Source organism: Nelumbo lutea, chromosome 5 (genome assembly GCF_056320005.1).
Source record: "Nelumbo lutea isolate HS-2025 chromosome 5, American lotus-T2T, whole genome shotgun sequence".
Lineage (NCBI taxonomy): Eukaryota > Viridiplantae > Streptophyta > Magnoliopsida > Proteales > Nelumbonaceae > Nelumbo > Nelumbo lutea.
In genome coordinates this window covers 30,588,608-30,709,441 of record NC_142688.1, presented here as the reverse complement: position 1 = coordinate 30,709,441, position 120,834 = coordinate 30,588,608, and the positions used below count along the sequence as shown (strand labels likewise).

Sequence of the window (120,834 nt, the reverse complement as noted above, 5' to 3'; positions counted from 1 at the left end):
CCCGATGCTTTTGTGAATTTATCCAATATATCCTTTATATTATGGCACATTTCCCTATTGGATTTTGCAAAAATTACACATTCATCTGCAAATTTAAAGCATAGGATTTCTTGGTCCACTTCTAGAGGTTTTTGACTCTTGAGGTTGCCTTTTGTCAAATTGATATTGATTGAATTTGCCTTGTAACTGCTTCACAACAAAGAACAAATAGATGTGGGGATAGAGGGTCCCCTTGTCTTAGCCATCTACTTGGATGAAAACTCCTTGTTATGGTTCAGTTTATTATAATCTTAAAACTTGGGGTAGTCACACACTCCATGACTCATCCTATCCATTTTTTCATGGAACCCCATTTTTTGCATAATTAATTGTAGATAGTTCCATTCTAATTTATCATAGGCTTTTTTCATGTAAAAAATGGTGCTACAATAACAGGGGTAGCATATCCTTGAAAATTTTATGGGCTGCCAATCAGTCAGCTTTATAAAGCCAACGTCCCCTTTTGGGGGGATGTTGCCTAAACAACTGTATATCTTATTAAGAGACCCTTCAAACCCTCAATCTCTAGTCTCCTCATCAACTTCTTTTTCCTGATGAGGATGCATTCCATCTCCCTCTTAAGATCTTTGGATGTGTTTGCTTTCCATGACATGAGTCCTTCTAGGTTGAAATTTGATCCAAAGTCTAAAGTCTATCAAGTGTGTCTTCTTGGGATATTCTTTAATCCAAAAGGGGGTACTATTGCTATGGCCCTTGTTCTAGAAAAAGATGTGTTAAAAGATGTCACATTCTTTGAATATACTCCCTTCTTCTCCTCTTCTCGTCCTTCTCTTTAAGGGGAAAATGTCAATAAAAATCGGACTCTTTTTTGTATGCCAATTCTTGTTTCGACTACAACTGATATTGTCAATCCTTCATCTTTTCCTCCTCCTCCCTGTGGTGGTAGTAGTGCTCCTCCTATGCCTCCTCTTTTGCCTCCTATTCCTCGATCTTGGCACTAGTGGTCTGTTAGACGGAACAAGAGGATGACTCCAGAGAATGTCCATTACAATATGACTTCTTGGACTCAAGTAATTTGGATTCTAAACCTCTTCCTGTTGTTGAATTTGTTACTGAGCTTCCTAGTGTGGGTTCTGCCCTTGACCTCCCTATTGTAGTTCCTAAAGCAAAAAGAGCATGTGCTAAATATCCTATCTCAAGTTATATCTGTTATGATACCTTATCACCCTCTTATTATGCCTATATCTCTTCCATTGCTTTTGTTTTTATCCCTCGTAGTGTTAATGAGGCAGTGCAGTTCCCTCGTTGAAAGGATGCTATGAACTAGGAAATGGAGGCACTTGAAAAAAATCAGGCATGGGAAATTGTTTCTCCCCTAGAAGGCAAAGTTCTTGTTGGATGTAAGTGGGTTTACATAGTGAAGCATAAAGCTGATGGATCAATTGAAAGGTATAAAGCTTGACTTGTGGCAAAAGAGTGCACTCAGTCTTATGGCATTGATTACTAGGAAGCCTTTGCTTGAAGAAAGGTTTGCCGTTTGAAGAAATCCCCTTATGGCCTTAAACAATCCCCTGGAGCTTGGTCTAATAGGTTTAGAAAAGCAGCCTTGAAAATTAGCTTCTCACAATTTCAAGCTGACCATACCTTGTTTATCAGGAGAGTAAATGGAAATGTGACCATCTATAAAAAAAAAAAAAGGAAATGTGACTATGTTGATCGTATATATTGATGATATTGTTATCACAAGGGATGATATCTCTAGAATTGTTGAATTGAACTCTTTTTTTGCTATTGAATTTGAAATTAAGGACCTTGGAAAAAGAATGATGGGGAAGAATTGTTGGTCGCTAAGAATAGAAACAAAGAAGGTCTGGAAATGATAGAGAGAGTGGCGGGGGGAGAGGCAAGAAGTGGAAGTGAAAGGAAAGAATGTGGAAGAAAATATTTTAACCTTGCTAGAAATGAACAAAAGCAAAGCCACTAAAGAGAGGGAAAACTTAAAGGGAGATGAGGGGGATTGAGATTGAAGGAGCAAAGGAAATAAAAATTGTGGAAGAGATATGGGGGAATAAAGAATGAGAAAGGGATAAATGTGTTGAAGGGAACGAAGAAGGGAATAAGGATTGGGGGATTGAAGGAGAAGGAAGTGAATGTGAAGAAGGTAAGAATGGGGTGGGGAGGTTAGAACATATAAAAGAAAAAAGTATAGAACTATCCATTTAGAGGAGATTGGAGAGGACGGGATGGAAGCAGGTTCTTGGGAGGAAAATGAATTTGAATTGATGATCGATGAGACCCATCTAGTTGAAAAGACTGCTGACATTGAGGAAGTGGTGAATTGATGATCGATGAGACCCATCTGTTTTTTTCAGGAGGGGAGGAATTCACAAAAAAAAAAAAGCCTTTAGACCTGTGGGGAAGCCGGAAGAAGTGGTTGAGGGGTTGGTGGTTGAAGATAGGGGTCAAAATCTAGTAGGGAATTCTGAAGCATCAATGGGAAATCTAAACATAGCTAGAAGATTTAGAAATTAAAGGAATAAAATATCCCAACAGTAAATCCTAGTCTCTAAGGTTTTCATGAGGTTAAAGGATGGATTATTTGGAATGGAACCTAACAAGCTCGTCAGAAAACCCTAAGGATCAGTTAAAAAGGACAACAAAACTATACTCAAAAAGTTGAGAAAGATGTTTAAAGTAGCAAGTTGGGGTTTGGGTGTAATGCTTGGATTTTTGTTGGGCTTCAGGCTATTTTGATTTATGGTTATTTCATCTTTTTACTATATTATATTGTTATATGTAAGAGGCTTTCGTTAGTCGGGTCTTTTTAGTTTGATGGTTGATTTGGGTTTGTTTTGTTCTCATCGGCTTTTTGTTTGGGTTGACCTTTCTTTCGGGTGATTGCTTATTACTTTCCTTGTATCTTTTTTTTTTTTGTTTCAACAAAATTTTTCTGTTATCTTAAAATAAAGGACCTTCGAAATCTCTGGTATTTCCTAAAGATTGATGTTGCAAGGTAAAAAATGGGCATTTATATTTCTTAAAGGAAATATGTCCTTGATTTGCTTCAGGAGGTAGGAAAATTGGATTGTAAACCAACTAAAACTCCAATTGATCCCAATCATAAGTTGGGTGTTGATGATGGATATGTCATTCTTGACAAAGGTGTGTGTCAAAGACCTGTTGGCTGCCCTTTCTACTTGTGTCTGACTAGACTTGATATATCATATGCTGTGAGTGTGGTTAGCTAATTTGGCGGGGTGTCCAAGAAAAGGAATGTTGTATTCTGATCATGGGCATTTGAAGGTTGAGGCATATTCTGATGCTGACTGGGCAAGTTCTATTGATGATAGGTTGTCTACTTTTGGCTATTGTACCTTGGTGAGTGGTAATGTTGTATCTTGGAGAAGCAAGAAACAATCAGTTGTGGCTCGATCTAGTGCAAAAGTAGAGTACAGAGTTATGGCTCATGGGGTTTCTGAATTGTTGTGGTTGAAGAACTTGTTGACAGAGATGAGAGTGCAGATTGATAATCCAATGATATTATATTGTGACAATCAAGTTGCCATAAATATAACCCACAATCCTATTAAACATGATCGTACAAAGCATAGAGGTTGATCGATACTTTATTAGAGAAAGAGTTGCCAGTGGAGAGATTTGTTTACCTTTTGTGAGGTTTGAAAATCAGTTGGTTGATTGTCTTACTAAAGGTGTCCCCAAATCAAAGCTTGACAACAATTTCAACAAGCTGGGCATGACAAATATTTATGCCTAGCTTGAGGGGGAGAGTTGAGAATGTAAGGACATTTTTGTCCTTTTATGTACTTTTGTATTAGGGCACCTATTCAAGGGCCTCTTTGCAATTTTGCACAATATGTTTAAATGAGGGATTTCTAGGTTTGAAGAGTAATACACCCAATATATTTTCTGAAAATATTTTAACTACCACCAATTTGTTTCATAAAATATGGCGCAGGTACTGTGTGTGTGTACACGGATACATGCTTTGTGCATCTGGCTCATGCTTGTCTGTGCATGTGTGATGTATTTGAGTTCTTTATAAATCTTTTCTTTGTTTTAATTTGGCTTATTTCTTTAACATAGATTTCCTTGTTGATGCATTGAACCATGCCATATCAAAGTTGAGAAGTACCAAGAGCGATGGATGATTCTGTAGCCTTCAACCTCTTTCTCCCATTATTTCTGATCATTTCATCCTACTAAATGGGTGTACCAAGAGGGTGTGTGGAATAGCTTTTTTTTGTCTGTGTTTTCAATCTTGCTATATTAGATTTAATGCAACAACAGGCTGAAAAAGTGTTTAGTCTTGCCCATTTCTGTAAAATTGAAGCACCAATCCATGACTACATAGAGAAACAAAATCCCTAACCTGGTTAGGACTCATGACTGTAGAAAAAGCTAAATAAAGATTACTAGAATACAGGATGGAAAGCAATTGGTGGTGGAAAGTATTCATGGGATGGCAGCTAATGGATGGGATGTTGGCGTTGACCCTAGGGCTTCTCATTTCTCCCCTTGGAAAAGCAATTGCTAGAGTCTTGCCTTCCTTATAGTCTTTCATCAGATTTGATATGTGCTCAGGTAATAAAATTCTGTTTTGGGAGGACCTTTGGCTTGGGAACACATCCCTTAAGGATAGATTCCCGATAATGTATCTCTTTCCCTAAATAAATTCAAAACAATCTCCTCACTTCGTGTGTCTGAGAGGACTTGGGATTTGGGTTTGAGAAGAGGGTTGAGGGATTCAGAATTGACTTCTGCAGATGAGTTATTCACTATGTTGAATTTAGTTTTCCTAGATCTTTCCTGCCCAGATAGTAGAATTTGGAAAGAGTCCTCTTCAGGGACTTTCTCTTGTTCATCTTTTTTCAATGCCTTAGTTCAATATTCTTTTGTGTCTATCTATTTTCCTGCTAAAGAAATCTGGTATTCTCCTGTGCTGCCAAAGGTTAGGGCTTTTTGCTGGGAAGTGTCTCTTCAAAAGATTAATACTATGGATGTACTTTAAAGAAAAATGCCAGATTGGAGCCTTTCCCCACATGTCAGTTACCTTGGCTTAAAAAATGGTGAGACAATGACTCATCTTTTGATTTCTTATCCTTTTGCTTATTATTTGTGGGATTGGTTCTCTTCTTGGTTTGGTTACAGATGGAACCCTTCTTCGGGTGAGCTGAACCTTTTTTACTCTACCTTCTTCTAACAACCAAGGAAAAGGGGTAGGGTAATGTGGAGAATAACAAGAACGGCCATCCTATGGTCAATTTGGGAAGAGAGAAACAATAGGATCTTCTTAGGGCAAGAAAAATCCAAGAAAGCACTTGTGGAGGTTGTCATCGACTCACCATCAAGGTTATGCACTAGCTGAAAGTACATCATCTCTTCAAGGATTTCTCCTCAACTGACTTAATTAGAAATTGGAGTGCTATAGTTGTATCCTCGCCTTCCTCCCTTGTGATACAAGAATGTTGGGTACCACTGCCTCAATTCAGGGTAAAACTAAACTTTGATGGAAGCTCCTTGGGTAGTCCAGGTCAGTCGGGAGTTGGGGGTGTGTACAGAAACAAGGAAAGAAAAGTCTTGGCCCTTTACTCGGGCCCAATTGGGGTGGGAAATTCATTAAGGGCAGAAGTAATGGCCTTCGAGGTTTGAAATTGGCAAAACAATGGGGAATGCAGCAATTAGAGGTGGAAGGAGACTCCAAGCTAGTAATAGGGTGGATGCAAGCTGGAAACCTGGGAGTGTGGTCTCTTAGATAGCCTCTAAGAGAGATTATTAGCTTAGCAAAGGAGATTGGGGTGCATTTTAAATGGCTAAGAAGGTCAGCAAATGGAATGCCTGACACTTCAGCTAAGCAAGGAGTTACTAGGGAGGCTTTGTTTTGGGCATGTTTGTAAGTTTGGTACACCTGTAATATTTTCAATTCTCTAATGAAAGTTACCGTTTCCTATAAAAAAAAAGAATACAGGATGGAAAATGAGTTTATTGTAAATAAAACTACTAATAAAAATATTGAATATGTTTGATAGGAACCACCTGATTGGCCAATGATTAAAACAAAATTTAATGCCTCAGTGGTTGTCTGGTTGAAAATGGAAATGCATCATTTGGATGCATGGCAAGTGGCAACAATTGAAGAATTAAAACATTAGAATGGTAAATATTACTCAAGAGCAGTTTATGTCCACTCCAAGAGCAGTTTAAAGGGGACAAGGGTCTTTTTGAGTCGCCGTGAAGGCAGATGAAGAGAAAAACAGTAAACCCTTTACACTTTGAAGCGTTCTTCGAATAGTTGATCCTTCAGGTCTGCTTTGATCCGGGCTGAGTAATATGGTTGTTCCACTGCAGAATCACAACTTCTATAGAAATTTCAGTTGGAATGGATGTTCTCACGTTCACAACCATGCAAGTGGTTGTTGTCTTGTTGACCTGCTGACCCAGGCTCTCGGCATTGTTTTAGTGGGCCCTGCGTGCAGTTCGACCCTATGGGGGCTAAAGCAACGTTTTGAAGCCCAAGGCGTGCCAATGCCATACAGCATGCCAGCGGAGGGAGATGAGAGACAAGATGTTAGACAAGCATTTGAAATAAGTAATATTAATCTTTCTAGCCTCGAACCAAGTGGATTGCAAATGCATACTTTGTTACAGTATAGGAATACTCGACTCTGCCAACTGAGACATTTCCAGCATCATACACATGTATGCCATTTCATTTATCTGAGCGAAACCGGTTTAGACTGCTTTTGTACATCTTGATTGAGGGCCTGAGGGCCTGGGGAAGAATTGCTGACACTCTTCAGCCAACCCCACGATATCATTCGGAGGAATATCTGACTAATGCGATTAGATGGAAATTCATTGTTGAAGATTCTTAGCTGCTCACTCCTGGCGCCGAGGCCAGGGCGTTTTGCAAACGAACTGCTGCTAGGCCTTAAAAAGGGGGATGATTAGTTCAAGAATTAACTAAATAGGATTCAGATTGGGGCCATCCGGTTGCTCTAGAACATGATCAATGTATTCAATGAACAGAATTAGCTGCAGAAACAGAGGCCCTAAAGATGATAAGGGCAGCCTGTGGCTCCCGCCAATGCGGTGTCTGAGGAACAGATGTATGTCAAAATGTCAAATGGGGTGGGGACTGGGGAGCTTCTTTGGATATCCAGTTGGCTATAATGACCTGCCATGGAAGAAATTTACTATAACCTCCTCTGGTTATTTGAAGGCGAGCATATTGACAAGAAAATTAAACAAAATTTGGGGTACATTGTTGCAGTAGGCCAACGAGCTGCTAGGAATGTATGAAATGTACACTTCTCCAGCTTATCCGTCCAAGTTTCAGACAATGCACCCAAACTAACCAGCAATTTTACATGAGTACCAGCTGTCCAATCAAAACATCAAGTGTACACTTACAAGTAACCTTTAAGATATATTACACAATTTGCACAGGGGATTTTACCTAATAAAAGAACGTCCTCTTGAATCTTGATAAAATGGGGAATTAAACTTCCTATTTACAACATTCTTCCAATTCAGGAGGCTGCTTCAAAAATGTCATCAGCTTACTTGTGTTCATAAGACGCTTAAAGTAATGACGACTACCAAGTGGGACTCTTGTCAAGGCAAGAGCATTTTTCATGCTGCTAGTTGATCTGTGGCTGCTAATCACATCTGAGAGGTTACACATCCCCTATCATAGCTTAGCTGCTTAGGCTGGTTCACAAGGTCGAGCAGCCCAAAGTGAACTTAGAGCCCGGAGACGTTGGAAATAATCCCCCAAGGCCAGCAGGCCCCGAGCTGCTTGGCGGGTTGTTAGGATGCGAGACATCTGCAGCAGAGTCTGCTGCCGAAGGTGGTCTGCCTGTTCAGAGAAGAGCGAATTGCAATCAATCCAATGAGCAAGTGCTAGAAACTGTTTGCATTGTCAAGGTGTACATTCCAACTGCATATTTTAGTCAATCCACAATCTGATAATTTTAGTTTGTTAATAACTATTAATAATAAAAAGATTTATTGATCTCTAAATATACAAGTGGACTGAGGTTTTGAAAGATCAAGCTGCACCCACCTGAACATTTTCAGTAAAACTGTATGCAGCCCGTGGATGTACTATCAGTTTCCCCAAGTAGAATGCAGAACAACTTTTGCACCTATTTGATAACAAAGGAATGCCATTCATCCTATGTACCCCTAGCTTGTGAAGTCAATTCTCACTAACATGGCATCAGACAGATTGATTCATATGAAGAAGACCGGGGTGAAATAGTATTTGGAAGTGCTTTTCCACAAGCTATTTTCCTTTATTCTTCTGGAAGTCCTCAAACACTTGTATGCATTTATGCCCCGTGTGTGTGTGCGTGTGTGTGTGTGTGTGAGAGAGAGAGAGAGAGAGAGAGAGAGAAAGAGAGAGATTATCAAGTTTGTTTAAAAGGCCATCACTTTTCTTCAAGAATCTATGGGAAAGAGTAGATTGATGGACCTCCTAACACACATTGGGGTTTTTGTATCGGAAGTTGAAACCTGGAAGGCAAACTGTTTTTTAACTAAGTAGTAATAGGCTAATAGCTAAAATCTTAGTAACAGTCAAATGAGGATAGTTATATTAGAAAGTGACCTTTTTGGTAATTAAAATATTAAGGATATTCAACTTCCTTTTTGATGGACATCCCTCAAGGGAAACCACTTGAAGACATTCCAAGCCTATTGCACACCATGAGTTTCTCAATAAATAGTTCACCCCACAAGATCTTCTGCAGTGTCTTCAGTTTTTATCTTTCTTCTATATAACTTTCATTTACTTACATGGTGAAAAAGTAATATTTTCCCTGTCATATTGAATGCTGTCTCATTAGCAGTTTTTTTTTTCCTTATTCTTTCAATTTTTTTGGTTAACTTTTGCATTAGAGAAGAGAAAGGATCAAAAGGGCATGTATGCAGGCGTGCAAAAAGAACAAAAATAGCACCATCATCAAACAAAACTACGAAGGAAAAGAGCTTTTGCTGAAGGAATGAGAGATTACAACTTTTGGCAAGATCAGGATCAATGTTTCAGAAGATGATTGCACTTGGCAAAGCTCCATGATCTCCATATGCAGAAGGAATTATAGAGGTTCAAAACTCAAAAGAATTGGAAAAAAAATACAAAATGGTATAAAAGTTTAAATAAATATTCAAAAATAGAAAGTAAGATTGATTACAATCTTGCAATCAGAACTCTAGTTTCAAGTAATATATGAATCCAATGTCACTCAGACGTTCTTTTTTTTTTTGCAATAAAAGAAGTATAAGTCCCATGTCAATGTGGAGGATACCTGTTTGGCAACACTTGCTAACCTTCCAACCTACTTCCTCTCAGTCTTTAGGATTCCCCCAAGGGAGGCTGAGAAATTGGAAAAAGCTAATGAGGGATTTCTTGTGGGAACCAGGAGAGGCGAAGAAGGATGACCTAATCAGATGGGAGATAGTCAATAGAAGCAAAGAAGAAGGGGGCTTGGGGATAGGGAACATAGTTCAGAAGAATGAATCTCTTTTAGGGAAGTGGCTATGGAGATGGCCTCTGGAGAGAGAGAGAGAGAGAGGTTATGGCATGAGGCGGTGTCAAGCATACACAGCTGCTCAGAGAATGGTTGGGATGTCGGGATATCTTGTCGGGCGACTCTCAAAACACCTTGGAAGGTTATACATGGTACTCTCTCTCTCGCTTCCTCAAGTTTATTAGGTATGAAGCTTGCTCTGGCATTTCTATTCATTTCTAGGAGGATGTTTGGGTGGGTACCCAACCTCTCGAGGATCTTTTCCCCTCTCTCTTCTCTCTCTCCCTTCACAAAAATGAGCCAATTTCCAAGTTTCTCCCTAGTCCAATACTTCCTTTGCCTTTAAGTTGGGACTTTGGCTTTCGTAGGGGATTAAGGGATGATGAGCTAGGTGGAACCTGCCGTCGGCAAACACTGTGGCTGATTCTTTGGCCAAGCAAGGGGTATCCAGGGAAGGTCTTTTTTTGGGCATTTTTGCAACTTATTCTAGTAAGTAGGGAAAGTTGTATCTGAATATTCTAGAGAGGTAGCAGCTCATGCCTCTCCTTGGGATGCTTGTACTTCCTACCTTTGGTATCTAATAAAATTTATTAATTATAAAAAAAAGGTCATGGCAATGTGACAAGTCCAATACAGATTTTTCATCAGGGGAATGTCTCTTTATGCTTAGTTTACATGGTTAAAATGAATAACTACCTCAAAAGTTATTACATTAGTTATTTCAGAATATACATTGCTTCAATTCATTTTTATATGAGAATGTTGATGTGCATGTAAACTTACAGTTATGAAGAGGATGACCAAGTACTGAGGAAAGATGATGCATGAAAAGTTGCTGATATTTGTTCAATGCTTGTGGAGTGGTTAATGGTGCATCCCCAGCTCAAAGATTAATGCTTGGTTCTAATCTTTTGGTCTACTTTATTTTATTGTTATTAATGTTATATTTTGTTGGCTTTCTATCTGCAGTAGTAGTTGTTCTCTTCTTTTCTTTAAGGCAAAATCTCCTTGCTATATTTCTGATCCTTTTTTTGAAGAAAATTTAATTTTTAAAAAAGTAGCATGATTAGCATCAGCGAACTAGTACAGGAATGTGAAAACTACCTACCTGATTAATGATAAAAGAAATGAACTACCTGATTCATATAGGTGATCAATACCTGGTTCACAAAGCTCACAAGAGCTTCCAACTTCCCCATTGCTGTAGTCATCTGTGACATGTAACTTCCTGCAACCACTGTATCAGATGCAAGAGTCTCAGATAAAGTTTGTTGCAGTTTAAGCAATCCTTGTGAAAGAGCATCTTCAGCTTGTTGTGATGACTGTTGAAGGTTATAAACATCCACAACTTGTTGTTCTGTTAATGGGTCAAGTTGGGGCGTGAGAACCTGTAATCAACACAGTGAGGGGAAAAAGAATACAAAATTTCAGGCATTTGACAAATGAAGAAGAATTTCATTACCAGTCACAAGAAAAAAAACTGATATGATATATCAGACTTATGTATCAAAGGGCCATATCTGAAGAAATTAATAATGTGATCATCCAATGTAAGAATCCCCATTTATCTATCCAAAAAGAATGTTAAGTATCCTCATTAAGCAATATCGTTCATATGCAGTTTCCTAAAACTCAACCTATATAGTCAGGATTCCCAAGGATTAGCTTGAAAACTTGAAAAATGTTCATAAAAACTGGCCATAGAGCAGTATGCATAATAAAATTGGTCCAGGAGGATTTGGTTCATTACTTTATCCCCTTTATTACACTTTGGTCTTGATGTCGTGATATATAGATATGATCCAACTACTAATTCTGAATTTCCTCAGTGAACTCTTCATCAAACAGATTCAGGATTGAAAATCAACATAAATAAAAGGAAATTGAACCCACTTGGAGAAGTGCCTCAAGTAGATGTTCTAGCTGAAACCTTGGGCTGTAAAGTTGGGTCACTTCCCTCTAAATTTCTTGGTCTTCCTTTGGCTGCAAATTACAAATCCAAGGAACTGAATCCATTGATTGAAAGAGTCCAAAGGAAGTTGGCAGTGTGGAAAAGAAGTTGCCTATATAGAGGTGGAAAGCTCACCCTTTTTCAAAGTTCTTTTTCAAATCCTCAACTCTATTATCTCTCTTTGTTCACAGCCCTGGCCTCAATTATTAATCTGTTGGAGAAATTGACAAGGGACTTAATGTGGGGTGGTCCAAATGATTCAAAGAAATTCCTTTTTTTGGGTAGGAAAAGAAATCAGGTTTGCATCCCTAAAGAAAGGGGTGGTATTGGCATTTGGCCTCTAAATCTTATGAATAAAGCTTTATCAGGCAAGTGACTTTAGAAATATAGTCTTGAAAAGGAAATGCCATGGAGGAAGCTGATTCATGCCAAATATGGTGGTGGTTCTAATCTGGGTTGGCATTCATTTACACCTCATCAAGCCTATAGGTCTAGCATTTGGAAAGGGGTAATGAAGATCCATGAGGATTTCTCAAATTTCATAAGTTAAATCCTGGAAAAAGAGACAAGGGTTCTGTTGTGGAAGGATACCTGCTGCAGTTCCACTCCCTTGTGACAATTTCATCCCATCAGCTTTTTTTTTTCTTTTTTTTGATAATTAGCAGAAAAATTTATTAATAATAAAGAGAATAAGATACAAGAGGAGGGAGGGGTAAAATCTCTTAACCCTCCCTAAAAGTAAACTTTAAATTATAACATTGCCCAAAAAAGATTAACTCTTCCCACCCCTTGTTTGGCCAGTGAGTCTGCAAAAGAATTGGCACTCCTTTTAATCCACTGAAACTTATTTCCATGTTTTGGGATATCTGTTTAAATTTCTTTTTCTCATTTAAGTACTTCCACAAACTGATATCTTCCTTCTGTAGCCAATTAATAGCCAGCCTAGGATCACCTTCCACCATCAGTTTTCTGATATTCAGCTGCTGGGCTCTCATTACCCCTTCGAAAACCACCAATATTTCAGCTCTTAGAGAATCCCCCCATCCAATAGGACCAGAATACATGGCAATAATTCGTCCTTCCTCATCCCTGAACACTCCTATACCTGAAGGGCCTGGATTTCCTTCACTGCTACCGTTAAAATGCCAGAGGGGACCAAACTGGATAAGGAAAATGCTGGCCAGGTTGTACGAACACCCAAACTGAGGAGAAATGTGCATGATTCAGAGGTGAAAGAGCTGCTGTGTTTGATGGAATCAATAAACAAGATTCACCCTTGTTCAGATTCAGAAGATCAGCTAGTTTGGCGTGCAGAAAAATCAGGTCAATTCTCCATTTACTCTTTCTGCAAATAGTTGTTGGAGCCTTCTAGGAATAAGGTGGCCTGGAGGTGGATGGAGATCCAAAGCCCCCTCAAAGGTGATTTTTTCTTGTGGACAGCCATTCCAGACAGAATTCTCACTACAAACCATCTGATCTCTAAAGAAATGGGAGTCCCAGTCCTTGCAGCCTATGCAATCTTGAAGAAGAATCAGTCCACTTGCTAATTCATTGCAAGACATCCTACAGCATCTGGATGCATTTTATTTAACTCCATGAAATTCATTGGGTGTTTCTAAAGGATCTGAACTCCCTCATAGCATATTAGCCCACCGGTGGTTTCAGCAAAAAAGGAGCTTTGTTATGGAAATTGGTCCCTTTTGTGGTGTGCTGGGGGATTTGGCAAAAAAGCAGCAGTAGGATATTCAAAGGAGAATGCAGTGAAAGGGGAGGTTAATTGGCCATATGGAGAGATTAGTAGTTTTTAGTTCTAAAGCCTATAAGGAGATCTAAAATCTTACTCTCACTTTTGTAATCACTGGTGTCAGACTATTGTGGATAATGATTTTGTTAATTTCTGCTATCTAGTTGTAAAAATTATCTTCTCTCAGGCTTCTTTTGCATGCCCTCTTTTTTTAAAGCATTTTGGGCAGGGTATATTCATATAAGGTTGGAAAATAAAAGCTTTATTCTCCCTAAATTATATGTTCCCTATGAAGGATGGGACATACAGAAATATATTCCATGACATGCCAAAAGATCTATCCCCCCTGCCATAATGCATGTTCACATAATGGCAAAGGGTGACCATAGATTCAAGTGTTTCTTTTCATAAGACATCCACTACTGTAGTACCCTCATAATGAAGTGGTATTTAAGGATAGATCTAGAGATTGACACTTAAAATCGCAACAACATAATTTTACACATGGAGGGCTTCAAGTAGACAATCAAACTATGGTTACATATGCGATGCCCTCAATAAAAAATAAGATGAAATAGGAAAGAAGATCAGCTATGCAACCTGACAATTTTATCTCCTGATTGTACAAAAGAATGGTATAGATGGATTGTAGATGTAGGAGATTCAAGCTGGAAATAAATAAATCCAGTCATGAGTATGGATTACTTTCATTTGTGCCCATGTTTATATTTTGTTTAAAATGGTCATATCTAGTCTGTATGCAATGAATCCAGATTTACTCATATTGTTGTTCTATCAAAGAATAAGTAACGTTGGGAAGGCTTTGCTATCTTTCCGGAGGGGGAAAAGGTCAATATTCTCCAATTTGCAAATGATACTTTATGTTTTGTGGATGCTTCTCCTACTCAGTTGGATCTTATTCTTGGAATCTTAACCTGGTTTGAGGTGGTTTCTGGGCTTAAAGTTAACTTGAACAAAAGCCAAATCATTCCAGTGGGGCAAGTAAGCAACTTAGATGTGTGCGCTGAAGTTTTGGCTTGTAAGACTGAATTTCTCCCTGTGAAATATTTGGGTTTGCCTTTGGAGGCAAACTGGTTATCTTCCTCGATTTGGGATCCAGTCATTGAAAGATTGCAGAGGAAATTATCATCTTGGAAGGCTAAATACCTCTCTTTTGGGGGAAGGGTGACCTTGATAAAAAGTACCATTTCAAAATTTCCCACTTATTTTCTTTCTCTATTCCCTATCCCAAATAGAGTAGCCAAAAGATTGGAGCAGCTTCAAAGGAACTTTCTATGGAGGGATTGGGATGAGGAGAACAGGATTCATCTAGTCAATTGGGACCAAGTTTGTCTTCCTAAGGCTGAAGGTGGCTTAGGAATAAGGAAGTTGAAGAATTTTAATACTGCCCTTTTGTGTAAATGGACTTGGAGGTTCTCAGCTGAGAGGAGTGCTTGGTGGAGATCCCTTATAGCTGACAAATATGGGGTGGAATGGGGCAACTGGAGACCTAGGGATCCTCCTCCAAATTGGGACAACTCTCTTTGGAAGGTATCATGAAGAATTTTTCTACTTTCTGGGAAGGGGTTACAGTAAATATTGGCAAAAGGGATAGAACAAAGTTTTGGAAGGATACTCGGTGCTTGGATGGCCCTCTAGCTGTCTCTTTCCCTCTCCTTTTTCAGTGTGCTGTAAACCAAGATATATCTGTGGCTGAGTACTTTTGTGTGCATGAAGGTTCTGTGTCTTGGACTCCCCTCTTTAAGAGGAATCTGTTTGATTGGGAGTTAGAAGAGATTTTGGAGCTGACGGATCTTCTTCATAAGCAGAAGATTAACTTGCTCTTGGAAGACAAATGGTGCTGGAAATGGAATCCAGATGGTGCTTTCTCTGTGAACTCCCTGGCTTCTAAATTATGCAGTTTGGGGTCTACTGAATTCCCAGCTACACAGATATGGAATCTTACAAGTCCTTCTAAGCCCAATTATCTGGTTTGGACGATGGCCCTTGACAAATGCCTTTCCAGACCCAATCTTATGAGGTGGGGCATTCAAATTCTGGATTTATCTTGTGGTCTTTGTGGGTCTGCTACGGAATCTACAGATCATCTGTGCCTTCACTGTCCGTTCTCCTCTCAGGTGTGGATGCATTTTCTCAAAGCATTGGGTATCAGTTGGGTCATGCCTAGGTCGGTTAAGGTGCATCTCTGCAGCTGGAATACAAAAGGCCTAAGTAAGAAAAGGATTTGATGTGAAAGACAATCCCTGCTGCTGTCTTGTGTAGTCCATTTGGTTAGAAAGGAATAGTAGAATTTTCTGTAATAGATCTAAGAGTCTTGATGATGTAATTCAGAGAGCAGTGGGCAAGTTGGTTTCTTGGATTTCTACTTCTGAGGAGTTCAGAAATCTAAACTTGTCTTATTTATTTCAGTCTTGCTCCTGGTGGAGGTTGTAATTCTGGCTGTTTTCAGACTGCCTTCCTGGGTCTGATTTCAGTCTGTAATTGAGTTTGGTTTGAATAAATTTACATTACCTTTTACAAAAAAAAAAAAAAAAAGTAACGTAGGGTTCACAAGCAATAAGGCATCCATCCTGGAACTCTGCATAGTAATATTCCTAAATCCTAAACAAAGATTTAGTTCATAAGGGGAGAATGGAGAAAACATCCAGGTAAAATGAAACCACCTTAGAGGTTAAAAATGTAACTTAAAAAGGAAAATGATATTCTGCTAAGGTAACCATTAACAAAAAAGTAAAGCATTAGGAAGGACGGAATTATGAAATATAGAGCAAATATGATGTCAAAGGTAGAATGAAGAACAAAATACATGAGAAATGGTAGGCAAAGAAAATGTGCACAAGTATTAGCACCAAAATCGAGTGATCTCTCAATAATAGTTTAAAGCCATGCATCACCTTTAGAAGTTCTGATGGACGAAACCCTCCAATCCACAAGAAAAAGCGCTCAGCTGAAGTTCTCCACATTCCAGATATTAAATAGAAGACATCAGCTTTTGCAGCAGTTGCCTTCATACGGAAAAGATCATAATAATGGTTCATGCCACTATCCACTAGAAGCCGGAGATCTATGTCAGTTACATGAGCTTGTAAAGCTGTCCTCAATTCATTAACTTGTCTACTTTGTTCTTCAACCCAATGTCCATACTCCATCTCAAATGCATCAGTGCCTACAAGTTTATCAAAATTAATATCAGGAATGTGAGAAAAAAGTACCATGAAGCGATTTGAAGAAAATCCAACTGAAATATTCAATGCCAAAAAGAGAGAATGTTGAGAGTGATGACACAAAATACATAATGCAATTGGGCCCCTAACCCTATAATATGCTATGCCTTGCATGTTATGGCGATCAGGACTGCCCACTAAATTAGTCTCCCCTAACAGATTACTTGTATAAAAATTTGGAGTGCCTACACAAATTTTAATCATCATATCTTTGCAAAAATAGAGCACTGTTTCACTTTAGTTAAATCCTTTTTCTACAGCAATTAGTTATGATGGTTTGTTGAAGCTACTACTCTACATTCATCCATTATAGTCGGACTGGTCCAATGGTAGTAGGCCCTGATCCTCTGGTGGTGCAATGCATTGGCAAGTTATTAGGTATTTCATATGAATACCTTATATTGCTAATAGCAGAATCATGTCCAATGTTTACTACTGAAAGTAACATTTAGAAAGTAAAAATATGACAAAAGTTGAAAATGATTACTGCTAGCACAAGAAATAACAAACCTGTGTTAACAGTTCCAGACAACCCTATATGACTAGTATCAAATGAACCACCTATGTAAACACCCTGCAGTAAAATTGTGTCAGCTTCAAACGACTTGATTCCAGTTGTTGAACATATGCCTTAAAATAAAATTTGGGTCAAGTTATTAGTTTCCAAGTCCTAAAGAAGATCCATAAATAGGCATTTTTGTGGGCATGCCCTTTCCCACCTTTTTCCGTAAACGGCTTTTACGAGCAGCCTCACGATTTTGTGCAAGACGCCTTAATACCTGTATACATTTAGTACATTAATGGAAAGGGAAACCAGCTTTGAACACAGTATTCCAGATCATGACACTGGATATGCATCTAGAGATGTTTAGCTTATTAGCTAAACAATATTTTATTAATTTCAACATACACTGTCTTTCCCTGAAATGGATGCATTTGAGGTTGTTAAGGAGAACTGTGAATGAGTCCATTTTCAATAAATTCAGAAATAATTTCATTCCAATATTTTATTAACAACCACTTAACGAGAAGAAAATCCATTTAGACAGTCACCTTGTAGTCTAAGATGTAATGAAAAACCTCACTTAAATCATTTCATTTCACTTAGCATCCAAAGAGCACATGATGCACAAAGATAAGCACAAAAATTCCATCATCAGTTAATGTTCTAATGCATAATACCATAGCAACTTTACTGGTAATGAATAACCAAAAGAGGAGAGTAGGCTTTGAGGTAAAATATGCCCCACTCAAAGCCAGGGGTTGTTTAATAATAGTTGAAGTGGCTGAAGTTGAATGACTGATCACTTTTTCTTTCAGTGAATAAGTTATTAAGCAGGCTGTGAGCTCCTTAATGGTCGAAGCTGCACTAGGGTTAATTACCATTCCACTGAATATTTTATTATTAATTATTTTGTCTACTAAAAGACAAAGCAATAAGGCATTCACTTCATCCACCTCAGGTATTATCAAACAACCCCTAAATAAAACATGCCAAGATGCAGCCAGGGGGGTGGTCAACTGATGCATAGAAAGAAACAATTTCATGCTCTAACTTTCCCTTTCCTTTTATCATCTGTTAGAGATAGGGTATTACTTTAAGCACAACCAGGTAGCTTTGGAATTGAAGAGAAACAATACGGTCTTGACTCATCAGTATGGGTACAAGTGTGCAAGCAAGCAAACAACTTGGTGAACTTCCAAATACAGCTAACATAGGAAAACAAATTCACTTGAATAATGGGTGTAAACTGACCTCAGAATTTTCATCTTGGCTCACTATTAAGGTTATTTTGTCATTTTATAATGTATTTATGTGCATATGTCAGAATAGGATGTATATTGCAACATCACATAGGAAAAAAGAAACAGATGAAGGTGAGAGACATCTTTTTGTTGGGAAGAATAGTAGAACATCCTCTTCCAAAATAAAAAAGGGGGAAAAGATATCCAGATCATCCAACAGATAGGTGACTCTCTATTTTGGCCATGAGATCCATTAGAAGCCAGTTCAATAAACCCTTCTACCAGACTTCTGTAAAACAAAAATGAGTAATGTAGAAATACTACAAATCCAAATGCATATGACTGAACTTTTTTTTTTATCACTTGCATATGAATGAACATTTAGGACTTAAAAGAAACAACAAACAATGAAATTTGATACAACAATTATGTCAGCTTTCTCCACTTGCTCACTAGTAGCTAAAGCTTGAAGAGGCATCAAAAGAAACAGCAGAGGTCTTGACGGAAAATGGATAGGATTAAGGCTGTTCAAGTTGGCTAAGAAAAAAGGAAATAAGGATTTTTAAAATGCAAGACAAAAAACCAGGATTTAGAAAATGATTAAGAAGGATAAATAAACAAACCTCGTCTAAGCTATAACTAGTGTTTCAACTATCCTACAAATAATATCTTGATGAGTATCAACATCAAAATAGAGCATGAAGCTACACCACACAAAAGGAATAACTTGAAATAAAATCTTTAAGTTTAACAGCAGATGTGTAATGAGTGTCAGGCACTAATTATAGAACAAAGCTGAGTCATTTCCTCCTTAGCTACAACCAATCTCTCTTGTGAATAGGAAGTACCTAAAGTCTAATTTGACATAAACAGTTCTAATAACCACTAAAAGGACTGTAAAGCAAAACAGAAAATATTCCTACAATTAAATTTAACAACCAAAAAGACTGAAAACAAAGAAGTAAACACTTGAAACAATTCAGATAAAAATGGTGATGCTGTCACAGTTTTTTTTTTTTTTTTTATCAATACCAGTAGAAATTTTATTGAAAGAGAAAAAGATGTAGCTTTGGGTAGCCTCGGCTACCCATTACCAAGATAGTCAATACAAGACAGGCAAACCAAGAAGTAAACTTGAATCATTACAACTGAGCCCAAAAACATTGTAAAGTAGAACAGAGTTGTATGCCCATTTTTTTGGTCATAACTTTCTAATAACCACTAAAAGGACTGTAAAGCAAAACAGAAAATATTCCTACAATTAAATATAGCAACCAAAAAGACTGAAAACAGAGAAGTAAACATTAGAAACAATTCAGGTAAAAATGGAGATGCTGTCACAGAGTTGTATACTGCCCATTTTTTTGTCATAACTTTCTAAATCAAGTCCAAATGGGATGACAATGGTCCTCCCAGATATAATCAAATAGGCACTTTAATAATACTGGATCAAGACATTTGGACATGTTTTGACATAGAAATGAAATGCTACAATTGAAATGATGGGATTGAAACCATCTCCAATTTCAAGCCAGGTTGAGATACTGGTCCATGAATTCCAGCATGGCTGTTCTACTTCCCCATAGAGACTCTTCCCTAATAATGCCAAGCAATGAAGTTTGAAGGTAATTTCTAAATAATGGATAGAAAAGAGTTTTTTTTTTTTTTTTTTGCCAAGATATGAAGATATTGATCTGAGATTTGAAACATGAGGAAAGAATGATGTGGTGAGAACACAGAACCACTTTGGGGTGTTATCTAAGCTGCCACATGTAAAATTCCTGGGTTGTATAGATCCCTTTGAAAGAACTCATACTTTAAGCCCCTCCTTTGTGCATGTTCACATACAAAAACTTGTACATGCATGCATAGAGTTATTTACATCAAGTAATACATTTGAAGCACCTCATGATCACAGCTAAAGAAACTTGTAAATTTTATAAATTAACCTACTAAAATATCTTTTCACAACAATTTGGGGAGGCTGAGAAAAGAAGCATACAAGTAATATTTATGAAAGGGGAACATAAGGTTGTTAAAAGTTGGTTCACGCATACAAGCCTTGAGAGTGTCTTTCAAAAGGAAACAATGTTGAAGAATTTTCGAAGGTATGCAGGAACTCCATAGTTCTGAGTTTGCTATTCTGCTTTTAAATGGTAAACCACCTCCCCCCAGGAAAAGAAAAAGAACACAGTATAGGCAGAGAGTTTGAAGTACTACAGAAGAAAGACAGAAGACTAAAATGCAAAAAAGAATCTATATCTACAATAACTGTTACAGAACTGATCTGTACTGGTTTCAGCCCTAGAATAACAGAGAATAGTAGCAGGAGAGAGAGAGAGAGGAGAGAAAACTGGTTTGAACCTTTCTCTAGTCGGTCAGGTATTATTTATATGTTTCTGATTAAAGAACACAATGACACTTATGCCTCTAATTAAGTATGGGACATGGTACTTAAACCAGAACATAAAACACATTACACCGCGCTCTTAATATAAATGAAATGACCAAACTACCCATGTGCCAACTCTAACAATAACAATATCCAAAAACATTCCTATCAACATTTTGATGAACTAATGAAATTACACATCACAACAAATAGAGGATAATTCTGTAAACATTGAAATTGGAAAGAAAAATATTATCTGAGGAAACAAGGACCACAATTTGGGACTAAAACACAAGTATTTGATTTTTTTTAGAAAAGGCAAAGAAATTCATTATGACACAAGTACATTAATTACCAGATTCTTTTCAGAATTATATGCAAGCATAAATTGAATATTGATCGTCCATTAAAACAAGGAAGCTAACTACATAATAAGAACAAATAATAGCATGGAGAAGTTGTCCAAAAGTGCAATTTACATTGTATTGCGATCAGTTTACCTTATCTGGAGGTTTATTTGCTTCCTGATCATACTTTTTTGAAGATCCTATAGTTCCTTGAGAAGTATCTTCAGACTACAGACATTATATTGTACAAATAAGATACAACATAGTAATCAAAACAGCATAACCCCAAATTCCAAGGACCAAGATAGAGTAAGATTCAGTAGCTCAAACCTTATCCATCTTCGTATCCACCTCTATGATTGTGGATGCGCCTGTATTTGGACTGCAATCAGCTTTAAATGGTTCTGCCCACATGCAAATCTGGTGGACTGGCTCATATATACCCATCCTTCTTGAGGTGGCAAACTGAGTTGATGGAGAGCTCATACTCTTTGACTGGGGAAAAATGCAAAGTCAATCATTGATCTGCAGCATGGAAATCTGCAATTATGAAAAATATATTAATGGTGCTGAACTATTAGGAATATAAGAGAAGTAGCAGAGGAAGTGTGATGAGCAGCACAAAACCCTTTATTCAACCCCCACCAAGGCCTTGTCATTATGTATATGCATGTGTGCATTGACAGTATAAGAGAGATGGCAGAGGAAGTGTGATAAGCAGCATAAAATCCTTTCTTCAACCCCCACCAACGCCTTATCATTGTGTGTATGCATGTGTGCATTGACAGATGATACATTGCTATGAAGGAATAACATAAAGAAACATGAAAAAGGAATCACCAAAAACTAGGAAAATGGATATGACCAAGATGCGATATAAACAATACAATGCTGAATAATTTTCACAAGTGGTGTTCTGCCAACCAAATCAACAACCACAATCATTACAGATACCTCTAACAGTTTAATAGATTTCAGGTCACATAAAGTTTCAAAAGTTTTGATCACATGGCAGTGAAAACCATAATTTGAGTTGCAATGAAGCTCCTAAATCTTATATATGGGGGCAAGATACGATGTTTAAACTGGCAGTGACATTAATCAACTCCACAATTTTTTTTTATTGACTCGTTCATCAACCATGGATAGTTAATCTACCCATCACAGAAAATGTTTTTATTTTCTGTTATTACCACTCCTTGAATCATAACAAAAAGAAAATTATTCCAAGCTAGATTATATTGTATGACAGTTGAACACGATACTTCTAAAGTTTCATACCAAGTGCTAAGCAAATAAGTCCCACTATTTAACTGGTAACGTACAATCAAAGTGGCACCAAATACAACAACTTTTATATCCTGACTACTTGAAAAAGGATCAACTGCAACGGGATACTGCAGAGATGAATGTTATAGTTCAGGCAAAGATGAACGAGAAGTAGAGGCTTTCCGTGAAAACAAAATGAAATGGGAAAGTACAAACTACAATTCAAGGAAAGTACAAACTACAATTCTAAAGTTTCAACTGCATCCTGACTGTTCCATTATTCACATTGTCTGAAGCTTCAAGGTTACCTCTGTACTAAGGAAAGTAACCTGACCTGCCTCATGAGGACAGAGATTGTACAAGAAGATGAAAGATAGATGTTGGGATATAACAGAACAGTCACCAGATATCCATCCAACCACATTCTGGAAACCTTACAAATAATCCTAATACCATCCGATAGACCTTATCTAAATCAGGTTTATCTCAGCTCACAACAAAATCCGGTTCCCAAATGGAATCCAAGCATGCCAGAATCTAGTACAATTCCAGGAGTCACTCTCTTTATCCAGCAAATAACATCTCTCAGAAGCATCCAAAAGGTTCCAAAGAAACTGGCCTTTTCCACCAAACATCCAGCTAAAGAATTGCTCAAAACAGAAAAATAACTAAATTTATAAATAACAAACAAAATAACTATACAACAAAATTCAATCTACCAGGTTGCGTGGTCATACCTTACTCAACTCAAACTGCTCAATTTCACAACAAACCAGTTTCTTCTTTCTTTTGGTCCAAACTTCAACTTCTATTTTAATGAAATAAACAAATTTTCAGAGAAAGCAGCTGTAAGTAAGCAAAACAGGATTCCCGGTAAGTGATCAAATCGCAAGGATACCATGTTCTCAAGCAAGAAGCGATGAAACAAAACATATTTTCAACTAAGAACAAAATAGCAAAACAGTATAGTAAAGGAATTCAATTGCCAAACCTTGAAAAAACAAAAATTGAGCTCTGTTACCAACGGAACAACTCTAACTCAAAGCTCACATCCTCAAACACTAAATCGAAACCCAGTAGCAATCCAAACCTCTCTATTCCGATAAACACCAATTCAACACTTAAGTCTCCTAGGAACCCTGTTCTCTGCAAAACCGTGCCATCCATTCCTCAGAGCAAAGAATCGAAATCAACCCAGCAGCTTAAAGAAAACGGGAAATAAATAAATTCTTTTATAACTATTCTTTTTTCCGTCTGCTATAGTCAACATTTAACGTCGTCACATTTCCACTAACACGCAACTTTGAAAATGCGCACCAGGTCACACTCTCCCCCCTTAACCTACGCATCGCTTAACCTTCACCAGTCGCCACCCGCCCTTCATGCTGACGTAATTCCCCGGCGAAACCGTACACCCTCGCCGGCGTCGAAAACCAACCGAAATTTTTGGGTCACTCCACCCTCTTCACCAGTCTGGGGGGTCTCCCCCCCAAACAAGCCACAAGCGCTAGTCGCGGAAATCGATCCCAAGTCTCCGATAATACCAGCCATAGACCTTGCCAACTGAGCCAATCAAGTTTGTTGGATCGTCACTTTTCTGTTACAATAAAAAACGTTATCTCGTGCTGTTTAGAATTCTAACCACGTCGTTTTGTTTTTACACGTCAGATCGTGTGTCATCTAGTGTGTCAGATTCCGGTAAAAAGTCCAACGTGCGTGTAATCTATCTGCTACCGAGAAGATACGGCAAGCTTTCCAGTTGAGTTCACACGGGCCTGATATTAAATTACGATTTTGGGGTGTAACTGCACTACCCTACGCTGCTACGCACAACAGTAGAAGCAAAAAAAAAAAAAAAACAAAAGCATATTTCGCAAGTTTACATCGGAAAACACCGGATTTGTGTTTGGGAGCAAAATTAGAATAATGATGTCATAAAAGGAGGGTCTGGCATCATTGTTCAGACATCAAGTGGCTTATTTTGATGGTTCTATTATATAAAGGTAAGACAAATGGTACGACATCACATCACGGGTTTTGTTAATTCAAATTTTTATTTTTCTTCCTTTAATATGTTGGCAGTTGATTCTACCTGACAGCGACCTCTCGTTGGCAACCGTCCCTTCTTATCCCTGAATGACTGCTTCCATTCCACCATTCCAGACTTCCAGCTGCTCCTAGGTCCCCTGAATGCATAATTCTTACCGTAATCAATACGCCCGATACCCAATTCCTAGGGATATATATGACCCATATTATTGTATTTGTTAGTAAAGGAATAGACTATCCCAAAGCTTTAAAACTAAAATAGATGTGCATGCACTTGGATTTGTCTGCATGCATCGATACGGATATGAATATATGATATGCCTCATATTGTATTAATATTTTAATCCTTTTGGTTCATGCCAAGTCATTTGAAGGAACCTCTGAGTGGTGAGAGTTGTCATATGCATAGAAGAGTATCTACATCATTCATAAGGAGAGAGAATCTATTGCAAGTTGAGACTAGAAGGGCTAAAAACATCCTGGTTAAAAGGGATATTGGCTGGAATAGCATGAAATGATTTAATCACTCATAATTTAACCATGGATGTGACACTAAGCGGAAGGAATGGTAAATAGGATTCATGTAATTGACCCCATTTAGATGGAATATAGTGATGATGGTGATGATCCATCCATCATCAAGATCATTATATCGACAGGCAACAAGGTTGGAGTAGGGATGTAAGAAAGCCGAGCCTACTTGCAAGCTATTCGGGCTCAGGTGCTAAATACTTGAATTTGGCTTGTGAACCAAATGGAGCTCTAATAAAATATTATTTTTTAATATATTTGTATTTATAATATAAATAAATATTAATTGTTTTGCATTTACTTATTTATAATATAATTAAATGCATTTATAACTGATTTTCATAATATATTTTTAATATACTTAATATTAATAAAATAAATACATAAAATTTTAGTTGAGTTTAAGCCAAATACATCAAACTTGATTGAACTCAAATCAAATTTGAGCTCTGTATTTTCGAGGCGATCTCGAGCAGCCTGATTCCCACAGACATTAGTTAACCCAATTGGCTATGAGCCTATGACCTGACCCTTTTTGAGCAGGTGGTTTTAAAATGGAAAGCCAAACTTCTTTCTTATTTTGGGATGGAAGGACATCCACCATGGATATCGTGAATGAGATCTGCCATATATCATGTAATAGTATTTGATGTGGATTGAGTCAGAAGAAGTAGTGGACCTACACATATATTGACATATTTAATTGCTAATTAGGTAATAATGGTGGATTAAATTGGCTAATTTGGCTTGACTCTTTTATATATAAGCCAGTCCAAGAATGTCAAAAGTTTCTGATTCAAGAATCTTTCACTCGCTCACTCACTCATGCAAACACATGTCGATGCTATTGCTACAGTATATAGCAGCAGATACCCACCACCATCCAAGATGGGCAGCAAACACACGAATTCACTTTTGCTTTTTGTGTAGATCTGGATTCTTTGTGGCAAGGACGAGAGAGAGAGAGAGAGAGAGGTGAGGGCGTCAGCTTTCCCAACTCAAAACACTCACGTAATGTAAAGGAAGCCTGTACCACCTATTATTTAATTGTCACGAACAAAACACAATAGCAGACTCGAGATAAGATAAGAATGTAACATTAATTAATGTTTCAATTTGGATTTGTTTTTGCTCGACACGTAAGTAAAAGCAAAGGCGAAGTGCTTAATCCAGACCACACAATCAGACAGATTTACTTTTACTAAATATTTTTTGCTTCTACATTAAAAAAGCAAAAATAAATCCATTTTAATAGAACTTTCTTAAACTTAAAAAGCATTTTTCCACTACATATGGCCCACTTTCTTCCAGACTTTTATGGGTCATGCTTTAAATATAAAACACATTCACTCTCACCTGCAAATTTGCCCTGCACTTGCACCCAATTTACTAATCAATTACTATATTTTAAGCAGAAATAATATTTTATATTTAACACAATAAGAAAAATTAAATACCATCAATAACCCAGAAAAAAGGAAGTGGTTAATGGTAAACTAAAGAAATTAGAAGAATTAAAAATAAATAAGCGAATATAGATTCAATAGTGAATATAGCATTAAACAGAACGGAATGGTAAAACAAGATTTACTTGATAAATCTTTATTAAAATTCAAAATATCGATACAATTGATCTATATTTTTTTTTTTCAAAACTAGATAAGAGGGATCAATTTAAGGCCAGTCTACCTTCTGAACCACTCTCCAACCCGAAACACCCCCGACCTATTGGGACATATCAGAAAGGCTCCAATACGTGAAAAATTTTTGATCTTGTTCCTTATCATACCAAAGAAATGGAAACAAGAAAACTGGATTATATGCTTCAATTAACTCGGAGCAGGTTGGTTACTAAAGTGATTTAAGCTTCTTTTATTTTTCACGCAAAATAGTAGTTTTCATGTGAAAAATAAAGAGAGCTAAGTGCGTCCGAGAGCGATCTAATCTAAAATTAATCGAATTTAATAAGGTCAAGTTGCAAATGATGCAGATGTATAGTTCTGGAAAGCCCCCAATCATCACATTGTCTTTCAATGGTTGGTTGATTCCTCATTATTTTTTCACTTTTTTTTCTTTTCTCATTCCTCTCTCGAGTACTTCTGTTTGTACAATTATGTGCATATGGGCATCAGCATCAGACGCTCTTCCACTTGCTCAGTTCACTCGCTTGATAGTTGGCAGTAAGTATAGAGGAATTGGGATTAATTGAAGAGAGGGTTGTGGAAACAATAATAGTGTTTCATATGAATAATAAATTCATGAGCCCCACTGTAAAAAGTGTGGGCCCAATATATTTTATTACTGATGTGGAATATTTATTGGTCTTACAACTCGCTGAATAGGGATATTTATGATTCAGTTAACTGAATTATAAGGGGTTTTTTGAAATCAAACCAACATATTAGTTTTCCATATCTCTTAATCGAAACTGAACTATATCACCAGTGAACTGGTTGATCAGTTTCGGTTTTTGACGGATTTGAATATTCAGTTTTTTATATTTAAAATATATTTATATATAATATATAAGATATATTAAAAATATACATATATTGATTGATTCAATTAACCACCATTTATTTTCTAGGTTAGCAAAAGATCAAACCGATCCTTCAATTTTTCAGAAATAACAAAACCAAACTAATCCAATCGATTCAATTAATTACATTTTTCAGTTCAATTTTCTCTGTTTGATTCGATTTTTGATTTTTCTGTTTTTTACGAACACTCCCACTGCTGAACAGCCAATGGAATCAGCTAATCCTTGCTCGGCAGAGAGGCTGATGGCGAGTGAAACCATGGCGAGTGCGGAAGCGACTTTAGGATGGGGCTCCAGGCTCCGCAGAGACTATGTGTGTATAAATAATTAGACAAACCACAAACAACCTGAGCCATCCAAGGTGTGGGGCCAGGGAAGTGGTGCTGGTCAGTCGTCGACACGTAAGCATGGTCTTTTCTCTTATTGGGTGGTGGTGTCAAAAGGTGCGGTTTAAAGTGGTGAGGCACTAGTGTGAGCAGTGTGGCGTCATCTATATTAATAGTAGTCGTCAAGAGGAAGAAGAGAATCTGCCGGGCCAAGCACGAGAATGTGGGGAGCCTCTCACGTGCGAGGTTCGGCCAGTTTAGTGGAGACCGTTGGTTTGAGAGTTGACGTAGCACAAGTGTCAAGTGTGTGTTGGTGTAGTTCTTTTCCATCTTTTCTATCATTTTCGGAGGGGTCTTGTCTCTGTGCTTGTTTTTTGATATAAAGGGCATGTTTGAGAGTTGAGACCGGACGTCCCTACCATTTATTTTCAGAAGACTAGAGCAAGATACCAAACACAAACAGTACGTATGACGTATCAAGTGGCCAGGAACTCACCTTTATTTATTTGGGAATCACGAAAACACGATAGTTGGTACCAGGGATTCAAAACGACCCCCCCACTAGTGATTTTAACTTTTTAGTCCACTCCCAGGGTGAGTTAAGATTTTTATGAGTGGATTTAACTGAATCCTGACCATGCATTGATGTCAAATTTATATGCATGATGTGGTTTATAAGGGGGCTATTAATAGATTAGGAGGTGGCTGTAATTTCAGATTTCTGAGTACAGCTTATGTGTCCCAAAATTTTAATGGGTTTGGGAATTGAACCCAAAACTTGAGTAAGTTTTGATCTAAATAAGGTTGGGTTTGGTTAGTTCAAACCCAATATGTAAAGTGTAATATCTTGTATTTTGTATTTATATTTGTATTATATATATATATATAGAGTTTATAGAGGTATAGCCGTATAGATCTCTTGGATCATTTGGTGGGGTTTGATTGGTCCATAAATAGTATAAGCAAGGGCATTTAAGAAATTAATATCTTGGCCAATGAGATAGTCCAAATTAAAATCTTAATGTGATGAAAGATTAAATGGGGGATATCTGTGATGAAATTTTGTGGTAAGATGTTTAAAAGTGTTAGGGCTCTTTAAAAGCCCATTAACTCTAAATTGAAATTCGATTAAAAAAGCTTGTGCATCAAACGGGTTTGGACTAGTTTTAAATAATAATGCTCAAGCAAATTAGCTCTCCTCTTTTTTTTCTTTCTTTTAATTAATCTATGAAGCCCTTGGTGTTAGAGAAAATATAATTTGTAGAATAAGAGGAAGTAGATTTGCTCCTATAATCAACCATCTTATATTTGTTAGTGATAGCTACATCTTCTCTAGATCAAGATTGAATAATTATGGTGAATTTTTGGAAATTTTGTAGTGTTACGAGAAAGCGATAGGTCAATAGGTTAGTTTTCAAAAGTCAGAAATTTGCATTAGTAAAAATACTGCAATCAAGTTTCATAAATTAGTCTTCAAGATAATGAGAATTAAAAGAGTAGAGATGCCATGTATCTACCTTGTCCTGTCAACTGAAATCAAGGATATGAGACAAAAGCAATTAAATTTGTCATAGAGAGGGTTGCTAAGAGAAATCAAGTTGGGAAGACTCCAAAGAAGTAATATCTTACTCCTAGTCTTCTCAATGTCATGTTTCCTAACTCCTTAGAAGGTTTACAATGTTATACCTAAGATTGCAAATGCAATATAGTGAGATTACATCTCCGCCCCACAGTGCATCCCCATCATATATTGGGAACATTCTCGATGATAATATCATCGCTTTTAGCCAAATAAAAAGTTTGTTTGGTTAAAATGGAACCTCCTCTGTAAGAATAAAGGTGATAGGATTTCGAACTTAGGGATGCTCATAATTTTAACTTGGCTCTTTTATCCAAGCAAGTTTGGAGAATTATGCCCAAGACTTCCTTCCCTTCTTAGAAGAATTTTTCATATGAAATGTTTGTGTTGGGAGAAGCGTTTGTGTTGGGAGGGAGTTAGCTTTAAAGGGGTTCTTCTAGAAAAATAGGAACCAATGAAAACATATGCATTCGGAAAGACTTGCGGCTTCCCTTTTTTGATAATTTTAAAATTTCGTGTAGTAAATTGTCAATGGAAGTGGGTTGCTAATCTTATCTCAAACTCTGGTAAATCCTGGATTTTGGAAGTACTTAGAGAGCACATCCCATCTAATGTCATTTCAAAATTCACCAAAATCTATATGCTTTGTCACAGACAACCTGATAAAATCTGTTACGTTGTGTTTGGAAGCAACTTAAAACGTCATTGATGTAGATGTTTAGAAGGTTCAGTTTTGTGGACGTTTGGATGGAGTATAAATCAATATCGATGTAAAATTTTACTCTAATTTAGATTTGTCAGCATTTGGATGGATTGAAGTTTACAAACTTTATCTAAAATGAAGTTTTACATTAATTATCAATGTAAATACTACACTGATAAAATTGACCTAAAAACTCCATGTTTTTCGAAGCTCAAGATAACTTTTTTATGAGTTGGTGTAAAACCTCACCAATGAACTTTTACATTGCTTCCAAAGGCAGCCTTAGGCTTATGATAAGAAGGACCTCTTATTGATTAGAACAAGGTATAGAGTTATGAATAATTGTTTAGATGGAAACCGGATAGGTCCCTACGGTGATTCTCCCTTAGAGAGAGATGTCTATAAGTTCTTATTGCGACTAGTTGTACCCCCCCTCCCCACATAAAGTCTTTTTTTTTTTTTTTTGAAAATCTCTTCGTACAGGTATTCCTATAAATGTTTTTGAACCGTTGTTGATCCAAACGGTCGGACTGTTCGGCTAGGGAATTCTCCAGGCAACTAGTTTTGTTTTACCCCAAACCCGGTCCCTGGCAAAAAACCATTGAATTGATTAATGACCCGTTGACCTAAGTGATCAAACCGTTCAATGGTATTTGGCATTTTATTTTAACTATTGTTTTTGTCAAAATGGGTCGTTCGTTCAAACCGAATGATCGAACTGTTGACCCATAAATTGGTGACCAAACTGTTTCTAGTTCTGGGTCATTTTTTAAAACATTGATTCCTATCAAGGGGGTATTTTTTTAAGAGAATCCAAGGGTAAATGGCCTTTGTCCTCTATGCAGTTTTAAAAACAATACCACATCTCTTGCCCTACTTTATTGTATAATTAAGTTAATTTTTTTTTGTAAATATAATTTATAAACGAAAAAGTACGGACATGCCCAATGCATATTTCTAAATTTCACTACAGACCTATAAACATTTAAAATGTCAAAAACCCCCACTCTATACACCATGCCCACTCGTGACTTGGCATCAATTCCAAGGTAGCACCTACCTCAACTGTACTTTGGGCCTAAAAATTCTGACCCTGGCTGAACCATCATTCTCACTTTTATTAATGGGACATATACTAAACACCCCTTATAGTTTCATAGATTTACTAAAACCTACCTTATAGTTTGTGTTTTACTAAAATACCCCATGTAGTTTGCAATTGATTTACTTAAGCAACATTTCAATAGATGATAGTGGAAAATGACAGTTTTGACCCTAATATCTATTTGAATACATTAATCAAAAGAAAATGAAAATGAAAATGAAAATACCAAATTGTCCCTTAGTAAAACAAGAACAACCACTCTATATGGCTCTATTTAGTCAATTTTGTTTTCTCTAGAAGAAGTATTATGAATACTTATGGAACAAACAATCATGGGCCCATGCCTTTGATAATTTTTTCACTCATATTAGGTTATAATATTACTATTTTAGAAGGCAAAACAAATACTACTTAGTGAAAGGTTAATTAAATAAATAGGTTGCAAACTATAGGGGTGTTTTAATAAAATAAAAACTATAATATAAGTTTAAATAAATCCATAAAACTATAAAGGACTGTTCTAATAAATTACCCTTTATTAATTTATAGGACAGGCCTAGATACCCAGTCTAGGCATGGGACAAGACTTGTATTATCAATCCTAAGGTGTGGGCCAAGACAACCCTAAAGCTCAGTAATACTTTGCATAAATCCAACCCAACCCAACCCAGGGCTGGTCTGTGATCATCCCTAGTTGAGCTTGGCCTATTCGAAATGCAACCCTATATTTAAACCATTAGATTGGTACAAAGTGAGTCCATATTGGTACAAGGTGGGTCCATATTGGTTTTAGTTGAGGTATCGACTATTACTTTTATTCTCTCTTTGTGAGTGGGATGGGGGGAACCCACAAAACTTTAGTCAATTCATACTAACCCAATGGTAATTATCTTCTAATTCTGTCATCAATTTGAATGGCAGACAGTACAAGTTTACGAAGCCTCTAATATAACAAAAGAGTTGAAGTATTTAAAACATTACAAGCTTTTCAACTTCACTCACAGTCGATGTGATCTTCTTACGCTCAAAGTTGAAAACATAAGTAATCAAAGACAAATATCAACTAAGATTCTAAAAATTCGTATAAAATAAAAAATATTTATTTATTTAGGAGCCCCCATTATTGAATTTATAATAAATAGAGAAACATTTAAATTTATAGAGGAAAAAAATGCAAAATAGGCTTGGTGGCCATAAGTTAGCCAAATAGCTTACTCTATGACGGGGAGAATGACTCTTCTTAAATCAACTATGGGAATGATACCTATCATGAGATCTTTCTTATTCCCCAAGTCCAATGAATATTTATTTCAGGAAAAAAAAAATCGTATTGCTCTCATGAAATGGGACGGAACTTGTTCTCTAAAAAAATGCTAGTAGTCTTGTTGTAAAAAGATAGGATAAAATGAATCTAGCCAATGTGACAAAATTAGATTAGAAAGTGCCAACTCAAATTGACAATATTAGGGATCAAGTTAGAAGCAAATTACTACTCAAAGAAAAGTTTTTGGGAGATAAAACACATTAAGAAAATGTATTTCTTGGGCTTAGAAAAAGTATTTTACAAAATGGGGAGGTTGTTAAAAAGGGCTTAGTGTGTTAGTAGTTGGAGATGGACAAAGCATCGAGTTTTGGGGCGATACTTAGTGGGGGAGAGAACCCACTCACCTTTTACCAACAATGTGTCAATTTCAAACCGTAATCTAAACGTGGCGAAGGTTCCTAACTTTGAAAAGAAAAAAATAAAATAAAATAGTGAATGAATCCAATATTTAGTTCTCATTTACATTTGGAACAAGATTATGAAGTCTATGTGATCCTAATGTGATGGGAAATAAGAGATAGAGTATGGTTTATAGATTATCAAAAGGTGAGTTCACGACTAAATTTGCATATGCCATTTTAGGAGATGCTGAAATTCAAGTGAGTGATATGGATAGGTCAAGTGCTGAAATTCAACTAGACAACAAGTTGACTAGCAAATAAGGCTCTATATAGTTTTTTTAGTAGGAATCCCTATGTTATTGCAGGGTTATTTAATTACATTTGTTTTTATGATTCTATGATTCATGTGATTCTTGGGGATGTGTTACTCCTACCTTTTTAACCCCAGTTTCCTATTTTTCCCTTTATTCACATAAGATGGGAGCAAGGTTTAAAATATCATTACGTATCGGCATGTATCAGCGGATACGTATCATATTGGGGCCTTCTCCATATGCCCCTACAGTGGGTGTATCAGGTCATGCCATGGTTCAGAGGGTAATTGGGACTTAAACCGATCCTCTTAGACCAATTTTGAAAAAAAAAAAATAAGTAAAACACAAAAAAGAAAAAGCATTGATGAGAGGTAGAGCGTATCAGCCTATATCGATATTTAGAACCTTGGATGGGAGTGGTACACTCCAAAGAGTCGAAAAAAGAAATATCAACAAGATCTCAACGCAACTTGACAAACCAAACCATGGACCATTGAAAGCTACATGCATCAATCAGTTAGCTGCTTGTTTGGCCTTGCCAAAAACATGTTGGTAGCTAGGGGTGAGCAAAAAAACTGAAAAATTGAATTGACCAAAAAAAAAGGTTGAAACCGAACCGACTGGTATATATGTTTTCTATATATTTACATTATATATATATATATATATATATATATTATAAATTAATAAATATGCATTATATTTAAATATTTATTTATAATATATAATATTATTTATTATTTAAAATATAATATTTTATATATATTTATAAATTTTATTATATATTTTTATAATAAATATTATAAAAAATAAAAAAACCGGTGAATTGAACCGACGATTAACTGACTAGTTTCGGTTTAGTTCAGTTATTGGTTTTCCAAAAACCGCTACTGCCGGTTCAGTTCACAAAAAAGGCCCACTATTTGGTTACCCGAACCGTGACCCCCCCTATTGGTAGTAGAGTGAAAGTCCAAAAGGGTTTGGTAGTAAAATGATTCATGCTATTTTAGCTGATTTCATTTGGAGATAATGGATGTATTTTGGGGTGAATTAGGGTTAAGGAAAAAAGGGCAATGAAAAGAAAATAAGGAATGTTTAGGTAATTTAACGCATTCTGCCATCTTACTTACTGACCGGGAGAGATTTGTTGCAAAGTGAAAGTACAAGATGTTTTGTTGCAAATGAAAGTTTAGCGGGGTAGTTGTCATTGGCTCTGTAGTAGAGGGGGGTCTTTGTCATAAATGAAAGTTTAAGGGGTAATTGTCACTAAATCCATAATATTGAGAGGGGGGTTTCAAGAATGACTTCGATACCATGTATCATGAACAAAACCTCCACTCCAAATCCCCTTTTGGTATGTGTGATTATACAACATTCAAACCAATTTTATTAATATGTAAACCTACTACTAATTTTACGTAGCTGCCATTACATGGTGTAATGGTGTGATTTCAAGCTGGACCAAAGGATTAGTGTGAGAACATCATGGTTCCAGTCCACATGTCTCAAGACCCTAGAAAACTGGGGCAAAAGATAATGGATTGCATATTAATTGATCATAATGGATTGCATTTCAATTTATATTGGAATGTTGAATACTTAGCCCAAGTTGTTCCACCTCCTGTTATACACAAAGTCAAAATGTTCCTCTTCCAAGTCCATTATTCAGAGGCAAAAGATACTTGTTTGGACCTTCACTCCCCTTGGCATGTTCACAACAACATCATGTTTAAAATTGCTAGATGTCAAATGACCAGGTGACTCCACAGCAGCTTACATATTTGGTGACATGAAATGGAAATACCTGTAGAAATTCAAGTACCTTCCCCCTTCAATTTAGGGTCTATTTGATTCGTAGTTGGAATCAGAATCGAAATCCTCTAAAATCGGAATGAGAATGGTCCATTGTCATAATTTGTTTGGTTTAGACAGAAAATGGGAATGGGAATTAAAACCAGTAGGAATGAGATTTCATTCCCAAAGGAAGAGGGGGGGCAGTGAATGGCCATTCCCTCAAATAGAAGAATGCCATTCTAGCAAAAATGGGAATGAGGTTCCATTCCGCCCAACTGTGCAAATTAGAATAACCCATTCCAGACCCCAATTCCCGCAAACCAAATAGGGCCGTTGATGTTTATTTCGAAATGTATCCAAAATGCCCTCCCTACGAATGATAAACTCGCCACTCTTTCTACCCTATTCGTCAAACACATGTCCATTGTGTGGAGAGAATGCTGAAACTCCATTACATAAATTTTTATTTTGTCCCATCGCTTAATCGAATTTGTTTTGGGTTCTGCATGCAATTCTTTCCATTACGACATGACTCCCAAGATGTTCCCCGTTAATTATGTTCCACCATTGGCAAGATGGCTTAAGCCTCCTGAAGGGTATGAGTTACTCGTCGTCCTATATATTTGTGATCCTTTGTTGGCTGAAGCTTACACATTTTATATTGTATTCTCTTTGCCATTCTCATAGATTTCTTGGCTGTTTATTTTGAAAGTGATGCACTCTTTTAGGTTAGCCTCTTACTGGTGGCATTCCACCATGGCGATTACATGCAGAGGTTTCTTATTATCTCACCGCTCCTCTTTATTTGCTACATCTAGGGGTGTTAATTGGACTAGATTTGGTCCAATCCGATCCAGTCCAATGTAAGTCCATTATAAATGGATCAGGTTTAATCCAGTCCAATGAATATTTTGGACCATTTTGGACTGATCCAATTCAATGTTTGGACCATCTAATCTGTTCAAATTTGTTTTGATTTAGATTGGTTTAAACCAAAACCGGGTCCATTGATACCTATATTCTTATCTTATATCCATGGACTATATATTGGTTTAATCCAACCCAATCCAATATAGATTCATTACGGATAGACCAGGCCCAATCCAATCTACTAAATATTTTGGACTGAATTGGTTCAATCCAATATGTCCTGTTGGTCCGTCCAAATTGACTTTGGATCGGACGGGGTCCAATCCAAAACCGATCCAGTAAAACCCTTAACTACATCATTCTCTTTGTCCTAGAAATCATGCTGCTCATTCTTTGGCTCCACATGGTCTTACTTTCTCTCAAGCTTGTACTTGGTCTCCAGTTTCATGTTTTTCTTGATTCATGTACTTTTTTGCTTACCTAGAAATCGAGTGAGATTTATGAAGTTGCCATCGGGACTTTTTTTAAGGTTTTGTTCATTTATGAGGGGGAAAGTTGGTCAATGGGTTTTTTTTTTTCTCCACCGATCAATTTTACAATATTCTTCTTGCATTTAAGTATTGGGCCCTAGTATAAAAAGAGTGTAAAATTTATCCATCTCCCCATTGGATAAATAACTTTTCTCATTGAATAAAAAAATGTATAAAATATAATAAATAAGTTTGCTCTTTATAATATTTGCTTTTATAGCTAGAACATGAATAAATGAACTTATTCGGGTAAATATTACTTAGTACATTTACTTGGATAAATAAGAAATTGATAAATAAATAGGACCTAAAGAAATATTAGGCCCGATTATTAAATTGATGGCATTATTTATGTCCGGCTGGAATTGAATTCGAACGAATATACACCATTTGCATTCAAAGGAATGTCTTAGAGCTCAGTATTGGGTATGCTACAGTTGCTCCACTAATAAATGGAAGCTATGCACACATCTTATATCTTATATATATCTATTAAAGGAATAGGGGTGGTCTATATATATACAGGTTTTGGTTTCATCATTCCATCGTTCGATCATTTGATTTGAATGAATGACTTGTTCTGACAATAAAAATTATAAGCAAAAAATTACGGAACTATTTTGGCCATCGATTTTCGGTTCGAACAGACGACCCATTCTAACAACAAAAATTACAGAAAAAAAATTGAGTGTTTGAGGTCCATTAAGCAGTATAATACATGTTATGATATTCGAGTGCGAGACTCATATGACCCGAAAATGGAATTGTTTTATTTATCAGTTTTTCGGTCAACGATTCGACCATCCGGTTCAAACAAACGAATGGCCCATTCAGACAATACAAAAATAAAAATAAAAATAATGGCAAAAAAACATTTGAACGGGTCAATGGGTCGTTGATCAATTCAATCATTTATGGCCAAGGACCGGGATTGGGGTAAAATGGAACAGATTGCCTAGACGATTCCCAATTAAAAAAATAAAAAAGGCGGTTCGATCGTCCAGTTCGAATAGACGGCCTGTTCTAACAACAAAGATTACAGGCAAAAAATTGAGTGTGTGAAGTCCATTAAGTAGTATCATATGTGTTATGTCATTCGAGTGTGTGACTCATACAACTTGAAAATGGAATCGTTATGGCCACTGATTTTCAGGTTGACGATTCGATTGTTCGATTCAAACGGATGTCCCATTCTGACAACAAAGATTACAAAATAAAAAAAAAAAAGTCAAAAACCATTGAATGGGTCAACGGGTTGACAGTTCAACCGCCCAGGTCAATGGATCATTGACCGATTCAACAGTTTTTGGCCAAGGACCGGGTTGGGATAAAACGGAACCGGTTGCCTGGACAATTCCCAATTAAAAAAATAAAAAAAAGGGCTCAAAACCCATTGAATAGGTCAATTAGTTGACAGTTCGACCATCGGGTCAATGGGTCGTTAATCGATTCAAAGGTTTTTGGCCAGGGAACAGGATTGGGGTGAAATGGAACTGGTTGCCTGGACAATTCCCAAGCCAAAATGTTCATTTGTCTGAGTCAACGGTGGTTTGAAAAACAAGGGTTTTTGTGATTTTGGATTTTCACTGTTCAAATGTTTCTTATATTATTGGCTTTATTTGAGCGTGTGCGGTATGTTCTTTTTTTTTCTGCTCTTTTTTGTATTTGGTTTTATTCTTCAAGATCTTCCAAAATGGTATAGGGTTTACCATGATTTTATTTATTCCCTTTTGTTTTTTCTTTGGTTTTCTTGTGCAATGTTTTGTTTTTTATTTTCTTACAAGACGATATGCTTTGTCTCTTTCTTTGATTGCATGTATGTTTTGCTTCGTCTCAAAGCATAATTTTGGACTTGATTTTATGATTTTTTTTCTTGGTTTTTCCAGTTTGGTGGATTTATCGCCAAATTTTTATGTGTTTAAGGTCACATTGGATTTATCTTTCAAGGTTTTGGAATCTCTTGCAATATCCACCCTTCCCATGACTATAACTACAAAGTTATTTCATATAATTATTAACATCTATAAAAAATGACCCAAAAACGGAACCGCTCTAGCCACCAGTTTCTAGTTCAACTGTCCGATTCGAATGGGTGGCCCGTTTTGACAATAAAAATTAAAAATAAAAAATGTCCAAAAACCGTTAAACGGGTTAACCTCTTGGGTGAACTGGGAGTTCTCGACGTGAAATAAATGACAACTATGAATTAGAACTCAAAACTATCACTATATAATCATATTATTTTATATAAGATGCTTTCTTAAAATAATATTTAAAAAATGAGCACACGATGATATATTTTAGGTTTTATATGAACTTTAACACTTGGGTACTTATAATTAGAAGTTTCTTATTAAAAAGCCATAGAATTCGATCAGATTTCAATCCATTTATAATTATATCAAAGTATTTTTTATTTCATTTCAATAATATTATATAATATTTTGATAATTTTATTTTAGTTTATTAATGTTATTCCTCATCATATAACAATCACATGCGATTTGAATCCGAATATCACCAAAAAGCTGGATTTTGGCATATACCATTCGACCGACCCGTTTACAGCGCTGTGAAACGGGTCTTGTTCAGTCACTTCAGTGAGATCGTGGGGGAGATGTATCGATAATTCCTGTGCGATCTTTCCCTTCTCACCTGCAATCCACGGTAAAGAATTATTGTGTAAATAATGTCATTTGCGCGCGACCATTTTGCAACAAAACTCTTTTCCAAAATCGAAAAACAGGCGGCACTTGCAGTCTTAGGGTTTTCTATTTTCTACCGGAAATGGAGGAAGAGAGTTGCAGAGGGTTGTAGAGACAGTTGAAGTACGAGGCGTCGAGCTTCGAATTTTCACTCTTCTGCAGGCAGACTTGCGTTGGAACTACTTCAGTCAGAATCTTATACGTCTATCTCTCTCCTCCCTCGGCCATGGCGTCTACTTCTGCTTATTCGACTGGTAAGCCATTTTCATTTTTTTTAATCTTCTATTTTCAGTTCCACGTATTTGATTCTATGCTTCATTCGAACACTCCCGTTGTATCGTCCACATTTCTGATATAGAGATGCAGGCTTCACTGTAACTTCCAACGGTCCAGTTTCTGCTCATCTAAGTATCTTTTTTTTTTTTTTTTCTTAGGGTTTCTTTTCATTGTAATTTCTGAAGCAAGTCCTCTTTGGTCTTATAATGCACTTTGATACTCTAAAATATACATTGATTTGCCACCATTTTTTTTTTGTTTAAAAATATCACTTCGCTTTTTTAAATCTATTTCGTCCTGCTCTACATCTGAGAATCCCAATGAAAAGGCTATTCTCCAAACGAAAATAGGGAAACATACGTTTTTTTTTGTCCTTTAACCTGTTCCAACTTCGGTTAAATTGTTAATTGAGTTTGTGAGGAATTCTGTTTATACCGATGAGATGTTTGGTGCTGCATTCCAGCAATATCGTGATGCTTAGGTCGCCGGTTATATTCACTAAGATGCATAAAATTGGACATATATGTATTACTCGGGACTCATGAATGGTGCTAGCTTCATCAGGGAAGCAATAAAAATGTTTATGCTTATCAACTTAAAAAATGGTTACCATTTTTGTGTTTAATTCTATTGTCTTTTTTATTAATGAATACAGAGACGGTGTTTTTGCTAGTAAGATGAATGCTGAATTCAAATGATCACTATATGTTTTCTACTTTTCTTCTATACATAGGACACAGAGTTATGAACTGCTACATTTAGTTATTTCATAAGAGGTAGAACATAGTTTGATAGTGCAAAGTACCATGCACCATGCATGATCCGTTGATTCAATAGTAGTCAGGATATAGCATACTATCATTATTATATGAAGTCAATGTAAAGAAACAAATTGGTTATTTTGTATTTCTTCTTACTATTTTTCAATTTCTATGTTTTTTTGGATACATATGCTGGAGAGTTGCAATTACCATGTAAGCATGACTTATGTAATACCATAGCACATGCCGGATATTGTCTATTGAATAGATTGTTTTGATAAGTTGTATGGTGTTGGGAACTTGGATTAGGACTAAATTCTATTTTGTTTAATATTCTTAATTTTAATTTTCATCTGGCATTGTTTTTGTGGTCAGGGATCCTGGATGAGCTTCATTCTAGTAGAAGAAAAATTCCCTTTGTTACTCCCTGTAGTGGTGAATCTGTTGTGGAAGTATCTGGTTCACACATTTCATCTATGTTCAAGAAAAGAAGGATTTCCATGAGCACGGGTTTTACTTCATGCAATGATTTTAGTGAAACTGAAGCCTTTTTGCCTGTTTTGCATTCACCTGGTTATTTTATGGAGCCTTCCTTGAAGGAGTTGGCTGCACGGGAACTCAATGATCCTGGCTATTGCTGCCGTGTTCGAGATTTCACTATTGGAAGGGTTGGATATGGACGTGTTAAGTTTTTTGGAGAAACTGACATAAGATGGTTAGATCTAGACAGAATTGTGAGGTTTGATAGGCATGAAGTTGTGGTATATGAAGATGAGACCAATAAACCTGCAGTTGGCGAGGGCCTTAACAAATCTGCAGAAGTAACTTTGGTTCTTCAAATGGAGTCATTAGTCTTTCAAGGAGAACAACTGCATAACGTTGTGAACAAATTAAGAAAAAACATGGAAAGGCAGGGGGCATACTTCATTTCGTTTGATCCATCGAATGGTGAGTGGAAATTCCTTGTTGACCATTTCAGCAGATTTGGATTGACTGAAGATGATGAAGATGATATTATAATGGATGATGCTGATACAATTCAGCGTCCTGGAGAGGCCACAAGCAGTGACATATGTGAGGTTGATGAAGACCTGCAAGAGGGACCTTCTGGAACTGTTCTGTCCCATTCCCTCCCTGCTCATCTTGGGCTTGATCCTGTCAAGATGCAAGAAATGAGAATGCTGATGTTCCCTACAGAGGGGGAGGAGAGCGAAGACCTTGATGGGTCATTTTCACATGAGAAGCAGCACCTAAGAAAGGAGTACATTAGACCTGGTTTACAGTATTCTGCTCGGAAGGTCAGCTATAGAACTAGTCCACCCATTGTGCGGAAGACTCCTCAAGCTTTGCTTGAGTACAATGTTAATAGTTCTGACTCAAGCTCACCGGAAACCATTCTTATGACAAGGCAAAACAAGGGCTTGCCACTGAGGACAAGAAAAGTACAAGGTTTCAAATTGGATCTGAAGTATGAAACTCCAATAACTAGAATGCATTCTAGTAATATTGTTGATGCGGGATTGTTCATGGGAAAGTCATTTCGAGTTGGCTGGGGTCCTAATGGTATCCTTGTTCATACTGGTACACCTGTTGGTGTCACTGATTTTGGGATAGGATTATCTTCTGTGATCAATGTAGAAAAGGTTGCAATTAATAAAGTGGTCAGAGACGAAAATGACAGAGTAAAAGAGGAGCTTATTGATTCCTGTTTTTCTTCTCCACTTAATCTCCACAAATCAATAAAGCACGAGAAAATAGAAATTGAAGCTGGGTCCTTCAAACTAAACCTTCAAAAGCTTGTATCCAATCGCTTAGAACTTCCAGAGATATGCTTCTAAAGGGGATGTGCGGCTCGCTTGTCTGTTGGCTCAAGCTGGTGGGTCTACAGTGAATCGATCTGATATGGCTCGACAGCTTGACCTTTGGAGAATGAATGGACTAGATTTCAACTTCATTGAAAAGGACAGAGTAAGGTTGTATGAATTACTTGCTGGTAATATTCAAGGTGCTTTGCATTCTTCAAAAATCGATTGGAAAAGGTATTTAGGGCTGTTGATGTGGTATCAATTACCACCAGATACCTCATTGCCCATCATAGTCCGTACATATCAGCAGCTACTTGATGAAGGGCAAGCTCCATATCCTGTGCCAGTTTATATTGATGAGGGACCTCTTGAGGAGGCTGTGACTTGGAGCCCAGGGGATCGTTTTGACTTGGCATATTATCTTATGCTCCTTCATTCTAATGAAGAAAGTAAATTTGATGCTTTGAAAACCATGTTTAGTGCCTTCTCATCAACCTATGATGCACTCGATTACCACATGATCTGGCACCAACGTTGTATATTGGAAGCTGTTGGTGCATTTAGTTCAGATGAGCTTAATGTGCTTGACATGAGTTTTGTCTCCCAGTTACTGTGTCTTGGACAATGCCATTGGGCCATCTACGTTGTCCTTCACATGCCCCACTGTGATGATTTACCATATCTCCAGGCTTCTGTTATTAGAGAAATTTTGTTTCAATACTGTGAAACTTGGAGTTCACAAGCAATGCAGCGTCAGTTCATTGAAGACTTGGGTGTTCCATTAGCCTGGTTGCATGAGGCAAGGGTATGTCACTTTCCTTGGTATCTTGATATTTCCAGACGTTGACTTTGTCATTTTATAGTCTGAATAACCATTCATTGCTGGAAAGCTAATTGTCATCTACCATTCTAAGAAAATTGTGCATGTTTAATCTGAGATCCATCTTCATATATAAACTTGCTGCTGTAATAAATATTCTTTTCCTTTAATGCAGGCTACATATCACCACTATTATGGGAATATGTCAAAATCTCTTGAACATCTTCTTGAGTGTTCCAACTGGCAAAGGGCTCACTCAATTTTCATGACTTCTGTTGCTCATACATTATTTTTGTCAGGTAACCATCTTTCTTTTTTTTGTTATTTCTCTTTTCCTTTCAGAAAATAATGTAGTTTCCTTGGATTATAATTGGCTAAAGAGAATGTACATGACAGGGAATTATTATTATTTTTTTACATGCTAAATGATTCAAATTTATCAAATCAACTTGCATTCAACTCATTATTTTCCAACAATTTAGTTATATATATATATATATATATATATATATATATATATATATATATATAAAGTGATGGATACTTCAGAAAATTGGATATATCTGATCTACTAATGGGAAAACAAACCATTAATTAGATGAAGATATTATTTTTATGATGGTAAGAATGGAGAGTGCGCATGCGCAGGTGTCCATACTTGTATCAGAAAATATTATATTGAACAATTAAATTTTCTTATATAAGATTTCATGCCAATAGACAGCTAGAAGGGGGGGGGGCAAGTTTGGGTTCAAAAGTCTAAAGATGTTAAGTTCTTAAAATGTGAAAGTCATCAATGCTAAATTGTGTTACTTTTACTCCACTTAACCAGATCACAAATTGGAGTATAAGCATGGAAAATAAAAATGGATACTTGTAGACTTGTAGTACCGAAATTTGAGAAGCTCTAAAGTCCTGCAATTTGTTTAAACGTCCCTTTTTTTCTCTGCTTTTAGTTTCCTAGTAATTTATTTGAAGACAAATATGTTAGATAGCATAACCCTTTCATACCTCTTGGCTCTTGGGTCCTTCCATCTCTTTTTCTGTCTATTTGTCTAGTTGCTTAATCACTCCCATGGAGGATATGTACCCGAAAAACATCACATTGTTGCTTTCCTTCTAAACATACTTTCTTCTAATCAGTCATAAAGACGATGGAACAACTAATTATCTCTTCCTCTTGAATCCTAGGTGTTAGGTGAGGTTGCTGAATATGTTTTTATTCTCTAACAGCTTATTTGTATTAAACTGTGTTCCTGAAAAAATTTGGAATTCCTTTTACTTTGAACCAGTGGAGTTATTAGGGAACTTGTCATTTTTCCCAAAAGCATCTGCAAGTTGTTAGTTAATCAATTCACTGATTTAATTTGTGGTTCAGTAGCGTATAGTGAACATGTAATTACATAATACTTCTGCATGCTTTTAGAGAGTTGGAAGAAAACAGAGGTCAATTTTGGAGGAAGAAAGAGACACCCACAGGAGGGGCTGTTTGCTCCTTTTGATTCAGCTTTTGCTGCTGAGTTTTTTCTTATGTGGTATTTCTTCTGCATTAGGATGTTTGTTCTTTCTCTTTGGGGGTGATTTCTTATAACTCCTGTCGTACATCTTTCTTTCTTCTTAATGACTTTTCTTTTTTATTTTTCTTCATAAAAAAACTTCTGCATGCCTTTTTGATCAATAATACTTATTTATGATTTCATAATATGCAAATTTTATTTATTTATTTGTTTTTGTTGCTTAGGCGATAGGACTGTAAATGGGTCAGATTTTCATCAAATCTACCTAATTTGAATCTGACCCTATCAATATTCGAACTTGAATCAGATTTAATCTGTTGGCTTTTGATTGTACTCTGATCGGATTCAGTATTATGTATTAGTAATACATTAAACTACAAAATGTCAAAATCATATTTTAGTAATAAAATGAATTGGAAACAGATTAGATATTATATTATCTTTAGTAGAAAGCATTAAAATAACTTCCATGAGACCTGAACTTATGAGCCTTTTATGAAAATATGATATTTAAACCAGCTTTATCAATACAAATATGTTAATTCTTTTATATACATGCTAATGTTATTGGACTTGGATCTTAATTGGATTTGATCAGGGTGGATCCAGATCCAATCCAATTATAAATGTATCTGAATTTTTGACATCAAAATCTGGTTAGATTAAATTGAATTGTGAACTTGGACTTCGATAATAGGACATTTTTGACAGTCCTACTAGGAGATGCCATGCCTAGCTGCTTTTAAGTGCCCCGATTGGTTTTATATTGATTTGTTTTAACTGTAAGCTTGGTTAAGTTTGCCTCCTATTAAATAGGAAAGGAGCATATTCCCACATAAATAATTAAGATAAATATTCTGTAATTGTAATCAATTAGTTACGTTGTTGAGGTTCTAACTGTGCTGAATGATTTTGCTCGTTTAGTCTAAAAGAATCTTTTGCTTTTTGGCTATAGTTTTTTGGTCATTTTATTTGTCATTGACAATTTTTTGTTGTCTTTAATTGGTGCAGCTAATCACCCAGAGGTATGGAGGCTTGCACATACGATGGAAGAGTACAAGTCAGAAATTGCAGATTGGGACTTGGGTGCTGGAATCTATGTGTCTTTCTACTCTCTAAAAGATGCATTGCGAGAAGAGAATACCATGAGTGAATTGGTGAGATAATCTATCATTACTGTCAGGTGTACATATCATGAATGAGAATCTAGATTTATCATTACCTGTGATTTCTTTCAGAAGTTTGGTTGTAGCATGGTAAGATTGCTAAATGTTGAGAAATGGTGGGCGTGATATGCTTGATTTACCAAAAAGAAAAAAAAAAGATAAATTTATAAAACTACTGGGTGGTGTGTAATGTTTTAATCATTATGTACATTTTCAGGTAACTTGGGTCCAAGTGGTTGCCCAGAGGGTTAGGTGCAAATTGAGCCTAATCATATGAAAACGCTTGCCAGTTGTCACAAGAGCCAATGAATCCATAATTGCATATGAGATGGATTAGTCAGAAGCTTCCTAATTAAAATATTTTGTTAACATTGTACTCTAATACAATTTGGTGATAGATTCATAGTCTAACACAATTTGCTGATAGAGTATTCCATTGAGAGAGGACTAGAGGAGGCAGCCAAAACTATTGTAACTGGAGAAATGTCAATCTCAATTCCACTGAACTCAGCTAAGCCTTTTCCGAACTACATGAATCCTGTTCTACCATTCCACTCTATATCAGTGCCGTATCCATTGTTAAATCCATCACTAGAAATTCCGCCTGCACCTGGGTTTGGGGGGGTGGGGGTTATGGGTTGGGGGATGGGCCATTATGTAGCCCCTTCAAAAGATATCAAAATTCCTCAATTTTTATTGTTGTACATGGCTCCATGAATTCTCCATCTGGTAATTTATTCTAGGGAACTCTTTCATTTTTTTTTGGTCAATAACAGATTCATTAAATTCATTGAAACAGCAGAAGAATAGGGAACTCTTTCATTTCAAATAATTCATCATCGAACTCCAAATGGAAATTGTTTGCTTTAGTCATGCGGGAACGGAATACAATGTGTGGAAAGAAAACCTTGGCAAGATTCTCAATTAAATCTGTATCTGTTGCCATGGACATTCCTACTCAATTTTTTTTTTTGAAATCAAGTTGGTTTTAATGGTATTATCTCATTTTTTGCCAGACATTTCCTATGAAAATAAATAACATAACCTTGAAAATATAGAAGAGCGGATGATCAATACTTACCTGTTACTAACTTTTTACCTGATGCTTGTTTTTAGGTGAATTATGCTTTATAATACTTAGTATTGAAACTTGCTAGAAAGAGGCCTGTGCAGTTATTCCTCTAGTTTGATCACAATGCTGGCTATCCATTCTTCTACTTCTATTTATCTTTTTCTGAGCCCTCCTGATATATCAGATATTATTTTTTATTGAACAAAGCAATTGATAATTTGATATTTAGTTGCTGAAAAATGCATAGTCCTATTGTCACGGGGCACCTTTTTTTGCTGTTGAAAGCTAATAAATACTTTTTAAAATCTGTCTTAACTTGCTAGTTGCTAGGTTGTCAATTTGCAATAATAATATCCCCCCATCCCCAAAAGCAGGACTATTAATTTGAGGCTAGTTTACTAGTGGAGAGTGGGGACACCTTGGTTATCTGATGCCCTAAAGTGATAAATAAATCACTTTTTGGCCCTTTTATTGACTCCATTAATTACATCACACTAGGAATCTAAATTCCTATCTGCCACCCCCAAAATAGTTTGTCACTTCCCTTGGTGTATATCTATATTGCCATGGACTATTCATATTATCACTTAGCCATAAGACATCCTAGTACAATAAGGGAGCCACCTTCATAGTTGTCAAGGCAACACCTAGGTGGGCGCCTAGGCGACTAGGCACTTTTCAAAGAGCGCCTCGCCCAAATGTTAAGAAAAATTGTATTAGGTGCATGCTTAGGGGACTGAAACACATATATAATATACAATATTTATTAAATAAAAATAATATAAAATATATAATATTTTATTGGTTGGTTTTAGTTTTTATAATAGGATGCATGTTATCATGTTTTTGTTGTAAGTAAAAGCAAAATAATCTCAAGGGTTTCACTTTGACAAAAAATTCGAACTGAGGAAGAGGAGAGAACAACAGCCCTCCATCGTTCTGACACAGTCCTCTAAGTCAAGGTGAGTTAATCAGTTTCCTCCTTCGTTTTGTTCTCTTTTTACCACTGGTTTAAAACAATGGTTACGCCCATTTTTCTCCTCCCTTCTTGTTGGACTAAAACCATTCTCCTTTCCTGGTTTGAATCATATTGTTGGACTAAAACAGGGGCTCCACCCCTTCTTTTATTCACCATATTCTTCTTTTATTTTAGTTTTTTTTTCACCAGCTTTTCTGGGTCTAGAACAGGGGCTCTGCCCTCTTCTTTTGTTCTTAACTTTTTGCATTTTTCAGTTTTTTTTTTTGTTTTCATCATTGGTGTATGAAACAGGGGCAGAGCCCCTTCTTTTCTTCTTCATATTTTTTCTTTTATTCTAATATTTTTTCACCAGCTTTTCTGGGTCTAGAACAGGGCCTCCACCCCTTGCTTTTCTTCTTTTATTTTAGTAATTTTTCTAATCAAGAAACACTGCAAGAAACACAAGCACAAAAGTAAGTGCAGAATACATAAAACCAAAAAAACTAGTTCAGAAGGGGTATCCATTGGCTTCTTATTTTCAGGCGCCCCTTTGTCACCTAGCCTCGCCTTGGCGCCTTGAAAACTATGGTCACCTTCTACCATTAAGTTCTCAAATTGGAAATTGCAATAACTTTCTTAATTTCAGTCCTTGATGCAGAGAGACTAGTTTTGCCCTTGTTGAACCACTTTGTCCTATAGGTCCTGCATAGATTGCACGGATCAGAGAAACTGTTTTCCCAATAGTTTGATAGGGGGTGTTTGACAACATGATTGGTTTTGTTTTTCAAAAGAAAAGCATACATGTTGGCATCTTGGCGCACACCCCCTTGGTGATTCTGAGTGGATGCCAGGAAACAACTGCTTATTCTAGGGGCAAATCCCGACCATCCTCCTACACTAGATTGAAGCACATCCTGACAAATTGTTTTGCATTTGTTAATGCTTTAGAGCTCCTTTTTATCTGATCTTTAGTTATTTGACAGCTCATTACTATATTTGCATCTGTATTTGCATCTGTAACCATTTCCAATTTTTATTTCTATCCTGGCTGAGAGGTGAAGCTGCACCATGGGACTTTAGATGCCAGATTCAAGAAGCAAGACTCCTATCTTATGACTTGGGGGGTAGACTTTTCTTTGATACCTTGGTCAGACAAATCTATTGTGGATTCATTAGATCATGAAGGAGTTGATAGGCTGTTTCTGAAGTGGGATGGATATCATTTGGATTGGTTTTGTTTTATATGAGTTGTCTTAGAAATGGTGGGGAACTGTATTTGTAAATTTTGTCAATAGAGGGGCCATTTGCTTGGTGTAATGGTAAAATCTCAGGCTGACATGCGTGAGAATGCATGTTTCAAGCTTGATATTTGAGAGCGGCCACTTTGCGCAAAAAGTGCCAATAGTTACATTCTTAGGTCCGTATCCAGTCTACCTTCCCATGACAAAAACATTGGGCAATATTTTTTTGGCTTTAGATTACATTTGATGATATTGAATCCTTTATTGCTTTTTATTAACTTTTCCTCAATGTTACGATTTTGTCTAGGGCTGGACAAGCTAGACACCTGTGTTAAGAGGTGTGGGAGGTGTACGACTGGAGGCTTGCCTCCAGGCAAGGCGCCCCCAAAATGCCCAAGGTGTATGCCAGAGACGTTGATACCTCTGACCTGTATGCCTCATATGCCTTTTTCATGACGTGTGCTAAAGGTGTATGTCTCATGTGCCTCACACACACCTCATAACCAAACAGAAAAAAGGAAAACGAAAGAAAAAAGGAAAACGAAAGAAAAAAGGAAAGGATAGGAAAAGAAAGGGAAAAGAAAGAAAAATAATGAAAGAGAAGAAAAAAAGAGAAAAGAAAGAAAAGAAAAGGGAAGGAAAGAGAAGGGAAGGGAAAAGAAAGTGGGCTGGGGGGCTTTGCCCCCTCGCTTCACTTGCTTGCCTCCGCTTCAACAAGACCCCTCCTTCAGCTAGTGTTATGCATCTTCGTTCTTCTTAACATAAAAGATTTTTATTAAAAATAAAGAAAATTGAGATTCTCCTTCCTCCTCCTTCCTCATTCCCCTCTAAGGAGGCTCGCACCTCCTTGTGTTCAGGATGCATGCATCTCGTACAGTTTGAACTATGCCTCATGCCTCTACGTAGTGGACCATTTTGCGTCACACATCTGCATTTTAAAACATTGCTAGGTATCATGATGTTAGTAATGCTTTCAGTTCTTTCAACAACATTTGGATTTGGGGGGGAGTGGCTACCCCTTTTTCTGTAACACCAACAGATAAGTTATTTGGATTTGTTGGAACACCTTTTTTTTGACAAGTAACAGTGCATATTTTTTACTTAACAAAACCATACTACCCAAAAAGCTGGATAGAAGGGAAAATATACAATGTATACAAGGTATCAGATACGACTTACTTGAGGATGTAGGTTCTCTTGATCTGTAAGTGAGGGTGGTGGGTTCTCTTTTTCATGGCCTTTGATTCCTCTTTCCTATTTGTTTGGCTGTTTAGGGAGAATGAAATAAAAAACTTCTGAGGGTTCAGAGTTGGTGCTCTTAATAGTTTATGAGGATGTGCAGATCTTAGTAGCTTTTTGATGAAATAGGGTTTAGCAGTTAACGATTTATGGGGCTTTAGGCTTAGAAAATCTGTTCTTTATTGGTAGTGTTTTGGGTGCAGAGAGCTGTATGATATGAAATTTCTTTTTGGCTTTGGACCCTTTTTTGTACATTTTGCACCTCAATATATACATATACATATTGGTTATTCTTTGAAGGAAAAGTTTTGATATAAGAAGGATCTATATTGAAATATTATTCTGCAAGTCTCGTGTGTCCTTAACATGTTTAGTATACATAAAATCATGATCTTTTTCTTTCTTTTTCTGACACAAAATTGCATTGTCTTTTGCAGGATTGTCTTGAGAGAAAAAATGATGCATGTAGGGATTTTTTTGGTCGGTTAAATGAATCATTGGCAGTCTGGGGAAGCAAATTACCAGTTGATGCAAGGTAGTTATATTCTCTCATCTCAACTTTAACTATATGCATAATAGTTGCATACACACGTTGCGTATCCATACTCATGGATGTATGCTCTGGAATGTTTCTCTTTTTCCTGCTTTGGATTTTCTTCCCCTGCTGTATCTAGGTCCAAGCTTCACTTACAGGATAACTACCATTGTCAGTCAATTTGAATGTATCTTAATCTTTCTTAGTCCAAATTTTTATGAAGATTCAACTAATGTCACTCTGCATTCCATGCTCAGTACATAAACGGTAACTTACCAGTCCTTTAATCAGTTTTCCCATGATGGGCAAATCATGATCCAATAGTGGAGCTTCCTGATTTTTCTGTTTCAGTGAAGTGTTGTTTTCTTTATACTATTTTCTTTACCCATAATCCATCCTATTTTTGTTTTTGATCAATTACTATGGCTGCTCACTGATTTCAATTTTCAGCTCTGGCCCATCCTTCATTTTTTAGAGGTGTGGCAACCTGAGGTTAGTGTGCCTATTTGAATATAGGGTACAATAGATACAAGTTCTCTGTTATTGCCAAGGTTTTTTAGTATTTTTTAGTTCTTGATTTGTTTACTTGGACCTTATAAACTGTATTGTTGTGGGATTCTTTTCCTTGCAAGGGTGGTTCTTGCCAGCTGAAATAGCCACCCAATATTACGTTCATGTGGTTTACTACCTCTATATTCCACCCTTCAAATATTTCACAATGTTGCAAAAGAGCTGCCTCATCTCTGTTTCTTTGAAAAAAAATTGTAACACAATCCAAAAAGAAAATCCTAGCCATGTGAATGACTCTTTTCCTGAGTATTCTCTGTTAGATAATCCTATTTTTATGTCAAGCTTCGGCATAGGTGGAAACATCACCTGTAGAGTGTAGTATACATACTGCGTTTTTTTATTATTGCCCTAAACATACTACTAGTCTCACCTAAGGTTCAAAATTGTCACATATTGGGATATATTGGGCGTATCATAACGTTTCAGTAGCACCTTGATATGTCTAAAGAAAATACATATAGGGTTTTTGGCAATTTCAGGGGGTGGCCAGGCCTAAGACCCACCTCCCTGTAAACTTTTGAAAAAAGAACAAAAAAAAAAAGGATTGCATGCCTTTGAAACACCCAACACTCAAGGTTCATGTGTATTGGGTGTATCGATATTTTGAACCTTGGTCTCAACGCAGTATACACTGCATTTTTCTATTGTTACCATATGCAGTATGATACTGCATAACATGGCATTCTTTTAGGATATATTTATACAAGTGGGTCTGCTAGTTGAGTCATTTAGTGAAGTAGGCTGAATGAAGAAGGAATCTCCCACATGATAGATTAGTTTGGGGCTGAAATGGGCCTACTGTTTCCTCTTGCTATCTTTTTTAATGGGCCCATTTCGAGCCTAAAACCCTTGCTACATAGATGGAATTAAAATCTCCTTTATGGAACAGTTTAATATTAAAATGTTGATGATTAATAATTGTTGGAAACTGGGTTGATATGGGCTGAAAGGGATCAAGTGGCCAACCTAGATATCCCTTGCTTTGTAGACAGCTTGGATTGGCTACATGATCCATCCATGTGGCAGATATTGGAGGCAATATCCCTACTTCACCCGATTAGGGGACCTTTTCCCACACTCCCATACACATTTGTGTTGTAGTTAAGCCCTCCATGTGCAGAGCTAGTGGAGGGCCTCATGATTAGTGTTTAGGAAACCGGACCGGGTTGGCTGGCTGGACTGGTTGAACCATGACTAGCGGCACTGGCTGATTTGGTCACACCCCAAGATCTGGAATTCTTAAAAACCCTGTAAAAACTGGCTGGCTGGCCGGTTTAACTGAAAAAATAGTGAACCGGTCCTAATTTCATGAAACCACCTAGGTCATTAAATAATAAAACGTGTGTGACAAGACTTAAACCCATGACCTCATATTTTCAAGTATCGCTTAATTTCCATTTGTGCACTTCTTTATTTGTGTCAATTAATGACTTTTTGCTGTATGTATTATTTTATTACACGTGTATTTTAAAGAAAATGTGAATTAAGAGGCTTGAACCTTGGTCATTTGCTTTAAAAATTAAGGGATTTGTCATCCATCTACCATATTTAAGTATGGTAAAAGTTGTAAAATCTATTATATATAGTATTTATATGACCTGTAGTATATATACGTATATGCTGTCGTCATGGTTCGACCTCTGGTTTGACCCCGGTTAAACCTATGCCCTGTGAACCTCTCCTTTTTCCGGTTTTATGCCTTGTTCAGTTCTTTGTACATTGCTCATAATCCTTTTTGCTTTTCAAAATCCATTATGACAGGTGGAAAAATGGTTCTTTCAAAAGCGATGAGAAAAATGTTATAAACAATAGCAATTAATTGTGATTTTAAAATATAATCAGTAAATATACTAATAAGTGAGATGGTATTTAATATTTTCTTTCTTCGAAGGACAAAAAGGTTTAACAGGAGTCATTAAGGGGGTGTTGTTTTGCTTTTCATTATAAACAATGGCAATTAATTGTGATTTTAAAATATAATCAGTAAATATACTAATAAGTGAGATGGTATTTAATATTTTCTTTCTTCGAAGGACAAAAAGGTTTAACAGGAGTGATTAGTGTTCTACAGCATGGATGTTTTGGTTTTCATTTGTTTTTGAAATCACCACATCAGTAGAAAAACAAAAACATTTCTTTTCTGTTTTCAAAGAGAAAAAAGTTAGTTTTGTTTCAAAAAAAATAAATAAATGTTTTTGGAACCATGAAAACAATGGTTTTTAAGAGAAATTTTTTAGTGTTAGAAATTGTATGATTTATGGAACATGATAGATATTAAACAACCAGATGAAAACATGTTTTTGAAACTTGAAATTCAAGAACATGTTTTTGGTTTCAGTTTTGAAAACACATGTTTTGTGTGTGTGTTTTTGTTTTTGAAAAAGAATCTGTTTTCAAAGCAGATAGTTTTTATTTGTTTTTGAAATCGGCCAGTAAAACTACTCGTGCTGTAGAACGCCCCCTAATAGTACCGAATCAAATGGGCAAAAATGTTCTTGAAATATTAGGACGCAATGCTATGCTTTAAGGTAGCGACATATGCCATTGCATTGCATATTGACCAAAATGCATATGTTCCAATTGCAGCATACAGAATTAGGTGTTCTGTCTTGTATTATGCGCATATTTGTTTAGTATTATTCTGTTTATATATTTGAGAAAACTTGCCTCTTCAAGCTTATCAACTTCTTATTTCCTACAATCTCAATTTGGCCTTCAAAGATGGATATGCAAGATGGGCTTACTAGTTATTTCCAAAATTGGCTGTTTTACAAGGTTTATTATCCATCACTGGACAAAACCCATTTTGGAAATTGCAATTAACGCTATTCTGTTAATTTCCATTTGAAAGTTTTGAGTTAGTTGTACTTTTACGGCTTTACCTGTCGGAATGTCACTCACCTTGAGTGTCCTAGCAGACCTTAGGTACTAAAAAATACCGTCTCTCGTGATTTTGAACTTTGCTGTTTACGGAATGTCAGGACTGGAGCTATGTTTATTTTTTCGTTTGTTTGTTTTCCTGGATGAGAAATTAGCAAAATTCACCCTTCCTGGTTTACTGACATTGATTTATTTCCCCCTTCTTGGATGGTTCAGGGCGACTTATTCGCTGATGGCTGAAGAGATATGCAATTTGCTACTATCAGACAGCGGGGAGGGCGCAACTCGTGAGGTTCAGTTGAGCTGCTTCGACGCCATGGTTAGCGCTCCTCTACCAGAAGACCTGCGCTCATGTCATTTGCAGGACGCCGTGTCGCTGTTTACCTCCTATCTTTCAGAATTAGCTTCATAGTTTTCTTTTTTTCTCTCGTGTAACAATTCAAATCATATCCAATATATATGCGTTCTTTTTATCCTCGCTGATTTATATGTCTCCACGTTCTGATTTCAGTTGTATCTCCATCAATATATCTTCATGCATGCTTCATTGCTTACAAGAGGAAAATCCATGACTGAAATCCGAGGATTGTAAGTTGTAACCATATAAGCCCTAACGTATTCATAGAAAAGCCTACTTCCTTGCTTAGAGTTAGAGGTCTGATAAGCAAGCAATATCACATCTTGACCTGATTTAAGACCATCCATTGTGGGAATAATCGTGTAGTCACTGATGGCATTCCTCCCTGTTGGCTGTTGCTAAATGCGGCATACATGCGACTATGCTAAAAATTAACCGAATGGCAAATAGGGCAATAACGTGAGATCATGACCACAGACCACCATGCCACGTGGTAACTTTTAGATGTTATATTTGCCACGTTGCATCATGATACCATATTGGGCCGTTTACAAAGATGAAGCAGCAGCAGTGTAGCAGTATCACCACTCATCACCCTCTCACAGTTATCACTTCTCTTAATTACATCACTGAATAAGGAAATGAAATTGAACGGTCTCAACTCTCAATCAGGAGCCCGGCTCACGGGGGTGGTGTATTGCGGGTAGCCGTGGGCAGGGTTTTAGATCTGGAGTCCTCAATCAGACATGGAATGTTGACTTTTGGACTGTTGGATTTCTCTTTTTAATCTTTATCCTTGGGCTGTGGTTTGATGGTGGGAGTGGGACCCATCCATTTCCTATCCTTGTTCCCTGTCTTGTTCGACAGTATTTATAACCATTTTATCGAATCAACCAATCGACACATATAAACTATAGAAGAACCCTAGGCTACCTTTTCCTGCGCATCTCCTCCTCCTTTCTCACTGGAAGCTTCTACTGAGACGCTTCGTGCTTTCTGTTCGTCTAATTTGTATCTGATATCTCCGTAATGGCCAAGAAACGAAAGGTCGAGGGAGAGCTTGACTTGTTAGGCGCCGAGCCTGACGCAAATGGTTCCGACGAGGAGGCAGGAGAAGAAGAGGAGGAAGAAGAAGATATCACGAAGGTTCTCGAACCCTTCAACAAAGAACAACTCATCGATCTTCTTCGCTGGGCCGCGTCGAACGATCCCAAAGTTCGCGACGAGATCAACCGAGTTGCAGACCGCGACCCGGTCCACCGTAAGCTCTTCGTCCATGGGCTTGGTTGGGAAACCACCTCGGAGAAGCTCCGAGAGTTTTTCTCCCAGTATGGTGAGCTCGAAGACTGCAACGTCGTCGTTGATAAAGCTACTGGTAAATCGAAGGGCTATGGATTCTTACTCTTTAAGCACCGTCGTGGCGCAACAAAAGCCCTGAAAGAGCCTCAGAAGAAGATTGAGAGTCGGATGACCGCGTGCCAACTTGCGTCGACCGGTCCTGTCAATCCTTCTCATTCGAATCCGAGCACGCACGCCCAGCAATCGCAGCAGACGCATCTGGGCTATCATCCATCACAAGATACGCTAGCAAGGAAGATTTATGTGGGTAACGTACATTCCGATATTCCTTCTGATAAATTGCTCGCTTTCTTCTCCAAGTATGGCGAAATTGAAGAGGGTCCGCTAGGTTTCGATAAACAGACTGGGAAATCTAAAGGGTTTGCACTTTTCATTTATAAGACTACTGAAGGGGCGAGAAAGGCATTAGAAGAACCAAATAAGAGCTTTGATGGGCACCAGTTGTATTGCCAGAAGGCGACCGATAGCCACAAGCTCAGGGCCGCTGCTGCTGCAGCTTCTGCGTCTGGGAATGCTCCTAGTAGTGGTGGGTTTAGTGCACCGAGTGGCGGTGGGTTCAATGCACCGGGTGGTATTGGTTTCGGGGGTCTAGGTGGTGCAGGTTTCAATGCTTCAGATGGTTCTATGGCTCACCAAGTTTCCGCAGCTCCTGCTGCTTTATTAGGTCAGGGTCTTCTAGCAGGTGGCCTTCCATTTGGCCAGGGGATCCCACCGAATCAGGCAGCTCTTGCTTTACTGGCTGCTGCTGGGCAGAATCCTGCTGCATTTGGAGTTCCTCCAGCTGTTATTGCATCGTTAAACCCCGCCTTGGCAGCTGCGATGAATGCAGGTCCCCAGCCAGTGGCACCGTCAACAATGCCCCAGACAATGACAGGTTATGGAATGGGGAACCCAGGGTATCAGAACCCACAAACTCATCAGGCTAACAACTATCAGAGTGGCCCAATGGGGCAAGGCCCCGCCCCACATTCTGCTATGGGAACCATGGGAGGATATGTGGCACGCTAGGTATGATCTTCTATTCTGTTGGTCTCTTTAAGTTTATGGTTTGAGGATTAACTGCTTTCCGAAATTTCTTCGGCATTTGGTAGTTGCTAATCTCATTTTACTTTGTTTTTAGTCTGATTATATGGAACGTGATTATTCGTCTTGCTTTAAAGAAAGGATGACTTTTGAGCTGTGGCCGCCTGGGGGAACGAACATGTTGAGATGCATCGATTATTCAGAAAAGGAACTGCTTTTATTTTAGTTTTTTCCTTTTTTCTTTTGATCTTTTTATGGGTGTATTTGTTATGGGAATTTTCCATGTTGTACATTTTCTTAGAAGTTTTGCCGAGTTCCTGTAACAAATACTATCGTATTTCATTTTCTTACTTGTTTTTGCTCGTGAACTAAGTTTTGGAGGCTTATAATGAAGATGATTTTGGACAAACCTTGCCGGATTATTTCTTTACATCCTTATTTTTGTTTTAGCGTTGTTAACTTTGAAAAGGTTGCTATTGTCAACTGCATTGTGAAAAATGGTTTAAGATCTGTCATGTTTGATACATTTGGTGCCTCTTATTTTCTGCTGAGGAATTTATTGAGTCAAGGCTAACTAATTATACCATTTTCTGCCAAGCTAATTATACTATTTAATTGTATATGCACTTCATGAACTGAGTTTTCATATTCTGGTGCTTTACTTTGGTAACATTCAATAGGTTTAGTTGTGCAACATGGCCTATCTTGCTTCACAAGATTCTTGTTATAGTCAATTAGACATTCAAAATGATGGATCATGCCTTCATAATGAATGAGGAGACTTTTCAACAAGAGTTTGATATGACACATCATTTCATGTCATGAAAGGAGGATTCAAGGCTTCTATACCTTTTCAATGTAAGTATCTTTGAGCTACTTTTCCTTTGGTGTTGGCTATCATCTTATTTTCCATGTTAACACGTATAATTGCTTGTGTAGCTTGTGCTTATGCTATGTCCCCCCTTTCATGGATAAGCTATTATTATTATTTTTTTCTGACTGCTACATACACTATTTATTGCTTGGGGCCTTGGGGAACTTCTATCATATGATTAGAGTTTGCTGGTGCCTGATTCAGTGGTTTGTGGTGCCATTTGTTAAAGTTCTAATGAGATGTTGAAACTGAATGGGAATATATTTCTTGTGGGTTTAGTTAAATTAATGCATTACTTCAATACTTGTTTGCTAATGGAGCCTAAAGTACACATGTATATACTTGATTTAATAGTATTGGCTTGATGTAAACTATCATTACTTGTTTGATAAGAATATTAGTTTGTCTCTTTCATTTCATTTGGCTAGGAAATTTAAGGGTTTCAAATTTATTTTGTGCTTAACTTTAGTCATTTTAATTTTCTTGATGGGTTAAGCGTCTGGAATAGGCCAGATTACCCAGATTTTACTGTACTAACGAAACCCAGTTGTACCAACCAGACCAGGCAGACCCAAATGCCAAGGCTCTGCGACTCAGTATGAAACCACATCCTGGTTCATTTGTTTTGGGACTTCACTAATGAAGTCATTCCCTTGATCTGAACTTGAGACTGCTGCCTGTGAGTGGGAACCAACTGCCACTGAGCTACATGTGGATTGGTTAGTTATTCTCGAACTTTGATGCGATGCAACTTAACTTGGTGTAGCCGTATCTATGTGTCACAATGTCTATCTTCTATTGTTAAATCTTGTATAGTTACTTGTTTAGATGATAAGTTTTCCCAACTGGAATCCTCTAATTGCACAACGGTCTGGAGAATCTTTAGATAATAGGTAATTGCTCATTTTAAGCCTTTATGTAATTTACACATTAAATAAAGTGTAGTTAGATGTTAATACTAATTAGTTCTATAATTTAACCATAAGTTAATTAAAATGGGCTAACTCGTTAGCAAAACAAGGTACCACCAGGGAAGAGTTCTTCTGGAGTCAATATAATGTAATAATGGAAAATTGGGTTGGGAGGGGACTGCCAAGCTCTGGTTGAGGGTCTGATTGTGTGCTCTTTTATTTATTTGATAGGACTCATTCTTGTAGTAGAGCCATAATTTCAGCTCTCAGGGAGTCTCCCACACCTATGGGACCAGAATATGGTGCCATCAGTCTGCCCTCCCCATCCTTGAAGACTCCCCCAGCTTCAGAGGGTCCTGGATTACCGAAGGAACTTCCGTCAAAGTTTAATTTTACCCTTTGTTGAATTGCAGGTATCCAATAAGGCTGAAACACAGGCTGTCTAATTGAAGAATTTGTCACTGTTGACCACTCCCTTAGCATATCATCCACTAAAAAGTCCTTGAAAAAGTCAGTAACTTCCAGCCAGTGTATAACTTTAATGGCTATGCAGTGAATGACTTGTTTTTTTGATCTTTCTACCCTTCAGTTGCTCCTTTTCTTCCATAAAGACCAAAGGATGGCTGCTCTTGTTGCCCTCCACACCACTTTACCTCTTTTCTTTGATAGTGTGAAGAAACTTGGGTCGAAAAGGCTTGCCACATCCGGGGGTGGGGTCCACTTACAACCAAAAAGGGAAGAAAACCAATTCCCCACAAAAGAAGCAAATGGACAGGATAGTAATAGATGTTTAATTGTCTCACCATTTCCCAAGCAAAGGCAACAAGCATGAGGAGAGAGGCAGTAAGCCTGTAATTTGGCCTCCTTTTGTGTAAATTATCCATACTATTGATTTTTTGGAGCACCACCTCCCAACAAAAGGCTCTTATTTTTGGAGGTACATGATTACACCAAACTTCCTTTGTAGGGAAGGAACATTACCAGGTGTGAGGATTGAAGGATGGCATAGTAAAAGGAAGTACAGGTAAAGGAGCCATTTGAGACTCCTTTAACCATCTCCTTAATTCCAGACTCCGGGAGTTTTCATTAGCATGCACAGAAGAAATCACTCTCACTTTGTTGAGGGACAAGTAGTAGATAGGTGGAAATTTGTCTTTAAGAGGTGTATCCCCATGCTAGACATCTTCCCAGAAACACACTTTATTGCCAACACAAGCATCATACTTGATATATGAGAGAAAAGAAGGTAGCAAGCTATGGATTGCTTTCCAAGGAGATGCTCGTGCGTGATGCCCTAGGATAAAACCAACATCCTATCTGTCGTTTGCTAAGTCATGAATGCTTACAATTACATTATGCCACAAGTTTTCTTGTTCCAAAGGAAACCTTCATAATCATTTATGTAGCAATTCCTAGTTCCTGAGTTTTATATTTCCTATCCCCAGGCCTTCACTATCCCTGCTCCTTGGTACCACCTCCCACTATCCCAAATGATATTTTTTTTTGTATCCCTTGTCTCCCACAAAAAATCCCTCATCAATTTCTCTAGTTAATTGGCCACTTTTGTAGGGATCTTAAAGGTAGATAGGTAGTAAACTGGCAAATTAGTCAAGGTTGACTTTATTAGAGTTATCCTACCCCCTAAAGAGATATAACTTCTCTTCCATCCTGCAAGCCTTTTTGTGAACCTTTCCACTGACGGATCCTGAAAGCTATCAAAATTTGGGTCCCCCCCAAGGGTAATCCGAGGTCTATTTCCTAGAGAATTATAATTTGTATCTACAAGTATAAGACTATAAGTTACTATTTACAAGTTTGAATACCAAGTTTTGCTAGAATGTCTTGAACTGATTTTGCAAGGGAGTATGTTAAAGACGTGAAGGGGGGAAAGGCTATATCTATTTTGCACTTTAGAGCAAATTTCGCATAGGAGGTATAAGCCACTTGAGGGTGGGTCTTGACGCAATGGTTGGGTTGCCCTATTGCGACCTGGGTGACCAAAGTTCAAATCTTGGAAACAACTTTTGTATGTGCAGAGGTAAGGCTGTGTACATCTGTCCCTCCCTAGACCTCACATTGGTGGGACACTCATGCACTAGATTGTCTTCTTTTAGGTATAAACTGGTTAAAACATCATTGGGCTGGCATCTAGCATGGAGTGAGTGAATGTAAAAGTTGCTCGGAAGAGGTAAAATTAAGGTGCTGAAATGCATTGACTGAATTTGAATTGGAGAAAAAGAAGGTAGATTTTATGTGTAGTATTGAGAGGTTTAATACTACAGATACACCCCTTACGACTCAGACACTGAATTCTTAGTGGAAAAAAGAACAAAAAAAGCGATCTTGATAGGGCCATTGGAAAATGCTTTTATGCCAATGTTTTATCATTTAATTTGACGAATATATATATATATATATATATATATAGAGAGAGAGAGAGAGAGAGAGAGAGAGAGAGAGAGAGATTAATGAATTATAGTAAATCATGAAAACAATATGGTTGTACAATTATGTTTGATGGATGGACTGGCGAAAAAAATAGGTTCATTATTAATTTTGTTGTCAATAGTCCAAGGGGTCATTTGATAACAGCTGAAGTGGTTGAACTCCAATGCTATTTATGTTTCTAAGGAGGTTATGGGCTCCTTAATGGCTGAAGTTGAAGTTAAGCATATTATAATACCTTGAGTTATTTATTGTCTAATTATTGTATCATTATTAATGCATCTGATTCCATTAAATAAGGGGATCTTCTTTTTAAGTATCTTGATGATGTTGAAGAGAGAGGTAGGAGAGGATAATGTGGTTCAAGTTATGTACTTGCTGAAAAAAGTTGATGGAAAAGAGGATACAGTTGTATTTATCGGTTTGGATGGGTTTTGTGCTTGATGAGGAGTTTCTATGTCCAACAGTTACTCGATTTGCCATTTGCTTATTTGACTTTGCAAAGCATTTATAAACAGAAGCAACCTCTCCAATCAATGTTTGCTTGCTTTGAAAAGTGGAATGAGAGTCAGTGGAGTAAAGATCTTTAGGGGATGAAGGCAAAGCATGCAATAATTGTTTGATAGCAATAATTGTTGTTCATAAAAAAGGCCTAAAGACTATTTTGTCAATTGTTGCAATATTAACAAGTTGATCTCAATGCTTTCTTTGCATGCAATGGTGGATTTAGAAAAGGAGCAAGTTATATTTTCTTGTGGTGGTAGACATAGGAAATATATGCCCATTTGGAATAAGATTGATGAAAGATAGATCCTTTAATTGCACAACTGTCTAAATGCAATAAATTACTTCTTGAACCCACGACTAGATTATGAACCAAATCTTTTAAATGATGAAGAAGAAGGGTTTTTTGAGTGCATGAAGAGGATGGTTCTTAATAGACATTAATGTGCCCATTAGACCTGGCAATTGGGTTGGGTGGGTCGGGTTCGGGTTGGGTCAAGGTACTTTGGGTTGATTTTGGGTCGGGTTATCAAATGCTAGACCCTAACCCTAAATGTTCGGGTTAGGGTTGACCAATGGGTCAATTCAGGTCATCCCAAAAAATAATTGAAATTAAAAAAAAAAAGAAAAATGCCAAAAATTAGAAGAATTAACCTTAAAATTCCAAATATAAAATAAAAAGCTTGAACATTTAACAATTTAATGAGTAAACAATAAAAAAGTAAAGACTAAATAGAAAAAATTAAAGAGTGGAAACTTCTAACAATGCATAAATAATCCCAATTAGACTTGACAATCGGGTCAGCAGGTTGACCCATGACCCAACCCAACCCAACCCAGTTTTTTTCGGGTTGGGTCGGGCAGGTCATTTTCACATTCAGGTAGCTAAATATGAGACCCTAACCCTGCTTTCGGGTTGGGTTGGGTTGGGTCGGGTTTGCGGGTTGGGTCAACTTTTTTCCAGGTCTAGTGCCCATAGATTGCCAATTGGACATGTATGACAAAGCACGTGAGACTTTGGTTGTCAATTGATACTAGGAAGAGGCAATCTCTTGATAACTAGTTTATTTGATAATCAAATTTTAATAATTAGTGCGCGTAATTATTTTGTAGATATATTGAAACTTTTTTTTTGATAAGTAACAAAATTTCCATTGATATTAAAAGTACAATTTGTGCATATCATAATTCCAAGGAGAGGTTGAATTACCTTGCTCTCCGAAGAAAACAAGAACATTACAATTGAGCCCAATATCATGTATGGATGGAGGTTTGTAGCTTGGACCAAAGTTTGCAATCACCTCCTCCCAATACTCTTGAAGCATGGGTTATTTGTTAATTTAAAAGATGATGCATTAGAATAAAAGCATCTTGCAATGGCCCTATCAACATCATTTTTTTGATATTTTTCCACTGAATTTAGTGTTTGTTGTCGTGGCTCAGATGAAATAAATTGATCCATGGGTCCCGATGGTTGTGGTGAAAATGATTAATGAGTCTCATTTCCACTTACACTTCCTATAAACCCCTTGAATCTAGGATTAGGAGTCATCAAACTTCCATGTTGTGGAGTCATGAGAGGTTCCGGTTAAGCCTCCTGACAAGGTTCAATATCATGCCCCGTATCATGTGTATCATATTGTATTGGTGGCTTAATGATGTGCCCCTACAGGGGTCGTATTAGGGTCTTACTTTGTTTAGGGGGTAGACTAGCCTTAGACTGATCCCTCTGAATCAGTTTCAAAGAAAAAAAAGGGGGAGAGCAAGCTTCAATACAGGCCGATACGCCCCTACCCGCATAGTCTTTTTCAATCCATATTCCTAAGCAAAATCTTTTCTAGTAAATTCTAGCCTCCAAACTTGTAAACAACAAATCAACAATTTGTAGTCTTGTTCTTAGACACTGGCACCTAACACCTAATTACAAAAATAAAAAAAAGCAAGTTGATCAAAAAAAAAAAAACAAGATGAATTAAATACTTCAATTCATCACTTTCAAATTCTTAATTTCTAATTTCTACTTGCTACAAAACTATAACTAAAATTATACAAATTGAAGTAACAATAATTCGCAAATCACAGCATCAAAGTTTTAATAATATAATTAAATATAGGAAGTAGAAATAATCATGGTTTTGAAAATATGACCAGAAATGGAACAACTTTGACCACTGGTTCTTGGGTCAAATGGTCTGATTGTCTAGTCTGAACCCTGGTGAGATGGTTGTTGTGTCCAATATCGAACCTGAGCGGTTCTCGAGGCAGTCATTCTGACTGTCTGGTCTGGTCTGTTTTTCAAAACCGTGGAAACAATTATAAAGCAATACAATACAATACAATACAATAATAGATTTAAGTAATTAATTTGTCAATTAAAAATGAAAGTATTCACAATCTAATTTCCAGAACTATCTACAATTTTACATCAGCAAATTCACATTTAACAATTTATAGTATGTCTACCTTCAATATCAATAATTAACAGAATGGGCCAAATTAAGTGGTCCAAGAACTGATAGAAGTTGCTTGAAGGCTGCAGCAGGGTGGTCTGTGGTGTCTCAGTCCTTTTAAGATCTTCTATAAAGATAACAAGAAAAAAAAAGAAAAAGTGAGTCCGAACACAGCTACCAAGGATATTTTTTTTAATGCAGTTCTGTTTAAGCTCAAGGCTAAAGCCACTGAATTGAGAAAGAAGGGGAAAAAAAGAAATTAACAAAGAAAGAAAGAAAGAGGACGGACACGCTTGACTCGAGAAGAAGGAAAAAAACCAATGCAACAGGAGGAGGAAAAAGAAAAAAAAAAGAACTAAAATGTCTGCAGCTCAGTTTGGACATTGACTGAACTGAATCGAGAAGTAGAAGTAAACATACCTGAATCGAACTATCAAATGTTTAAGGAAACTGGTTGCAGAGCTGGTCCATTATTGCAGTTTGAGCCATAATGTTTTACAATGCAAACTGAATCGATTCTAATGTTTTGCAATTAAAACAATGATAATATACAATAGAGGTCACGATAATATTGTGGCCCCGCCAACAAATTAAAAAAATTATAACTTATAAAATAATTAAAATAAATTATATCTTAAGTCCTGAAGAAAATGAGGCACACACCTCTATATAAACTGTGTTAAAGACGTATGCCTCTGTATACGCCTCTATACAAGAGGCTTATGCCTCAGAGATCTCAGTGCTTCTCCTATATGCCTCGAGGTGTGTATAGAGGCGTATGCCTCAGCGATCTCAGTGCTTGTCCTATATGCCTCAAGGTGTACACCTTCCGTGCCTTTTAAAAACAGTGGTTGTATGTGGTTATTTGGAAGTTGAAAAGGAATCTTGAGTTGGGATTTTGGGATTTAGAACTGAAGTATTGAATCTTTTGACTATTTGACTTTTCAAATTAAGTCTTATGCAGGTTGTCATGCTTAAAATATTTGTTTTTATTAATATGGTGATTCATTACAAGAAATTTCTTACACTATAAAAAATACATGCGGCTATGCCTCTTAATTCTGAACGACACCTCATGCCTCCAGGTAGTAGAATGCCTTGCATCACACCTCTGCATTTTAAAACATTTATCTTGTCTATGGCTCCATATCATTTTGTTTTGGTTATGAATGTTGGTTAACTATATATTTACAAGCAGATGCCGTGTTATATATAGGGTTGAGCATGGTCAGTTTGGAACTGGAATCTACTATGTTAAGATTGGATCCAGGGTTCTGTTCTGGCCTTGTTGGTTCAAGCCAAGTTCAATTCCAAGGCTGATTCCACCAATCCCAACCAAGGTTGGGTTGGGTTGGGTAAATCCCTAGACCCTGGAACCGGCCTGGGTGGGGGTTGGTTGCAAGAATTTGCATCCAGACCCTACCCTATAACAGATTGGGTATTCATTTAGTTCCAGGTAGAACCTATTCTTTTGCGCTCACCCCTAGTTGTATAATTGTTTGTGCTACATGGTCTTGATTGGTGAAATTATGGAATGGTAGACCTATGAAATGATGTTTTATATTCAAAAGGTTTCAAGTTTGGATTGATGTCCAATTAAGATACACTGGAGGGACTATTTTGGATGGTTGGTACCTAGGTTTGGTTTTCCATAAGAAGGTAGTTCTTGAAGGACATGCTAAGCATTGTGTTGTTGGAGTGGAGGCATGGAGATATGCTTCTAGATTGTTTGTATGACCAACCACGATTATAAAGTCAAGTTATCTAGGTGATTCAAGGTGACAGTGCCTAGTTGGCTAATCGCCTAGGCAGGCACTTAGGCGATAAAAGGTTTATGAAATAAAAAGAAACTAATTTTAACAGAGAAGTTCCATATCAAATTAGCAACTAAAGACTGCTTTAATTTTAAATGGTGTAACTTAAGATTGAGAGTGCCAGCTATGTTGCATGGAGCGGAGCCTTGGGCTGTCAAGAAACATGTCCAGAAAATGAATGTGGCAGATATGCGAATGCTAAGATGGATGAGTAGGAAAACTAGAAAGGATAGGATTGGGAATGAAGTTATCTGTAGGAACTTGGGAGTGTTCTATATAAGTGATAAAATGAGAGAGAATAGACTAAGGCCCTGTTTGGTTCGCGGGAATAGGGGTCCGGAATTGGAATGGGCTATTCAGATTCCAACTGTTTGGTTGGGCGGAATTGGAATCCCATTACCATTCCTACTGGAATGGCGTTCCCCCATTTTTAGGGAATGGCCATTCCCTGCCCCTCCCTTGGGAATGAAATCCCATTCCTGCTGATTTTAATTTCCATTCCCATTCCTGTCTGAAACAAACAAACTGGGAATGGACCATTCCAATTCCGATTCCATAGGATTTCAATTCCGACTCTGAACCAAAAGGACTCTAAGATGGTTTGGGCACTTGCATAGAAGACTTCCAACTGCACCAGTTAGAAAAAAGTGATGTTACAAATTGAAGGGGCTAGAACTTGGGGTAGATAAAAAAGAACATGGGTAGAAGTAGTAAGAAATGATTTAAACACTAATAATTTAACATTGGATATGGCGTTGAATAGAACAGATTGGTGAAACAGGATTCTTGTAGCCGACTTCATATAGTTGGGACAAGGCATGGATGATAATGATGATGAACATAAGATTGAGAGTGGCAAGTAAAAGAGAAAAAGAATAAGACCGGAGCTGTTGTTTTATTTAATAAGATGTATCTGCACACATATTGGTAACACATGTAGCAATATGAATGGTATTATAATAAGGCGTTTGTCTTGTCATTTTTGTCACCTAAGTAGGTGAATAGTTGCCTAGGAAAATGCCTTGGAGCTACAAGTCAAGGTATTTACGCAAGGTGCCCAGACAAGAGTGCCTAGTTACCGCCTAGTTACCTCCTTGACAACTATGTGACCAACATTTACCAATATGGGCAGAATATTGTTAATGGAAGTTATTACTCATTCTTTAATGCCATATGGGGAGAATAATGGGCAACCAAGAAGCAATTCGTATATAGGATGCATGTGATTAGTGATGTTGATATTTGATAATTTATGTGATTAGGAAGTACAAAATAAAAGATGAGTGCATTGTGGGAACCTAGGAATAGCCCTAAAAGATGACAAGTTGTGAGAGAAGTCAACTGAGATGAGTTGGCTATACGCTTTCAAGATGAATGATTGCATCTGGTGAGAATTAAACAAAGTATGTTCAAATTAAACCACAGCACACCTTCCATGGTCAAGCACTCCTAGTAATTGCTACTCAATTCAACTCAGCTTTAGTCCCAACCGTTTTTGGGTTGGCTAGATGTTTTTGTGTTGGCTGCCAACCTGATGCAGCTCTGATTTATCCGGGCTTGGGTTCAGAGCTAAAACTGGCAGAATTTACCTAGATGCATAGCAACACAGAATTGACCTGTGGGCCTAGACCAGATTCCATTTCTTCTTTCGAATTCCTAAGCTTTGGGGTATCTAACAGGGTATGGTTGGTAAAACTACCGTATTGAAAGCTATGATCAATTATATATTTCTGAGTAGTGAATTCCAACACTATTTTGTCTAAATAAAAAAAATCCCGATACTCATTGTGTATTTTCCCCATTAGTATCTTGCCCTCGTATCTCCTGTTATTGACAATTATCTTCTCAACTTTATCCTCACCAAATAAGATCTTGCATAAGGTTTGCTTCGATGGTGTTGGTCTCATTGCTTACAAACCCTTGTATGCACTAAACCATAATAAAAGCTATAAAACATGTATTTATAAAAAAACTGGAAATTCATTTTACAAGTGTAGTGGCATGTATATAAAGAGTATAAAATGCTGCACCTAAGTTTCATCCCTGTTGTACCTGTCTAACGAATGTAGAAACTCCAACCTTTACTCAAGCATCAATTAAGCAGGCATCCATTTTTTTGATACTAATGATACGAGCTGCCCTTAAACTCCAACCTTGTCTGTTCATTCCTATTTGGAAAATTAATTGGACTGCTAATGATTTTGTTGGATAAAAAAGTGGAACTGAGCTGCCCTTAAATTGCAACTAAGGCTCCGTTTGGTTGCAGTGCAAATTTATTTGCATTAGCATAATGCATAGGGGTGTAAATAGGCTAAGTGTAAATTCTAGTTTGCTTTTGCTTCAGATTTGATTTTGTTATATTTGTTTGTAAGGCTCAGTTTGAAAAGAATACAAATACAAATGTCTACAATACAAATATAAACAAAAAAACAAATACAAGGTTTTGCACTACAAATTTGTATTTGTACTTCCAAACTGAGCCCAAGGAAATCAGGATGATTATTGCATAAAAGTGCTCTTTCTATTGCACTTGTTTTGTTTTTCATCATAGCTGGTTGGTTTTATCTACTAAATGGATGCAAGCTGGGTAGTGTCCTTAGGTCAGCCAATGCACTTTTGACTTAATTTTTCTGTCCACCTGAAATTAATGTTATACTTGCCTGCACCTAATAATGGTTACAGTAGTCCAGCTTCAATAATTATGTTGTGAAAAAACCTATTGGTGGGCTCTCGTAACATTAGTATGCCAATTTTCTTTTACAAAATAATTGCGCCTCATATAAGTGTGTATTGGAATTGCTTTAAGCATTTAGAACTGTGGCCACTTGCCAAATGGAACTTATTCTCGTTTGTCCATCTAGCTCAATAAGGAGCCTGAGTTCTCTGAGATGAGACATGAATAGTTATGGCAGTACCAGAGTGTTCTATAGCTCCTATGACCTTGTACGTAAAATGCTATCTTTATTTCTACCATTATGTATTTTGGTTCAATGGTCAAATACTGTTGATGTCACTCAGCCCTTTTCCCTTTCCATGTCTGGTTCAGTCTTGGTGGAATTGGTGAGAGAAGTATATAGGAGTGGTAGAGCCAATGGTACAGGTTCTCACATGGGCCCTGGCCTGTGGCGATGCTACATAAAAGTAAAAAAAAGCAGCCAAGAAGAGGAAGCCAACCAGCACTCGGAGACGTGTAACCACCGAGAAACTCGATCAACAGATAATTGGTTTGATTTACTCAACTCGAGCCCGTTTCATTTCGCTTTTTGTCCATGATTCAATGAAAGTGTTCTATTCATACATCCTTTGAGAACCAGAAAAATTATCAGGTTGATGCCGAATATTTTTGCCATAAAACATTGTAACAGTAGGGTTGTCGGGATTTTGAGGCGTGTGTTATTATTTTCACCTGCCTCTGTTGTGCAATGAAATGAGGTAATGTTCTGATTAACTTTTCAGTTTAAAGCCTGTTAAGATTGCAGATAGAATAGGGTGCCGGCATTTCCCTTTTGAGGCTATGAGCAACATCGACCGTTTGAACATGTGTGCAACACAAAGAGGAGTTCATTCCAACAGCCTTTACAGTTTGGAGTTCAAATCAGCCCCCCACAAGATTCCCCACCCCCACCTCACTGTCCCACAGAACATCGCTGTGTATTGGGAGCATCTCCTGATGATTATTTCAGAAATGATGATGTCATCATCGGGAGATGTTTCCAATACACGGCGGGGATGTGCTGTGGGATGTTGTGGGGGACTGATTTGGTCTATACAGTAGTTTTGGTTGGAAATATCTCCGTACTTGTGTAATTTATTAATTTATTTTATGGGAGATATTATTCTCAATGCAAGGTTGCTAGGGGCTGCTTGAACGGTGCGAGCATTGACATGCCCTCACAGAAGCTGAGTTCCGCAAAGGGGAGTTTTGATTTTTGAATGGTAAGACGCGTGATCAAGGATCAAAATATCTAAACGCCTGATACCCGAGGTTGGGTTCCTTGGGTATATCACTGGAAAAGGAATTGATTCATTCCCCCAGGGATGCAATTAGGCTTTTTTAATCTACTAGCATGTCAATTAGCTCGGCATCCAATGTGGTCTCAAATCAATGAAGCTCAAGTCGCCTCCAAGGGAGGCAGCAGCAGCTCTGGGCTAGTATTTTTCTGATGCATTCGGGGCATCTTGCTGAGTGACATATTTATGGATTGATACTTCGATTAGCGTTCATTCAACGCTACAATGATATTCTTTAGCCATTGTACTGTTTTTTGCCTTGACCTGGATATGACTTACCCAATTGTAATCAAATGGTAAATTGTTGACACTACCGTAGTTTTACTGTTTTAGTTGGGAGCAAAGGGGCTAATGTTTCAGGGCAATCCAATGCAAGCTGTTCGAACGGGTGGTGAAAGGAAAATTTACCGAGCATTTAGTAGATATTTTGGGAGGATTAGTGATTGTGATTTATTAGGTTAAGGGAATGCTCCTGATGTATGCTGCATTGGCTGCTGTTGGGACTATATCCAGACAGTGGCTTTCTTATGATGCTTTCTTTTGAGACTAGGTGAAGTAGGTTTGGGGCAAAGCATTTGGGAGCTCCTCTTGACAAAATTTGTCTCAACATGATCCATGTCCGCACTTGAACCCACCCTGCATGACATGTGTGGACACGTTTCACCACCTAGAATTGGAATTGCTTTAGCCACTGGTTTTTAGATCAGCAGTTTGATTGTCTGGTTCAAATGGATGACCTGTTAAAAATAATTAAAATAAAATGGCCAAAAATGACTGTCCAAGTTGAATGGGTCAATGGGTCACTGGCCAAGCCAGCAGTTTTTTGCAAAAAAAATAGGTTAAAGATAAAACGGAATCAGTTGCCTGAACTATTTCCAGGCCAAATGGTCCAACTGTCTAGGTCATTGATGCTTCTAAAACCATGCATATTTGCATTTGCACTCTTTCCAAACAGAGCCTAAGGGCTTTATTGGGGAAGAGTGCAATGTATCCTTTATAATTGATTATTAGTTTAAAAGGTCCAATGCAAATGTGCAAGGTTCACTGCAAATGCAAATCACTGGATTAGTATTGAGGGCGTCAGTAAGGGTATATATGTCAGAAGCGGGGATGGTTGAGGGCGTCGGTAAGATTACTGGATTAGTATTCCTTGGAAGTAATTGGAACAAGTTTTAGATAGGCCCCATGTGGAGTGCTTCTTTTTAATCACTTATATAAACACTTATTTTAGGTCAGGACAACCAATAAGCACTTATACGCATTTAGAAAATAAGCACTTTGGGGGTCCTTGTGAAAATGCGGCCCCAGAAGGTTATCCCCAATTCCCCATTCCCATTCCCACAAAGTTTTTTGTGATGTCAATTTTGTTTTATTTTAAAAATTAAAAATAAAATAATTATTCAATTTACAGTCCTATTAAAATAGATTCAAACATATTTAATGATATTTTTAAAAATATTAATATACATAAATACATAACAGGGATACCTATAGGCCAATGAGGATGAAAATTTTGTCATCCCCGTCTTCGTTTGGGGCGGGTTGCTACAGGGATTGAGGGATAGAAAAAAAATTTGCACAAGGACCCCCACCCGTAAGGGTTATATATATATATTAATAACTAACTTGTCGGACTTATTCCATAAAGTCTATCCACTGTAGCCATTACCCATAAGTTTTTTTTTTTTTTTTTTGTTACAATCTCCACATTACTTGTTTGAAAATTTCATGTTCATCTCCACTTGTTTACTATCCCTATTTAATTCTCACTCTATCTGCTTAATGCACATATGTGGTTGGTATAAAGTCAAATTCACTAGTTAACTCCAACATGAACTCTAAATCATTCTTCTTTTTTAGAAGGAATTACCATCTCACAATTGATTGCATTTTCGAAATCCATTAATCTTCTTCTCTTCCCCTACTGCAAAAGAAGTTTTTATTTGTGTGAGAAATTGTGTAGACAGTTTCTAGCCATTTCTTGAGGTCTCTTGAGAATATTATCAATTATTATACTCCAAATTAGGCAATATAACCCTTCATGATTGCCTTTTTTCATTAAGGCTGTGTTCGGTTGTAGTGCAATTTTATTTGCACTGGCAGTGCAAATAAAAAGAACTCAAATTCTGGTTTAATTTTGTTTTGGGTGTTACTTTATCTTACTTCAAGTCTTGATTTGCTTCGTTTGTACTGCAATCAAATAAAATAAGGTAAAATTTGAAATAAAAATAAATAGTAATTTGCACTAAAATCATTTACACTGTCATGGTTTTGCATTAGTACAAATAAAATTGCATTACAACCAAACACAGTCCAAAGAACATAAAAGGCCACTACCCAATGTTGGTCTCATATATCCCGGGCCTTGGGAGGGGTAGATTGGGTATGATTTTAGCCTTTTGCTTTTTTTCGCATAAAATGGTTGCTCTTAGACTTGATCCCGTATTCTCATGCTTAATTAATGGCCTGATATTTTAACATTGCACCAAACAATGGCTCTTCATATAATATTATAACTGTAATGCATCTTTACGACTTGTTCAAATGGTCAAAATACAGGCTATTTTATCAAATGTTTTGATTTTTGGTGTCTCAACATTCAACAACCATGATGTCCGGAGTTGTTGCTTATTTTCTCTTAGGATGTATCAAAGTAGTCTTACCACGAGCTCATTAACCTCATTAATCTACTAATTGGATCTAATGTAGGATATTAAAAACAAAACTTCTCACTTTTGTACAATATATACTAAGATAAAGAAATCAAACCACCTTGACAAAAGATGTATAGAATACTGTTATATAATGAAATTATCCCCCCCCACCCCATCACATAAGGGTGTCAATGGACCGGTTTTGGATTAGACCCCGTCCAATCCAAAATCAATTTGGATGGATTGAACGGATCAACAAGATATATCGAATTGGATCAATCCGGTCCAAAATATTTATTAGATTGGATTGGACCTGGTCCGTCCATAATAATTTTATATTGGATTGGATTGGATTAAGCCAATATCTGATCCATTAGTATAAGATAAGAATACATGTGTCAATGGACCGGGTTTGGATTGAAACCAATCTAAAACAAAATGAATTTGAACAGGACAGTCTAGATATTGAATTGGACTGGTCCAAATTAATAAAAAATATTCATGGGATTGGATTGAATTGAACCTGGTCCATTTATAATAGACTCACAATGGACTAGATCGAATTGAACCAAATCCAGTCCAATTGACACCCCTATCACTACGTACCCTTAAAAAAAAAGCACACCTGAGTTAACTTATCTTCACAGACCTCGTACCCAAGTACAATGGGATTACATGACATAAACCCAGTGTATCTATCGCCACATTACTTACAACAAACATTGAAAAAACTAACCAACATTAAACAACTACCAACTCAGACGAAGACAAAGTCCAATTAGACGTTAGATTGAAATGTGGTCCAACATCCACAACACAAGACAAACTCAACGCTCATTGAATGTATTACTAAATACTCAAGAACTTAATCTGATCTATTCTACTTGATAATTTGGTGATTCATCAACTAATCACTTAATTTAATCTATCCAATCACCTAATTTGAAAAGAATTAGTATCTGCAACTACCACAATGAAATCCTACTTAGTGGATAGAGAGGATCAAACAATTGACCTTTCTCTACTTTTATTTTATTGTGCACAAATGGCCATCCCAAATCTCCGAGAGGCCTTGAGCATTGCCTTCCTCCAACGAATTCCATAAAATAAAGACAAAATTTTCAACGTCCAACTACCAATTAATTCTCTTCTATTAATGCATTATTCTAATAGAATCTTGGGCCCCGTTTGTTTGTGATACAAATGTAAATATACACGGTTCATAAACACCCTCTGTCATGGGAGCAAAGTGGGTTCACAGTAGATTGCATGGGAGCAAACATTAAATGCTTCAACTATTCAAGATGAATATTGGTCAAACACTTGATCGATGCATTCAATAAGCCCGTTTACATCGATAAGAATAAGCGCCTGTTCATTTCCTCTTAATTCTTATCTTTTAATATGAATATTTTAACTTTAAGAGTACTCACAGACTCAAACCAGGGTACAAAAATACCTCAATTCAGCGTTTATATCACAAAGCCTTGAGTCTTGAGACTAGAGATTACGAGTTAGGAGCTTACTAAAGCATTTTTTTAATCCAAGAGCTTAACAATGTTTTATATCATGATTTTCAAAACCAGACCAGATCAGACGATTAGACCGGAAAAACTAGGAACCAGTCACTTTGGCCAAAAACCATTAATTTGGTCAGCAAACCACTGACCTGGGCGATTGAACCGTTCGAACGTTCAACAGTTTTTGGCCATTTTTTTAAATTTTTATTAGAGCAGGCCATCCATTTGATTTGAACGATCAAACCGTTTGACTTCTAACTGACCCCTAAACGGTTCATTATCTAGTTTAATTTTAAAAACATTGCTTTATATAATATATATTGTTAGAGATTACTTCTAAAGACAAGTTCAACCCCATAAACGCATAGTTGCACATGTGACCAGTATTTCAGATGGGCCTGAATCCGCAAGTTTAGGTTTGGTAGCTTTGTCAAAGTTCTTTCGGCCCATATAATTAAAACTTTTTAAAGTAGTATATGATATATCTCATCTGGGTTTCAATTTGAATGCTTAAGATGAGCCTAGAATCAGCAACGAAGTGTTGGATCATAATAGAATGAATCATCATGCTTTGCTTAACTTAGTGGGCTTTTTTTTTTTTTCCAAAATTGCTCGTAAATTGTGGTAGCTAAAAGATCTTAAGTTCTACTGTTATTGAGCTCTAGAATTAGAGACCTAATATTTTTATGGGAAAATGATGGTTCAGCCCAGGTTCAGAATTTATAGGTTTAAAGTACTGTTGGGTTAGGTGCCAGCTTGGAATTGAATTGATGCTAATTCACGGGCGGGTGTTAATGCATAGAGTGTGGGTATTTGACATTTTGAATGTTTATAGATCTACAGTGGGATTCAGAAATCTACGTTAGGTCTGTCCATACTTCTCCATATTTTTATTTAGGCCTTTTTATAGTCCACTCCACCTCAAAATTCATAAATTATTTCTCCAAATATTATTTATCCCCAGCCTCCCTTCTCTGAATTGAAGATTTTTCCCCGACACTGACTCAAATTGTACATGGCATTTTGAATTCTGTTGTGTACTGAACTCAAATTACCCCTACTATTTGACATGTTATAATGGGTCAGAATTTGGGCAGCCTTAGCAAACTCCGAAGAACCGGTCATAGCTCCATATTCGGTTTTGAACCCCAAAACCATCCAACTGGGATTCAGACCAGACAATCGGACCATTTAACCTAGGAACAGATGTCCAAAGTAGTTCCGTTTTGGGTTCGATTTTTTAAACCATGATCGAAGCCCATAAAGGACTGATGGTTGTTTATGATTTAGTAAGCCTTTTTGACCATGTTTTATTCTCAAGTGGTTAGAGTTTAGACGAAGTTCTGCTGACGATGTAAATGATGTTGGGGCTGCCCTTTAGATTACAGCCATCGGCAACAACACGCATCTCTATATAATCTTTCTCCTCTCTACTTCTCCCACTTCTCTTTCTCTCTCTCTCTCTCAAATACACATACACAAAACAAAAGGTTTCAAAAGTGAGAGATGGCCTCTTCTGACGTTGATGAATCAGTGGTTAAGGTTGATAAGTACAGATCACATATGTATGGGGAAGGAGAGAAGTATACCAAATGGAGGTTTGGTGCTCCTCCCAAATATGATTTGGTGGACAAACTCTTTGAGGAAGGCCGAACTCAAGTAACCCATCTCTCTCTCTCTCTCTCTCTCTCTCAATTCTTCATCTAATGATGGATTAACTTTAAGCTCTACTATTGTGAATAGGAATGGCCAAAAGGATCATTGGAGGAAAAAGTGCAAAATCTTGTCAAGACATGGGAGATGGAGATCATTCATAAAATCTCCCCTGAGGACTATAAATCAATAAACGTTGAAAAATTTACATTCAGCGTGAATGGTATTACTACTACTATCTCTGTTTCTAATTCTATTCTTGTTTCGAATCTTTAGTTATAACTTCTCTTCTTTCATTAATTTCCTGGAGAGCCCATCAACTTTTTGATGATACTGATTGGAGGAATGTACAGGGGGGAAACCGATGTCACGTTCAGAGACATGAAAGCTTGGAAGCTACAACTTATTCTTGCAAACCTCCATGCCGAAGCACTTACTTGTATACGACCCATCTGTTGAAACGCCCGAATCGTCCCAGCAAGTTTTCGTAGCCACATTCCCTCGTGGATTTGCTTTGGAAATTCTTCAGGTTTATTCAGGTCCTCCGGCGATTGTCTACAAGTTCAGGCACTGGGCTTTCATGGAGGGTCCTTTCAAAGGCCATGCTCCTACTGGGGAGAAGGTGGAGTTCTTCGGTATAGGCATCTTTCATGTATGCTTCTCTTCTTTGAAACACAAAACAAATTTCATGAGTTATTACTGCCTTGTGTTCAGAGTTTTTGAATGAAATTTAATTTCGATGTTACAACTTTTTTTCTTTAATAATGGGTTTTGTTTTAGGTTGATGAATCAATGCGAATCGAAAAGGTGGAGTTCTTTTATGATCCCAACAAACTGCTGGCCAGTCTTATCAAAAACCCTAGCTCGAATGAGACGGGGGCCTCAAATAATCCATCTCCTGGTTGCCCAATTTTCAACAACATCTAGCTGCTGAAACTCCTGTTTTAGTGGTCTACCAGGAAAAGCAAAATTCATGTTCTGTGCCTGTCTTGCTATATATCATGTAATTCCTAAATTCCATATATACTACCTTAGAAGCAGCGTTTTGAGTGTGAAGTAAGGTAAGGTCTCTAATGGGTAAGAGTGATTCTACTACTTAAGTGATTTGTGTATTAAATAAATGATAATTGTATGTCCATGTCAAATAGTCTTTAGCTATGATGTGGTTTTTCACAATTTAAGATGATGATGTGTGGTAGAGAGTAGTGGGCAGAAAATTCGGTTTGATTTTAGTGATGGAATAGAACCAGCAAAATCAAAGCCTTTAAATGTATTATTGTGGCCCCACCTTGAATTAGATGAAGTGAGGCCTTCGTGGGGCCAAGACAATACATGAGGCCCCGCAAAGCCCTGGGTTAGTACATGAAAGCCCTCCCATACAGGCACTTGATTAGTTAAGTCGCATTGCATTGCTCTATTGTCATGGGGTTAATCGATGAGGCCCAGTGCGGCGTTCGATAGGGTCGAGAAAGCCTACAAATGCAAGCAACAATACACAAAAGGCAACAAGAAGGCACACAAATTAGACAAAAGGCAACTTGTATTGCATTAATCTGTGGTAAGCACAAGTACACAGTACAGTGTCGATGGGATCTCGTGCTTAACCTTTACACGCTTATGAGCTCATCGACTACCTACCTCCCCTCAAAGAATACGTTAAGCTTTTGGGGGAGTGACAATAAGAAACATCAAAAAGGTGAAAAAGCATACTACAATATTACAATAGTGCCATTGACAATCTTCCATACAAAAGTACATGCATAGCCCACCCATGACACACACTTGGACACTGAAGTGGCTGTTATAGGCACGATGGATGACACTTGATGGCGCGGCAGAGAGAACACTTGTTACACCATGTCCCCAAGGCCAACAATGAAAAGTGTTGAGATGCATATAATTTTGATTGTGTTTAGTATCATTATCACTTCTACTTGTGATATTTTTTATTGGTCAATATAAAATTTAAAAGAATATATCTTCTTTTACCACAAATGTTTTGAATTATCAATACAACATTTGTAGACTATGAATGCCAACACCCAATGCAATGTCTATATTTTTTTTAGTGGAAGTGGTTATCTGATATGACTCATATAATGTGACAAGACCATTTCTCAAAAAATTGTACTGATCAATTTAAACGGTTGCAAGTAAAAGTGGCAATGGTATCAAACACAACCTTTATTTGCATTTAAGTGTTTAAATTATTTACACTGTTTATTGAACCAAAACATATATTTTCTTCCTCTTGTCTCTTTTATTTATACAACCAAATTCCAAAGTCATGTTTAACATTGTTATAGATTTTATTTTATTTTATTTATTTTTTGTTTGAAGTGTAGAGGAAGTAAAATAAAATAAAATAAAACCCCAAAGTAAAGAAGAATAAAATCTGCAACATTAGTGCAAATTAGTAGAGTGCAAAATCTTGTATTTTTTATGTATTTGCACTATGCATATTTGTATTTATACTCCTTCCAAATTGAGCCTTAATAACAAACAACAACATATTCATTTAGATGGTGTTTGGTTTCGTTATATTTTATCTAAAAGATGGCACCAATTTCCTCTGATAGAATTTGAAATGTTGTTTGATTAAACCATTTATCAAATGTACATTTTTCTCAAGTTGTATGAGAGTCAATTATAGGGGGAACATCTTTTTGATGTTTTCACGCTTAGGTGTTTTTTCACTATTCATTTTGTGGCACCTAATGGTATTTAATGGTGCCTAGCTGCCAAAATAAAGCGTATTTTAACATTATTTAATAGTTTTCTTGTTTTACAATAGAGGTTTGTACAAAATGTTTATTAAGGTTCCATTTAGCAAGTATTGTTAGATAAAATCTTTTAACACCCTAAATGGCCAAAAGACATATTAAACTTTTAGGGTATTGTTTTCAAAGACAAAGACCATTTGGCAAATGGATTGGTTTATTAGGTTTTTAAACATGCATGTAGAGACTGTTTATCACATGGAAAGACAATCTTCATTTGAAGCTTCCTAAAATTTTGCATTTTCAATCTTTTTGGATTTTTATGTTCATGCATCTTTTGATCTTACTAGTACCATAACTTTATACTCAAATGTCTGATTGAGGTGATTGTTTTTATTTTGGATGCCTTCTCATAAGTTGTTCATCGCAACGAATAGAAATGTATCTCATAAGTTGTTCATCGCACCATACTAATCCGTATCGGTATGTATCATACTGTATACGCATTGATACGAAACCATATGCACGAAATGCCGCATCTTTACTTCATAAAAAATGCAATTAAGTTGACTTGAACCCATGGCATTTGAATGTGCTAGGTTCACCACACTCTGATCCATCAAGCCAGGCTTTATCTTGTCTTATTAAATAGAATCAAATAACCTTTAACACGTGTCTATATTTAACAATTCTAATTATTACAAGTAATAATATTCAAAAGTAGTATTTTATAAATTAATAGGACAAATAATCTATCAAGTCCATATTTATATAAAAAGATGAATTTTTAATATAAAAAAATATTAATAATAAAATAATTATTTTAATATTTAAATTGCACAAGATATGCATTTTAAATTTGGGAGAACAACGATTCAGCCCAGGATCAGAATAATTAGGCCCAAATTACAGCTGGGGTGGGTGCCAGCTCGGAATTGATGTCAATTTATGGGCGGGCATTGGTGTGTAGAGTGGGGGTTTTTGACATTTTGGATGTTTATAGATCTGCAGTAGAAATAAAAAATCTGCATTGGGCCTGTCTGTACTTCTTTGTTTAAAATTTTTATATATTTGTAAAAATTATTAATTAATATTTTTATTTACATTAATAATTAATAACATAGTTATTATTTGTAAAAAAAATATTGCTTACAAAATATTGAAGAATATAATATTAAATTGAATATATCAAATTCACTAATCTATATTTATTTCAAAAAATGATTTTTTTTATTTCCAATTATTTATATAAATAAAGAGATTAACAATGGAATAATTATTTTAGTAGTTAAAAATTATGAATTTGTATAGGATATGTATCTTAGAAATTTTAACAAATTTGATATACCTTAAGTTAATATTATATTTTTTGTGAATTATTAATTGGTATTTTAATTTGCATTTGAGAATTTAATATTTAGTTGATTTTTTGCTAATGTTAAAAAATTAAAATAGCAAAATAAAAAATAAGTGATATAATAATTAAAATATAATATGCACATATGTTTAGTGTCTTGGACTCTATATTGATGCATTATAAATAAAATTATATGATATCTAGGCATCCTGATATATTAATTGTAATGTATTTTTTCGTATACACCATTAAAATATACATTTTTATGTATTTATATACTATGAATTTGTGACTTTTTTGGTCTTAAATTTACTGTTGTTAATGTATTGTGGAATTTGTTTGTATTTTCCTAACATATCCATCTGTTTCCATATTTTTCGTCTGTATCCATGTGTTCCCAAAGCGTATTTGTATTTGAATTCTCCGATATGATACCCGATACCGATACTTTAATCTTTGGTATCAAATTGCAACTTTTGATATTTTTTATAAATAAAAAAATTTAAAATAGAAATAAAAATATAAATTAAATATAAAATAATATAAATAGTACATGTAGAACATAATTATATGTTATTTATCGATAAAATACATGTTTATACATACCTACACACATGTATATGCATATATACATATTATGTACAAATTTATGTATTGTTGACATGGCACGGTCTAACCCATTCAATAAGGATTGTCAAACTTGTGACCTGCATCCCAGAGGCAAAAAACAGTTCAACCTCCAAAGTTGGTTTTTAAAATTCAACAATTTCGATCTATTCAGATTTTTATGTGCATGCATATTCTAATCTTATAAGCTTTTGGGTTAATAAAGAGAGCACATGAAAATACTTGCCAAAGGTGCCTAATAAACCAACATTTAAAGCTTCCTAAAATTCACCATTTTCGATTTTTATGTAAACGCATCTTCTGATCTTATTGGCTTTTTGGTTACTAAAGATAGCATATGAAAATACTTGCCAAACTAGTAGCTAAAAAGGGCAAACTTCCTAAATTATCCTTATGGGTTAGCTATTTGACTAACTCTACCCTTACTGTTTACACATTGTCTTAAAGTACCCCTACTGTTTTTGATAATTGACATAATCGGTAAGTGCTAATGGAAAGAAATGAAATATCGAATTTACTCTCCACTATTCCTCAAAATTTGAAAATAAAACCCAACTAATGAAAAATTTACCTTCTTTTCTTCCCTTCCACCTTCCTTTCCCACCATAAGACCTCTATTCATCGTCTTCTACAACGAAAACAAAGGAATTGCAGCACCTTTCTTGCTCTTTGTTCCTTGGGCGGCTCCAACTTCGATACAAGGCTTTAGGTCAATTTATCTCTAAGGCCCCGTTTGCTTTTTGGTAAGTTACTTACCCAGGTAAATGCAATTACTTGGGTAAGTTTTTCCTGGGAAACACTTAACCGGGTAAGTGCATTTACCCACGTTCTTTTATTTCTCATGTAAATAAGGCAATGACAATTTTATCCATAAAAACCCATTATTAAAAGGGGTATTTTTGTCTCATTCAAGTATTAGCAACTTTCCCCTAGGTGGAAAAGTTATTTACCCACTTAGGAGATGGATATCACTTACCCCCTGGTCCCCACATAAATCTGAAAAAAGATCATGGGATTCTTGGTCAATGGGAACCAAAATCCCAATGACCAATGAAGGAGGCTTTTAATAAGTTACCCAAGTCAGCAAGCAATTCTGTTTCGGATTATAAAAGAAAAACATTTATAAAGAGAATCATCAAGATTAACTTCATTACAAAGTTCTGCCTTAGATTGACCTAACTCTAAGCTATAAACACATAGCGCCACACTCAAAATCTCTAATGGTCAATTTCCATCTGTATATTTTTTGTAGGGAGAATTGAGATACATGGAAATAGGAAAAGACAAAACAGCCTCACCAAGATCGCAATCACATCTATCTTCAACAACTTCGATTTTAATTTAAGTGCGTGTTTGGCATCGATGTTGTTTTCTGAGAAAATGGTGCCACATCAAGCGGCACATGCCCACAAAAAAATGGTGCGATGTTCCCACCATGGATGCCAAACACCTACTAAATATCTCTAAACCACTTTAGTTTTCACTAGACCCTACTTATCAACCACTTAATTTAAATCTCTCTCAGAAACCTTGCATTTTCACGTGACAATGAACAAACCCTCGCTCGCTCATTTGCACTTTCTTCCAACAAACTTCTCTCTCTCTCTCTCTCTCTCTCTCTCTCTCTCTTATTGTCACCGCCACTGCAACATGGTGCCCTAGCTATCTCTGTTTCTGACTGGAACAACCTTGTTCGTAGACGTTAGTCAACAACAACTCTTGAATTTGTGTTCGGGTGTCAGAGTATCGAGCAACTCTTCGGTGAGAATGATGTCATACACAGAAGAAAAAGAAGAAGAAGAAGAAGAAGTTGATAGCTTAATACATACATCCTTGCGAGATTAAACTCTCAAATCCAAAATATGGTACCGAAGCTCAAAGATTTTCTCAATGGCCACTCTCCGTTTATAAGAGTCTTTTTCTTTATACAGTGTGTCCTCTCCATTCTCTGAAACATCAAATCTAAAAACCGGCATAATAGTTCCGCTCATGGGCGGTGATTCTTACCTACTTTGCAGAAGAGTGACGAAGGGTAATATAGGGTTTCAAAAAAAATTATACATGGCATGGTGTCATGTGTGTATAGATTTTAAAAGAACATTAAGGACGCTAATGACAGGAGTAAGGGGTGATTTAAGAATTAAAAAAACGAAAATACTTGCCAAACCCAAACGTGCCTAAATAAATCGAAAGGGAAGTAGACAGCTAATGATAGTCTGATACCCTATCCCACCCAATTGTTAACCGCCATGGCGCCAAAAACATTACAAAAATCATATCAGGTGGAGGGAAAACCTATAAATTCTCAAATCAGATGAGTTGGGGGGTAGATGTGGAAGAACGCTTGACCCTACGAAGACACCAGCAATCAAAGGGGAAATTAGAGGGAGAAGCTCTAACAAGTCACACTGGAATCGGGAATTCCATACTCTTTTCGTGGGAGACGAAATCCTAATTCAAAGTGCCTCACTTACACAACGGCCTTTCTCTCTCTTTCCCTACTTTTTCTCTGAAAATCCATCTCTCCCGTAACGAATCCGCGTTCAGAGGTTGATCTTTAACTGGTTTTTCACCCTTCCTGGCGGCTCCGACGCGGCTTTTCAATTTCTTTACATTCTGCTGATGCGGTTCTCATTCCCGGTTCAATCAATCGGAGAGATTTTATCAGTTTCTTCATTGTTTCTGTTCTGTTTCTCCCGAATTTGCAAATTAGATTCTGTTCTCCAGGTAGTTTGTTCTTTTGTTGTTATGGGGTAGTTCATATTTTCTTTTTTCTTTTCTCTTTCTTAGAGATGAATGCGAACCGAATTCAGTTGGTCGTGAATTTTTGCGATGCTGTTTTGAATATAGCTGCTACTTGGGTTTCCAGAAATGTCAATATGTTTTTCATTTGCTGGAGTTGATTTGAATTTTGAGAACTGAATTGCTGATTTCTGTGGTTCTCCGTCTATTCGCTAGTGGGTTTAGGGTTTGTTGAATGGGGTTTAGAATCATGGTGTCTCCAAATAGAGGTCAGGCGGCTTATTTCCCGCTTCTTGCTAGGCAAGGATCTCTTTACAATCTCACCCTTGAAGAGGTCCAGAACCAGGTAGGGGATGTAGGGAAGCCCTCGAATAGTATGAATTTGGATGAACTGTTGAAGGGTGTAGTTGCAGCTGAAGGAAGTGAGGTCACGCACGACCAAAAACTCTCCACTGTGAGTGCCTCTCCATCTTCTCCTCCTATTTCTCCAGGAAATCTCAATTTGAATCGGACACTCAATAGGAAAACTGTTGATGAGGTTTGGAATGACATTGTTCAGCAAGAGCAAGAAAATACAGGAGGTGATGGATCTATGCAGAGGCAACCAACTCTCGGGGAAACCACACTTGAGGATTTCCTTATCCGAGCTGGTGCCATTAGTATAGGGAATCAGGATGGTGTTCTTAATCCCCATTCCTTGGTGGCAATTGACCCAATTGTTTCAACAACTCAACAGGCAGACTGGTTGCAATTGCAGATGGCTGCTGTTCAACAGCAGCAGATGGCAGTCTTGGGTTCTAGTGTGCCTCTTGCTGTGTCAGTGTTTGGGAATTCAGCTGGGGATTCTGGGTACTCAGGGAACCAACTGGCACTATCGGTGCCAATGCCAGTTGTGACAGTGACATCATCAGATTCACAGTCAACGGTTGAAAGGAAGCAACGGTTCTCGGATGAGATGATGGAGAAGACTATTGAGAGGAGGCAGAAAAGGATGATAAAAAACCGTGAGTCAGCTGCTAGATCAAGGGCAAGGAAGCAGGTGGATTTAAGGGCCCATTTGTTTGTTTGTCTTATACTGAAGCCGCCCAAAATATTGGCTTTTATCTTTGTTATTAGTGCTTTCAGTAGTAAAACTATATATATATTTTTAATCATTTTTCTGTCTGTTGTGGTGATGATAGGCATATACCAACCACTTGGAGAATAAAGTGTCAGAGTTAAAGAAAACAAATAAGAGGCTCAACAGGCAGAAGGTATGAGATTGGATGGTTTAAAATTATTAATATTAAGTATTAACAATGCATTTCTTGGTTTACAAAGCACATTTTCATCTTCATTGCATGAATTATTGTATAATGTAAGATGTCAGACTTAGTTCTTCTAGCTTTAAATGTCTGTCCTCCATTTCATTAAGAGGAACTAGGGTCATGATATACAAGAGAAATTGATCATAGTCATGGTCATATTTTAATTTCGTTTCTTAGTCACTTTGAACATGTTTAATGTGTTACTTCCTTTGGGGAATTTTTCCTGTTACCTGTTGAGTTTAGGAATGTATATATAATTTACAGCATTTGCTATAGATGATGAAGAGATTCCTTAGTGTAGTTATACGGTAAAATGGCGATCATCTCCAAGTCAGTTTTGCCATGCATTTATGGTAAAGTTGCCTCTTGAGGAGATTGTCTGATGCTTCTTGGATTTGTGCTATATCCACATTCCACAGCCCATCTCCCTCTCCACTATCCATTGAGATCACGTGTTTGAAACCTTAACAGTTTCCGTGTGGTTATTTGCTGCCTTATTGGAAATGACAGATGTGATTGAAAAAAAATGGATAAAATTAATAAAGTATCACAAAGCAAGTTAGTAGTGGTAACTATTTGTAAGACTCGTAGTCAAAGTAACAACAATGCAGCAGCAATAATTTCCACCTAAAAGATGATTACAACATCAGAAACGACAGAAGCAAAAGTATTTAGATGGGGGAGAGCAATTTCTCCCTCCTTCCCTCTCCCTCTCCATGTATGTGCAACTCTTGATTTTATGATTTTATTTAATGGTCTGTTAATAAGATTTATGTGCTAATGTGCTAAGCATTTGTGGGTGTATAAAAAGGTTAAATTGTATTCTTTAGAAAGAGAAAACTTAAGTGCCACTTTTGTTGGGGTCGGAGGAGGACTAAAAGAAATTGAAGAATAGGATGGAGAACATGATACGGAAATTTAGTGGGCAGTCTCTTTATCTAATGGCATCTTTGGAAACGCAAATTGTGTTTCCACCTTTTGATATTTTGTTATTTTCTATTACTCTTTCACTGCAGTCTTGCATTGTTTTAGCTTATTATTTCTATGATTTCTCTTCATCTGTTATTATTAAAAAATAAATCACTGGAATGCCAAGGTAGTGATTATTAGGCAGGGGTTCATGGCAATTTGGATCTGTCGGAGGTTTTTCTGGTATTAGATTATCCCTAAGAACTCTCATGTTGTAATTCCTGACACTTGTTGTGCCAAACATGATAACGACTGTACTTTTGCAGCCATCTACCTTTATCTTCTCCAACTATTGATCTTTTTTTTTTTATCAACCTAAATATGCATTTATATGTACATATGTCCATATATAGATGCATGCATGAATTAAACGTGCTGTGAACATTACTACTCAACTGAAATTTGTGCAGCCTATGAACTGGTTTCTCTATCAACTCACATTTTATCCTAAATCCAAGTAGTTTTGGCTCAAGATTCAATAGTTGTACAATTTGAGCACTATTTTAATCTCACATGAATGGCAATGCCTAACTTCTTTCTTTTGATATAAGGTGCAATGTCTAACTTCTGTTAATTTTGAACAGGAGATACAGATGCTTTTACCTTTGGATCCTCCTCTAGAACCTAAATACCAACTCCGGCGTACCAGTTCAACATCATTCTGAGACAGCAGGCATAACTGTCCATATATTAATTTAATTCTTTTAAAATTCATTATTTTTTCCCCATTTTTTCTTTAATTCATTAGCTTGTAGATCAACACAGCAATTGGTTTTGCATTGAGAGCTTAGTTTGCGATTGGTATGCTACACCTCTTTACACACACAGACACACACACAGAGAAAGAGAGAGAGAGAGAGAGAGAGTGAGAGAGAGAGAGAGAGAGAATAAAAATAGATTCTTTTCTTTCCTTCCCCTTTTTTCCTTGGCTTGCAAGTCTCTCTATTCCAGCTGATACTTGTACAGATTCCTCCATTTGCTTGTCTAGCATAAGATAAGACAGGGGAGGGCGTTCTCTGCTCCAATACCGACTGGTTCAATCATATCAATGGTTTCAAATCAACATCTTATTCTATTTGCTACGAAATTTTAGTAAGCATCATTTCTCATTTTCAATCTGATTTGCATTGCTTAGATTCTTTGTTTCTCTATCAACTCATCTTATTTTATTTTGTGGCTTTAAATGTAAGTCGTGGTTATCTTGATGGAGTGTGGGTGGCATATTGCTGACTCTTGCAATACCAGATTTAAAATTTACTTATTACCATCCACGTGTCTCCTTTTAAGGATCTGGACCCATACTGATATGGTGCCACTGGTTCATTTTCAGGACTCTGGCCCATTTCTTTCTTCTTCTTCTTCATCTTCTTCTTCTTCTTCTTCTTCTTTTTCCTCATCTCCTCTTGAAGATAATATAGCTTTGGCCTCTTCATTTTTTTTCTCTTGAAGAATTTCTTTATTTTTTAGTTTTTTCTCTTGCAGGTTGTAAACTTGCAATTAGGGGTGTTCATTATACAGACCAGATCGCCAAACTGAAATTAACTCTTTGGTTTGGTTTGGCTGGGATTCTTTAAAATTTCGGTTTACTGTTTTGGTTTGGTTTCTTGACTATATTTATTATTAGAATAGAATGGTCCAAACCATATTAAAAACTGCACCAAACTATAGTGAAACAGTTGGTGGTCTATAACTGAAACCATCATATATGATCCTGAAAACCCAGTTGGAATCGACAGCTATACTTTTAATCTATAATTTTACTATGTATTTGTTAAATGTACACATTGACACTATACTATTTAGAATAAAGCATATATCATAAAAATATAGACTGTTTGGATACGGGTGAAATAGTAATCCTTCGGTTCTATTCTACTTTTTTTTTTTTATTCTTAGTACATTTTAATTAGGGATGACAATTTTTTCCATTTCTCCGATCGCCCCGAATGGGGTGGAGATGGGGATGATTCTCCTCCCCCCCCCTTGGGAACGGGGATGGAGAAATTTTTGAGAGCACTCCCCGCCCCACGAGGACCCCGATCCCCGTCCCATGGGATCCCCACTAATATATATGTATATATGCATGCATATGTTATTTATGTGTATATGTACACATATATCTATATATTAATATTTTTAAAAATATGGTTGAATTTTTTTTAATAGGATTGTAAATTTTAAATATTTTAATTTTAATTTTTAAATAAAATAAAAAACAAAAACAAAATGGTTAAAAATCACGGGGAATGGTGATCCCTGTGGGGATGGGGATGGGGATAACCTTGTCCTTGTTAGTAGGGACGGGGATGGGGATGGGGAGAGGCTCCCCGTCTCCCCCCCCTGTTGCCATTCCTAATTTTAACCCATCATCATTGTTTATCTGAAGGGTGGCACTGGGTGGGCTTAACGTTGGGCCTTTGGCCAACAGCCTTTCCTAGTGAAAGTTTTTGGGTTGGGCACGTTACCATGAGAGTGGGCAAATTAGTAATTGCCTTCTGATTTATTTTGAGTAAAAACCAAAGCATGGGCGTGAATTGGTGAACTGTTGTAAACATGCCCAACCCAAAAACTCTCTCAACAGGAAAGGCTGTCGGCCCCCAACAGCCAAAGTTAACTTTAGCTGTTGGGAGCCAACGACCTATGTTGTTGAGAGAATTTCTAGTAATGCCGTGTTACCAATGAGAATGGGTAAATTAGTAAGTACATCTTAATTAACAAAAGCATGGGTGTGAATAGGTGAATTGCCCAGAATGTGTCCAGCCCAGAAACTGTCTCAGCAACTTATGCTGTTGAACCCCAACAGCCAAAGTTAATCAGCCGGTCTATATCTAATACCCATTTTGGATAAATTTCTTCAAGGGAAAAGGAAAAAATGACATGTGGCTAATCTAGATGTTGAGTTTTTCAACCGTAATGTGATACTTCAACTACAAAAAAACATGGCAATTATTGTGGGATCCAGCTTCACTTTTCTTTTTTTGGGGAAATTGTCTAAAACTCACCATGGATTTTCATCATTTTCTCTTTAACACACAACTTTTCAAAATGTCTAAAACTCACTGTCAGTAAGTTTTTATTTTCCAAAATTCACCTTCCATTAGTGCATCATTAATACTTTTTAACAGGGGTGTTCATGTCGGTATAAATAACAAATTTCATGATCAAATTACCATTGAATGGTGAGTTAAAGGGAAAATGGTCATTTTTTAGTTTTCAATTTTCTTATTTTTTTTTTGAATTTTTAGTGTTTTATTATAATTTCCAATGTTTTTTATAATTTCTGTTTTTACATTTTTCTATTTTCTACAGTCTATAAATTTTCCTGTATTTTTTGTTATTTATTTGCAATTTCTGTGTTTTTCTATAATTTTTTGTGTTTTTTCTAGAATTTTTGTTTTCTGATTTTTTTTTCAATTTCTATAGTTTCTATAATTTAAAAATAATTTTTTATTTTGTTTGTAATTCCTATAATTTTTATATTTTTTGCAATTAAAATATTTTTAAACTTTTTCTTTTTTTCATATCTAAATATTAAAATAGTAATATATTAACACACGGTGGCCAGTTTAACTAGTAACATGGTGAGTTTTAACGATTTCCCTTTTTTTGTTAGTTGCCTTTCTCTTCCTCTCTTCCACGTGTTGTCTACATGGAGTTTGGCGATGCTCAAACTGTTAACTCCGATGATGATGCTCCCATCCATCAGTGATTCAGAGTTCAACCAACGATGGCCAATAACTGTCGGATTGGAATAAAAACCCCTTCCAGATTTTTGTTTATTTTCTGAGTCGGTCTGTACGCCACGTCACGTCTTATCATCCATGAAAAGAGAATTTTTTTAATCAGCACGTGTGCATCACCTGTTTTGATTCCAAGATCCTTAGGTTTGAACACAAGATATTTTCTCAACGAACCTCTGACGAAAAAGAAGTTCTCAACGGAAATACCCATCTCTCGGAGACAAATCGACGGTTCCTGATTACCGACAAACATCCTAACGTATCTTAGTTTACATCGTAAGTCCTCCCCTAGCAAATGGTTTCTCCCTTGGCGACAAAAATTCGAAACAATTGAAGATTTTCACGGTTTTCGTGAGTCGTGAGTACTCGTGGATTTAACCAAACTCTAACCCTAATTGGGTTCACTAACTAACCATGGTTAAATCGAATTAAATTGCGAAGCACCGCAGAGACGGAGACTTCTTCGAATTCGTTGGACTCGTGACTCGATTTGAAAATTGAAACCCGACTACCCGAGTGTGAAATTACATTTACGGGCAGCGCCTCAGCAAAGAGGCGCACTTTGAGCTGAGCTGCTTCTCTCTCCATCACTAATATTATTATATTGTATTTGCATTTCTCTTTGTATCTCTGTGTATTCGCGATCGAGATCGGACGGTCCAGGATGGAAAGGGCTTTTGATGCTGGTTTCATGAGGTTTTAGAGCTGTAACTCGTTAGATCTGCTAGCTTCGCGTACAGATCTTCATACCAGGTATGCTATTCTTCCCGATCTGTTTTTTCTCTAGTAATTACGTCGGTTAATTCAACCTTTCAGGTTTGTATGCTATATTTCAGGCGTTTTGAGCTTACTGCTCAGTATCAAGTTTCTCGGTGTAAGCTGAGCTTCTGGTTCGTTTTTTTCTTCTATTACTGTCAATTTCTGGATCAAGGGAGTAGTTTTTGTCGATATTACTAGATTTCCTTGAGTAATCAGGTTTTCTCTATGGTTGTGTTGTTTTATCTCGTTTTCCGCTATGTCTCTCGCATTTGCAGTCAACGTTTTCGTTTTATCCCTTTAGAAAGGCCGACTACCGTTGTTTTCCGGTGAACTTTTCTTCCAGAAACGACATTTCCAGGCTAGATTTTTCTCGTTTCTCCTAAAATTTTTTCTCGTGTAAAAAAAAAAAAACTGCTTTAGTTATTTTTCTGTAAATTCCCGGCCAAACCATCGTTTTCCGTGGCGTTCTTTTTCCGGCATTCTTTGTTAAGATTTTTGCGTTTTTCTTTCTACGTACTTGCTTTCGTTGTTTTCCCGGCGAAAACCATGCAGAAATCTGTATTTTTTAAGAGAAATTTTCGCTATTTCCGTTAAAACGGTGGTATTTTCAATGAAAATTAATGCCTTCGTGATTTGCCAATGAAAATCCCGGCGAAACTCCGTCACTTAACGGCCACAACCACATTTGTTTCTCTTGAAAAGTCCCTTGTCTTCTTCTGATCTTGTCAATGGATCCGATAAAAAATGTTTCCTTTTTTTCCCGTCTGATCTTCTGGTCTGGTCTCTCTATCTGTTCAAACCTTTTTGAACTTCGAGAGACAGAAAAAGTTGTTATTTAATTTTCGTTGTCGGATTTCCTTGGAGATTTTTAACGGCTAAGCCGGACTTCGAACCGATCTGACTGTCCTCTCTTGTCTTTCTTTTGCCTGCGTCTCATCGTCAGGGGGTCCTCTCTACTCCCCAGAGCTAAAGATCTCAGCCGTACAACATGGAGACTGACCAGGGTCCAGTTCAACTGATGATGGGTAACCAGGGCTTGCTAACGTGCGCCGGAGAAACATTCGCTGCTTTGATCACCTCCGCTCTGATCAAATCCCATCTCTCAGCTCAAGTAAGTTCAATTAAACTTAAGATTAGCACCTTATTAACAACTTCCCGCTGTACAACGGTTTTGCTGGTTTCTCAGCATGACCAAGGTCTGTGCTAACTTGCGCTGTTGGGTTATCGCGCTTGGGATCTGCTACTCGCACCGAGTTCGGATCTGCTCCTTATACATCGCACCTCACACCGCACATTTCACCATGTATCGAAATATCTCTCGTACTCTTCGTGTTTTTATTTATGGGAGATGTTCTCAATGCACGGTGAGATATGCATGTGAGTTAAGTATATGGTGCGCTCTGTGAGAAGCACATCCCAATTCACTTGTACAGTATTAAATTCTCCGCAACCAATCACGAGTGGGCACATCAATATTTCCATATACATGAACCCACAGTCAGCATTTACGTAGCCCGAGAGATACAGCGGCGCCGTAGTCGGTATTTATTTATTATTTAAATCGCATCCTACCCGTAAATTTGGCATCAATCCACGGGCAGGAGTCAATTCACCCCTAAAAATGTTTAGCTCCACCTAGGGGTGGACTGAACTATACAAACCCCTTCCTTATTACGTCCCTCTCTCCGGAACTGAAATGGAATTAACGGTTTTGGAATTTAGATCCGGTTGGTTGGGGTTGGACACGTGTGGAATGTGATCTCCTTGCTTTTTCTTATCATGTTTGAGTTGAGTTTGAAGGAATCGCCCTTCTGAGCATTACACTTATGGGCACGTAATCGGGTTCAACGTCTGCCTGAAAAAAAAAAGAAAAAATAATCAAGCGAAGGAGCGGAATTTTTTTTCTATTTGAAGATAAGTGAAAATGTTTTGTTTTTTGAAATTGGAAAAGAGATAAAAATAGAATTTGGAGCATTTTCGAATATTCGCCTCCGTCTCCTACTTTTCCTTTGCTTTATTTTCACTTTAGGTATTTTGGGTTTTCACTTTTGCCAAACTCGCTGATATTTTTGGTTTTTACTTTTTAGTTTTTATATTCTTCAGTCTGGTTTTATCTCACTATTTAAAAAAACCGCATGTGAGATCCGACCCGTTTCATCAATTCATCAAGTCTGCGGGCTGGGACAGAAGGAAGGTGAAGAAAATAAAAATGGGAGGGAAGATGGAAGGAGAGAGTAAGAGAGAACAGAATAGCGTAATTAGGGGCCGTTGCTTATTGATTTGTCCTTTTGGTAAATAATTAAGGTAGTTGTTGGTTCCTTAATGGCTGAAGCTAAAAAGTTGGGTAAATTACTGTAGCCTTGAAAAGCTATGATCAAATGCAAGGCATTAATAATTGAAAGTTTTTGTGTCCATCAATATATGTGCCCTTGATTTTTGTGTTGTTTCTGTTGTCACTGGAGGAACATATATGTACAGTTATTTTAAGAAGAAATTTGTTGGACTTAGATCATATTAATTGCATGGTCAGAATTAATTGCATTTGCAATGGTTCTTGCCTTCTTGGGTCATATTAATTGCATGATCAGAATTTCCCATTTGTTGTGGTTTTCTGAGGATGATCAATTTATTGCAATTGAAACATGTGCTAAGAGCTCAATGAAATTTTACTTCTCTTAAGTTCTACACTGATTTTTTTTTTTTTTTTTTGGAAAAGGTAATGTATTGTATTAAGAACCACTATGAACACTCTTGTACATTGAGATTCTGTACATCATAACAAAAGATATTAAGAAGATCCAAAAAAAATCTACATAGGCAAAAAAAATGACCATACACTAAATATATCTGGTGGAGAGCCAGTCCCTAATCAAGCAAAAGCTAAATTAATTACAGATTCCACTGAGTTCTTGTTGTCAAAAAGCCGATAATTTCTTTATTCTGACATTTACCCAACCATTGCCCCATCTGGTGGTCTAGGCTTTCTTGGCAAACATATGATTGTCTAGTTTAATAATATATAGAGTTTAGAGAAATCGTTAAGCATATAAGCTTTTGTAATATGCGAAGTTTGTAGTTGCCAACTTAACAATTCGCCTGAGACATCCAATAAACATTATATTAGGACCAGGAGGAAGATGAATCCCTTATATAGATTTTCTTATTTATTACTTGGACCAGTTTTTTTGCACTTCCTAGATGATCTTCTTTCTTTCTTTGTTATCAGAAATTTTCTTAAAGTTTGTATGATTTATGGATATTGAACTTTGGAATTATTGGAAAACCGTGGATCTGTTAAATGTTAATGATTTGCTGGGTTTGCAGCACATAGTTATACTAATAGGGTCTCTATTTCCATTTATCACTTGATTTTAACATTGATTTAGCACTTGGATTAACAGCGCATGGGTACTGTTCTCCTTGGATTAATTCCCATTATTTTCTCTTTTTTTTCCAGTTTGCTCAGCATGTCCTTTTGACTAAGATCTGCAGCTTAATCAAATAGTTTCAGGTTCTATGTGGGTTGTTAATAACCAACAAACCTGAAAGCAGAGGAGACAATCGCAAACAGAGCCCATCAGAGGCAGTGGATGCTGAAGGAGATGAAGATGATGACAACGATGAAGATGGAGATGGTGGCTTTGGAGAAGGTGAAGAAGAGCTCTCTTCAGAAGATGGAGGAGGTTATGATGAAAATCCTAATGGCAATAAAAGCCACTCTAAGAAGGGGCCTGAAGGAGGTGCAGGTGGAACTGAAGAGAATGGAGAAGAGGAAGAGGAAGAGGACGAGGAAGAAGATGGAGAAGACCATGATGATGAAGATGAAGATGATGACGACGACGACGATGAGGATGATGATGATGATGGTGGGGATGAGGGTGATGAAGTTGTAGAGGAAGAGGAACCAGAGAACGAAGAGGAAGAGGAAGATGAGGAGGAAGAGGCTCTCCAACCCCCAAAGAAGAGGAAGAAGTAAAACAAAGAGTAGGATCAGTGTCGTAGTTATAACATCCTATGTTAGCTCTCTCTCTCTCTCTAACCTCTACCTTATCATGTTATAGATGACAGGAGAACATTGTTGAGGGTGGATAATTTACTTTCTTTAGGTATTTATCATCTTTTTTAATGCTTGTTTTCAGAGACATGGCAATGAGCCGATTGAAAGCATACTGACATTTTGCTCTGGCCATTTCAAATCGGAATCCTTTAAATTGTCCATAGATAACTGATGATGATAAATCATGTTCTCTTTCATGTTATTGCATTATCCACAGTAGTGAAAGACCATGTGCTATGCATGTGTCCAATCAAGTATTAACCATATATGTTATATGATATTCGGATTTTATTTTTGGATTCAATTATTATATCGGAAAAACAGCCAATTATTTATCAAAATTGTAGGAGAGGGGGTTTGATTGCTCTTTGCTCAAAACCCTTCCAATATCATGCCTTTCGAGCAGTATACATTTTTCGCTTTTACATTTTTATGACCTGCATGGTACCCTAAATAAGTACCGACTTTATATAATATAGTGATGCAGTGGTTGATTCCATAGTGGCTTGAGTTGAGCCTAATTACAAATTCCATTTTCGTCCTCTTCCATATATGGTGTATCCTTAACTCTTTATTCAGCGTTTGTTTGGCATCATTGCCGTTGCTCTAGAAAACGGTACCATATCAGTTCCACATTGGAAAAAAATGGTGCTCCAGGAAACATGCATGTGTTTGGAACCGCTTTTCTATTAAAAACGGTGATCCAAGCCATGCCTCGAAAATCAGGAAGGCATGGCTTGGAGCAACGCCAAATTTGGCGTTTCCTGGAGCTGCAGCTCATTGCGGCCAACAGGGATGTGAGGTGGCAGTGGTGTGACACTGGATAATGGGTACCAATGCTGAAAACATTTCCCGGAGCATTGGTACCAAAAAGAAAAAGTTGTTGCTCCAGAAAACGTCATATCTGGCAGTAACGATTCCAAACAAACAAACAAAAAAAAGATTGTTTTTTCCGAAAACGGTGCTTCCAATCCACACATCAGCAGCACCGTTTTCTGCTGCTTCTGCAGCATCGATGCCAAACATATGCTCAATACACAACAAGATGTAACAATCATCCTGTTTATTCTATTAAGCCATTACTCGGTAATTTTCACTGCCTCTACCTTTGGCGTTTGGTTACACAATCATGGAGAGAAGGGGTCCAATCTAAAACCACTTTGGACAGATTGAACGGACTAATAAAACATTGAATTGAACCAGTCCATACTTGATGGTCAAAAATATTTATTGGATCCGTCCAATCCAAAATCAATTTGAACCAGTCTAGACTTAATGGTCCAAAGTATGTATTGGATTGGAATAGACCCGGTCCATCCATAATGAACTTATATTGGATTGGGTTGGATTGAGTCAATATCTAATTCATTAATAGTAGATAAGAATATAGAGTTGGGTTTAAACCAATCTACATTAAAACAAATTTGAACAGATTGGATGGTCCAAACATTGAATTGGACCGGTCCTAAATATTCATTGGATTGGAAGACCTAGTCCATTTGTAATTGGGCTCAAATTAGAATGGATCGGATTGGACCAAATCCAATCCAATTGACACCCCTATTGGATAGGGCTGCTTTGCCATATCAGAAGGGCCTATCATGTACACTTGCAATCGTTATTAAGTTTAGTGGAGAAGTTTTTTCATTCCTTCAAAGAGTTGGTATGGATTCGCTTCCATCAGTGGTATGATCCCCAAGACTAGATTTACACTCGTTAGATGTTGCTTGATCCGACTACCAGGCCTAGGTCTTGAGTCCAAGCCCAGCCCTCATATAAAGCCCAAAGCCCAAGCTCGAGCCTGAAGCCCAGGCAAAAAATTGGAAAAATATATTTTTTCTTTTTTAATAAATAATTTTTTTTTCTATTTATATTTACGACTTCAAAACCCTAAAATAATGAAATATCTCACTATGACTTGAAAAGAGAGGAACAAAGAAAAAAACATATTGCATATATTTTTATTACATAAAATATATGCTTTGTTATAATATATTATCAAATTGGACTCAAGCTCAGCCAAGCTTTTCTAAAAAGACCAAACCCAACCCATAAAAAATTTGGGTTGTGTGTTTTAAGTCCAAGCCCAAACCCATGGGCCTAAATTTATATCAAAGCCCAACTTAGAATGGCTCGGGCTGTCATACTACCCAGCCTATGAAAAGGTCTATTGACAACTAGTCCTTTGGCTTGCACATAATTACCATCAATGGGGAGATGGGTCCCAATTGGAGTCCCATGCTTTCCGAGTGTGTCAAGACCTTTTTTTTATAAAAACAAAAGGTGCTACGCAAGATGGGGGGTAGCATGCCCCACAAAATCACCAAAACAAATAGAAGCTAAATCACTAGGAAGGGTATAAAGATTGAGAGAAACGACACCACTAGACAAAGAATGAGCCTTATTCGCCAACCAGTACTCCACTTGGTTTGCCTCCTCATACATGTGCCTATAACAAATTCTACCTTCCATCTTTTCCTTCGTCTGCCAACAGTTTAAGATTACATTCCTGAGATTCCAAGGAGGATGGATCAGACCTTTGAGACATTTTATAACCAGATTAGAATCCCCCTCAATAGTAGTTGAAAACTTGCTGAAATTCATAGCCAAATTATGAACTTCTCAAGCCACCCATGCCTCTGCAGCAGTAATAGAAGAATAACCCAAGTTATAAGCTTTATAATCCAAAACCTTGTCCAAATGGTTTCTTGCAATAGCTGCAACAGTACAGGAGACATTTCTATTGTAAGATGCATCAATGTTAATTTTAATTTCACCCAAATTCGGGAGAACTCAGGAATCATTTACATTTTTTGAATCCTCATTAACCAGCCAAAACTCTTTAAGAGATTTAAAGGCCCTGTCGAAAATAATTTGAGGGGGGTCCTTATTGTTGGAAGGATTTGATTCCTATTCTTTCAAATAAACTAAAGGATGAAGAGAATATCGAAAAGCAGTCTCTTGTCTGCATGTGACTTGTAAGCATCTTGGATAATATTTAGAGTTCTATTACCCGAATTACAATTGAACGACGCAATCCAAGCACATGGGGCATTTACATCTGAAAAATACACATTCTCGGAAATGGAAGCAGAAATCGTTCTTGAAATTCACATGGACATGATCAACGGAATACAATTAATCAAGGTTTTACAACAAATTCCCGACATTCCCTCAGACTATTTGGCACTCGACCTATCTCCTCGACTGCTTTACATCTGTACAACGTACTGCCATGAAAGTGCAACATCAATACATCTAACCATCTCGTTCCACCAGTTGAAGCAGTACTAATGCCGCTTAGATTTGCAAGTAGTCTAACCTCAATAACACCTTAACCAAAAGTTGAGAGAAGCACCTACTTTACCCAAAACTGGTTCTCTTCATGTCGGGCAACTTAGGTCCAGAACGAAATCATAGTATAGCTTCTTAACAAAGAGCACTCTTGCTCTTCCTCATTCCGTAATTCTATGAAGCAATAGAAGGCAACAAAATCTCAGAGAAAAGAATATGGTTTAGGTCCGCGTGCAAGACAATTTTGATCCAAGCCTAGATAGTCTTATTTGACTCCAGGATCCAAGCACTGTTTTATTTTCCTCTTATGATTGGTTCAATAAGTTTCAACACGCTGAACTTCAAGCGTGTATTCTTAAAACTACTATCTCCGAGACTCGATCAAAAAAATACTCCACTCAAAACAAATGATACAAAGAATGAATATTCGGCTTTGGAAGAAAACCAGCAGTGAATCGTAATACTTAACGGCTCTTGACTTGCAGCGAAGAAATTCTTAAAACTACTACCTCCGAGACTCGACGAAAAAAATACTCCATTCAGAAGCTGGGAATATGCATTCAAATTCCGAAAAGAAAAATCACCTGCCTAACAATCAATCAACAAAGAAATCACCTGACTTCAACCACAACATAGAAAATCCCCAAAACCAACTGAAAGTCCAGAAAAAATATCACTCAATACCTAAGAGAGAATAAGCTCTGGAAACTATCTTGGACCATCGAGTTCCAAATAGCTCTTATGTCTGCTAGCGCTACGGCAGGCAGATTAACTAACATATGTTCTCAAAACCTGCTTTAAACAATTACTCCATCTTGAATTCTTAAGAGAATCGTCATATATGTAGATAAGAAACAATGAAACCCCATTCAAGAAGTCATACTGCAAGGAACAAAATGTAATAAGCCTCACACAGGTGGTTACCCATCAGCTAGGAGATGAGGGAAGGAATGCCTGAGAGTTCCAACTTCAACTTGGATGGAACGACCAAACCCCCACACCACGATTCCTCAGAAGTAGAATGCATCTATAATAACAGTGAACATGGCTTTAAATAGAACAAATTGGCAAAACACAACTCATGTAACCGACCAAGGTTCAAAGTATCAACACAGGCCAATACATCAGTAGGGCATATCAGCCTGTATCGGTGATTTTTTCATGTTCTATTTATTTTTTTTCAAAACCTGTTCAGAGAGGTCGGTTTAACTGTTTAAGTCCCAACTACCCTCTGAACCATGTCCTGACCTGATACAACCCCTGTAGGGGCGTATCGAGAAGCCATCGGCACGACACATATTGGCCGATACATGTCAATACTTTGAACTTGTGGCCGACCGCATATGGCATGGATGATGATGATGATGCCATCTTATTTATCAAACTTGAAATCTCATCAATAAACATTATATACAATACAGTACCAGCATCAGTAAGAGCGGAAGGAATTGAACCATGAGTTTAAACCATTTGTTGGCCATGTCACATAAGGCTGACCATAGTTTAAAAAACCAAACCAGACCAGCCGGTCAAACAGGTTGAACCATGACCTGGGCCCCTAGCCAATTCAGTCATATCCTGAAAACCATAATACATAAAACACCGGCTGACCAGTCAGTTATAATAGCAAACCAGTGATTCGTCCCAGTTTTATAAACCCACCCAGGTTACAACATGAATAGAAATTTCAATAAGGTAATAGTAAGACTTGGAACTCAAGGCCTCTTATGTGTATTGTCTTGTTACCATTAACCCTTCCCTTTATTTGTGCTCATTTATGCATCTTTAATTCTGAGCTAGAGGGCTTGAAACCTGGTCATATCTGAACATTGGCTATGCCACTAACCATAGCCAAGATTGCTGAGTGTTGGAATGGTAAGAGAGTGCTTGAATAGGTAAAGGTCGTAAAGATAGTAAAAAACTGAAAATGTATGGTTAGATCCATATGTTTGACCCAGAAATACCAAAAGGAAAAAAAGAAGAGAACGCTTTGAAATGAGGATGACATCCACTGCGTTCTGATCCTCAGAAGGCAACTGAAAACTTGCAGAATTCTTTTATGGTGTTAGAATTATTTAATTCTGCTGAATATAATAAGATACATAAATACAAAAATACATGAAAGCTCTATAAATATTGAAACCAAATGTTATGCAGAAATGAAAAGCATGATCCTGAAAAATTAAGATTCAACAATGTATGGAAGGAGATTTACATCTCAAATATATAATTGAGATGGAAAATGTGAAAATTTCTAAGAATGTAAAAGAAACTAATACTCAGATAAAATATTGTGAAGCTTGCAAAAACATAATTATGTTGATCAACAAACCTATATTAAAACATGATTCTGAGTATTAAGACAATAACAACATGAAACCAAATAAAAACGAAAAACAAATAAAACAATATCAAATTAGAAAGACAAAAATAGACATCCTTAAACGATAAGCACCATCAAAAAGCCTATAAAAAGAAGGAAAATAATGAAAGCATAAAAGTTTAACCCCAACTGGGCCAAAGGATAAAAGAAAATGTAAGTACGAAATAAGTATTGCAGAAAGTACGTGGACAAGCTGTCAAAGATAAGCTTAAAGATCAAAAACATAAGATAGAAGGACAAAAAACTGTTAACAGGTTTCTTGACCTTGGCTAAAGCATAGAATGATAGGTCACAAGAAAACAACCAATACTTGGTCTTGGTGTTTCTTTCCCATCAATAAAGCTTCCATACCCAAGAAACAGAGAACCAAAATGTGTGCTCTTTCTTAATATGCCCCAACATTGCAACAAAACCGTCCATCTTAGCTCAGCTGCATTTCATCTGCAAACAAGGAGCCCAAGCATGTCAAGGGTGGCAACAAACAAAATTGGAGAGGGGCCTCTAATTAAGTGGTGAAATTTGAGTAAGATCATTGAAAGATTGCTTCTACTTGAGACAACTAAAAGAAAAAAGAGGGCTCATTGCAAAAGCAACAAAAGGATTCACATTATAAGCATAGAAACAAAGATCTGAGTTCACTACAAAAAGAATATGTTTGAATTTTTCTACAGAATGCAGGTTGCAAACATGATATTATTATACAACTTATAGAGATATTGAATACTAAAGTTGAACATACTTGGGAGCACCAGGAGAAAGTGGGTTTTGTCACTAAATATGGCACACACGGACAATTTTTGCACATAATAAGATCAGTATTAAAAGTGGTAAAAGATAAATTAATTATTTATCATTTCTCTTTCTGTTAGCTCAAGTCATTGCATCAAATGATGGATTTCGGTCTTAAAATAAATCAAGATAAACAAGTTTAAAAACCCTTTTTTGTGTGTAAAAAGAAATTCAAGTCACTAAACAGCAAAACACAACAGGACAGAATGGGACAGAAACCAAAAGACAGAACTACTTAAACCCTCATCTGAGACTCAGACATCGTTCAATAGTACATTTAGTAATCAATAGCCCCCAAAATACTCCTGGTGTAAACTAAAACCTTTTTGTGGCTTAGAAACCCTGAGCAAAATATCTCGTAAAAAGAACAGAATCTCTTTATTGCAGGGTCTTTCCTTCTGCAAACAGCTAATCAGATCATGATTATCAGATTCCAGCACAAAATGATGAATACCCCAAACATTCAGCCAGCTTCACACCTTGTAAAATGGCTATTGCTTCAGCCTCTAAGGTTGAACTAGCAGTTGAGGCTCCACAACAACCAAAAATAAAAACAACATTGCCATCTCTCACAACAACATTGTAAAATGGCTATTCATCCTCTAAGGTTGAACTAGCAGTAGAGGCTCCACAACAACCAAAAATAAAAACAGCATTGCCATCTCTCACAACAACATTGTAAGAGGCAATGCCTGGCCAAGCTTACAAACCCAGGGGGCTTCCAAGTCAAATGCTTCTAGCATGACTACAAGAAAGTAGAGGATATGCAACACTACAGATTCATTATCACATAGCACGAGAAGAGGAATCAATTATCCTTTTTTTTATGAATAAAGAGGAATCAATCATCTTCCCTTTGCACAGATTAGCCTTGACAGGGAGGGCATTCCAGCAGGCCTTGCAAATAAAACTCTTTACCTAAGGAACATTCTCAAGGCTCCAAATGGCAGCTCACTGCTGATTTTCAAGTGGGCATCTGCTTCCACACCCATGATTGGGCTGACTAGAAGAGTTAATGATGCAGCCACATGGTAATAAGACTTAACACTGAATATGCCTTTGGGGAGTCATAGGCCCAGACTATGATCAGCCCACCTATTTTCAGCCAATCTTATTTTTAGAATTTCTTTGGTTGTTAAGGGTCAAAGAACCTGTAATTATAAAAAAAAAAAAGGTCAAAGAACCTGCAAAGGATGTCAGTGTTCCAAGATCTGTTGACATTACAAATAAGGCCAAAAAGAGGGTGGGAGGACTCAGAGCAAGCCCCATAAGCCTGAAGCAAGGGATAGATGGGATTCAAGGGGTCCCTCCAAAATCCAAACGTTCACTGAATCACCTACATTTACAGCCCAATAGACCCATTTTAGCATCACTTCCCTCCCTTCTAGCAAACTCCTTCAACCCCAGGACCCTTTTTAGATAAGCTGCCTCCAACAGGTTGTACCTCACAGTACAGACCCTCCAAAATAGTTTAGCAAGTATGACCAGATTGAATATATAGAGATCTTGAAAGCCTAGACCCCCATCCAGTTTGTTCTAAGAGACCTTAACCAAACTGACCCAAGCCATTGTCTTTCTTGATTGACCAGATCCCCACCAAAACTCTCTCTCCATTTTACTCACTTGCTCACACTCTGATCTACTCTATCAATGATAAAACTGAACAGGTCTTTCTTACTGGATTTGAGGATAAGTTGACATATCATAATTTACCTGCTCTCCAGAAGCTGAACTATACTGTTCAATGGCCTCCACAATAGAAGCTCCTTCCTTGAGGTTGGCTTTAGCCAACCTAACTGGATTTGAGGATATGTCACACGTTGCAAAACCTAACTAAGAAGAAGAAACCCCACTCCACCCTGTCATAAGCCTTGGACATATCATGTTCGATAGCCATCCATCGATTCTTGTGTAAGTCAGGCGGGCAGGGTCGGGTTTAAGGTAAACCCAAGCCCAAACCAGGCCCGAGGTCAAGCTTGATCTTTCCAACCCATGCCTAGACTGAACTGAAAATTGGCATCCTTAGGTTGAGCCCAAGACAGACTCGGGTTGGTCGATTGGGCTCAAGTGGACCCATTAAGCCCAATGCATTAAAATGTTGCATGAAGTGATGGACCTGTTTATTATCACTAATTTAAACATTTAAATAAGAACTTATATATTTTGCATATAAGCATGCATGCATATATGTTTCAACATATATATGTATGCATGTGTATAGTTAAGTTAGGTTGGGTTCGGACCAAGCTTAAGTTACCTAAGGGCTAACTGGCTAGGTCCGAGAACAACCCAAAAATAGAAAATCCTAAGGTTTGGGACCCAAGCTCAGCCTGAGGACTGAAAATCCAAGCCCAGCCCATGCAAGAATGCATACTAGGTTGGTCTAGGCTTGAGTTGTGCCAACCCAAGTTGCACCCCTAAAATAAAATTGGGATTCTTCACTTTAAGGATTAGTATAATAAAGGTGTTTATTTCTTTGAGCATTTCAGCCATCTTAACTTCTTTCACTAAGTTCCTCAATAAAAGAACCTCTAATTGTTTTCTCATCATCCTTGATCTCAATAAAAGAACCTCTATCTTTCAGCTTTCCTAAGGATTGTATCTTTTTGAGATTTTTTGCAACCCTGAACTTTTTTCATGCTGCCAATAGTCCAAAACAGAGCCAAGCCACCTTTACAGGCTAATGGTCCGTTTGGTTTGCCAAGAATGGGGTGAGAAAGGAAATTTTTTTCTCAATTTTGCATTCTCCACGTGGTTGTTGAGACCAAAATTTTGAAAAAATTCATATTCCAATGTTGACCCCCAAGGAACCATCCCCTAGCCGAGCCAAAAATAAACAACAAAACAAGATTACAAATCCCACAAGCTACTAGGTCTCCGCAAAATGGCCAGGCTATGTTGGTGAAGACCCTTAATAGCTGAGACCTAGGACACCAACTTCCCAAAAGAAAAAGAAACAAGCTCCTCCACATCCTTTGAGGCTTGATGGAAAATTCTTCTATTTTTTTCAGCCCAAATAGTAATTAATACAACAGATGGAACTGAAGCCCAAACACAACAAGCAAGCTTAGAGAGGCCTTGAAGAATCCAACCCCACAAGAGGTCCATAAGCATAACAGTCCTTGGAAAATCCCAAGCCACCCCCAATGTACAAGGGTAGTGCCACCAGTTGCGGGAGGTAATAAGGCAATCAATGAAAAGATGATTAGCATTCTCAGACACCTGCACACAAAGCACACAACTCTGTATCTTGGATCTGCACTCCCAATGTAGAAAACTCACAAGAGGTCCACAACAGTCCCTGGAAAAACCCAAGCAACCCCCAATGTAGAAAGGTAGTGCCACCAGATGCGGGAGGTAATAGGGATGAAAAGATGATCAGCATCCTCAGACACCTGCACACAAAGCGCACAACTCTGATCTTGTATCTGTACTCCCTTCTGATCAGAATTGCCTTAGGAAGTAGGATTCCAGATCTTTAAAAGGGTTTGACAGAGAAGAGCCCATCCGTAGGCCAAATCCATCTGCAACTATCCTTTGAGCTAGTATCCACTTCCTTACCCGTGAGTAGAACTGTTCATGGGCCAAGTAGCATGATGGGCTGGCCAGGCACAGGCCATTCTAAATCAGGCTATGACAAAGTTTTAAACCCGTGGGGCTCAGGCTCAGGCTCAAGCTCTAAACATCACCCCAACTGGACATCCGAGCACAAAGGTATGGCCTCCGGAAGTTTGCATACACATTTAGTGTGCAACCAATGACCCAGTCACAGGGTCGAGTCAACAATCCAACTGCTCGGATCATACGTTTTTGACCTGGTCAATGGTTTTTGACCAATTTCCAGATTTTACTATAATCGGATCTGGAATCATGGTGGGTGACGGTCCAAACGGTTCAACTGATCATGTCAGCAACAGGTTGAAAACACTGGCTGGCTATTAGACCTCTCTCTCCCTCTCCCTCTCTCTCTCCAAAGCTAGTTGCCAAGTAAAACTGGTTGAACACCTTTACCCTCCCAACCCCCAGACCTTCCTGCTCCAGAGGAGAGCAAATTTGATCCCAGCTTACCAAGTTAATCTTTTTCCCTCCTCAAGGAGTGGTCATTTTAAACATCTGTGTTACACCAACTTGCTTTCTTCAAGAACATCATTCTTCGAATATCTGTGGGGAGACTACCTTGGAACCTACAAAATTGATATATGGCTTCTTCATATGTGTTGTAGGCGTAACCTTTAAATTTAATTCAAACCATGTTTATCAAACAAGTTCATCCAATAGATTTGAACATTCAATTCTTTTTTTGTGAATACATTCAATTCTTCCATTCACAGCATGTTCAAATCACTTGCTCATTCAATCCACTCAAAATTGATTCAATTAATCCATTTTGGTCCTACTTAATTTCATCCATTCATCTAATAAATTATAGACGTGTTCAAATAATTTATTGGGAACCTGTAAATCCAATAGAATAAGAACCTGTGAATCCAAGAGATTAATACTTGTTCAATACAACCATTTAACCATTCAAGCAATGGTCAATTCATCCGTTCATGGAAGATATGTAAACCTGTTCAAATTATTCATTCATCTATTGAAAACCTATGAATCCAATAGATTAAAAACTTGTGAATCCACAAGATTAAAACCTGTGCAAATTATTCATGCATCCATCAAATAAATGTCCAATTCATCCATCCAACCAACACAAATATGTTCAAATCATTCATTCATTCATTGCAAACCTGTTCACCTCATTCATTCAACCAGCACAAATATGTCTAACATTCATTCATCCATTCAACATCCAAAGTATGCAACCATGTTCAAGCATCAATTCATCAAAAAACAAGTTAGAAAACCTACTAAAGTCTATTAAGTCTTAAATCTAGCCAATTTCGTATCCAACCTACTAAAACCATGGTCAACCATCCAGAAAATGTTATTCAAAATGGATTCAAAAGAAAATTTAAGTAGAGTAAAATGAGGCCAACTTCATATCCAACCACTCCTTTTCTGCTATGGTGCAAGTCATCCCCTTGCACACCCAGATATTGCACGGCCAATGACCTTTAAATTTCGGTTCACTTAGTTTTTCTCCCTTACAACTCCATAGTTAGGCTTCTGATTGAATCGTGTTTCTCTTCTCCCGCTTTCTTCATTCCATACAATTCTTCCTCCTTGTAGGTATATCTTGTAATATAACACCTATATTATCCTCCTCCTACAACATCTGTTTCTTTTCCTTCCAAAATCCTAGTCTTCCCTTCCCAAATGGGCTCAGCCCATTTAAGCTCGCATTAATGTTCGGCCCACCTGAAATCCGCCCTTTTCAAACGCAATTCTCTTATGTCTTATAATTACACTTTGGTCTCTTTCTTGGCCCGACCCTATCTTTCTTAACTGACCTTTAACTGATAAAGTAGGCCCATCCGAAGCCACCTTTTTGCATCTGAGAAGGAATTATGCCACCAAAGAATGTGTTGAAATTACTTTTCAGCTCTCACTTAATAATAGCCAACCCATTAACTGGAGATGGAGTTGTTCTTTAATGAACAAGAACAACTCCACTCTACAACAGTCACAGGTTTTACCAACAGAAAAAAGACAAAGGAGACAAAAGACCTGCAGGAAATATAAAACTTCCCAAATAGGTCATAACAACCATGACCTCATCCAGAAAGCATGATTCACATGAGTCATTCTCCATTAAGTTTAGTAAACTTCATATAAATGTACCAGCAGGTATTAAACATCAACAAAAAATATTACCATAAAAGGACAAATGGTTGCATATATTAGACTTAAAGCAATGTGTTCGTATATTTATATATTACAAGTAAAATACTAACAAAAAACATATATTACAGGTAAAAGAGTTGAAACAAAATAATTAGAATAAATGAATTTCATGGTGAATTCTAAAGGTACAAGAGTAAAATCCTTCCACTTAAAATATCAGCGTTTGAAAGCACAATTAATCATCTAAAAAATTAAGACAAAAAAAAAAACCACTTGAGAGTTTAAAGATATGAACTCGTTCTGAATTTTGTTACCACTACAACAATGTATCCTTAATATGTAATTATGACTTCAAGTGCTAACGGACTAAATTAAAATGTTCTCATTCGGTGGCTTTCAAAGGGCCACCAGGGGGCTGTTGGGGGCCGGAGTGCCTGAACTGAACGGCTCATTGCTTTTTCTTTTAATGGATAAAATAATTAAATAATAAAACAATGGAAGGTATAATAATTAGCCCCAATTCCAGTTTCAGCCTCAAAGGAGCTTACAACCTTCTTAATGACTTATTTAGTTATTTACTAAAAGACAAAGCAACAAATCATTCGGTTCATCCATTTCAGCTGTTATCAACCTGCCCCAAGTAATTTTCCCGATATAAAACACCAAAAACAAATTGAGAACTTCGAACATAAGAAAAATCAAAGCAAGCAGCTCAGTAAATGTGTACCGGAAATACTAGTATAACATAGATTAAAAGCAAAAATATAAATGACAAAATAATAAATTTAAGATAAGGAAAATTGATATAATAGTAAAATCGACTGAGACATATCCTAGCACCTGTAAGATGGATAACCGGTCAAAGTCCCGCCAGTGGGATAAGTCCTCGCAGAAGATGACTGCCCAAGTTGAGAAGTTTGGTAAGATTGTAGACCCTGCAATGCTGACGTAGAACCATACGCCCCAAGCAACGAAGCGCTGCCACTCAAACTACCCAACCCATGTGATGATGCATCATACCCCCCTAGTCCCACTGCATTCCCTAAGGAAGTCCCCGCCACTTGAGCGGATGGTACAACAGCAGGATTCAAAGCCCCTGCCACCAACGGACTGATAGAGCCTCCAACAAACCCGGCTGTGGGGTTTCCAAGCAACCCGCCATACAAAGGATTAAGAGAAGGATGTTGGCTGAACATAGCCAAGTTCTGGGCAGCTGCAACAGCAGCCAATACTGGGGCCTGCACGGCCTGTGCTGCAGGCTTATTCTTGTTCTCGATTGCCCTCTGACAATGTAATTGATGTCCCTCAAACATTTTGTAAGGTTCCTCGAGCGCCTTCCTTGCTCCCTCTTGCGTTTTATAGACAAACATAGCAAACCCCCTTGATTTTCCAGTAAGTAAGTCGAACCCCAAGGGCCCATTCTCAATCTCGCCAAACTTGGCAAAGAACGCCCGAAGCTTCTCCGGGTCGGCATCGGAATGAACATTGCTGATATAAATCTTCCGACCTGTTGTATCCTGAGTCTGCTGCGAAGTAACAGGACCAACGGAAGCTAATTGACATGATGTAACGCGATTATTGATCTTCTTTTGCGGTTGCTTCAGTGCATTCGTTGCGCCCGCCCGAGACGTAAATAGAACGAAGCCGTATCCCTTGGCCTTACCAGTGGCTCGATCCATGACAACGTTACAGTCCTCGATCTCACCGAACGGCTGGAACGCAGAAATGAGGGTTTCACGGGTGGTGTCCCAGCCGAGACCATGAACGAAGATTTTGCGATGTGAAACGTCACAATCGGCAATAGAGCGAATTCGTTGGAGAAGAAAAGTATCTTTAACGGCAGCGTCGCAGATAAATTCGATCAACTGGTCTTTCGTGTATGGTTCTAGCAATTTCTGAACCTTCTCGGAATCTGGTTCAGGTTCCGACGATGCACTATCGGAATCATCCTCGTTTACGGCAGCTGGAGCTTTCTCGGGCTCATTTTTGTTTCCAGCTTTGTTCTCTGATTTCTTCGCAAGCTTTCTCCTCTTGTTCTTGTTTCTGGCCATGGTGTCTGTGCTCAGATAAATGGAAGGGAAGGGGGAAAGTTGGTGGTTTTACAGAGGGAACGACCAGCTAGGGTTTGCGATTAGGTTCTTGTACGGCGTTGTTGAATATCCCGCTATATCTCTTCCGCGCGGTGAAGTCATCGATGGCTGGAAAGCCTAAAACCATTAGATTGGAACCTTTTTCGATTGGAAATTGACGAGGTGTTTGGTTCATTTAAAAATCTAACCAGCAAATGTGCACGTGAATTTTAAATGATTATGATGATAGAAATAATATGTAATGTGTTTTCAAACTTTTTTATATATTTGTGTATAAAAATTAATTCTTATTTATTATATTTATTTTTTAATATAATTAATATAAAATATTAGAATATACTTAAATGTTTTTTATAAAATTTATGTATTTTTCATAATTTTTTGTGATATTTATCTTTTTCAATTTTATCATTTTATAGTGATGTCAATAGTTGTCACATTTGGTCCCAAAAGGTTGAATTGTTGATCCAATGTCAAATAAGAAAATAATTTCATTTTTTAAGCCAGTTTTAAATTTTGTATCTAAATTTCAACATCAATAAGAACAACCATTATTTATCACTTGTTTTTCTTTAATATGATTAATATGAAATATTAGAGACATGTCTTACAACTTTATTTCTATTTTAAAAATAATTGATATAAAAATTATTGTAAATGTGCCCAATTTTATTAATCTTTATTTTTTTCGATCTTGTATATTTGTTTCTACACTTTTAAAGTTTTATTATTTGCCTGTGACAATATAGGAACCCATTTGACTTCGATGGCCATATTACTTGCATTATTTTAGACAATAATATGATTCAATGAAATATAATGAGAGTTGATAGTTTAAATATCAGCGGTGACAGAAATAGTTCAAAATACATTTTGTGCCCTTATAATTAGAAATTGACTAAATTAAAAAGTTTCATATTCTTATCTGCCATTTTAATAATAGTATAAATATAGATAGATATTTTGTAAAAATAGCATTCATCTTCTAATGCTCTCTTAATTTCTTGTCTACTTACTTATTGCCTCTCCACTGCTTTGACCTTTGAAAATACCTCCCTTTACATTTTAAATAATTATGCAAATGCACTTCTTCCATTAATCATCTTGTACAAAAAACATTAAAAATGTGACTATGTCATTGCTATGAATGTACATGGTGAACATCATTATTCTCTTTTTAACCCAACTTAGCCAGGTTGAAGTAAACAATGAAGCCCAACTAACTTCCTCCACATATCCTACCCACATCCATTCTCACAAGACAATATCGCCGCGTATTGGGAACATCTTCCAATGAAATGCCTTGTCGGTAGGGATGTTGGAAGAGTATGTAGGTAGGAGATTCGAGTTCCACTTAACAAAAGGGAGGCACTTTTTCTTCACAATGAAAATTTTCATGGGCACTAATGAAATTTTAAAGAATTACCCTACATTTTTCTATGATGGCAATTAATACAAGGGGTGTGTTGTCACATTTATTTGAAACGTGAATAAGAGGTTTTTGTGCATAGGAGAGGTTTAAATATTTGCCAAAAAACACAATATTGGAGGTTTAATGTGATGTTTGGTACCATTGTTATTTTATGTGAAAAAGTTGCTAAATATGTGCTAACTCAACCCTTTTTTTGCATAACATAGTCCCATCTTCTATTTAGTAAGCCATTTTCCAAAAAAAACAAAATCACATTGAAACTCGAGAAAAACAATTTATGTGAAACAAGCTCTATGATGTTTCTTGCTATATTTGCAACATTTTGATGACATGGCACTGATATAGCTGCAATATTATGTCGTTTTCTAAGAAAGTGGTGATAAATCATGTCTCAACTAATAGAAAAAACATGTACAGTGTTGCTGCATTTCCTTAGGCTCAGTTTGAAAAGAGTACAATTATAAATTTGTAGAGTATAAAACCTTGTATTTTATATTATTTTATATGTATTTGCGCTGTACATATTTATATTTGTACTCTTTCCAAACTGAACCTTAAGTGGCAGCAACACTACCGAACAAAATACATCATTTTTAGATACCAATGCATGGACATTTTTTGAGAAAACGCTTATCGGGAAACAACAATGGTACTGAGCGCCACCAAAGTAGTTTCCCCTTTAAAATATGGTGATAAACTCAAAATATGAATTTGTGTGGTCATATTGATAGCCAATATATAAATGAAAAACTTTCTTTTGGGGTGCATTTGTTTCGACTTAAAATGGATATGAAACTTTTCAAGTTGAAATATTTGAATTATATTTTCTATGGAAAACTTTTTCTTGTCATTTATATCAAAACAAATTGATATAGGCTTTGTTTGGTTTGAAGGAAAAGGTAGGGATTCTCTATCTTTCCCTACCTTTTCCTTCAAACCAAACATAACCATAATGTTAAAAGAACAAATTTTAGCTTGGGAAATTTCACATTCATCTCATGTATGCAAGGGTAATCATTTCTAGCCTAGTCTATCCCAGCCCATAAATTTTTAGACTGACTAAAGTATAACATATATTTTGCATATGAATATATATATATTAAATACAATATATTCAAAGTTTTAGGGCCTAACCCAATTTGGCCCATGCCCATGTAGGGCCAAGGCCTTAGCATGGGATATGTCCCCTTAATACGAGATCACATCTCTGTTACACAAGGAGTCATCCCACAATGCCCCACAGCACATCTCCGTCGTGTATTGGGAACATTTTTCGATAATGATATTATCGAGACTGATACTATCATGGGAATATGTTTCTAATACACGGTGGAGATGTGCTGTAGGGCGGAGATGTGAACTCCTTTAATATAGGAGTTGACCCTTGTCAACCCTATCCGACACAACCCATGATCGACCCTGATCATGCCTTTAAGGTACCTACGGTAAACATGAAGAAAGTGAATAGAATACAAAGAAAATTTCTTTGGTGTAAAAATTCAGCAGGAAAAGAATTCCCCTTTGTTAAATGGAAGAAAGTTTTTAAGACTAGTAATGAGGGAGGATTAGGAATTAGGGACATGGAGAAAACCAATGCAATTAATATTTCAAACCAGGGTGGATAATCTCCTTTGGAGATAATAATTTGTAAGTGGAGGTAATGAGAAAGAAAATGCCAAAAGTAAAAATTTTAGGGATTTCAAACCTATGAATAATACTTCATGGGAGTGGAGAGAAATATTATGTTATGGGAAATAATCAAGGAAGGAATTTGTTGTGAGCTAGGAGTAATGCTTCATGGACATGGAAAGGAATATTAGGTGCTAAGGAAATAATTAGAAGAGGAATTTGTTGTGAGCTAGAAAATGAAAAAAAAAACATAAACGTCTCCATGATTCATGGTTGGAGTTGGGCCCTATTATTCATCAAATCAAACATGAAGATATCAACAGTACAAGATTATGTTTCAAAATGAGTGATATTATGTCTTAAAGATATCAACGAGCCACCAACAGAGGAGTGGCTTATTGGTATTAATAAGCTGATTCGCTCTTGAGGCTGTATAAAATCCCACCCACAACCACCAATTTGGTGAAGGGGGTATTACTGGTGCTGGCACCAAATACCGAAAAAAAAGGTTCCAAAATGGAGCATTTATGAGATTAGGACAATGGGGCTCTACGCCCTAAGAAGATAAATTAAGATGGAAGTTGAATCCAAATGGAAGGTTTTCTGTTAGCTCAACTTATAGGGCTCTATGCCACGACCAAGAATTAAACAATGAGAAAATTTTTTTATGTTGTTGGCCTTAGAAAGAAAACTTCGTCCAAAACCTTCTTAGATGAAAGTTGAATTGATAGTTAGGGGTCTAAAAGAGGAAACTACTTAGTTCCTCATTGATAATGTAGAGATTATCTATCAATGGTGGTGTAAACCATAAAGTAGAGGAAAAAATCCATACATTTATGTCTTAGCCTCCTATGTTGGTTTATATGGAAAATATATGCAATAAAATATTTCAAAATAAATATGTAAATCCCCCCCCAAAAAAAAGAATTGTAGAAATTACCATCAAGGCATTATTGATTATGTCACCATAAATTCCAGATCTCCAATTGGGGAAGTTAGAAACCTATATTATTGGATCAAGTTGAATCTTCAAAGAAAAGGAACTCCAAAAATCAATTTTGATGCATCAAAAAATGCAAATGGTTTGTACTCAATTGCTAATTTCAAAAGTAAGTTTGCTTGGTATCTCCTGTATCAATGTGGCAGAATGTTGGGCAGCTGTGGAATAACTCAAAGTGGGTTCAACAACATTTGGATAGGAGACTTAAAAGATCATTGTGGACTGCCTCCGCAATATATAGTGATTTTCCATCTTAGGCTATGTTTGGTTTGAAGGAAAAGGTAACGAAACCTTCACAAATCATGTATAGGTTTCCCTACCTTTTCCTTCCTTTCTCTTCCTTTTCCTGCATTTTCCTTCAAACCAAACATACCCTTAGAGTTTGATTCATGACTGCAGAAGCATAAGGGAGAGCATGTCATTATGAGTAGCCTATTCACATATGTGGAGAGAAGGCAACCAATTGGCGGATTGGCTGGCAAATTTGGGTCAAATGTTTTTTTTTTTTTTTCTTTTGATTTTGATAATGGGTTTCATTGGGATTTAGGCTTTATATGTTCTATATGGATTCATGGGGTAGAGTATTAATGTGTTAGGACTTTCTTCCTCTTTGTATCAAAAGAAACAAAAAAAAAAGAACCATGAGTTCTAGATCTAGCTATCGATGAATCTATAACTACAAAGATTAACATTTTTTGAACACAACTTTCTTTTATAACTTCTTAACCAAGCAACATGTTTGGCTAATGGAAGCATGACATGGTGAAAGTTCGTGAATAGCTCTAGCAATAATGACACACAATAAAAAATTAACTACATCTCCGCCCCACAGAACATCCTCGTTCTGTATTGGGAATATCTCCCAATGATGACATCATCGGTTCTGGTAATATCATCGGAAGATATTCTCAATACACGATAGGGATGTATTGTGGGGCAGCCCTTGTCGGGCGGAGATGTGAATTCGTATAAACAACCTATTCTCTTTTGTATTCTTTGGTTAAATAAATAAATAAATAATTTTCTAAAAGGAAAAAATCTATGATGCCAATTATCCTACGGTGAATTGTGATGAAAATCCACCTGATTGATTATTACTTTATGATGTCATTTGTTTGGTTATAAGTTTTTGTGTATAATGTCTTTCAGCATGATAGTTGAATTCTCCCTAATTCAAAAAATTGGTATAGTTTTTTGAACATACCACTCTTTTTTAAAACCAATAACTGTAGAAGAATAAGCTGTTATTTTGTAATATATCGAGTTGGGAAGAATTACAATACAAAAAAGACAATTAGCTACAAAACCACATGCATAAGATAAACAAATGAAAGCCAAATTGATATCATTCAAATGAGGGCTCGAACAAATCGTTTGGTGCCCCAGGTTCGCCAAATATCGAATATTGAGATCATTTCACGTGCTCATATTGGATATTGAGATCATTGCAAAATATGTGGCATTTTTTGATGAAGTTGTTGATATTCCATGGGGTCCACATCGTACCGTAGAGACCGTTTATACCTCCAATGATAAACTTGAGATGAGGAAACCTGGATGCAATTTTGTAGGCTTTGATGACAGCCTAAATCCCATCTTCATTTATCGAACACTTTTTGATCATCCCTGCAGCTAGTCCATGATGTCTAGCCATTCTCATCCCTCGTAACGGCTCTATTGTACATTTGTCATTCATCCTACGTGGGGCATCAAATTTTATTTTAAGTTTACTATTAGCCGGTTTAGCCCATCCAACTGGAATATTTACTTTCTTCTTTTCTTTCCTACTTTGTCATGATAGGAAATCTTAAAGTATTCACATAAATCAATTCTGATTTTTTCACCAATTTGAGGATGGAGTAAGTGTTTGTTTTTGAAAAAATTCTCATATATTACCTCTAATTCTATCCCACCAATCTGTTATAGATTTGTTGGGAATAAGATTGAGGCTAGTATTTGTATGCACGTGGTTCTAATCAGATTGATGTACAAAAATATTTATTATAAATGAATAAAATTATATTATTGTTTCATATTAATATTGATATATTTTTGTATATTTATCCCTTAAATCGGACACTTATGAGTAGGGGTGATCATAGGCCGGGCTTTGCACTTATGATAAGGGCTAAAGCTTATGCCCAGGCCTATAACATAAGCCCTAGCCCAAGTCCACACGGGCTCGGGCTGGGCCAGGCCTGATTCCGGGTCAATGTCTTTCATATATAAAACATTATATATCTATAATATTTTATATTAAATGACATAACATACATATAAACTTTTATTTTATATATTATATAATATAAATTATACATGTCATTTTATAATATTTATATATAAAATATAGAATATAAGGTAAAATAGCATGCATATATATGTATACATTATACACAAAATGTGTAAGTTTAAATATATGCAGGCCGGGCCGGGCTGAAATGATCACTCCTATTTATGAGACTCGTGTTAGCTTAGAATATTTTTAGCCATTGGATAGACTTGGAAAGCTTATCTTGCCAAGGTTGACATTTATGCGCTACCAAAGAAATTTGGGCAGCTTGTAGTGTGTGTTTTGATGAAATACTGAATTCGAATCATTTTTCAGTTATGCCCTAAACCTTTGAGATTTATAGGCAAAACTAGAAAATTACACATAACCCTTAGACTTGATTATGGTACTGCATTAGGTATTGGATTGGACTATCTTTAATATGCCAATCAGTGAGATCCACAAAGGGTCAAAACTTGGGTATGCTGGGGCAATCTGAGAATTCACTTGAATTGGTGATCATAGTGATAGGATCGATCATTTTGTCGAATGAAATGAATGATAGGGCTTACACTCTCTCTTGTGAAAACCTTAACTATCGGTAGTGTATTTTAATTGTGCTTGAGATTTGGTTTTGCAAAATATATTTATATGATATATATTAATGTTTTATGAAAAATGTTTACAAAAAAGGTTTCAACTCCCGGGATCCATCCGAGTGGAGAGTATGATACTACATCTTGAAGTTAGGGGAGAGGTCCTTCCCTGTCGGGCAATATTTGATTATTATGGTCGAAAGGTTAAGTGTAAAAGACCATTAAGGGATGATTATCTGATGGGTTTTATCTTACTTAAGTCTATTATTCTTGGGTCTTCATAGGATGGCTGAATTCAATGATCATTTAAGTGTAAATGTTGGGCACATATTGAGCCCATAGTGATGTGCTTAAGGGTTCATTGCATTTAATAGTGAATTTGACCAAGCCTTTTCATAGAGGCTAGGTCGAACCTATGTGGACTTATGTGAAGTCATTATGGGGTTCCGCACTATACAAGTCAAGCCTAAGTTGGCCATGCAAAACCCTTGGGTTGTAAGCCTTATAGCTGATGGGCCTAAGACCTATAATTAATATGATTAATTAACCTGTCACATGACAATTTCACATGGGGTCAATCTAGGTATGGAGCACCTAATCTTGTAAGAAGATAAGGTATATCTCTAATTAGAGTCCAGATCTGATTTAGATCTGTATTATCTCCTAATTAGATTAGTGAAGATAACTCCTTAAGAGATTATAAAAGAGGAGGGGGCAAACCAATCCAAAGACAACTTCATATTTTTACAGTTTTCTGGTCCTCTCTGCATCTTTTTGTCTCTTAGTTTTTTTCTAGTTCAACATCAACTATCAATGACTGATAGAGATAAGTTTTCTTTTGATTTTTTTTTCAAGAAAAATTCAAAGTCACCTTCCCAAGTTCGATCTAAGCAATTGGGTTGTAGTTTTGCTGAAAACTGTGTTGCTGAATCAACTTCAACTATACACTAAGTTGAATCAACTTCCCAAGTTCGATCTAAGCAATTAGTGGATGTTGGTTTTAGGACTGATTTGGGTGTGAACTTCCACCATGGGATCTGCGTTTGTGGTATCTGTATCAGGTACACATCCACCTCTTTGTTTGGTTTCAAATCTAGTTTAATTTAGTGCAAAACCGGTCCAAAAAACATGTAGTTTTTCAAAACATAGGGAACTCGATTCCCAGAAGGATTAGGAAATTTTTGAAATTTCATCTAACCATCTAATATGGTTCAACCATCCATATGATGGATCCTAACCCTTCCAATATCAGTTCTTAGACCCCAATTTCTTAACCTTACATTTGTTACAATCCTCATTTTAAGCACAAGAATAGGAAGAAAAAAATATTTTCAAGACATGCCAAATTCCATAAATGAACCATCTTCTCATCCACATTATTTTGCTCCAAACCATCTTCCAATACATTATAAGCCATCATGATTGAGAAATCACCTTTAGGACCAGGTTTCCAAATCATGGTATCATTCTCATCCCTTAGTGGAATAGGGATTGCTCTGATTTTTTTCCCAAAGATTATGGGGAAGTAGCTCCAGGAATTTCTCTATGTTTCATGTCTTTAATGAATTCACTCACTAAATAACTTTGGTTTTATTAACTTGAGTCCATATTAGTAACTAGGGGGAGTTCCCCACCCACACATCATTCCAAAAATTAATGGATTGGCCATTTCCCAATTTTTATCCAACTCCTTTTTTTAGGATATCTCTATTTTCCAAGATCCCTCTACAAGCCCATGCTAAAAATTTTCATTCCTCATATACTTATTCTTTACTATTTTGCCCATAGGTTATCTGACCGGGTTGGAACATTCCATCCTAGTTTTGCTAGACTTGCAACATTCACCCAATGCAGCTTTTTTAGGCCCCATCCTCCATTTAACTTGGACCTACAAATCGTGTCCTGTTTTACCAAATTTATAGCCTTTTCCCCTCCCACCTCATAGGAAGTTTCTTTGTTTCATCTCCAGATTTTCCACCACCGATTTCGGAAGCTTGAAGGACTTCCTGCCACAAAGAGGGAGATTTTCTTCCATCATACAAGCTTATTGTTTTCATTCCCCTCTACTTTCTTGAAAGTCTTTGCAGTTACTCTAAGTAATTTTCGTTTTTTCTTTTCAATTGGAATTTTGAGAACTCTATAGAGGACCTTTTATATCCTTTTGTGAATATTTTTCGAGAAGAAAACAGTGGATTTAGTAAATTTCGGTATTTGGCATGTGGCTCCAGCATACATCTCCATGGTGTCCTTAATTATCAAGGCATTATCTATATTTTCCTTTGCAAAAATTGTGCAGTCATTAGCAAACTATATAGGATTGGGATTGCTGGTCCACCTTTCAATGCTTTGAAACCTAGGGTTTCCTTATTTTGTTGGTCCTGTTTACTTTGAGCCTACAAAGGGATTCACAAGACAAAGATGATGTATGGGAATAATGGATCTCCCTATCTAATTCCCCTAGTGGTCTGAAAGTCATAGTGGGGGAGCCATTTATTATAACTCGATATGACATTGAGCTAATGCATTGTATTACCCAGTTAATCCACTTGTCATGAAATTCCATTTTTCTTAAAGTTTTTTCAATGAAATTCCACCAGGTTTTCATTAAGTTTTTTCCATGTAAATTTTGCATGTCATCAAGCCAATTTTGCCCTTGTTTCTTTTTATTGTATCCATCCATTCGTGAGCCACCAGAATATTATCTATTAGTTGTCTCCTGGCACAAAGGCACTCTGAAAAGGAGCAATTATATTTCCTAGTAGGGGTTTGAGTTTGTTTATTAGAACTTTTGCTATAATTTTATAAATAGTGTTGCATACACTGATTGGTCTAAATTTCTTAGTGGAATCTCGGCTGATGCAGTAAATGTTTTGTTCAGTTCCTTAATCATTCAACCTGAGTGGAAGAAAGCTTTCACAATGTCCTCCACCGACTTCCCAATGATAAATCCTATTCGATGAATGTTATCATCATCATTATCAATGCTCAAAAAAATTTAAAACTCCCAAAGCAAAAATTAACCAAAAATGTGCTATAACAAACAAGCCTCAACTACCACATCAAGCTAGTCACTTAAAAAAGTTTGGACCAAACCTTAAGTGTATAAGGCCCATTTGGTTTATGGGAATAGGGGTATGGGATCGGAATTGAATTAGAATCCCATTTCCATTCCTAGTGAAATAGTTCTCCTATTTGAGAGAAATCATTCCCTCCCCTCCCTTGGGAATGAAATCCCATTCCATCTGATTTCAATCTCCATTCCAATTCCTATCTTAACCAAACAAACTATGGAAATAGACCATTCCAATTTCGATTTCAATTAAAAACAAAATGCACCCATATAACATTAGATAGAGCCAGGGATGTCAATTGATCGGATTAAGTGTAAATCCATATTAGTTTGACCCTAATTTGGGTCAAGGGACAAAGTTAGCCTTAATCGAGCCTTAGTTATAAGGTTGAGAAGAAGTAATTGGTTATCACGCTAATTGTCTGGGTGGTGTAGTTGGTTATCACGCTAGTCTCACACGCTAGAGGTCCCCGGTTCGAATTTGTTCATTGCAATGGTCAAAGCCTGAGCTAATAATTAATAAACGCCAAGGACTCGATGGCTTGTTCTTTGACTTCTTTCTTTTCTTGTATATAAGTGGACCATTTTACCCCCAGCCATTCAGAAAGGCCAACCATACACAAAAGAGTGCCCCCGCCATTTCATGGGGAATGAAAAATCAAAAAACTTCAATGGAGCTTCTGTTTCTCTTTCTTCAGAGTCAGAAATCAGAATCCAAACCTCAGAGATAACTCATGGGAGAGAAGTACTTAACTTCTAGGCTTAATAGACTCTTCACAGATTGGGACGACTCCCACAATCAACCTTTTCTTTACACTAGCTTATAATATCCTTCTATTTTACTCGTTATTTAATCACAATTTACCAAATCTATTGAAATTTGCTTCGGACAATTCATGCTGACCAGCTATTTTTATTTCTTTACTCTCTTCCAGGCAGGGATTTTATTGCTCCCTGTAAATGCAGAGGAACTTAAAAGTACGTCCACCGTGAATGTTTGGATCATTGGCGACTGGCGAGCCGTCAAGGTAACAGATTTGCAATGTCGTACTTTTAATCTAGTAAAGTAGACTGTGTATTACTTATTCTAATTAGGGATGCAGATGGATCGGATCGATTTTGATTCAGGGTATATTTGAATTCGTTTATATCGGATTTGATCTGACTTGATTTGTTTTGATCTGGTAAGTTGGATTTTTGTATTTAATCTGATTTGATTTGTTTTTTTTTTTAATTAATAAATTATTAAAAAGAAAATTAAAGATATACTAATTTAAAGAAACTAAAACAAAAAGAAATATTTTTTAATTATTTTCGTTATATACACACAATTTTTATAAAAAAAATAAATAATATAACAAAATTATAAAAATATATTTTTAAATAAATAAATAAAATATATATGTATTATATATATATAATATATATATAGTATCGGATCTTCTAGATCAGATAGGGAGTGATCTGAACAAGGGTAATTCGAATTCAACCAAATAGGATTGAATCGGATCATGATTGTAATTCATTTGCACTCCTATATATAGTATCGGATCTTCTAGATCATGATTGTAATTCAACCAAATCGGATCATGATCCGATCCATTTGCACTCCTAATTGTAATTCATTTGTGCATATTTCTTACTCTTTGAGTCTTTTCTAATAAATATAAGATGATACCGATTCCAAACTACATGTTTAACATGATATATGATATCCATGCCCATGGCCTTGTTTTTTTGGTAAAAAATGTATAATAATACTTTATATCATTAATAACAAAATGGCTAAGCCACATCATGTGTAGTGGCTAAATGGAATAAAGACAGTTAATCTATGCTGGATTTCTATTTCACCCTATTCCATTATAGGTAACAAACATGGTTTTTAGTGAATTTCCAAATCACAAAGTTGCTTTTAATCTTTTGAGAAGCAATGCAACAGATGTGACATACATTTAGAATGGGCTGGCCTCTTGTTTTATATATATAGGGGGATGGGGTGGACTTCCTCTTCTAGAAAGTTCCTTTCCTGAATTCTTTATACTCAGTTTGGAAGGAATACAAATGCAAATATGTACGATGTAAATATATATAAAATAATACAAAATACAAGATTTTGCACTTTACATGTTTGTATTTATACTCCTTCCAAACTGAACATTACAAAAAATTTTATTTTGCACTCTTTGTATTTATACTCTTTCTAAACTGAACATTATAAAAAATTTTATTTTGCACCATAGTAAGTTTGTTTACTAGGTAATTCAGCTCATGTCACTTGGACTAATTAGGGCTTAGAGATATGTGACATGTCTATGTGGTTACTTGGGTTCTCACACATGTAAGGACGCAAATAGCTATAGCCCTTCCCGAATCCTTTAAGGCTATGTTTGGTTTGAAGGAAAAGGCAGGAAAACCTATACAAGGTTTCTTTGCCTTTCCCTATTTTTTACTTTAACCCAAACACAATTTAAGGAGGTTGCGATGATGGGCTAAATGTGATGGGAAATACAATGACAATGCGACAGAGTTGTAGAGGATGTGATGAGTGTGATAGGGTAGGGAGAGTGCAAATGAAAGTACAATGAGGTTAAAGAGGATGTGATGAAAGGCTAAGTAAGTGTTTGGCATCAATGCCATCTTTTTATAAAGTGGTGCCACGTAAGCATCACATAAGAGAAAACGGTGCTTCAAACAACACTCTCTTGTTTGGTACTATTTTTTTTCCAAAAAAACGTTACTCCAAAACACACATTGGAAATCGAGAAAATGTGATTTGGAGTAATGCCAATTTCAATATTTTATGAGAAAATTGATGCCAATAGTACAATGATGTGACATCAATGTGGCATCATCATGGACAATCAATGTTTAAAACATTCGTACCAAAC

The 120,834-nt window shown here is 36.8% G+C and overlaps 5 protein-coding genes, 1 long non-coding RNA gene and 2 pseudogenes across 17 annotated transcripts; 5 read left to right on the top strand and 3 right to left on the bottom strand.

Moving 5' to 3' along the window:
• Window positions 1-7,261: 7,261 nt before the first annotated feature.
• On the bottom strand, window positions 7,262-23,790 carry LOC148851410 (transcription factor TGA1-like; annotated as a pseudogene). Its single transcript, XR_016099389.1, has 9 exons — window positions 23,237-23,790; window positions 22,983-23,091; window positions 21,307-21,516; window positions 21,130-21,204; window positions 17,211-17,270; window positions 17,002-17,121; window positions 16,162-16,433; window positions 10,712-10,939; window positions 7,262-7,879 (listed from the first exon to the last, which is right to left on the bottom strand). The product of XR_016099389.1 is annotated as a transcription factor TGA1-like (transcript).
• A 15,011-nt stretch (window positions 23,791-38,801) lies between these two features.
• LOC148851409 (nuclear pore complex protein NUP96-like) lies at window positions 38,802-54,278 on the top strand. Its single transcript, XM_088946397.1, is given in 7 exon segments — window positions 38,802-39,209; window positions 40,368-41,820; window positions 41,822-42,602; window positions 42,793-42,916; window positions 45,146-45,291; window positions 50,248-50,345; window positions 54,012-54,278. Coding segments are annotated over 7 exon segments (2,826 nt in total). The 5' UTR covers window positions 38,802-39,181; the 3' UTR covers window positions 54,208-54,278.
• Window positions 54,279-54,689: 411 nt separating this feature from the next.
• Window positions 54,690-68,981, top strand: LOC148851408 (UBP1-associated protein 2B-like). Of its 5 annotated transcripts, XR_016099559.1 has the most exons (5): window positions 55,045-56,520; window positions 57,216-57,393; window positions 57,970-58,128; window positions 68,395-68,476; window positions 68,580-68,981. XR_016099559.1 is itself a non-coding variant. In XM_088946396.1 (2 exons), exon 1 carries the CDS (start codon window positions 55,183-55,185, stop codon window positions 56,518-56,520), a length of 1,338 nt encoding a protein of 445 aa, XP_088802522.1. In that variant the 5' UTR covers window positions 54,690-55,182; the 3' UTR covers window positions 56,633-56,944. The 5 variants fall into 5 exon arrangements, 1 of the variants encoding a protein (XP_088802522.1); XR_016099558.1 differs by lacking the exon at window positions 57,970-58,128; XR_016099561.1 differs by lacking the exon at window positions 68,395-68,476.
• Window positions 68,982-75,123: 6,142 nt separating this feature from the next.
• Window positions 75,124-76,298, top strand: LOC148851407 (pathogen-related protein-like; annotated as a pseudogene).
• Window positions 76,299-82,217: 5,919 nt separating this feature from the next.
• Window positions 82,218-86,357, top strand: LOC148851406 (ABSCISIC ACID-INSENSITIVE 5-like protein 3). 2 transcript variants are annotated; one of them, XM_088943675.1, is made up of 4 exons: window positions 82,218-83,271; window positions 83,377-83,856; window positions 83,999-84,070; window positions 85,678-86,357. In XM_088943675.1, exons 1-4 carry the CDS (start codon window positions 83,053-83,055, stop codon window positions 85,756-85,758), a joined length of 852 nt encoding a protein of 283 aa, XP_088799801.1. In that variant the 5' UTR covers window positions 82,218-83,052; the 3' UTR covers window positions 85,759-86,357. The 2 variants fall into 2 exon arrangements, with proteins under 2 accessions (XP_088799801.1, XP_088799800.1); XM_088943674.1 differs by having other exon boundaries at window positions 82,219-83,856.
• A 2,929-nt stretch (window positions 86,358-89,286) lies between these two features.
• Window positions 89,287-93,788, top strand: LOC148851405 (uncharacterized). 6 transcript variants are annotated; one of them, XM_088946391.1, is made up of 4 exons: window positions 89,290-89,586; window positions 89,670-89,723; window positions 90,536-90,703; window positions 93,098-93,788. In XM_088946391.1, exons 3-4 carry the CDS (start codon window positions 90,581-90,583, stop codon window positions 93,566-93,568), a joined length of 594 nt encoding a protein of 197 aa, XP_088802517.1. In that variant the 5' UTR covers window positions 89,290-89,586; window positions 89,670-89,723; window positions 90,536-90,580; the 3' UTR covers window positions 93,569-93,788. The 6 variants fall into 6 exon arrangements, with proteins under 6 accessions (XP_088802516.1, XP_088802517.1, XP_088802519.1 ...); XM_088946394.1 differs by having other exon boundaries at window positions 89,294-89,586; window positions 93,104-93,788; XM_088946390.1 differs by lacking the exon at window positions 89,670-89,723 and having other exon boundaries at window positions 89,287-89,586.
• Window positions 93,789-96,610: 2,822 nt separating this feature from the next.
• LOC148851404 (uncharacterized) lies at window positions 96,611-99,369 on the bottom strand. Its single transcript, XR_016099557.1, has 2 exons — window positions 97,628-99,369; window positions 96,611-97,531 (listed from the first exon to the last, which is right to left on the bottom strand). It is a non-coding gene; the product is annotated as an uncharacterized LOC148851404 (long non-coding RNA).
• Window positions 99,370-99,468: 99 nt separating this feature from the next.
• On the bottom strand, window positions 99,469-108,096 carry LOC148851403 (UBP1-associated protein 2A-like). Its single transcript, XM_088946389.1, has 2 exons — window positions 106,698-108,096; window positions 99,469-99,767 (listed from the first exon to the last, which is right to left on the bottom strand). Exons 1-2 carry the CDS (start codon window positions 107,906-107,908, stop codon window positions 99,764-99,766), a joined length of 1,215 nt encoding a protein of 404 aa, XP_088802515.1. The 5' UTR covers window positions 107,909-108,096; the 3' UTR covers window positions 99,469-99,763.
• Between the last annotated feature and the right edge of the window lie 12,738 nt (window positions 108,097-120,834).

What these genes read in the sequence shown, in the direction of transcription:
- LOC148851408 (XM_088946396.1), top strand. Translation starts at nt 55,183, where the DNA reads ATGGCCAAGAAACGAAAGGTCGAGGGAGAGCTTGACTTGTTAGGCGCC.
- LOC148851406 (XM_088943674.1), top strand. Translation starts at nt 83,053, where the DNA reads ATGGGGTTTAGAATCATGGTGTCTCCAAATAGAGGTCAGGCGGCTTAT. An exon ending in GATCAAGGGCAAGGAAGCAG is followed by an intron (nt 83,857 to 83,998) that starts GTGGATTTAAGG and finishes TGGTGATGATAG; the next exon opens with GCATATACCAACCACTTGGA. An exon ending in AGAGGCTCAACAGGCAGAAG is followed by an intron (nt 84,071 to 85,677) that starts GTATGAGATTGG and finishes AATTTTGAACAG; the next exon opens with GAGATACAGATGCTTTTACC.
- LOC148851405 (XM_088946390.1), top strand. Translation starts at nt 90,581, where the DNA reads ATGGAGACTGACCAGGGTCCAGTTCAACTGATGATGGGTAACCAGGGC. An exon ending in AATCCCATCTCTCAGCTCAA is followed by an intron (nt 90,704 to 93,097) that starts GTAAGTTCAATT and finishes TTAATCAAATAG; the next exon opens with TTTCAGGTTCTATGTGGGTT.
- LOC148851403 (XM_088946389.1), bottom strand. Translation starts at nt 107,908, where the DNA reads ATGGCCAGAAACAAGAACAAGAGGAGAAAGCTTGCGAAGAAATCAGAG.